The sequence below is a fragment of the Gavia stellata genome, chromosome 25, assembly GCF_030936135.1.
Source record: "Gavia stellata isolate bGavSte3 chromosome 25, bGavSte3.hap2, whole genome shotgun sequence".
In the NCBI taxonomy this organism is placed as follows: domain Eukaryota; kingdom Metazoa; phylum Chordata; class Aves; order Gaviiformes; family Gaviidae; genus Gavia; species Gavia stellata.
In genome coordinates this window covers 7,939,890-8,047,904 of record NC_082618.1, presented here as the reverse complement: position 1 = coordinate 8,047,904, position 108,015 = coordinate 7,939,890, and the positions used below count along the sequence as shown (strand labels likewise).

Sequence of the window (108,015 nt, the reverse complement as noted above, 5' to 3'; positions counted from 1 at the left end):
AGCATTAAGATTCCTGTCATATGCCAGAGAAGAAAAAACTCTCCCATCCTCAAATGTGACTCCTTCCTCCACTGAAAATCACGGCACAAGCTTTACAGCAGCCTGGTCTCGTATCTGGCTACCACCTCAACACGCTGGTTGGTAACCACAAAGAATCTCTCGTTTTGCTAAGCTTCACGATGCTATGTATAACCAATGTGTAGCCAAGCGCTGGCGTCCATGCTGCTTATGTTCCCAAAACCTTCTCCAAGGGACTACCAAGTGACACAGGATCATTTTTACCTGAAGGGAAGAAATGCTTTGCCAGGAGACAAAGCACTTTTTCAGTTTCACAACAAATAAGACAGAAAAATGTAGTTAGGAGAAGAAACACCATATTTGAGTAAAATATAACAAAAAGCATCTACAATGAATATAGCAGCAAACCCAAAGAGTCTTTAAAATTATTGAAAACAAAAAGGTTCCCATGTGCTCCATTACATTGTTGATCCATGACATTTTTAATTAACGTTTTACTTCTGTTCTTTCCTGAACTGGGTGCGAACTAAATAAAAAGGTGACTAATATGGTCTGAAAAATACACTTTATGCAGTTCAGTTATATAGCTGGAAGAAGTAGCAAATACTGATAGGGAAGAAGTACTGTTGAAACTACAGATAGAGCTTTTTTTTGGTAGCCACACCTAAGAGCCTTACTGGTCTAGCTACGTCCTTTGAAAGTGTGAAAAAATCCGGTACGTGCAACTCACAAGCAGAGAGCAGTCCTTTTTATCCCAAAACTTGCGGCTTGCTTTATCTATAATGGCAAAAGGATGTCTGTATTTGGAATGGTCTTTGCCAATCTACATCTTCTGTACAGATCCACCAAAACCACATCTGTATTGCAGATTTGCCCACAGAAAAGATAAAATAAATATATGGGAGGGAGGGACTGGAAAAGAGGCTGGTCAGAAAAAAATATGGTTTTATTGGGAAGCTGTGGAATATTCAAAACTTGGGGAATACTAATTTAAAAGGGGTCTGGAAGGCCGTTTCTTGACCTCTATGCCATAAATCAGAGTGAGCTGCTAGCACACTTTCCATAAATACTGTGTTTCAAAATAACAACATGATGGCTGTAAAAGGCAGGATGATTACTCTTTCTTCACCTATGGGTTTTGCTTATTCTCCCCATGCGCTCTGATGCCACTGGGGGTTCTTCGGAGTCTTTCATGTTCAGGATCCTGGCTTGCTGTGCAGCGCAGTGTAAGCTCAGCTTTAGGCCAGTTTAGGGAGCCAGTCCTTCATCTTCTCTTCCCACTAGGAGGCAAAATGCCTCATTAGTGAGCCTGACTTCTTCACTGCAGAGAAGCCCAGCTACCAGAGCCGCCCGCTAATTATTTTGACTGCAAGGCACTGGGGAATAACCTAAGGAGCTACCATGTGCCTTCTCTGGTGCTCAGATTTACAGGCGCAAGAGCCCCGTACCGTCCTGTCAGTCTGCGGAGCAGATGAAAGCAATATGAACCATGTGCTCAAAAGGAATCAGTGGGTTAATACACACTCTTGACAAAGAACAGTTTGTTCTGTTTAATATTTAGACTGGCTTCCGTTCATCACACGTAGTGTTGTCATTAGATGCCCAAGACTTTTCTCCATCCCAATTACCTCCTTGCCAACATTCCCACGAATTTGGTAGCACCAGGCTGAAACTGCAGAGCAAATGAAGCTTAATAGTGTTTGGCCCTTTGTCTCAGAACCCAAACTGTCAGGCAGTATTGCATTCTGGGGAAGTTTGAATGCTTTAAATGTCACGTATACTTATTAGACCAGTTTTTTGGTGTTTGGGCTTGAGCATTGACGTACAAATAGGCGTTATATGCTGTTTTCATTACAGAAGGAGTTTCTATTGCTCCCTAATGCAAGGAAAAGCTGCAGTGTGTGAGCGTTGAGGCCGACTTTCACCCAGTGCGGTGCCATACGTATTGTTACAGTTCCCAGCAGGACGGGATTCCCAAAAACCACCACTTTCGCACACCGGAGCGCCCTGCCAGGAGGCACGGCCTGGGTGGCCGCAGCCAAGCTGGCACACAGCGCTAAAGCCCATCTCTCGGGCTGAGAGGCCGGAGAGGGAACGGCGAGACCCCCTCCCACCCCAGGCCGCAGAGCCGGGGCGCTGCCAGCCGCGCTCGCAGGGGCCGGGCTGCGGCGCAGGGAGCCCGCCGGCGCAGCAGGGGTTAACCCGCCGCCGCGGCCCGGGGGCGGTGCCGCGCTGACAGGTGGCGCATGCGCCCTGGCGCCTTATTGTGCCCGGCCGGCCCAGCCCCAGCGCGCCTCAGTCGGCGAGAGGCCGTTGGCGCGCGTGGAGCTGCTGCCCCCTGCGGCCGGCGCCGCGCCACCTCCGCTCCCTTCCCCGCCCTCCCGCCGCCGGCACTCGCCATGGAGTAAGGCCGCCGCCGGCCGGACGGGGGGCCGCGCCGCGCCTCGATGGCTCTGGTCACGGTGCAGCGCTCGCCTACTCCCAGCGCCACCTCCAGCCCCTGCGCCTCGGTGAGTCCGCCCGCGAGCCGCCCGCCCGGCGCTGAGGGGAGCGCGGCGGTTGGTGGCCGTTAGGGTCCGGCGCGCGGCGCTGCGCATGCGCCCGCCAGACCGCTCGCGCTTCCCCCCCCCCTCCCGCCCTCAGCTCCTTCCCGCCGGTCGCCGGGCCCTGACAGCTCCCTGTGGGCAGCGGCGGGCGGTCGGGGGGCGCTGAGGCGGGCGGCCGCCGCCGCTGCCCTCGGTCCCTGGAAACGGGGTCAGACGCCCCTGCGGGGCCCTCGCGTCGCGCTTGCGTCGCTGTGGCCTGGTGACAAGCGAGGGGAGCGGCGGGGCGTCCCCGGTGCCCCTCGGCAGGCCCGGGCTGGGGTGCGGGAGCCGGTGGGGCTCCGCGCTCCCAGCCCTCAGGCTGCGGAAGGGCTCTCGGGCACCGCAGCCCGGGTGGTTCCCGCAGGGTGCTGGTCAGAGCCGGCCCCGAGCCTCGGCCCCCGTGTTAAGGTGCTGCTGCCCCATCTGCAGCGCGGAACTGTCTAAATAAAGCAGCTTGGTTTAATTTTGTTTTCATTGTATGTGGTGGGAGAGAGGCGGGAAGCGTGCGTGGAAGCAAACCGACATTGTTCGGGCTACGGCTGTTTCAAGATGATTTAATCTGACAGTACCCTCTGGGTATCTCCAGCACGCGGCCCTTCCTTTGCGAAGAGCTAAGACTTTCTTTTTTTTTCCTGTTTTTTTGAATGTTGTATATAATCTTCAAGAGACTGGCAAGCCCAAGACAAATACCGAAAGGCCAACAGATTTGAGATCTCTGGGCGAGATGTGCAGAAGGAGCAGATGTTCTCATTGCTGCCCTGAATCAGGAAGTGAGGCAGGCGGCTGTAAAGACCTCTTGCTTTCCATGCTCTTTAAACTTGGGACATGCTGTTGTTTTAGTACTTCTGTACTGTAAAATCTTGCATGTTAACCCCTTAAACTCTTGCCTACCGATGATGTGGCTTGTTTCTAATATCGCTGAGAATGAAAATAGTGAGCTTGCTTTCACTTTCTGTATGCTTAGTTCTCAGTTGGCTTTTTTGCTTAAAAAAGCCTCTTGCATTATCACACTGGTGTTATGTCAGGTTTGCAGATGTTTGGGGGGGAGAAGGGTTGAAGTCCCAGTTGCTTCCGTCATGGGGGAGGGGGGGTGAAAAAGGCAACTACTCTGAAAATATTTCTTGTTGTGTTAGGTAACCTCTTCTGAAACTAGATCAACTACTTGACAGGTCCTGCCTGCCCTGACAGCATTTTAGCTGTCAGAACACTTTCTTTTTTTTTTTTCCCCCTCTTTCATTCCCGTGTCTCTCCTAAGTTATGTTTATTTAGCAACACAGATTAATTTCACTTGTATTTCTCTGCTATAAATATTAATGTGCTGCATTACTTCAGAGGTTGCTTCCCCCTTTTGACTTCTTTACCCTTTCCACGATTCCTTTTCCCATACCCTTCTTGCATTTAAGACATCTCGCTGAGACAATAGGTAGATCTCTCTTGGCATCTTCTTTCTTTCTCCCAGCTGGATACATAACCCCTTCCTTTGTTAAATATTTGATATATATGAACAATTAGTTGTATTCTGTAAGGCTTTCCCATCTGCAACAGCCAGTCTGTTTCCCAACCAATTAAATTAAATTGAAACGGTACTGATTTTTTGAGCGCTACTTACATTTTAAACATATAAGCAACTCCCTGCAGAGCCTGATAAATCCAGAGAATGCAGCTTTTGGTATATTTACCTATATTCTCTTTCTTCAGTTTCATAGTACGGAGGTTTATTCTGTACCAGTGGTCTTTGTAAATCCTTGGTGCCCTATGCAAAAGTAAGTGTGTGACTGTTTTCCTGGCCTGGTTTTGGTTCTCATAATTAACTTCAACTTTCTCAGCCTTTTTTTGCAGTCTAGAGTGGAAATTATATTCATCGTATTCAGCCCTTAACTGCTGTTGTTGGAGTACTTCTGCATTTCCTGTTATGACTTCCTAACCACACTTTAGGGTTTTGACTGCCCTTTTAGCCTCTTGTTAGATAGCTGGGGTTGGTTGTTTCTCCATCCTTCTGTCAGAATTTTGTTGAGCTTGTGTGTGTTCTTCCTCTATCACAAAATCGTTGTTTCTTCATCAAAACTTTTGGTATCATTTCAGGTGATGATCCTTCCTAGGCTGCTAAGGGCTTGTGAACAGGGCCGTCACCTTTTTAGTGCTTAGGAAGGCTTTGGTCCTGCGAACCTGCCACACTAGCCATTCTTATGGATCCTTGTTGACTTCAGCAGGGGATCCTTTCAGTATTAAGTGAAATTGTTTCAACCAATCTGTTGTAAACTGATGGTAGCTTCCTTCTGTACAGGCTATCTAGCTCCAAGTTACCTCTTTAAAAGAAAGCTCATCTTGCTAAACAATTTCTGTGAGTAGTATAAGGGTCTAACTTGCTGCCCGAAACCCTGCTGTTTCTGAATAAAGACTATCTGGTAACTGCTGGAAGCTTGCTGTTCCAGCTTGTGGGCAAGGAAGAAGCACGTTGGTGTGCAAGGGTATGGCTATGTTTAACTCTGTTTCCAGGTCACTAAGAATTTTGAGGACAGAAGTGGATTCCCTTTTAAAATGCTTGATGTCTCTTTGCTTTAAACTTCTCAGACAAGGAGAAAGGGTGAAATTGATGTCCTCAAACTGAATTTCTGCATTAAGTATGCCCTATAAACGGTTATAATTGGCTCTCATGGATTCAGGGGAATAGCTGATCTGAATCACTCTGAAATTGGATGGCTTTTATTTATAGGTTTTTATCATGCTCTCGCTGCCATAGAGCATCTCGTGAGCATTAATTTCAGGGTAGTTCATGCAAAGTGTCGATTATACATTTACAGCTCTCTGGTTGCTTGATGACTTGTAAAATTCCCTTAATTGCCTGTCCAGACTTTTGCTATCTGTTTGTTTTGGCCTTTGGTTATGCAGGCACTTCTGAGAAATCAGACTGCAATCTTCACTTCTGTACAGCAGAACAGTTGTCTTCTGACGTGCCATGTGAGCAGAAAATGGTAAAAGGCAGGACTGTACTACAGTAAAATGTAAAGATACCATGAGCCGGAGAGGGGCTACTTGGTGCTGATCAAGGCCTTTGTTTACCTTGTAACAGAAAATAAGATCTTTTGGTTTTTCTTCTCCTGTGTGTGTTTGGGGGGAGTTGAGGGGGGCAGGTGTTCTCCCTCCCATTACTCAAAGAAGGTTGTTTTGGGAGGAGGACGACTTGAGTCAAAGTGAGGGAAGGCTCCTGGAAGCGTGCCTCTGCATTGTAGCAGGTGGGCACAGTAGTCCCATCATGAACAAAAGCAGTGAAATAAAAAGGCCATGTTCACAAGCGCTACTCAGACGTGCAGTCAGAGCTCTGCTAGGGCGATTTGAAAAATCTAGCCTGTTGCTTTTTCTCTCCGTACCCCAGATTCTTTGACCCTACTTCCCAGTATTTGTGCCGTATTTCCTGTCTTGCAGGACAGTATCTTGTCAAGTGGTAGGGCTTTCCCATCCTTCCCTTCTAGCATCTTCATTTCAGTGGAATAAAAATGACAGCGTATTTTCTTTGGGTCCTGTCTTCACAACTGTAAGACAGTGAACAGAAAGAAAACTGAATGAATTTAACTTGCTATATCCTTTGCTTTTGGGGTTTAAATTAAAAAAAAAAAAGTTGCTCACTGTTGGTAACCAAAATCTAACATTTTAAAAGGGAATAAGTTAGTTTGCTTGGGCTGTTAGTACGCATGCATTGTTCAAGGCAGTTGTGTAAACAAGGACAGTTTTAACATCAGTTTTAAGCTACTTTTACTGCTTGTATCTGTAAGCAGTGGACTGTCTCTCAATCTCCCGTTGGCATTAAGCTGCAGATGTCTTACGCTACCTGACAAACGTGGAATATCTTTATTGCTCGCTCAGTAGCAAAGTCTGGGCACAGCAGCCACATTGGCAGGTCTAGGGGCAAGCTGCAAGAAAGAATTCTAGCTAAGGCAGAGAAGAGCTAGTAAAAGGGGCCTGCCTCAAAATCCTTTGTGAACCTTGTTATCTAAGGCACTGGAAGTTGTTGGGTAACTTCAGTCACCAGGCTAGCATCGAATCTGTGTCACCATGATGATGGGAGCAGTGGAAAACTGCTCTAATACTCTTTGTAGCTTTCCAAAAGACTTTTGATCATTATCTGTATTGGGAAATAATCTACTGAAACTTGCCCTTTTAAATTATTTTTATGCACAGTTCAAAAAAAAAAAAAAAATCTGTAATCTCTTTGAGGTGCTGTTTTCCCTTTGTCTATTACCTCTTTTTCCTGAGAAGTGAAGAATCTGGGCGGGCAATCTGGCTCTGACTGCTCTCGCAGTTCACTTGTCTTCCCTACCCTCAGGGAGACAATATGCTTTTATTGGGAGGGAGTGACTGACCCAGAAAGAGAGGACATGCTGCATATATTGTTCTAAAATGCACAGTTTAAAAAAAAAAAAAGTTTAAAGCAAATGAAAACCTAAGCCGTTTGACTTCCCCTCCTAATCCCAGGAGAACAGCTTGAGTAGGAAGCAGAGTCCTGCATATGTGTTTGGGAGTCTCTGTCATGGTTTGCTCGAGAGCTCCTTGCTGGTGGAACATACAGGAAATATTTTCCCACTTATTTATGGGGAAGCTAAATATAACATTTCTCTACCCCTGGTCCTGCAATTGCTATTAAACAATGTGGTAATTGTGATTTTACTTAATCGTTGATAAGTCCAATCTATCTCACGCAGAACTTTTTTTTGTTTGTTTTAATTAGTTAAGATCTTGATAGCTGCTGCTTCTATAGTGTTGTGGAGGGTTGATTTTTCTAGGGGACTCTGATGTAGCTAGGAGAGCAGAAGCTTCTTACGAAATATTTGGTACACATAAAAATGCCTAATATTTAAAGATGCTATCATCTGTTATTTGTTGTTTTTCCTCAACTGATGTTTTTCAGGTATAGCCATAGCTCATTCTGAAAACTGAAGTTTTCAGAGCCAGTGGACGAGAAAAATGTGCTGATTCCTGCTTTAGGCGAACTTCTTGTAGTGCCTTACAGATGCCTCGATTTCCTGTTTTGCCAACTGTCACCATTTGGGAGATAAAACTGTATTAGTGAGGTGATTTGTAACTTCCTCCCTCTCTTTTGAACTTCTACCTCTGTTGAAAGCTCTGCAAGGGAAACAGGAGGCCTCTACTTCTTGTCAGGTGTGATGCTGTATTGTTAAAAGGTGAAGGTTTCTATCCAGCTGTACAAGACAAGGCTCTTGCATTGCAGAGAATTTTTGTATGTGTAAATGCATTCATATGTGGTGAGACTCTCCTCTTCCTAAAGCAGCTTGATGGTTAAGCTGAAGCTGCTTGGTGACAAAAGACCAATCCTTCTCTTGAAGATTTATTGTCTATTGTATACACATGTACCAGGCTCTTCTTGAGATCTGCATGAAATGCAAGGTCCCTTTTTAGGTTGAGAACAGTATTCGGAGCTGAGGAGGATGATGATGATAGTTGAATTGAAACCTCACCGAGGATCATACAGGAACATTCTTGAAACTTGCAGAGTACAAGAAAGTGCCTTTATCTTTTTTCTCTCTTTTTTTTTTTTTAAGGGATCTAATTGTCCTTTTGTAGGATATCTCAATGATAGCTTGATTTTTATTTTTTTTTATTTCTTCCTGGAACAGCCAACCTTTTATTTGCATTTCCCAGATATGTTTCTAGTTTTTCTGAGCATTCATACCTTACAGCCACACTGATGATTAGAATCACAGAATCACTACGGTTGGAAAAGACCTGTAAGATCATCAAGTCCAACCATCAACCAACCCCACCATGCCCACTAAACCATGTCCCGCAGTGCCACGTCAATGCGTTCCTTGAACCCCTCCAGTGATGGTGACTCCACCACCTCCCTGGGCAGCCTCTTCCACTGCTTCACCACTCTCTCCGTAAAGAAATTTTTCCTGATATCCAGTCTGAACCTCCCCTGGCGCAGCTTGAGGCCATTTCCTCTTGTCCTATTATTAGTCACTTGGGAGAAGAGAGCAGGACCACCTCCCCACAACCCCCTTTCAGGCAGTTGTAGAGAGCGATGAGGTCTCCCCTCAGCCCCCTCTTCTCCAGACTGAACAACCCCAGCTCCCTCAGCCGCTCCTCATCAGACTTGTGCTCCAGACCCCTCACCAGCTTCGTCGCCCTTCTCTGGACATGCTCCAGCACCTCAATGTCCTTCTTGTAGTGAGGGGCCCAAAACTGAACACAGGATTCGAGTATTAGGTTTGGTAGTGGAGCGGTTTAGCTTTTGCTGGCTTTTTTTTTATCTGATTTGTGAGAAGAGGAGTGTAAATTTAGACCTGGCTATGACTGTCTTTGACTGTCAGGTCTAATATGCTGCGCTATTTGTTGTTGAGCTAAAGGATGTACTGAATATAAAAGACCTCTTTAATATTGTGCTTTACATTAACACACTTGTGAAGTTGGCAGCTACTTCTCCCATATCCTTCCCCTTCTTTTGTTTATTGGGGCATTGCTTTACAAGTTGTCAGTTTTGGAGTATTTGTGTCTTGACCAGTCAAGTCCAGCCAAAAGAAGCTATGGTAGCTGGCCTAGAAGCTGAAGCCTGCTTTTGTTGGGGGAAGTTAGGCTGCTTGTAGTACTTTGTCAGCGTTGACCTAAAATGGCCGTTTTTAGGTTAAGAGGGAAATTTTGTCTTTGTACTTATTTCACCTTTACTTTTTTATTATTTCACTAAATATGATGCCATTTGTGGCATTTTTAGATAAAACAACCATACAACTCAGTTGCGTCTTTCAAAATACGAAGACACAGAAACAAACAGAGTGAAATATACACTGAAGTTGTCACCTCTTGAGTTCCAGGGGTACATAAATTCTTGTGTTTTGAAAAGGAGCTTGTAATTTGAAAATGTAAATAGCCTGTGATGCTGTAGTGAGTTGTTATCTGACCAATATTGATTCTTGCTGTTTAAGCAATGAAAGAAGATTGAGAAGGACAGGGTTCTGTAATATCTACAGTTATTCTGAGAGTCAGTGATACATTTACTTAAGTGGAGAATGTTATTTTGAGTGGAGACTGCCATTCAAAAAGCAGTCTGCTGGAAGTATTTTAGTGGAAGAGGGCTGCCTTCATTCAGCGATAATGCCCGAGGATTTCCAGTTACTGGAAAAAAAATTCTGAAAGATCTATAGCTGCAACTATTCTGTCTTGGGAAATGAAAAAAAAAAAAAAGAAAGAAAATAGCCTTTGGGCAGCTTAGCTCGGTGTAGCTGCTCCCTGATCACAGCCTGCAGCTCAAGGTTTCATTCTTCAGTCACAACAAACCACATCCTCCCAGTACCACGGTACAACTTTGCGCCGCCGAAGCGAGAAGGCTGTTTTGCAGACTGACTCTCAGGAGCAGCTGTACGCTGGAAGCTCTTGCTGTCCTTGCAAGAATGTACTGGACGGGAAGACTTCAAAAATGGTCTTGTACTTCTAGAATTCAGCTGACGTGAAGTTTTTACTGTCTTCATATCTGACTCTTGCTGATGCCATTAGCAAGAAGTATGTACTAAGCTGCTGGTCTTCTGTGACTGATACTTCTTTTATATAACAGGCCTTGCAACATGAGAGCACTAGGCTTGTCAACTGCCTGCTCCAAGTCTTTGAGTTGTTTAGTTCAGCCTGTGAATTTAAGGGTCTCCTCTCCGTGCCATTGATTTGCCTGAGCTTCCTTTTAATTTGTTCATTGGGTAGTGCCAGGGAAGCTCATATCTTTTGTATAAAGGTTGGGGGGGATCTTGGAAGCAAGAGAAAGAAACAGGTGATACCTATTGGAAGTAGTCAGTGATTTTAAAAAGGCAGACAGGGTTTCTTACCTTTTGGCTGGAAGCTGTTCCTCCAGAGCGCTTTGTTTAAAGGGACAAAAAAATTATGAAGGCTAAAAACTATTCTTGCATTTCTGAGTTGGGCTGTATAAATTGATTAGATCACTGTCAGCCATCTGCAAAATGTCTTACTGCAATAGTATAATATTGCAGTGTGTGTGTGTTCCATGTGTTTTTGTTAGCATTTGGGCAGGCTTCTGTATCTGCCGTTTTGAATGTGTCAATAGCTTTTTGCCCAAATAGAATTGCTCTGAATATGCATCTTATCAGTGTTGCTCATTGCAGGCTGATCTCCTCTCAGAAGGCATAAAACGTTGCTGTAAGATGACTCACGCAGTTAAACAGCTTGTTGCTTCCATGGAGAGACGCACCCTTACTGCGTATGCCAGCAATCATGAAACTCCTGGCAAATACCCTGTGACGTGAACTTGTTATGGCCTTGGTAAATGAAATGCCCGTGGCACTCGCTGAAATGCATTTTGCTTGTGGCTGCTTGCTGCTTTTGGGTATACTAGTCCTCCTTCTCCCAAGGAACTCCTCAACTGAGGCTTCATGGAAATAATGAAGTTACTGCATCAGTGTAGGCTGTTTCAAGGTGAAATTAGTGGAAAACTTAAGGCCACAGTGTAAACTTCTGGTATTGAAGTAATCAAAGACATTAGAATATTTAATCTGACCTATTTTGAAATAACTGTTTTATCACAGATCATACTGTCCCTGTGCTAAGCTCATACCAGAGCTCGGGAGGTGGCTTGGATGCTTGAGCTTTCTGCTGCTCTGCAAGTAGAGCAGGGCAGGAGATCTCTGGGAAGTGAATTCCAGAGACGTCGTCTCAGGAGTTGCGCACGTCTGGGACTTGTGATGCCAGGCTCCCTGTTGCACAGCTTACCCCCTGCCCACACCTCAGTGAGGTGAGCCATAAACAGGTCTGAAGCGAGATAAAGCAGGATCTGAAAGGCAGAAGACCCTAACCTGACTCCTGTGTACTGTGGGTCCACCGAGTCACGTATTTTCTCTATTTAGTAGGCTTTAACACACTTGCTGTGGCAGTGGGTATATGATACTCTCTCCTTAGAAGGCAATCTGCAGGCTGCTTCGGTTAGTTTGCCTGTAACTGGCTTTGCTGTTGTATGAATGGGGATGCCCCAAAGGGAATTTGGAGCGGGTTCCAAATCCAAGAGTTTGTTCTCCCTCTTGGAACAGCTGAGAAGCGATAGGAAGTAGCTGGGGAGGAATGGAACTGTAAGGGTTTTGCTGAGGGATACCGCATTCATTTGTTAGGTCTCAAGGTCTCCTTAGCAAAAAGGCAAAAGCTGCTGAGTTAGGCACATTTGTCTTCAACTTTTTAAACCGGATTAAATAGCTGAGAAGTGGATTTTAATGTGGAAAGCTAGTCCTGTCACAGGGCACAGTGGTTGTCCTGTTACTCTCACCGGCTGCTACCATGTCCCTTCTGTTTTGATGTACAGAATTATCACATTTAAAATTGCAGCAAGAACTTTCAAGACTTGTTCAACTGGCTTGGTTTAGCTTCAACGGCTAACATCTGAGAAATGTGTATATTAGGATTGTTAAGAAAAAACCAAAACACTTCAAGCTTTTCATCTCTATACCTTGTAGCGTCATGATGAGAGGGATGGATAGGGCATATGCCTTGCATGTGTAAAATGCTTTGCTTTCCAGAGGAGAGCTTTGTTGGTAGTTAGAGGTAGTCTCAGTCTTCTGTGTGATGCAGGACCAACCCTTTGGCTTAATCCGTCTGAAGCTGGAGTTTCCCACGAATCTCTGAAGCTGCTGAATGTGTTCCGAGTGCCACGTTCCAGGCATTTAAAAACAAAAGCTGCTAAGCTTCGCTTGCATGTGGAAAACCTGTGGGCTGCTGTCCCTCTGTCTGAAAATTTGCAAGGTCTTGCTCAGCCAGGAAGGGGCCAGTCCTTAGCAAACTGTAATTAAGAAAACAAACTTCTGTATGCGAATGTCAGTGCGTAGGAGCAGAGGGTCATTAGTTGTCTGTGAGATGGCCCGCTTCTTGTACAGTAGCAGGTATCCTTTTGAGTCTGCTGTTTCTTTGCAGTAGTCCTGAGTTCTGGAACATCTTCTGTAGGAAACAGGGTGTCATACTGAAAATTTAGCTCATAAGTAGCTGTGGGGCAAGCGGGGAAGTGACTCAACTCTCTGACCTACAGACAGGAGCTAAACCTAGTTGTAAGAGGAAATACGAGGTGACGAGATAAAGGTGTTTCTGGAATAAGGATTGATTCTTTTTTTGTTGTTGTTCTTTGTTTTTGTTGTTGCCCTTTTGGTTTTGTTTGCCCTTCCACAGTCCTCCTCAATAGTTTAAAATAGTTTAAGGACAAACAGCTCTGGGCATGTTCTTCAGATGGTGCTGTAACCACTGTATTTAAATACAGTGCTTCAAAATGTGGTCTTAAACAGTTAACTAGCTGCCATATTATATTGTCTTCCTGGGTGAAGTGTAAACCTTGAAATGACAGCCTTTTCTTTTTTAAAATTGCAGAATGGTCGATGAAGACTTAATTCACTTTCTGAATGAGTGTTTTTCTTATGTAACATCTAGTGAGTTTCGTTACTGGGAGTTTCCTCTGTTTTTGTTTTCAGCTGAGTTGTGCTTATGTGGGGTAGCAAGCTTGTGACTTCAAAAAGTGAAGTGAAACAGGACAACTTAGTCTTTCTTGTTCTTTTTGGCATTTCTTCCTTCTTGGTGGTATTTTAGTTGCACAGCAGTTAATAGAATGTGTAATCCTGAATTTCAGCATTTAAATGAATCTCCAGACAGCTGCTACCCCTGTAGTGTGGGTCAAGTCTAATATTGCGTAAACTTGTCAGTATGGTTGCAGAGGGAAATCAAATATTAATACGTTATCTCTTGCTTTTTGTGTCAGCCTGCCCCTGCGTCCCTCAGCACTTTGCTGGAGGTGACTGCCTCAGTGATACGCTGGGAGTGAATTGTCCTGTGCAGCTTCTGCTCTGCTCCTGAATCAGGGCAAAACAATATGAACATAGCATATTTTCAGATGCTTTCCCAAAAGTTGGGCATGGTTACATAAACTCTAAGGCAAGGGAGACATTACCAGTTAACGTTTATAGTATGACTGGAACAGAGTTTGCATAGTCTCAGTGGGTGAAATGAATATTTTTCACATGTACTTTACAGATCCCTGATCTCAACTTGTGCTTCATTCTCTAAAGATAACAACTGTGCCACAGGCTTCTGCAACCCACACTTCTGGTCTTTGAAGTGGAATTTTTCTCTTCTACACATATACCAGAAACTGCTCTTGTCTGGAGGAAGCTCTATTTAACTTAGATCTGTTCACGTTGACTGTAGATGGCTGAGACGGTTATTTTGGTGCAGTTTCTATCTGGTTTTCTTATGAGTGAGGAAGTTCAAACTTGACTTTCCCTTGAGGAGAAGGGAAAAGTTTTACATCTTTTTAGTATTTGGGGAGAAGATGGCGTGAGCCAAAATAAATTTTTAAGCTTGAGTAATTGCGTACTTCTTGATCCTAAACTTGATGTGCCTCACTTTAAAAAAATAATTAAAAAAACCCAAAACAACAAGAATAACAAACTCCAAACAAACTAACACCCTTAAAACCAACCCCAAAACAAAACCCAAACCAAAACTACGTAGCTTGTTTAAAGTTTAAACTTGCAAGTTTAGTTTTAGGACAGATGAGTGCCGAATGCCGTGGGCCAAAGGGGGTTAGCGCAAAGATAGCTTGAGGGGAGAAGCAATCTGTATTTGTCAGAATTTAATTTGCTTGTTATGAAGCAGGACATCCTGGCCATACTTCACTCTTTTTAACCTTTGCTTTGATGGTGAACATTTCTTTGCACATGCTGTGGGAAATGCTGAAGAACCCTGAAGCAGTTGAGAGCTATCAACAGGGTATTAGTGAAGAATCCTTTCTGGGGGCAGAGGATGGGAAGTGATTTGCCAGCTGACTTCTGATAGCAGTCGGTTTTGCTAACGCGTAGCGTCACTCTTCTTGGCTTGGCTTCAGTTCCTCTGTGCGGTGTGGAAGCACGCTGTGTAAAACGTGAGAACTTCCTGCTGTGATAAGGAACCAACAGCTCTTCCAACAGGCACAGCCTTTAGCTGCGGTCCTGAAGACGTTACAGAAATGTTTGCTGCCATGGGCCTTCAGTGTTGTCAATCTCAAACTAAGTAGCTTACTCATGGAGGAGTAGTGGAACAGGCCTGAGCCTGGCCTGAACCAGTTCAGGAGGCAAAGCTTTGCTTTCTGCGTTGCGCTGCTGTGATAAGAGAATTAGGAGGGGAAGCTGTGTTCAAGAATCTCTAATCCATGATGGTGGCTCTGACTGAAATGGAATAATCTTATTTTAAAGGGTGCTCTAAACCACTAAAGCTTTATAAATATTAATTTTTTCTTTTGTTTCCTGATAAAAGGCTTTTATTAATGAAATCACTGTTTATTTATTAACCTGACAAACTAATAGCAAGCTCTCTTCTTCCAGTGTATGCATGTGCCATATCACAATTCTGCTTGTCACCGTACATAAGAACTTCATTCATCTGCTTTAAAATGTCGTTGATAACAACCTGGCAGTGGCCCAGCTTGGAGCAAGTTAACTAAAAAGGCTGCATTGTAAACCTTTCTGAGAGTACATGCTACATTAAGTCTAAAATTAAAAAAAAAAAAAAGAAAAATGTGCAGGCTGGTCCGGGCTGCATACAACTGCCAAATAGCTTCGAACCTCTGAAAAAATGGAGCTCTGTATAGAGGAGTTCTGGCTGAAAATGGGATAGTTTGGAGTTAAGGGTGCATTCTGCTCACTTTAAAACCTTTGAGGTACACTGAATTTATAAGCCTCATTTTAAAACGAGAGGGGATGTCTTGCTGAACCACAAGCAGCTAAATAAGAACTTACACGTGTAAGGATCTAGTTATTTCCTTTAGTCTCTTCTTCCTTCGACTGAATGCCCAGGATAAAAACTAGAGTCTGAAAATAAGTCATCAGCCTCTGGAACAATACCGTGAGGTAGTTTGTCTCCATTATAATAACCTTCCCTGGCCCCAGCTGCAGTCTGTACACCAAACGTATTTATCCACCTGTAGGTTCACGCAGTGCAAGCAGGGTGCCTGTCACGCACGCTGAAGTCCAAGTGCCCGGTCTCACTGCCAGCTCCTCTGGAGGTACCCGAGCTGCTCATTGCTCTGGCAGTCCTGTGTACGGGGCTTCACCTTCTTGGCAGTTTAGTGCTTCTTGCCTTTGACTCTCCTGTTCTGAGAACTATTACAAATGAAACTTGTAGCCTGGATGAGGGTGAACTGAATTGCCCTTGATAGAGATTCAGAGCTTGGGAACTTCTTTGAGAGAAGCTCACAAGGTTCTTTAAAAGGGGCCCTGCCCTGTGCCACGCATGAGGGCTGTGTGTTTCCTGACTAAACTAGCTATTCTCACTGAACAATTTAACAGAACAAGCAGAACATGAAGCTTTAAGGCATCTTCATCCAAGGTCTTCTGGGAGCAATGTAAGCATGCAGTAAATTACCATTGTTCTCATCCTACGCTCTAGAGATGCAAAAAGGTTCAGGCAGTGTGGTGAAGGGCTTGCTCAGAACCGATGGGTGTATAGTCTGATTTCTTAATTGGAATGGGGACTGAGTCTTCAAATGAAAAAAAAGAGTCTTCAAAAGAAAAAAAGTCCTACAATTTCATGCTGCTTCACTTCTGTGGTTTTTTTGTTTTGTCTCTTTCTTAAGTATAGTGTATGGACAGCGCCACGGGTTAGGGAATACTTCAACATCTTCAGAGACTTTTCGTATGTAGCCTTCTACTGAAGTCAATGGGCGTGGAGGTAAGCAGCGCTGAGTGCTTTCTGACAACATCACTACAACCCACTCTGTAGCCTGATGCACACAACACTCCTTGTATTTGAGCATTGTTTTTCTCTGAAAAAGTCGCATGCAGTTGCACAATGAAGACACTGCTTATTTGTGTAATGCAAAAACCTATTCCTACTTGTTGGTACAAAGTGCGAGCAGGGAGCATCGAAGTGCGGGAGGCTTCACAGATACTGCATGAACGCTTGCACTGAACTTCAGTGACATCTCTGTATTATGTCAACATAAAACGTGACTTCACAGTTGGTCTGTGAGTGAATGGGATTTGAACTGTAGGGTTGAATGTTACTGGCTGAAGCTTTTGTGCTACTGATGCTCAACACCTTTTGCCCTGCTATTGTTTGTTTGTTTATTTTTACAACTGCTGAGTTTAGTCTCTCGATGGTTAATCATTTTATCACGGGCCAGTCAGAATCAGTGAGAGTTTCCTGTTTCCTTGTCTTTCTGTTGATTTCCTTTTCTGTTGAAACACAACTTTCTCTGTTGAAACAACTTAGTTGCTGCACTCTTCAGTTTCCATCTAGTGACTTAAAGCAAAGGGAAGGGGAATTGTCTGAAATGGCCTGATATTCTCACAGAGATATTGACAGCTGGGTGTGGCGACTAAATTGTTATGATAACACACAAATTCATTAGTTGATGCTGTTGAAATCCGCTGACTTTTCTGTACTCCTAATAGAAGGCTTTAAAATATCCAGCTGCAGACTGATCCTCTCCAAGCATGTGACACTGACATCAGTCCTAGAAGTGAGGCATTGAACTGTCTCCAAAAATGAGCTCACTGGGTGATATTCAATGCACCAATTTAGCAAAAATATTAGCTAATTCGATTACATGGTCACCTGTACATATTGTTTGAAAGGTGGGAATTCATTCCAATTTTAGCTGCTGTCATTCCAGATATCAATGTTATAATCCTAAGATCCTTTTGATAGGATGCTGTGCTCCCACTGTATGTTGGGAGCTGAGCTTGGCAGAGCCCATCTCTAATTGCCACTAATTTGCTCCAAGACTTGCCGGTTTCTTTGCTTTTCTTCTTCCTGTACCCCTCCCAGTAAGCTATAGGGAATAAGAGTTTGGGATTCTGTTATTAAGCTGTCCCTCTAAAGCCACTCATAAAACTTGCTTCATTTTCTTACGGCTCTCTTGACTTGTTTAAATGGCTACATAAAAACACAGCTCTGTCCTTTCCCAGGAGTCTGGGTAGTGGTTCATCTTCAGTCTGACCTGCCGTCCAAAGCAGAATGACTAGTCGTGACTGAAATAAAATTAAACCCTGGCAGAACCATCCTGGAGGCTAGCTGCTGTGTGCATCTAGCTTCCTCCCCTCTTGTAGCTTGAGGTCAACAGTGACTGCATACTTCCTCTTACGACCCGCACAAAGAGCCTGCGTTCAGACAGCACATCAGAGTGATGGTGACCTCGAATAAACATACTTGCCTGTTATTTCGTAGACTTGAAAGTCTGTTTTTACCTGTAATTTCAGTAGGAGTATGTTCTAGATGCTAGTGGCCCAGCATCTCAACATATGCCTGAATATTTATTTATTTGAAACATGGGCATAAGAGAAACAGTATGTTAGAGGAAGGGTTCATGTGAATTTGTGCAGAAACACTGTCGTCTCCCTCCCCCCGCCCAGTATTTTCTGTCTGTTATTGCACATTACAGGACTGTTTGTTTTGGATGCTGTTTCTTGCTGAATAGAAGTCTTTATTGAGCTGGCCATAACATTGCTCTTTTCTTTCAAGAAATACTGCTGCTAACTTAAGACAGAGGAAGGTGCTGGATCTTACAGGGCTGGAGCAGTGTTGCCTGAATTGTGATCTGTAATGCAACTAAAGAATTACACTGTGAAAAACAGAATGGAAAAGCTGTTGCTGCTGTATATAGAAAGTTGAGGTGACGAGAAGCCCTTAAAAGCCCTATGTATAGAGCAAGAAAAGAAGCTAGGTTTGAAGAGCAAGCAGTAGAAAATGAGATAAGAACAGCTCTGTTCCTGTAAGAGTAAATGATCCCTTAGAGTGGCCAGGGAGGGTGGTTGATGTGAACTCTGTGCAAAGTTCAGATGAGAGTGTGCTCTGATGTCCCGGGTGATACTGCCTCTTCCGACTTCTTGTTTACAAGAAGCTGGCATGTTTTCAGAATAAGCTTCTGAAACATCCTTGGTGGGGAGGAGGATTGGGATGACAAAATACTTAACTTGCATCTAGAAAGTTAGCTACAGCAGTAACTATTCAAGTTGGCTTAATGGCTGCTGCCTGGTTTTGCTTAACGTCAGGAATTGCGCTGCCGAGACGCGAGGTCTTGGGGTAGGACTGTGCAGTCCCTCTTATGCCTCAGCACACGCGTTCTGCAGCAGCAGTTCAGTAGCGTGCTTCAGATGCTGCCTCTGCAAAACGATGAGATAAACTTCCCCTTTTCCCGGTAAAAGGCCTGTGGTACACACGTCACTTACTTGTTTTAGTTCATCTTTATTTAACAGCAGCAAGAGTTGTGCAGAACACATGTAGGACATGGAGACGGAGAACCGAGCCCCATCTATCCTCTGCTGTTGGAGGGCAGGAGGAGGTGGGGAGAGAGGGAAAGGAGGAAAGCAGCTTCGCCCATGCCTGTTTTGATGCTGAAGAGCTCTTTCCAGTGATTTGAGAAGGGGGTGGGGAGAGAACCAGATGCTCTTAGGAAGTTCATACCATTGTTAATAATGTAATTCACAGATGGTGGTAAAGGCCTTGAAGAGGCTTTCATGCAGTACTTACGCTCTGTAATAGACAGATCATCACATAAGGGCTCACAAATAGAGATGACTTAATCCCAAGGATGAGTCTACAGTGATCTATTTGATAGTGGCCCTGCAGATCATCGTAACCTTTTTAAACAGTTAAGAGCCTTCAGCATCCCTGAATGTTGAGCACTACTCCAGGATTGGACCAGTCCCTAATTAAATTGTCAGGATAAAATGTTAGTACAGCTTTGAGACTTTTCCAATGAACATGGCTCTTATGAAATAAAAAACAAGTTCCTTTGTCCTGGTACCGAGATCAATACAAACAGTAGAAGTGTGAAGATCAGTTTGTACAGTGCTGTCTTGTTAAGAGGCAGTTCTGCTTTTATTTCCCTTTATCTGGTTGGAGTTGGAAGCAGACCTTGTATGTGTTCTGAATAGCTGTCAGTACTTCTTGACAGCTAAGGAGAAGGATTGTGGGTTGCATGTCCTCTTACTTCTTTTTAAAAACGAAGTCGCTCTTACCTATAAGCTTTATAGCAAATGAACAGTCTGCTAGTTTTCAAACATGCAGAATCAGAAAAGTTTTAGCTCAAACCTATGCAATTAAATTCAAATATTTGTATGTTTGTGAGAGGCTTTTTGATAAGGTCTTCACTGACTGCTGGTCAACTTTTTTATGGGCTCTAAGCTATGTAACTAGAAGTATATATTAGGGACTTCTCAGCAATACTAGCTTATATGTACAGCACTAGAAATCCGAAGTTTCAGGTTGCTTTGTTGTTTCCTGCTGTCTTTCCAAGTGTAGCTCCTCCCTTGCTAAGAGCTGTTTCCATAATGTTTTTTATTATTTTTCTTAACTTCTTCAAGTTTAAATTGTGTTTAGTAAATTGGTTTCTTGTGATGTTTGTCATGTGATGGTTCATGAGCCCCGAAGAATGTGCTCCTATGACTTCAGCCGTGTATTTGTCCGCACCAGTGGAGGCTGTATCATGTGTTCTTGTTGGTCTTGCATTTTGAGCTAAGTAGTGAAGGGGGTGGGGGGTGGAAAAAAGGGGGACTATTTCAGGGCTAAGCTACCAGAAATTCTCAGACTACTTAATTTGTGACCCTGTTCACTAGTTAAATACAATCCAGGATTTTCTACGTCTTCCATGTTTTCACAGAAATATTTTCTGCATTAGAAGCTGGGGTTTTCTTCTTACTATCCTCTTTAAAGAAACAGGGGGGGGGGAAACCCCATGGCTTGGTAAAAGAAATATCATGAAATCTTGGGTGAAGAGATTTTCTAATTATTTTTTTTTAAACCTTGGTGAGGGGTGTGTGCTTTAATTTCCAACTTTCTTGGTTATCATCTACTCTGTTCCATATTTTTGCATATATCAACTGTGGCATCTGTAAAGCAATATCTTTATTACTGCAGTAAAATGAACAAAGTTGAAATGACCGTATCTGTGCCAAGAGTTTACAGTTTCTCCACAATGGCCAAAGTCTTTGAGCACTGAACGTGCGTACAGCTCCTGGTCCCACTGCCAGCGTGAGGTCTGCCTCCATTCCGCCTCTGCACAGTAGAAGCTGGGCCCTCCCAGGGCTGAAGACTGACGAGGTCAGACTTCGTGTTAGGTTTGTTTTGAGCAGTGCTTTCAAGCATTTGGGCATCCTTCTGTGTAGCTTTACTTTACTTCCTTGACACCACGGAATACTGTTTTTCATATATATACATATATATTTGAGATCAAGGCTGTACAGGAGACATGACTGCCAGGTAAAGTTGTTCAGTGCCCTGAAATCTCTGCATGTGGATACCCTGATGGTAAAGCTGTCCATCTTTAGTAGCTTTCGTTCTACAGCAGATGGGCTGTGCTCTAGAGTTCACATACTATTAGACTTTTTTGTACTTTTCATGTCTGCATGGGCTAATAAATTTCCTTAGATTTGAATCCAACATCAAAGTAACATTGGTTTAATACAATGTTTTTTGTATCACCCTTTTTCCTCCAAGTTGGATTTTGTTTTCAGCTCTGATTTTAGTATTCTTTGCTTCATAATACAGGGCTTTTTGCTTGCTCTTCACATGGTTTTAAAAAAAAAGAAAAACAAAACAACCCACACACACAACTCTGTTTTGCTTAGCTCATACAGTATTTCCACGTGGCTCAGAAGATGCGGATTTGTGAGCTGAGGGAATCCTCATTTGGCTGGTCACCTGAGCTTTCTTCAAGAGCATTAGAAAGCTCTACAGCTTAAGTTCATCAGAGGGCTTACCTGCTCTAGTTTTAATGAGATTTATTATACATGTACCTTTTGGATTCTTCAGCTTTGATCTTTAAAACAATCTGTATAAACCCATTAGTAAAGCAAAACTGTTGACAGAAAACCAATTCTTTATACTGAATCTGCCCTGTGTTAAGATTATTCATTTTTGCAGTTAAAATAATATCGCTTGTGCCATTAGCGTGCAACTTATCTGTGGTGTTTGGCAAAGTGTTTGTGCTTTCTTTCTTAGCTCCTCCAATCCTCCCTCTCAGAAAACCACATTGATCAAACCCTGATATCACAGCTCAGGCTTGGAGAGGGTGGAAGAAACAAATCTGGATGTTACAGTTGATGGGTGATTGTGTGTGAATTTTATGGATACAGCTGCAATCCTACTACATGCAGGAGTGATTGTGGGCTGGGGGGGAGCAGTCTTGGCCAAATGCAAGTATATATTTTTTCCTAAAATTGCCCTTGGCTTTCATAAAAGCTTGACAGCATTTAATAATTTGAGTTTTGTTAGCTTAAACCTGAGAGTTCTCAACTTGCTCCAAAACAAGTTCCTGTGAATTTTCAGCTTGTCAAGTAACTGTGGGACCTCAAGGCTCAAAGGGGATCCAGCGGTACTGGAGGGGTATAGATGTGCACGTTGTCATTGAGTGAAGAGCTGGAGAGCTTGGGCAACACGAGCAGGGAAACTGGTGTCTGGAATGAGAGTATCTGGGTCAGTCTCCTCCAGAGCTGCAGGACTCGTGAGATGCTGCAGTAGTCTGGCTTAACTTCTTTCAGTTTGGTGACTTCTGTGGCTGTGGTAAATCTCCATGGAAGATGCGGGCTGACAGGCCTATAGCGGAGGTGGCCAGTGATCACAGTGATTTGACTTGTTCCATCAAGATTTGGCAAGCCTAATGACTAGGTGATCTCTGGAGCTGGGAAGAAGAATGTGACTTGTCAATCACAGAACTCATTAGCTTTCCTCTGCTTGCGCTGGGTGTTTGTACATGCAGCACTCAAGTCTGCCGAGGCAAATGCATCGCTGGGTGTAACGCTTTTCCTTTTTTTTTTTTATAAGTGTACCTATTAATGGCAGCAGAGTGCATAATGTAGTCTTAAAATAGCTACTCCATGAATGCAGAAACATTTCACTTCTGACTAATCGGCCATTCAGAATGAGCGTTTAAATACGCACCAGAGACTGAGCGGCAGCTTTCCATATCTGCGTGAATGGAGTTAGGAACGTATTGCAGCTCGGAGCTGTGCAGGCATCTTGCTCCTTGTTTTGTCCTCTTACCCCACACCTGCTTATCTCAGTGTAACTGCTTCTAACCTGGGAAGCAGGATACATATTCTGCTTGCAATCTCTTTGGCTAGGGAGGCAAGCTGATGGGGTTGTTCATTCTCACTACCCCTGAGACGAAAGACTAGCCTGATAAACAGGCCTCAAACCCACATTTCTGCTTCTCTTGGTTGTGAACGACCAGGAACACAAAGAGCTTATGGTCCGAGTCCTGGCGCTAGTGCATAGCTTGAAGAGCTTGGCAAGCACCAGGGAGCCCGTGTGCAGTGTTTTTTCTCTGACAGACTGCTCCACAGCAATGTGTGCTGCTCCAGAGCCTCCGTCCCAGCTTCACAATGAGAATAAGACATGCAGATACACTGTGGGACCAGCATCCATGTGGTCTGTCAGGTCACTGACCTAAAGCCTGTCCTAGCTTACGCATTTCTCTTGGAACTGCTTGCTGCCTGCGCAGGGAGATGGTGCGAGGTTACACGGGGCTCCCTCCCAGGGCATAAGTGCCATTGGAAGTGGGTACGATCTTACCTGTCAGAGAGGGACATGCTTTCATACAGCCACTTGTCCTTGCTTTCTCTGTGCTATAGGAGGGAATGGGCAAGACACTTCTCAGGATTCCTCTGCATCTTCCCTGGGTGTGTCTTGGTTTTTCTGTGGGGCAAATGTACATCTTCACTGGCTTAGACTATTGATGCCTCATGCGTAATAAGACAGTCCCCGTGGTCTGCATGTGCCAGATTATATATTGCCCTGGCCTCTCCTGGCAGGCTGAGCGCTGAGGACTGGCTGCCTGCTTCTAGTGCTGCCTTCCCTCTCCTGCCCGTGGGGGTTCGGGGCTAAGGGAGCTGGCTGAGCCAGATCAGCCAGGCAAAGTCTAAAGAAGCAATTTTCTTTTGCTGACCAGCGTTGCTTTTCCAAATACCGCACGGCCTCTGTGACTATAATTGTATAGCCATCTCACTTAGAGCTGACCTCAAAGGCAAGCTCTCCTCTCCTCCCAAAAAGGGGGATTTTCACATAAGGGCTTACACTGGTTTAAGGCTGCTTTATCTTAGTATAGCATAAACCTGTTTCTCGTTATCTTAACGCAGAAGGCAACTGGGGGATTTGGATGGGACTGGATGATTGATTCCTGCTGACTTAAACAATCCATAAGGAGTGCCTTTTGCCCTTACCTAGCTAATCTTAATTTCCTTTTCTGGCATAGGCAGTAAGTACTTACTCTGTGCTGTCCCTTGCAGCAGGACAGAGTTCTGGGAAGTGCCATATTCTGACCATTGGCTTCTGCAGCTCAGCTCTTCAGGTGGTTATTTATGCAAGGCACCAGCCAAAGGGAAGGGAGAGCTTTAACTGGATTAACCTCAAGAAGAGAGTGTGGGGATTTGGGGATTAAGGAGCCAAAGGCAGCCAGCAATCACTGACTTAAAACCAGCTGTAAGAGACCCAGTCTCTGTAGACTGGAAATACAGTCCTTCCTTACCTGAGATTGGCAGCGTTTTTACCTTTGAGGTATTAGAGAAGATAGTCTTAGGGATGCAGGGTGTGTATAGGGTGTTTTAAGACTTGTGTATTGATTGGAAACTGTTCATAACTGGCACCTCTTTAAGAAAAACTGTTGAAGCACCAAGTGCTTAGATGAGATCTTAAACCTGGCACTCAGAAGGTGTGTTGGTGGCTTGCTGTGATATTATGAGAACATCTGGTTTGGATAGACTTGTAGCTCTTCTAACTTCATGGACTCTCCTTTTACACCTTCTACCCTTGCCCTAAAGTGTTTCTATCATCCCTTTTTTTTCATTCCCACTGATGTTGTTATGCATCCCCTGCAGGGAAAATCCTAGTAGATTACAGGATTGATAGAAAGACTGGGAGGCGCGGGAGAGATCAACAAAAACCTGTTACTAAGGAGACATGAGTTTTAGCATTGTGTCTCTAATGGCCGGTCTGCCGAAGGGGAAACAGATGGTACAAAGGAGGCTGGGATTATATAGACAAGTACTGCAGGGCCACAAATCTGATACATCTATTGAACTTCCAGGGGTCAGGCAAATCCAGTCTTGTGCCAAGACTAATGTGGTTCCTTTGCCTTTGGCACAATGTTTCTGTCCTTCTGTCATTAAAGGCTGTTCCGGACAGTGGGCTTATGCATGAGCTTTTCCCGCTCCTGGGAATAGCCAGGTTTGGCATGGAGAGAGTGAGGGCAAGTGGCTGTATGGAAATGTGTCCCTTTCTGACAGGTGAGACTGTACCCACTTCCAGGGGCATCCTGAGAAGGCAAAACAACCAAACATAACACTGCGTTCTGGTTTAGTACAGCTTTTTCTTCTGTTACTGATGTACACGTGTAGGAATGTGATTTCTTTTCTATCCCGGGAGAATGGGGGGACGGGTGGTAGCCACAGACACTCCTGGTTTTTGATGCAGCCTGGCCTTTATTGCGATATAATGTTTCGCAGAGGCTTAAATTTCAGGAGTGATGCTCCCAGCTGTGTGCTGCTCGCCGGGCGCCTGCTTCCCCTCTGCTGCCTGCTCTCTCTGGAGAGAGACATGAAATGACACCGCTGTTCTGGACTGAGCAGTGAGTGAATAAGTGAAGGCAGAATTCATCCTGGCCAACGAGAAACAGTGCTGGAGTCGCTTTTGCGAGAGTCTGTTTTTCTTGTATTTAACTTTCAGGCTCTAGAGAGTGTTGCAGTAAACAGGACACTGATTCGGTAATAGATGGAGAGTGCTAGATGACTACAGTAGTAGAATTTAATAGCTTGACAGCACTTCCTTTTTTCCTTTTCTCTCCTCCCACAGCAATTTGGACTGATACCCAAATAAACAATAACAAATAGATTTTTGGAGGAGCTGGCTGGGAGAAATAACAAAAGTCAAGGGGCACTCATTATGCAACTTTGTTCTGCTCATATTTGACGTATCCAGAAAACCCTGTTCTACTCCTCAGCTTCATTTTCCTTTCTCTTTTTTTCTTTTTTCTTCAACCCCTGTTGGAGGAGGTGTCATTATATTTGCTGCCTTGCTTTTGGTCCCTCGGAAACTGTTTAGACCCTTGTATCTCCAGTTAGCTGTAGGCATGCAGTGCTGGAAGAGTGTAGGCAGAACTCTACTGTGGAGAAACGGTGTACAAGAGCCTATGAACCAGCTTGTATTGGGCAATAAAATGGCTCAGTGTGTTGGCTTAAGTTCCAACAGCATGAGACTAATACCTGCATGTATTTTTTAAAGAAGTGAGTGATTCTGAGTAGTTTATAACCGTTATGTTCCAGTTCTACTAGCGGTGGTCCCCTGCCACAAGTGGGGCAGCTGGGAGGCTGTTCTGTGCCCTGGGGACGGAGGATGTGAACAGGGAGTACGCTTTGTACCTTGCCATTCTCTCTGCAGTGTCTTGCCACGGAATATCTTCAGGCGTTCCTTTCCCTCTGCTCTCCAAAGACTCTGCTTTGTGTCCTGCGTGTACAGAAAGCTGTCCCAGCAAGTCCTTTTGAAGTTTTGCCTGAAACACTTGGGGTTTTTTCCCTACCCAAACAGAGGCTAGAGGTGAAGAGACTTTGCTGCCAATTCCTCTTCTGATACAGAGTCTAAACTCCTGCTGTTAAACCTCTACCAGCCGCTTCTGCTCTAGATCTGTCACTGCAACAGAGCAGAGACTCCCCGGCTGTGCTCTTGCTTGAATCCAGGGTTACGCAATAGCAGTTTGCAAGTGCCAACGCAGATGCTGCTGCATCCAGACACACTGTACAATGTAGTTGCTTGGATACCTCTTTTTTTTTTTTTTTTTCCCCCCCTCAAAAGTGCTAGGTAACAATTTGCAACTTATAATTGTACCATTGAGCACAGATTCAGGTTAAGCAATGTTAAGAATTTGAAATATTAATTACTTCCCCTCCGTATTGCTTTTTTTTAGAGCTTGAGTATCACGGAATTTGAAAAGATTGAGTGTTGCTCTGCTCCCTTTTCAGAGCCTTTATTTCACCTTCTTAAGTGTTAAATAACTTCCCACTTTGAGAAATTTTTTCATCCAGAAAACGATCCTTTAATTATGGATGCAGTAGGCCAAGGGCCCTAAGTGGCCCGGCTGCTGGTGCTTATAGTTCAGGTAGGTCATGAAGATATCTGCACCGCTCCTAATTCATCCCCTATGTCGTACATCCGTTACGTCAAGGGGAGATTTGCAGGGATTGGATCGCGGAGGAGCTGAGTGGGTGAGAGTCTCTTCTAATGTTCTGGGCAGGGAGAAAGATGCTTGCGTGTTACAGCCAGCCACTCGGCTTTAAGAGCGTACTGCCGAGCTGGTATGGGGTGAAGATGCAGCTTAAATGTCTCATACGTGGCTGCATGTGCTTTCCTCTGTGTAGTTTAAGGCAGGCTGTCGAAATGAAAAGCCCACGCCTGGCTACGCTGCTGCTGACCAGGAATTAGACTTTTAACTAAGAGAGCTGTGCTGGCATAGCTTCATTCTGTGGACGCAGCTATGACATAAATAGGAATGGTGTCCAGATAGCTTTATTCTTGCCCCACTGTGGGAATAATATTTTTCATATATGTTGCAGGTGAATCAGCATTGCTTTAGTGACCCTACTATACATTCGGGGAAAAGTCAAAGCTCTGGAGTTGTAACTTGAACTACGCCTGCACAGAGCCCTAGAATAACTCCCTGGTTTTTAATGGAGGTAACTGTGGCAGGGATACAAATGAGGCTGCTGTGAGTGTGCACCAAGGTAAACTAGATGCTAACAGGAAGATGACTGATTGCAAGACAAAGACCCTTCCCTTTGCCGTGTACCTCCCTTCCTTCCACCCTCCTCCTCCTAAAATAGCCCTTCAGCATGAGGAGCGAATACCAAATATTTTCCTCTTCTAAAAGCACATGTAATGTTTGTTCATTTCAATGGGAAACTGGCTTATTGACCTAACGCTGGTGTTGCATGTCTGCTGTGGCTGCTCTATGTCCTTGTTCCTTGTCATGTGTAATAGTATTGCTCATGAATGATAAAAGATTATCAGCTGCAGTTCCAGGTCTCCAACTTCTCTGTGTATGGCTCTTTATTAGCCAGTTTGCTTTTCAGGCTCCTTCAACCCTGTTTAGTTCTAGCTGTGGTTCTGGTGTTCTTTTTTTTAATGCTACAGTTCAGGAGAGTCTCTCTCCCAGCTGGAAGCAGGCCCAGCATGTAAGGTGAAGATGTCAGCCCTCTGGGTGAGGAGGTGTGCATGGCCATGCTGCTTCTGAAGGCTCTTGGGTGCACTGGAAGGTTGAGCAAGGTCTGTGTCACAGGTGGTGACTGGAAAGGGTCGGAGGTGTGAATGTCCATCCTTCATAATTGCACAGGGACAATTTCATGCATGGAAATGTGTCACCCTGCATGAATGGATAATGAACGGCTGCTCATTGCGGTAACTTGTGGAGCTGGGATTTCATTTTAATCACAGGCTGTTTGTTGTGTAGGAGCCCTGCCCTGAGATTCATCACTGTACACATACATATCTTTGACTTGGTCTTAGTCAAACTATACCCTTGACATCAGCCACAGTTCCCAGTATGAAAACTGGAGTTACAGTGCCTGTGTTTATACAGCAAGTGAGTTTTCTCACACTCGTCCCATCACCGTAAGCATTTGTTATTGTTGTAGGGAAACAAATGCTTCTAGATTTTAAGATTTCCAGTGGACAACTTCATTAGCTTTGCCTAGAAGGAGATTAAGCAGGTATCTTCAAGGTTCTGGGAGGTGTTAAATCTAGCAAAGCATCACAATTATGTTAGATATCTGTCTTTTCTGTCATAGTTGCGCCGTGTTAAAAGGCCTTTTAAAAATTAGAGGAAAGGTCTATTCAGTGAGACAATTTTTTTTTTTCTTAGTGTCTGTGAGTGTCTAGAGATGATACGCTATTACACAGTTTAGAGAGAAGTTATGTATAATACTCCTTTGGTGTAGCGAAATTTAATGTGAATATGTCTACAATGTTTGTATTCTTTTTTTTCCCCTTGGGTGCGTCCCTGTGATTAAGGCAAAAGCTGTTGCGCTCCCCATCAGGCAAGCTTATTTCACTGCAGAAATTCAATTGACAGTAATCTCCTTTTTAATCTGTTCTTGTGGTGTAGTGTAGCAGGCTGTGTCACACTGTATTTCTCATCCTGACTCTTGCTGTACCAGTTGGAGGCTTCTAATTTTTGTCTTCAAGTGTTTGCGTTTTATTTCTGCAGTTTTTAGTGAGGCCTAATCTAAACAAGGTTTGCATAAATCTCTTGGCTCCAGTGGGAAGATGAAAGCTTTGATAAGTAACTTGTTTTTTTCTCTCTCCGGAGCGGGAGCACAATGTCTTTGACCTAAATATACCAATTACTGACACAGCAAAGTGATACAGAAAACAATCCGGAAGGAATGCCAACCTCTGAATGAACACTTGGCTGCAGAAAGCTATTGCTTATGTGGAACCTCAAACACAGGAGAAATGTGAGGAAGAAAAGAGTATTCATTCAAAACATTTCATGCAAATAGTGATGGGTGAGAGCGAAAAGGCTGGAGAAAGCTGCTTGTTTACCCCTTATCCCTATAGCTTTGGAGAGGTAAAAGCACTATGCAAAACACAGCGCGGTTCTCTCCCTTCCCGTTCGTGGCCTACTTTGCTCAGCTTAGCTTTTTGAAGAACTTTTATGTCAAACTTAAAGGCTTCCTGGTAGCAGCTTCTATTTTTAATAAGAGTTTGATGGCAACTGTAAGTATTTCAAAAGGTGGGTAGGAGCTCTAGAGTGGCTCTCTAGAGCATACTAGGTGCCTTTATTAATTAGTTTCATAATTTTTAATAATGGTTAAGGTTAACCATCTCCAGAGACCAAGGGTTTCTGAAGGGATTCTGGCTTTCAATTCAGCTTTGAGACCTATCCTTTATACACGAGTACTTGCTTATTGCTGCCAAGGAGATGGTTTCCATAATACACTGAAGAAATCGGTTCATACAAACTGCTGCAGATTTCTGGTTGTCTTTGTTCTCCATGTTGCAGCTGTGGAACTTGCAAACTCTGGCTGCCCATTTTTTTTGGTGGTCAAATCACCCTTTTTAGTACCAAACTGCTACTGGACGCAGTCAGGCTGGAAATAGTACCTGTTACAGTTCAGCATCCCCCCTCCGGCCCCGGAAGCTCTAGCTGGTGAATTTGTGTGTAGTCTTGGGCTTCTTGCAAGAAAAAAGGGAACCTTTTATCAACCCAGGTTTTCGAGTCAGCCCTTGTTTCTTTTTACCAGCCAGAGTGTTGTTGCTGGCACTTCAGCCTTACTGCAAATGCAGTACGTGTGGGCTTTTTCCTAACACAGTTTATTTAAGAGATTGATACAACTCAGACTACTGTATGAAAGGCTCTCTGCTGCAGAAATGTGTAATAGATATTTGGCAATCTGACTCCAACATTTGTCTTACTTTGTTCCAGCAGATGATTTGAGGTTATTGGTAGGACCAGCCGTGTGCGGGGCCTGCTGTTGAATAGGCATCTGTCAAATATTTCATCTTGGAAGGTGTTGAACTTCAGTCCTATGTGATGTCCATGCACAGATCCTGGTCCCTTGGACTTGAAGGGCCTCTATTCAGTTGCTTCTTTGGGCATCTAATGCCGGTCCCGTGCAGATGCCGGGTACCCCAGGGCATCTCTAATGTCACCGTGTGTCTGTGTCAAGAGTTGAGTTGAGCCCTAAGGAAACCGAACGTGCAGTGGATGCTCGTATCTCTAGGTGACTTGTATTGCATTAGAGGAAAGGCTGTGGCTGCAATAGTGGCACCCTCTCCGCAGTACTCGACCAGGCTGGGTTATCCATGCGTTGGGTAATGGTTGGGGGAGGGTGGTTTTTGTACTGACTTGCTTAATACTTGCTGACACACAAGGAGAGCTCCTGTATGGAGGAGCTTGCAATGCACTGTACAGCTGTAGCCCAAAGATACAGTGGGAAATTGGTGGATGCTATGAAGAAGAGTATTTGCATGGTTTAACAGCTGGATCGGTGCCCGGATGCACAGCCTCTGAGTTGACTAAAGCAGCTGCCTTCTTCCCAGCAAAGGTCGTGTTCAGCTCAGAGGCACTTAGTGTGTGTTTGAACAACTGGATGGGATCTAGCCAAGGAAGGGGTAGGCAGAGAACTAGAAGATTGCTCATTTAATTACAAGCCTTTTCTTTGTAGTACCTCCTTTGAGACTGGGTCCAGAGTTGTTCACATGATGGTGGCTTGACAATGTTAAGTGAAAAGCCTCTCTGATGGCATGGCTACATCTGAATCTTGCTGCGGGTTTTGGGGGATCTATATGAACTGAGTTTCTGTTGTATAAATAAGAAGCTGCCAGTTGCACTTCAGTAGGAGAGGTGAAAAGGCTTCAAGTTGTCTCGTGTAGCTTCTCACAAAATAGCTTCTGCGTACCTGCTCCAGCACAATGCCTCTCTGCCCTTGTTAATAAGGATCTTTTTTAAAAAGAAGAATACTGCCTTTGAAAATAAACGGCTTCAAGAAATGAGAATAGTTTCACATCCACCTCTCGGTTCTGAGGAATTCGGGATCCCTCACTGCTGGTGTTTGCTGCTGTGCAGAGGATCGCTATAAAAGGGGAAGGTGTACCAAACAATGAAAATAATGAAGTTGCCCATCCAGAAAGCAACACCTAGCCAAGGCTTAGAAAATGGAGAAGGGGAGAGAAGTTCTGTCATGTCTGAAGTGTGCACGTCACAACTACGAGCAAAATGTTGACTCGTGGGGTGAAAACTGGAGTCCTGTCTAAATTGTCAGTGCTCTCTTGATACCGATGGCTGTGACCACTCACGCTCCTGATAAAAACACTTCCCAGGCATTGTCTATACAGTCAGGTATGTTGGCATAAAATCTATGTAGCAAGCAGTTATTAAATTGGAATCTCTTTTAAGGTTTGAAAGATGTATTTTTAGGGTGTAGCCTGTGTGAAGTGTAGTCTGTGTGAAGTGTTCCTTGGTTAATAGAAATGTAGTGAATGTTAGACGCATGACTTATGCGAATAATCATATCTCTTACAGTAAAAGAAATTGCTGTGATGTTCCTAGTGTTAAATACAGGCAGACAGCTCCAGTCCCTGTACATAAGAATGCAGATTGAATCTTGTTTATCATTACATCAGTCTGCAAAAAGGAGATTTAGAAGAGCAGAATTGTTTGCGTGACATGGAGTGACTCCCATTGTATAGAACAGAATAGCACTCAAAAATGTCTCTCCTCTCCCTTGCCCTTTTGATGACAGATAGTTGGCAGTGGATCAAAGCACAAACAGGATTAATGTTTTGCATATTCTGTCCTACATGGCCTGGAAGGAGCAGAGATGGAATTTTTCATCTTTCGCTTTAAACTGCATTTAATATGATGGCCTAGTTTAGAGCTATGCGACTCATTCCTTCCATTTCCCCCGAGGCCTCTGTTTCTGGTCAAGGAAGGCAGGGCATGACTCCCTCTGGAGCTCATCAGTGCTGCTCAGCTTCCTCCTCGTTGCAGGCTGGTGGAGGAGGCTGGTTTGAGGCTGGAGCAATCCAGCATCGGGAATCTGCAAGTAGCGTTTGTGGAAGCTGCTGTCTCTTGCACCTATTGCTGTGGTTATAGCACGGGGAACCTGGAGCTGGGGCAAGATCCAAGGTTCTCGCTACCGGCTGTGCGAAGGCAGCTTTGAAAGCTGAAGTGGGTCACTGTCACAGGTCACACCTCGAATGGCTGGTTTCGGTGTCGGAGGATGCTGTCCAAGCATGTTCCTGCTCGAAGTGTAAACTGCCTTCTCAAAGACCTCCCCAGAAAGGGATGTCGACAGATTTTGATCCACTTTTTGGCTGATGAATTGTTGCACTGACAGCAGTACTTCCTCCTCTTCGGAAATAAACTGAAAATGGCAAGAAATCTTGAAGCTGCTTGTTACAGAGGTCGGGTCAATATTGGAGTCATTTCCTTCGCTGAAGCTTGCACTTGACCATGCCCTGGGCACGTCTTCTCTGTCCTGCCCTCCCCTCTAGTGGGGTGACTTGTCATTGCAGCTCACTTCTGGCTGACGGTCACCGAGGAGGCTTTTGTGATGTTTTGCAACTGCAAAACTACATAGTGACCAGAAGACAGTGCAGAGAACTGTAGGATGGGTATGGTATACACTGGATGGTAGCACGGACTTGTGGAAGAGGAGCAACAGTAGTGGTTGGATATATGAAATACGGGAGCATTGGCTCTATCTTCTTCCATACTGAATGCCCTCTGTCCATGAGAAGGTATGGATGCATTTGCAAAGGAGGTATCTGAATCCTCTTCACGCCATCAACTATCTGACTCTGACCGCTCTGTAAATACCAGGACAAAACATGAGATACGGGGAAGGAGTAGGCTGTGGGCTGGTCAGAGTTGCTGATGAGAAGAGGAGGAGGTTAGTGAAGGTTAGTTTTGTTCCAGATAGCATCCCAGGTCCTGGTGATGGATCTCTTCCTCAAATCACACTTGTCTACAGTTCTGTTTCTGTAGACAGTCAGCTATATTCTGAATAGATGTGCTTCTCACACAAATCTGCTACATTTACATCTAGTATTAAAAAGATCTTCTAAGAGCTTCAGCAGGGACAGATGGTAATGGATTGGGCCATGTCTAGCCTCCTCCACACTGAGCTCTTGAGGGCTGAATTGTGAGTGGAGCTAAGATAATGATCTGCCTATTTCAAGATCTTCTCCTGTCATTTGTGGGACTTATGGCTGTGGCATACCAGGCTTGCCAGTTGCTGTGACGAGGATTTTTTGGCACATGGAAATGGCCATTCATTATAATACTAAAAATGTTTGCATAGCTTGGGTTCCTGAACAGCGCAGTAGAGATTTCAAGTGCTCTTTCAGTTGTTTTACCTTACTGTGGGTTTGAAGAACTTCTTCTCTAGCCAAATACATGCTTTTGAGCTGTTTTGGCTTATTCAAAAACCTCATCGTGTCTTTAGCTATCCTGCATGTAATGAAACCTCTTCCCCTCCCCTCTGACCTCTTCCTCTTGCGCACCCCCCCCCCCCAGTCAACTTTTTTGTCAACCCAGAGGGAACTCGGAGCTTACGCTCTGGCAGGATCTGGGAAGTTCCAGCAATAACAAACACACCCACAACAGATTAATGGTATTTTGAGAAGGACTTCAGATAAATAATAAATTTGTTCAAAGGAATCTAACTGCACATCTGATGCTGCCTTCCAGTTTCTTGTCTTGCTGGCCTTGTTTAGGACATTCAGCACACCAAGTCCTTAAGGTTGTGTAGTATCCTGAATGAAAGATGTTGTGGTTCTAGTATCTTCCTTAACACTTGAGTTTGTCATCCCCATCTAACACCCCCATCCTAATGCTGTGAGGCCGTTACAGCAGGTCACAACCCAAAGCAGCGGCGTGGGGTTGGGGATTGGGCAAAGCCAGTGGTGGTAACTGTAGTGCTAGTGTCTTTCTCAGTTTAATTGGGCTGATGATACTTGACTGACTGACCCTTCAAAGGTCTGAATCCTCATCCTGCAGATCTTATATGTGTGTGCTTTATTTGTGGGTTTTTTTTTTTTTTAACTTCTGCTACAAGAACTAAATATGTGGGTCCGTTAAGGAGAACCCATTGAGATGTGTTGTGAGTTGTCCACTGCTCTTAGCAATGAGTAATGTAAAGGACATGCCACATCCCTCTGTTTCTGCAGGCAGATCTTTAGAAGCTGGTGCAGAGTCTTCTCGGGATGACCCAGAGGGACCTGTGCTCTCAAACGCAAGGGCAATAGACAGTTGTCCACACTGGTACAGCCCAAAGTGAGTTTAACTCTGCGTGCTATACCTGTTTGCCATAACCGGTGTGTGGCACTGAGGAGGTGACCTGTGTGGCTTCTGCGGTGACATCAGCTAAGAGGAGCACTGTGTGATCTCAGGGATTGGAGCTATCCTTTTCACTACAGTATTTTCTACTCCAACCCACTGGGAATTGCCTGCACTTTCCAGTACTGGGGTGAGAAATGAATACACACTCTCCTGGGAATTGCTAGTAATTACGATGACAAATTTAGGGGAAGAGGAGCAAGGCGTGAAGGTATGAGAAGTATTTAGGACTGAAGTAGACTTTCTTTGCTTGCTCTAGGTATGCAGGTACTTACTGCTTTCATGCATGCGAGATAGTTAAGCACTAGCTGGCTGCTTGGAAGTACTTGATGCCTTACTTTTGCAAACATAAAATGCTGCTGTTACCACCTGTCAAGCCAAAATGCAGAGCGAGCAGCATGGTCCATTGAATAGCGACTGCCCCGAGGCATTAAGCAACACAGCTGAAATGTGCGGAGACTTTGGCTGCGCAGGGAGCGCGGATCGCCAGGATAGCGGTCCAGTGTCTGGAGCTGTGGACAGCAAACAGTCTGGCTCAGATAGGTCCTGAGCCAGTGTGGTTATTGCAAAAGCTTGAATAATGGGAAGTGACTCTACGCCATTGAATTCTTCTTTAGCAAGGCCAGTCTTAGGTCTGTACCCCAGAGAGTATCCCGGAGTGTCCTGCCAGCCAGGGAACGCAGCTGACGCTTCATCTTGGGAACAAGGGCTTGGCTCCCCGGTCTGAAAGAGCTCTGTGGCTGCTCATATGATGGAAGCTCTTCAGCTGTGTGTTTGCACCCTTCTGAATGATGCTACAGCTTGTTTTCTGTTGACTGCGGAGTTCATTGGTGGTTTAATTTTGCAGGGGTCAGGAATGCTAGCTTCCTTATCGAGTTGCTGAGCTAATTGTAAGGTACGATGAGTAGAAGGTATTCCTGCCAGCTCCTGCTTGTTGTAGATGGTCTGCAGGTTTTAGCTTGAATTTGTGGTTGCAGGTGGGTCCAAGTGAACTGCTTCATGGTGGTGTTCGAGTTCTGTTCTTAGAAATAGAAGACCAGTAGCAAGCATGCATTTTCTAGTTATTCTTGTATCTCACTGTTTCATATCATTTAAATAAGAGAGAGAGAAACAGAATATCCAGCACTAGTATCTGCATCTAACTCTGTCTTAAAAAGTGAACTGAATATGAGCTTTCCATGCAATAAGCACAAAGAATGTCATTCAAAAGATTCTCAGGAAAAAAACATCCATTTATATAGTTATCTTACGGAAACTTAACTTTTCCACTCCTCCCCTTTTCTGAGCCTGATGCTTATAGGTGTTAGTTTCTGTAGGTTTTGTAAAGGTGTCTATTCCAGAATCTCTCCCCCTCCTGTTGCTCCCCTTCCTCTCCTGCCCTGGGTGACAGGTAGGTACATGTCCTCTTTGGTGGGGCTGAACCAGAGGCCCGGGGACGTACAGTTCCTCATTTCCTTTTTTCCACTGACTCCCTTTGGAATCGACATTTATCTCGTTCCCCAGCCTTCCCCCAGCCCATGGAATCTTTTACACACCTTTCCTTAGTGTCTATCTGTGTGCAGTGGTATGTAAAATGGAAAGCAGTGTATGCATGACAGAGCATCTTCCAAATTGCTCTCCTGAAGCAAGCTGAAGAGGAAGAAAAGGATAGCTTCCCTTCCCAGAAGAGTTGTACAGTCTCCCCTGGGCTTGTTCATGGGAGAACGTTATGGGAGCCTATTGCAGAGGTGTTTGGGCAGGGGGCAATGCTGGTGAGGAGAGCATGGTGACTGCGTTGGTATAAATCGAACTCCAGCCTCGTGTGAAACACCGTCACTCTCTGCTGACATTTTTGCTTCAGGGTTTCAGCTCTTCTGCAGGTGTTTGCAGAGAAGCAACTCCAGACTTTCTTTATCCCTGCTTTCCTCTTTCAGAAGCACAGCAGAAACGCATCATTTTGTGTTTGCTTTCAGGAGTATTATAAAGTGATCCTTGAGTTCAGGAGTAATGCAGTGAACATGACGGTTTACTATTGCCATGATACAACATGTGCCAGCGTCTTTACTCATGAGAGGATGTGTTCATCTTAAATTATGATGGGATGAGTGATAGAAAAAGCAAATAAATGGAGTAACTGCGCTGGAGCTTGGTACAAGTTAGATAGTAAAGAGCTCTGTAACCAGTTAGGAAAAAAAAAATTAACACTTCAGAGAATTAAGTGCATGAGTTTGCTCGTAAAACATTAGCACCCGTTGTTGTAGTGGCAGAGGTCTCTTGCAACCACCTACTTGCTGGTTTTTGTCTTGAAAAATGACCAAAATACGTGGTGCCATACCGAGGTCTTGCTCTTTACCGTGGGTCAATTCTGTGCAACGCCTGTTGGACCGTATGCTGCCAGCAAATGGTGGGCGCTCACGGGAGGGGAGATCTTCCGCAGGGGGAAAGTCCAAAGCAAGCTAGGCACAAAATTATCTCTTTGCTTCCCTTGTTGTCTTCTGCTGAACTCTGGTTTTCTTGGGATGCCCCTGCACAGACTGAACGCTTGGTATGTTTTAAAATGTGTTGTCCCTGCAGACCTACATGGACATAGTAAGTTTTCACTGATAAAACAGATCTTATACCCCATCTCCAGCCAGTGCCTGGCAATGCTTATGTAAATGAACTGTGAAGCGGAATTAATTGCCGAGATCCCTCTACTGAGGTATTGCTTTGGGCTTTAGTAGGTAGGCCTAGTAAAATTCCACAGCATGTTAGAGACTGTGCATATGAATTTTGCATCTAAAGCACCATAGTATGTCAGATTTCCACTTCCTAGTCTATCTGCGCTCACCCAGTCCTCTTTGGCAGCTTTATTACTTGCTGGTTTTGTGGAGTCTTACACTTGATTGCTGACACTGGACTATGAATTAATATGATCTACATAAAGGTTAAAAAAAACACCTTAGTTTTTTGCCCGGAAGTAAACTATGTGTTTGGCCTACCTTGTTTGGCAGGGGTCACTGGAAGTCCATGCAAAAGCATGCTAAATCCTGCCGTGGCAAAAATTCTTGTAATATTGAGTTTTAAAAGGGTTTTGAGAGAACATGAAGTGATAGCTGAACAGAAAGTGAGTTCCGCTGTAGTGTCAGCTACATGCAGAAGCAGTGAGAATTTCCTTTGCCTTCTACAATCAAACCAGTGAAATGCGAGTCTTTTGGATTCTGCACATAATAAAGCATATTAACTTTTTTCTCCTCTCCTATGTATGCAGGAGGCAGACAGTGGGGAAGAAGAATGCCGGTCCCAGCCCAGAAGGTAAGATTGTCACTTGAGGCTTGCAAGAGTCCTCGAGGATACCTTTCAGTGCAAAATGTTCCCCAGGGGTTTTTTGTTGTTCTGGATCTTTGGTTGTGGTTTTTTTTGTTTTCTTTTCTTTTTTTTTACCCACCAAACATGCATTGTTTTCTGCCTGTTGTTAATGTTGCACAACTGTCTTGTGTACGTTACGAAAAACCAAATATATTTAACTATGACCTAAATGATGCTCCCAGCAAAGGGGCTGCTGCAGCAAAGGGGCTGCTGCAGCAAGAAGTGGGAAAAGACTGATTACACACTAAAGAATATATATGTATGGGGACCAGTTCACAAAGACGTCAGTGAGTACATTCTCCAAACTGCTGTCTGCATCCAGGAAGTGGTGTCTTGCCTGCAAACGTGCTCTGAATAAGATGGTGATACTCCACTTCTCTGTGCATGTGGAGACTTTGCTTAATCTTAGGAGCAAATCCTGGTTGTGTTGTTCCTTAGCTCCCTCCAAAGTCGTATGTTGTTTCTCAGGATTTGGTCTGTGATCAGAATATTCCAAGAGGAATAACCATATTAAATAAACTCTTGTTCTCTGGTTAAAAAGTCTCTGTTGCCATCAAGAGCTGAATTGGATTACTCTAGTTAGCAGGAGTATCACAGGAGAGACTTCAGCAGTGATAGTCATCCTCTGTGTTTCTTCACCTCCAGGTTATGCCCTTGTGTACATCTTTGGGATTTGTGAAAAGTTGTATTTCTAGAACCTGAAGTACAGGGGAGCCTCTGCCGTAAGGGCACCTGCCACTTAAAAGAGCGTGTTCGCTGGATGCAGGCAGTCAACATCTACTCCAAAGTTATGAGAACACTGAGAATTTAGAGGAATTTTTTTTTCATTGGGATTGTTTTGCATGGAGATATTCACTTCTTGTAAATGCTGGTTTCATTTGCTTCAGAAAGAACCTTTTTTGATAAATGCTTATTTCTAAAACCCAAGCAAACATTGAAACTCAGCTGATTGAACAGTGGCAAATACTAATGGCATTTTTATAACGTAGTCATAGTCTTAAGGGTAGACTTCTTGAAGTCTTGCAAGCTTTGTCTCCTGTCCTCTAAGCCATCAAAAGAATTATTTCAGCTAAAGTTAATGTAAGCAAAAACTGTATATACCAGGTAGCTTCTCCAGCAGCAGGAGCGCTTTCTTGGCTTAAGATGTTGCAGTCAAATTTTACGAAAGGTGTAAGATTCCCTCCAGAGCGAGTAAAGGGGAAGTGAAGGTGAAGTAGTTCTCACTTTGAGTTCTTCGGCTGTTACAGTTCTTTGCTTAATGTTGTTCGTGTGAGTAGGTAACAACGGAAGCTGTAATTTCTAGTATTTAAAAGGCTTGAACAAGATTTGGGCTTTGGGTTTGGGGCCAACTTGTATGAATCTACAAAAGAAAAAGCTGTCCTGGTTGCACATTCCCATGATTTCAGTGTAGTCCTGTGGTTGTGTGGCCTGGGGAAGGTGACTGGTCTGTTTCCTTCAGCCTTCTACCCTTAAATGATGATTTAAGAATTGCTGTTTCTTCGTTTTACAGCTTTCATGACTGAGAGGAAAGCTGGAAAGCACAACTCCCAAAGGCTCAAATTGAACTCAGCTAAAGTCTGATTTTTAATTTCACTCTTAGCCTTCCAGCAGTCACAAGATCAACTCATGACTTGATCTCAGTATACATAATATATTGGAGGGTATGGGAGGTATTTAATTGTTGTGGGCACTTAGCAACAAGTGTAGGTTAGGGTTTGAAACAAGCATTTTTTAATATATTTTAAATAACTTCCTGGGGTGGGAAATGACAACCTGCTGTTGATGTCGTGATCTGAACTCCGTGACTCCTGTTGCTGGGGTCAGAAAGCTCACTGAAACCAAGACCTTTCCTAGGGAAAACAAGGGGGTGGCTGTTAAATGTGTTTGATTACAGTAGGATAAAAATAATACAGTCAAACATGGTAAGTAGTCAACCTGGAGTCCCGCTGTGGAGGAGCGGCAGATACCTGTAAACAGCTTTTGAGTGTATCTAATCCCCGGTTTTTCAAGGGAACATAGCAAGTAGTAGTTATTAAAAATCCAGACAGTAAAAAGGCAATGGACTGAGTTTGGCTTTAAAAGCAAAGGTACATTATCAGCTGCAATGTCACCGAAATAGTGCATTCCTAGCTGCCTGCCTGGGCAAGGCCAGGCTGGGGAAGTTCTCCTGAGGCGTAGTTCAGGTGACCTGGCTGTAGCTGCAGTCAGTGTTCGGGATGGGATTTCTGCTATTTGTAAAATTTCTTGACGAAGAGTCCTTTTGTCTCCTGCACTCATGTAAAATTTGTTTAAACGCTATCTCGGGGTAGCATGGTTGGCATCGAGCGCGCCCAAACTCATTCCGTCAACTGGACATTGAATCCAAGAGTACTATTGTGGCTAAAAGCATGTTTGCGTTAATAAAATAACTTTTCAGTATTTATAAAATAGGATGCTTGCAAAGAATTCGCTTAAGACCTAAGTATAAGCACATAGATGCGTTTGGTGTCACGATTTTTGCAGTGATCAGTCTTGAAGATCACTGAGTACAGCCTTCATTGCCATCCTCCCGAGTCCCCGTGTCTCTGCACAGTCTAGGGATTGCTGTCTCAAATGAGACAAATGTTCCACTTGGATCCAGCTCAACAGCATTTCTAGTCCTGTGGCTAGCAATTTCTAGATAACTTCTTGGGTTAGGTTTCTGCTGTTTATCTTTTATCACTGATGAGATATGGGTTACATATTGAGGTGAAGGGGAACGTGCAGAAAAGACTGGCAGTAGGACAGCAGGAGTGACTGGTGCTTGTTGAGCAGAGGCTACGAAGAGCAACCAGTCTAAATACCTACCCTCCAAAGAGGCAGAGAAATCAGCTTCGAACAGGAGCTTAAACTTGTACGTAGGTACATCAAGATCATCATACCTAAACCAAATAATCTATCTAGGTGCTGACCTGTTTGTGCCCTTTAAGATCTAACACCACAGAGGACTGTGATTGCATGGACTCAAGTGTCACAGGCAAGGGAGAGGAAGTGTGTGAAATTGTTGTTTAAACTTAAACCTGCTCTACGGAGCAGTCAAACGACACAAGTCTGCACTCGCCACAAGACTGCTTCTGCCAGCACCATCACAGAATGAGGAGTTTTCTGCTTTGTGAATTAGCAGAATCCGCTTAAAGCTTTTCTCCAAAAGATGGAAAGAGCTATTAGATGTGCACAAAGAGACTTTATGTGTGCTCGGCAATTATCCTTGGAAGATGCTTGAAACGGTATTTTCTGGCATACTCTTTTATACTGATGCAAAGAGGAATGGTTTGTTTTCCTACGTGAGGAAAGTACTTGGGTATACTGAACATGGACCTAATTTTTATAAAGACTTCTATCATTACTAAAAACCACAGCAAATTAATACTGCAAATACCTGAAGCTGAGCAAATGGGTGAAAATCAGCTAAGCTTCTGGAATTTTTTCTCTCATACCCCAGCCCTGCTATGGGGGAAGCCCAGGAGGGCCTCCGTCCCCTGCCGTAGCTGTGACTGTTCTTCCAGTTTATGGGCGAGTTCCCCGAACCCCTGATGTGGGTCCAGGTCATCGCTCTGGAGTCCCTGCTCGAGCCAGTCCTTGTGACCTGACCAACTCTTGGCCAATGGGACTAAGACAGAGTATGGCATAAGCAGATGTCCTGAACAATCTATTTATTACATTTATTACCTTCATAGCTACCTTCTAGATGGTTTTGTTGGGCTGTCTGGAGGCTGGGCAGCTAGCTGGGCTGTGCATTCTCCTTCTGTCCCCAGACGTGCTGCTGCCACACTGAATACACTCTTCATGGAGCATCTGTGTTAACAAAATCTTTGCATCATCCTGATGTTGTTACAACTTCCCTAAAATGCACGTGTATTGAGTTTTGAGTTGCGCTTACACCAACTGACGTATTGACGTTCGGTTTTTGTGTGCGCTGTGCCCAGGTTGCAAGGATTCAGCATCTCTGTTTTGCTGACAGATGACATCTCCAGGGCCCGGGGCAGCAGTGGTGCTGCAGTCTGCGCTGGATTTGCTGTCAAGACCTGCCGGTTGCTTTTCCGGTTTATGTTTTAAATGGTGCGTCTATTTCCACGCTATCTGTGAATGTACCACTCCTGTGTGCCTTGAAACAGCTCTGGTTGCTGAAATACAGCATTTGAGGCTGCACAGTAACTGCTGCATATAAAATTGGGTAAGCTGTATTGCCTAGCGAGGCTGCTGGGGACTTCAGAGGAATACTTTGAACTTTTATGGCCTGGCGCTTGGGCAGACTAAAGTCCGTTTGCTTAGGTAAAGCTGAGGAACCTGTCATTCCCTTCAAGTGCCATAGAAAGTGATTAGGTCCTGCTCGAAATCTGGGGTTTGTTACCTGAAAACATTCTCAAAAAGTGCTTGTTCTCCCCTCTTCCGTTGGGGGCGGGAGGATGGTGTTAAAAAAAACAAACAAAAAAACCCCCCAAAAAAACCCACAACACCTTTTGCAGCCTAAGTATGCTTACCTTCTGGTTTGTTTTTTTTAGTCAAAATAGTTCCTTCCAGGAGTGAACTGGGAAGGAAAGCAGATCAGATTATTGCCATGATAACAGTTGGATGTGCCAAGATGCCTCAAGGTTTCAAGCTGTGAGTAAATACCTTTGTTTTAGGAGCGGAAGACCACAGTCTGATGCAGGAGCTTGTGGTTTGTAACAGTATAAAAGTTGTTTTTCAAACAGTAAGTGGAATTGGTGCATGTGTTTCCTTGTATAGGGCCACAGCTCAATAAATTGTAAGCCAACTTGTTTGATTTTTAAACTGAGACCCGTTGTAAGCTTCTCTCTACCTGAGGGTTATGGCAAATGTGTGCTAGTTCCTGGGAGAGAGAGGGGATTGATTCTGTGATACCGAATTGACCGTGCTTCAGAAGGCTTATTTACAGTCCACATTGCGATGTGTGGATCTGCAGCATCCTGTGTCTGTTGTGACTTTTGGAGATGTTTATCATCGCCATTTGGTGCTCCTGTGGCAGGCTCCTGACACTTCTGGAGCCTTAAAGGCTATCTGGTGTTAGAAGAGAGGCTTCCAAAAACCATTCGCTGTGAGTTCTAGCAACTAAACCTTCCTCTGCTTGCTGCTGCAGCTGCCAAACGTTTACTTTGGTGGTACTTGAACAGTAGCTGGATCTTCTAATGGGTGTGCAAGACAGTTCGTTAACTCCAGATCTTGAGTAAGAGGGGACTGTGTGTGTGGTGTACAGGAAAGCTTGTGTTTATCCATGCCGGAGATTACTAAGCTCTTGTAGTATGAACCTTATCTTTAGAATGTGTTTCCTGAACCCATCTTTCTGTCTTTCCTTTCAGTGACAGCTTAGCCTCTCTGCGGCATTTACTACAGCTGCTTGTGGAGAATGTAATGCTGAGATAAAGAACTGTTCTGTTAATCTGCCAGCTCTGCTGACCACCAGAAAAAGTTCTGTGGGCCATACATCACGATTCATGAAAGTGGGTCTATGGTCTTCATTTGTGAATATCAGGTGTTTTATCACCAAACTGTGAGCAAAGGTGTAGCACTTGTAGTAAAATTTGGGTTTATTAGATCAGTTACAGGTATCTGCAGGGCTACTTCACTGCAAGATCTATGTCTGTGGTTACAAAGTGCCCAGTCCAGTCCCATTACATACCTGTGGATCACAAGAATGTGTAAGATGACATCAGATGTGATCTTCAGGCTGAAGGATCAAGCAGACTAATGTTGCATTATCAAATTACCGGGTAAACATGTGATGCTATAGCAGGGAGAATCAAAATATAAATGTTTTCGAAGAGTTCGTTAATGTGTCATTCCAAGCGTGTGAACAGAGGAGGATGAGGAACAAGGCAAAGACAAACTGGGAAGTAAGAGGAATGAAGGTGGGTCAGATCCTTCAGCTACCGAAAGGGTCTGCTCGACGCAGAGCAAGCCCAGAACAGCTGCCCCCATGCACTTGTGCTCCTTCTTCAGAGGTTAGTGAAGGAGGGGCTGACCAGGAGGTGCGTAAGGATTCCATACATGCTTGTGTCTCCTGCTGAGCATGAACCAGGTGCTGTGAGCTAGTAGAGGAATCTAAGTTAAGGAAAGATTCCTGTTGTAAATAGAAAGGGAAACTCCAAAATAGCTGTTCGGGTCCCTTTCCTGGTAGGGCACCTTGGCAAGGCTTCAAAGTTAAACATGAATCCTCAGAGTTTTCAGCTCTGCATGGATTTCAAGCACTTAAATGTATTCTGAGAATCTGGACTGGGGTTTCTGGACTTGTTGCCATTCAGCTCTTTGGTATCTTTGCATCAAAAACATTCCTTTATAAAATTAGGGGTGTGGTTTTGACAGTTCAGAGGATTTAGATATTTCTTTTCCGTAGGTCACTGAAATAACACATTATGATCTCAGCCATGTCATTCAGGCATGTTTCTTCCTTGCTGGACTTAGAGCAATGCTGTAACAGTTTGCAAGGGTCTGGATTAACTTTTTAGTAGCAATGTAGATGTTTGCATGGAGAGCGTTTTGCCGTGCAAATAAGATGCATTGTAGTTTTTGCATCCGATGAACTAGTTTCTTCAAAGCTCCTCTTCAATTGCTTGAATGCATGTGGAAGGCAGCTCTCCAGAAAGCAGGAGAAGGTGGCTGTGGGAGATGTTTCTGCAAAAGTTGTGTCTCAGCGTATTACCCATGTCTGTTAGTGTTGCTTGTTGAAAGACCAGGGTGATAGATGCTGCTGCTTGTGTCCCTTTTCCGACCTGTGCTGCCTGGTGGCACTGCTCAGGTCCCTTCAGTCTTCTTTGCTTCTGCCTCTGTAAAATGGGTGTAATTAAGCATTGACCTCTTTGTGTCAGCCCCTCTAAGATTTAATGATAAGTAAACTATACCATGATTGGGTGTGGGGTTTGTGAAGGAAGGCTTTAATGAAGTGATACTATTGCAAAATAGGTGTTGAATTCTCAACTAAGAAGCCTAATCATTGATCACGATGGGCAACTGACCAAAGGGGCTTTAAAAGCAGGGTTTTGTTCTTTCTGTGATGCTTATCACCCTACCCCTGCGCCTGTCTGATTTCTTTGCTCAAGAACTGGAAACAGAAATGCTCTTTGACAGCTTAAATAACCAAATTTAGAACATGGCTTCCTGTTCTGACTGGTTCTTCAGGATTCAAGTATAGTTTTGCGTGCTTTCCCTGTTCCTCCCTCCGCCCTCTTTTTTTTTTTTTTTAACCAGATATGGGCTGCTTTATAATTACTTTGTTAAATTTCCCTTACTGTGTGTAATAAAGCTGGTGTATGTAAGTGTTGCCGTGGTGGGTGGTATGTCTCTTCCTCACTGGGAAAGCTTTGTTTCTTTACTGTATCTCATTCTGCCCTGCATGCATTGGCTTGTTTATGATCACTGCTACTGAAATGGCTTCATGTTTTCCTGATAAATTGGACTACATAATACAGTTGGCTTGTCTCCCATGCTAAAAATGGCCAGAAGACTTTTTGACAGATCAACTTCTCCCTCTGAGATGGGGAGGCAGCAGTAGGAGACGAGCACAGGAGGTGCTGCTCTCAACGGATCAGTCTCTACCTGTTTACAGGTTTGCTGCACTAATTTAAGGCTCTTCCCAGATAAGTCATCTGTTTGGACTCTTAAGCCACTCAGACACATCTGTAGACTCTGCTCATTGCTGAAAGTCGCATGTCCTCACTGCAATAGGATGATTTAACTGACCTCCCACCAGAAAAACAAAGGCATCAATCCTTGGACCCTCAGACAGCTGGAGTGTGGCACCATATTCTTCAAAGCCACCTCTTAGGACCTTTTTTCCCCGTCAGACCTGATGCTGAGACATCTGTTTTTGTGGGGAAAGATTGAGTATAGCTGCCGGTGAGAAAAACAAAGCACTCAGCCCCACCTCTGCACACGGAAATGAACTTGGTACCTCTGCTCTCTCCGGCAGCGCCTGTGCAAGACGCCGGTGCTCAGCTGTGGGCAGCGACATGTTGTTTTCAAAATTTGGTAACTTTTCATAAACGACACCGGAAACAGCTGCCCGGCAGTAAAGAACAAACTTTCCATATGCGCAGTAAAGGTGGCTGAGCAGGCACTGCCGTAGCTCATCGCTCTGTGGAGAGAGGATGTGATGGTGGTGAGGGGGAGGTTTGTTTGCCTAACACAGCAATTTCACAAATTTTTTTTTTAATAATCCTCTGAAAACATGGGTCCTGGTTCTGCGTTGCCTTATCTATTACACTGATGCTAATAGATTTAGGCCAAAATTCCTATGCCTGACAGCATCACACTGTTCCCTTTACCTTGAACGTGACTAACACTACAGCTGTAGTACCTTCCATGGGTTTACCCTGCTGTGTTAGAGGAAGAGAAGAACATTCCTTGCTTTTGCAGAGAGTACCTGGACTTCAGTCCAAACGGACTTAAAATAATACCCAGCCCTTCATACCCACTGGAATAAGCTTTTAGAGAGACTATGACAATGTATTGTCTTCATTAGGGCATCAAAAGGAGAGAACTGAGAAGACCAGAGGAAGTCTTGCTGGCAGACATATTCCGAAATGAAAAGGTCACCAGACCCCAGTGTAGGCTAAGAATTGAACATGTCTAATAAGACAATCCGTGCTCCAGATTTAATCATCTTAGCATGTGAGCAGACACTCAGTAAACCCCTGTGGGAGAGGAGTGGGTGGAATATGGTGACACCCACACCTTTGTGTGGTCTGACAAGAAGCAGCAATTCAGCCTTCAGCTGTTGATCTTGGATGGAAACATTAGCTTGATTAATGCCCTCCTTGCATGTGGGCTATGTGCACTGACAGGACTCTCTGTCCAGCTGTAAGCATGCTTTCTGCAAGCGTCAAATCTGTGCATGCTAATGCAAGACCTGACTAGAGTGCTTCATGCATTTTTACTGGTCACCAAGGCCTCAGCTGTCCAAGAAGAATCCCATTTGCAAGCTGTTAGCCCCGTGCAGGGGACAGAATTACTCTATTACATCACTGCAAGATCAAAAGGTGTTAAAATGCACGAGGAAAGTAAGGCAGCTGAAGTTACTGGTGCAAGCTACTGCGACTGTATAGCTTTGAGATACAGACACTGGGGGAGATGATGACTGTATGAATAAATCGTATATCTTCAGCCGCCTTGTCTGCCAGACAGAACACTACAAGTCAATACAAGAGATTTGTGCATGCACGTTCTCCCTCCACCTCCTTAAACTTCGATCCAGAGGCAGCTCTGGTGGGCACTCCCTCTGCTCCCTCCTCCTGAAGTGCCTGGCCAGACCTCCTTAACACTCCTCATCGTAGTTTTTTTTTCCATGATGCTTCCATAACTGGTTCTAGCTGCCGAAGTAGCTGCCTTAGTTAGCTTTGCAAAGGTTTTGGGATAGGTTTTTTTACAGTGTGGGTCTTGCATGATGTGTGTAACCATAGTTTGTTAGTCTGTGTGGTGTTCAAAGGTTAAATGAAATCCTGCTGCCCGACGAGGGTCGTGTTGTACCGAGTGCAGATGCGGTGCTGTTTACCGCCTGCCTCTGCGGCAGGCGGCCATGGCCCTGCTAATCCTGTGACCTCCTGGGGAGCACGAAATGCCGACCGAAAATTCGGACAGGCAGTGCCCTTTTCCCCCGCTGCAAAGTGTCATTTCGTGCACTGGGCTGGGAAGCACTGGAGACCCTGGCCAGACTTATTTACACCGTGTCATGCGGTGATTAATGGCTGTGCTCACATGCTCTATTGCAGCACGGTAGTGATTTAGACGGCTACCTGTCATCACTGCAATTCTGTGCACTTTAAATTCTGTATGTATTTGTCCCCGCAGAGCGCACCCGCTTCCAGCAAGGAGCGGTTTCTTGGCTGTCTTGTGACCTGCTGCCTTCAGCTCCATCTTGTCCATCCCCTCGAAGCCCCTTCTTTCTGCCTGCTCCTTGCTGAGAGATCAGGTTATTGGGTCAATACCTCTGCTCCTGTCTGAATGTAGGATGCAACTTTGACAAAGAAACAGGGTTGTTCCTTACGTCTGATTTTAAAAAGCAGAATATGAAAGTAACACACGCTATACAAATGGACAGGGGGAACTGACATGCTAATCTCACGAAGACGTAGCCTGAAAGCAGTGTCAGTCTCGGGCTGGTGTTTCAACCTTTACGGCAACAAAACCAGGTTCAAATACCTTTTATTAGTGCAGATTCCAATATATGAACTTCTTTGAGGATTTCCTACTCCTGTTTTCTAAAGGTTCAAAAAGAAAAAAGCTGGGGTATTTCTATCATCGTTTGGTCTCCTAGCATATGGAGATGCAGTGCATGATTGCATTAATCCAGGACTAATTAATTTACAAATCTATTATCCATGTGTTATGAGTAGCTGCTTTAATAGTGTTGCTTGTAGTTAATCACTGCACTTGTTTTTAGCAGGTTTTAAGCGCTTGCGTTTGTAATGTTAGTTGCATGTAAGAAATCTGACATCTGTCTGGACAGTATCTAAGTGCATTTAGTCTTCTACAGTGCTTCAATAAAGCCCTTCAGTTATTAATTAGAATAGAACACAAGTTCTGGGTTTGTTTTTCAGTCTATGAATGTGTGGTATGTGTTACTACTGAATATGAGGTTCTTGCCAGTCTCTTGACCTCTAGAAGGATTGAGTTACCCTCCATTTCTCTAACGTCCTCATTTTTCCATTGCTTCTTGCAACTGACTTCATTTCTGCCTAACAAAATGATTTTTTTTGGCACTGCAGCAAGCTGGCACTGCATTTTCTTTACAGCTGTGAGGAGCCATTACCAGAGATGTGCTCTTGGCTATGTAAGATGACATTGCTTAAATTAATGCATCCAAACCCTATTCTAGCAAAACTTGCAGAATCACAAATTCTGCTGCTTCATCCTTTTCTCTCGGAGTCCCTGAGGTGGGGATGGTTGAGACCTTTCAGACAACTGTCTGTCTTGCTCCTGTGAAGTCTCAGACCTGGAGCCGTTGCCATCGCAGTGTGTTATTTTTTTTTTTTTTAAACCCCTCTCTGCTTCTCTGAAAGTTTTGGCTAATAGTTGGGGAAAAAAAAACCTAGACAAAGCTTTCTTTTGATTTCTAGCTCTGCTGCCTGATCCTAGGGGCAGTTCTGCAGTGATGCCCCGGCACTGTTCTTTTTGCTATTGAGTAGGTGTCATTAATAAGTACATGCATTTAAACTTGCATCTTCCACCGCCAGCTCGCCTGTGCCTTGTTCCTGCGTCTGAGCACGTGCCATCCCCACCAGTCGACTTAAGAATAGTATCTTATTTATGTCCCTCTGTGCTGGGAAGTCCTGCATTCCTAGGGGAAACGGAAAACTGAGCTAGCGTCCAAGGTTTCTCGCTTGTTTTCCCACACTCCTACTGAAACTGCCTGCTCCGTGTGAGGGCTGGAGAGCGCAGATCTGGAATAAACAGTTTCTGGACGGAGCAAACTGCCCCCCGACTCTCCCCAGCGGAAAAGTGTATCCTGAGTTTCCCTTGCGCTGTAACATCTGCATTCCCAGCAGCCCCAGGACAAGATTTTTGTTCCAAAGAACTTCCTCTCTTCCTTTCCTCCTGAGGGACGATGGAGCCAAAGATTAAATAGCGTTGAAAGGCAGCTGCTGCTCTTCTCCTTAGGCAGAAAACGAGTCGTCAGGTCTCTGCCTGTGAAAGTCAGTGCCAAGAACTATTTCCCCCGTCTCCTGCAGGAGAGAAATTAAGGTCGCTGCCTGCCTTTTGCAAAAAATCTTTTCATGTGCTGCTCCACACCTAGTTCTGAAGTCTGCAGCATCCCCCGGCCTTTCTGCCGGGATCTAGGGGGGAAAAGGCCAAAACAAGGAGAAAAGGAGAAAAAAAAAAAGCCGCCCCCGGCAGCGTCCCCCCGCCCTCCTGGGGGAACCAGCGGTCAAACCCTGGCCCCTGCGCCAAGGGGAGCGTCCGCCTGCTCCCGGCCCCGCTCCCGGCCCCGCTCCCGGCCCCGCTCCCGGAGCCCCGCGCCGCCACGTGCGGGCCGGGGGCGGAGCCGGGGGCCGGTCCCGCCCCGCTGCCGGGGCCGCGCCTGCGCACTGGGCGGTGGCGGGGGGCGGCCGGAGCGCGGCGGGCCGCGGGGCAGAGCGGCGGCGGGGCTCGGCTCCCCATGCCGCGGGGCAGGGCGGCCGCCTCCGCGGGGAGCCGCGATGATCCCCTACTTCTCCGACAACGCCGTGATCTCCCAGAGCGCCATCGCCCAGCTGTGAGTACCGGGAGGGACCGGCACCGACCGGCAAAACCTCCCCTCCCGCCTGCGCCCCGGGTGCCGCTCCGCCCGCACTGGCTCCGAACGGGTCCCCCTTCCCCGGCGTGCCGGGCGGCCGCCCGGGCTGCGCTTTCCCCGCTCTCGGTAGCTGGCTCCGCCGCAGATTTCCTTCGGGCAAACTTTCCCCCGGGCGCGGAGCCGGCACCGCACCGGGAGGCGGGCGCGGGGCACGGCACCGCAGGGCTGCCCGCTTCTCCGTTACCGCTGCTTCGCCCTTCTCTTCCCTACAAGAACTCCGGCTCTCGGCCGGGCGCTAAGATAAGTGTTCTACGGTAACTGCCCGAGGGAAGCCGGGGTCTGCCCGTGCTCCCGTCGGAGCCGCCGCTTCCCCCGTGCCGTGCCCGGGGCGGTGCGGGACCGGGGCGGTGCGGGGCCGGGCTGCGGCACTGCCCCAGCCTGCGCTGGTAGTGAGGCGCGGGCTTCCCGCGGGCGCGTACCTTGGCCCTCTCTTGGGCTTCAGGTAGAGATCAGCCCCGGGGTTTGCCCCCTGGTTCGGGCCTCCCGAGAGGTGGCAGGGGGGCTTGGGGCTGTGGGACTGGGGCTTGGGGCTGTGGGACTGGGGCTTGGGGCTGTGGGACTGGGGCTTGGGGCTGTGGGACTGGGGCTTGGGGCTGTGGGACTGGGGCTTGGGGCTGTGGGACTGGGGCTTGGGGCTGTGGGACTGGGGCTTGGGGCTGTGGGACTGGGGCTTGGGGCTTGGGACTGGGGCTTGGGGCTTGGGACTGGGGCTTGGGGCTGTGGGACTGGGGCTTGGGGCTGTGGGACTGGGGCTTGGGGCTGTGGGACTGGGGCTTGGGGCTGTGGGACTGGGGCTTGGGGCTGTGGGACTGGGGCTTGGGGCTGTGGGACTGGGGCTTGGGGCTGTGGGACTGGGGCTTGGGGCTTGAGACTGGAGTTTGGGACTGGGGCTTGGGGTTTGGGACTGGGGCTTGGGGCTGTGGGACTGGGGTTTGGCTGGGGCTGGGGTTTTCAGGTCAGTGCAGCAGGAGCAGGACTGAGACCTTACGCTCAGGACCTGCAGGTCATCAGGGAGAACTGTGAGCTGATGCTGGTTTTTTAGTACCGTCAGTCTCAGGCAGCGATACAGTGCGGACCGAGTTGTCCCTGTGCCCCTTACTAAGCTGCTTGAAAAATCAGTCTCTCCAGCTGCGCACCCCCCTTTGAAATGCAGATACAAATAATCATTTAATTTGTAGACAATTAACAGTGGCTGCCTGAGTTGTGGGGTTTGGCTGGAAGGATTAAGGGGGAAATGGCTGCTAGGGGGTGGTAGATAAGGCTTTCGGAGAGATAGTTGCTGTGGCCTGGGCATGCTTGATACTTCTTTAAAGAAGCCAACGGCTGTTTTATCTCTTGGAAACATCATGAAAGGCTTAAAGATAGCAGGATAAAACGCTGGGTCCCACCTGGAACTGTGTTCTTCTCGCAAGAAGCTCCTGCTAGAAGTTGAGCTGCCTTGCACTTACGAGGTCTTTAGCAGACATCCCTGCTCATGCTGGGTATGGGAGTAAGTCCCCGGAGTCTGTGCCCTCTTTTTTGAGCATTAGCAATCACTGCTGTAGTTGGTAATCAGTTTCGTTAATTCTCTCTGAGCCTTTCATACTCAATACAAAATGCATGTAATTAGTAATTTTTTTCCGCTCGCAGTGTTGCCTGTAAACATGTCGGCTTTCCCTGTGGTTGCTGATAACGTGGGTTTAACAGTGATATACCTGAACTGTTCTGTGGAAGCAGGGATGCAAATTGGATATGCCCTGGGCTCTGGGAAGTAGCAGTAATTCTGGAATTGTGGAAAAAAACTCCAACCTACTATAGGCTGAAACATTTCCTTACAGCTCAAGATGATTTACCAAGCTCTATCAGGTAGCTAGGTAACAATTTAAGTGCTTTTAAGATGTTTGTTTTACACACTGCTCAAACACTTAACCCACAGTTTGAGGCTGTACGGAAAGGGATCAAAAGAAAGGGGAAACACTGCTCGTCTCTGCTCCCTCAGTCGCGTGTAGCCCTGCGGTCTCGTATCTAGTACTAGTTTAAATTACCCCTTGGTTGGAAGGACCACCCTTTCCTTTTCTGGGGAGAGAGATAACTGAGTTATCAGAGGAGCTTACGCTGTCCTTTGCCTCCTGGAAGGAAAGATTAATAAGCACGAGAATAACAGAGCTTTTGGCCCACACATCAGTGTTCGCGCGAGGCTGAGCACCGGGTTAATATTTTGGTAGCATTCTCCATCAGGACGGTGCTGTGGCTTTCGGGCTGGCATGATAAAGACCTGTTATAAAGTTTGTAGTCCTAATTACAAGTTCACAAAGGCTGATTAATATTGGATGTCCTTATTTCATCGTGGGCAAGACCTAAAAATCTAGATTTTGTTGTTTTGCTGTGCTAAAAACGCGTTCTCTGTGGAATGGGAACGGCAGTAGTGACCCAAATGTTATCAGAAACTTCTGTTTCAGTGTATTCTTTAGTAGATGTATTTGGCTAATCAGCTCTGACTTTCAGAGATCAGCAGAAATTACTCTTGTGTTGACGCTTTTAGTCAGTACTGTAGTCAGCTGGTCTGGGTCTAATTCATTTCAGGTTCACAAGGATTCAAATAATGTGCGAGAGACTTGTGTTTGTCAAAATGCTCAAAATTTATAGTTGTAACTCATTCCAGAAAGTCTTACTCTCACTGAACCTAGTGTGGGAATTAAGCTGATTTACTGTTTTATTTGTGTGTAGGATTCAAAATATACTTTGGTCTACTAAAACTCCTAAAACTCTAAGGCAGCTGATGGAAGGATAGGAAAAAAGCAAGACTTCAGACAGTCTGCAACTACCAAAGAATTTTTAACAGAAGAAACCTGGAGGATTTGCTGTAGATGAGTTCTTCCTGCCTGCAGTCTCTTCCTCTGCCTTTGGCCAAGTTTTAGGTATCTCATTCATTGTCGGTGCCCCTGAAGTGTTTTTTCCGTGTCCCTGTGATAATGCCAGATTCCTCTGTCGCTCCGTTTTCCTCTTTATCTCGGTAGCAAAGCAGGATTATCCAGCGATCAGGGTGCTCACTTGGGATTTGGGAAGACCCAGCTCTTGCTCCCTCCTGCGCCACATCCTTCCCGTGCCGCCGCGGCCAAGTCCCAAGGATGCTTAGCCTTTCTTTTGAACCTGAGAGATAACCGCCTAGCTTTGGTGCCCGCATCCCCCTGGCATTTCTGTGCATTTTTGGGGGTGTTTAAATACTTCTCTCTCTGCCTTGGCTTCCTTTCTGCAAAGCAGCAGGGAGAGCCCTCCCTGGGCTCACGTTGAGCCACGTGTTAACGCACTCCGATACCGGTTACTACTTCATCCTCCAACACTTTGGGAGCCAGATGGATCTAAAAACATGAATATGCTTGCTACTTTCCATGGCTCTTGTACTGGCTTCATAGCAGTCTGTTTTCTATTATAAGATGTTAACTGATAGTTTTTATAGGTATTTTAAACTTTGGAAGAAAAAAGAAGGAGCTAGAATAGATAGTTTCTTCACAGTGTTGTGGATGTATCTTGGAGCTCTTAACAAGTAGTAAAACCCACAAGTTAAACAGAATTCTTTTCAGAGAACGGTTAAAGGTAGCCACAAAATGTTCTTGCAGACTTGGCTTAGCAGTCTATTGCTCTCTCACATAATCACTGTTCTTGTAAGTGACAACCCTTCTTCTGCGTAGTGTGAAGAAACAACACTTCACAATGTAAGAGGAAGTTACGGGCTGTGCAGGTAATTACAAACTGTACGCTAAATTACAACACTGGCTAATTCAGGCTCATTGTATCGCCGCCTCCTTGCTGCAACCTGTCTTTGTGCCCAGCCTGCCTTGGCCCTCGTCCTCCCCCACCCCTTTCATTTACCTTTGTCATGGGGCCATGGCCTTTACGCTCGGAAATTTCACGACCATCTCATTTCAAGTTATGCCAAGTCAGGAGGAACTTAGGTAGGTGTGCAGCTGCTGTTGCCATTGTTCGGAGAGCTGCTTATTTATTTATTTATCATATGGGAAACCTTGCAGCGTTTTTATCGGCTCACAATGTTATTGCTGCCAAAGACCTTGACTGTTCAGTGATTAGACCGCGATCCTCCAAGCAGCGTGTTACTGGAAATCTTTAATTGCCTCTGTGCCATTGTAAGTGCTGTACCTTTGTGAGCGTGTTACCGTTGTGCTGAGAGTCGATGATATTTAAGCGTTGACGAGGAGATGCTTGGAAACAGCTGCTCAAAAGACTGGAAGATCAGCAGAGTGATTCCAGTTACCGCTGTCAGCTCTAGCTGAAGTTGCCTTCTGAGCTGAGGGTCGCTCTGGTTGGAGGTGCTTGAAACACAGAAACGAGTTGAGTAGCTCTTCATCTCTTGTAGAGGCTGGTAGGATCGGCATGCACTATAGCAGCGCTGCTTGCCAGTTAAGTCTGCCTTACGTGCTCAGGGTTTGTATGACTGCAGAAGACAGCCTCCTACTCCATCCAGGACGCGATGGGAATGTGCAGGCGGGGGAACCTGACCCCTTACCCTTCCTGCCCACCCCTCCGCGCAGCTGAGCTCCCCCGGCACGGTGGATGGGCTTCCTGTTGACTGAGCGGAGTCGTCGGGGATTTCTCATCTTTTTTATTTCTTTGCTGATTGCGATAACACAAATGCAATGCGTAAAAGGCCTCTTACAACCCACTGATTACTAAAAACTCTATGCAAATAAGTTGTGGTAATTGGGTAAAAGTAGTATGCTGTGTGCCCCAAAGTTGATCATTAACTAAGCCAGGGCTGTATTGTTCATAACTACTTTTCCTGTTTGGCTTTTCCTTTTATTCCCCTGGAAGCTGTGGGTATTTGTCTCACCGATCCTTCCTGGTAGGGGGTTGGAAGAGAGACAGAGATGGTTATCAGACGTAAAATCAAAACTCCAGCAGCAAACTAGTGTTTCAAGGACAAAACCACCACCAGTTTTTGAGCAATATGTTGTAGTTAGGAAGCCCACGCTGCTGGGTGGCCAAGTTCATGTTTTAAAAGGCTGTGAATGGTAGAGGTTGCCTCTGAGATTCTGTGTTTTCTTGAAACTTCTGCAGATGTTTCTGTCTCTGGAAATGCTTGGGATTTTTTTAAAGACTACAAAGCAGAAGGACCAGAGTGAGATTACCAGCAGAAAAGGACATTTTGGGGCCAGTGAGTAGGCTGGCTGGGATTTTTTTGCAGGACTGTACTTCCTTGTACCTTTATCAAGGAGCCCCTGGCTAAAACATTACTTCATTGTTTTTTAAACAACTTCAGGCTAACTTTCTTGAAATGTTGCTTCTAAGTAGTGTTTGTGGGGTCAGAGAAAGTTTAAAAGTCTGCATCCTGCTCTGCGATAGGCTCTGAAGAGTTGCTGTCTCCTCTGCATCAGCCTGGCAAACAGCATTTAAATTATCAGCCCGTATGGGCTTAAAACTAGTTCAGCAAATATTTTTTCTCCCCTGTAATGGATGTAATGTGTGCAGAGCAAATCTGCAACTTGAGTTGCCAGCCGTGGTGTTTCGTAGCAGCTGGCTGAAGACACTATTTCCGCAAACACATGGAGTAAAATTCACTCCTGTTGTTATTTCTGAATGCTTGTGCTTTTGCCGAAGTATTCGGAAGACTCTGTGCGTGCACCTGGGCCGGAGCAGGCACCTATTGCTGTGGTGTGTAGGATTAACCGAGTGTTTTGTGACGGAGATGAGCCTTCTGGCTCAAGGACACCAGCCTGCAGCTGAGGGAGGCTGGGGAGAGAGAAACCTGCGGAGGTGAATGATAAAATTACGCCGTACCCCAGCGTTCGCGAAAGCCGGGAGCGATACAGGAATCCAGCCCGTCAGCTCTCCCTGTAGGGTCGGCACTTCTTGGCATTGGCAGCTTTTCAAATTTGGGCATTTTTAGGTATATTAAGGCCACAGGCTCCTTGGTCAGTGCATTTTCTTGTTTATCCCGTACTTATCTGGCCCTCACCAACATTGTATTCAGTCCGTTGGGGTCTCGGTTTATTTGTAATAAGCCATTTAAGAAGTATGCTTTTTCTCAAAACACCTTTGTTACAAGTAGGCTAAGTCCACAGGCTGCTGAACCATAAATGATTTAGTCCTTTCTTTTAAACAAATGACCTTTGTCACTTAGTAGTGAAGCCCTTCGTTTGTTCGCACACTTCTCACAATGGCTTAATGGGGTCCATATTGTCCCACCAGCCTGGGCTTTCTCCTGCCTGCCATCTCCTCCGCGGCTCTGGGTTTGGTTCAGGCTCTGTGAAACGTCCAGCTTTTCACTGGAAAAGCGCAGATTTGTTACATCTGGATTTTGCAGTACGGCTCTCGTGGAGGCACAGAGATGAATTGGAGTAAGAGAATGCGTTTGCTCGTCTGAGCCTCTTGTTGCCCGGCAGCCTCCGATCTTACGGCGTCCTAACGGGATGCTTTGGCGTGGGCTGTTACCTGGGTCGTGGCTCAACCACCTCTAGCTCATCGAGACGGTGGCCAACGGATGGGCACGGGCAGCCGTATTCTGGGTGTATTGCCGATGTTGCGGGAGAGACTCCAAACGGCAGGTGGGAGTGGAGAAGGGTCATTTTGATTAGCAAATGATAAATTTACTTTTGCCAGGTCATAATTTAAGGGGCAACCTCACTTGCACAGAGGTACAGATGGGAAAAGCTATCATTAGTCTCACCTTTGCCTGTAAAACTTAGTCTTCTGCTTGCTTTCTGCAACTCGATGCTGGATTAAAATGAACCCAGAATTGTTTTTTCTTTCCTTTTTTTTTTTTTTTTTTTTAAAGCTCGTTGTGTAGTGGTGTGTGAAGAGTTTATCACTGGCTTTTTTGTTGTTGTTGTTGTTAGGGTTGTTTGTTTTTTTTCCCTTTATTTGCTTTGAAAAAGAGATGGAGAAATCAAAAAACAAACCGCGAAGTGGAACAGCTGCATTCCTCTGTGTTGCAAAGACTGAAAGCCAGTTAGTCTAAATAAAAACAAATAATTTGTCAGCACCATTTCTAGCCCTCCTCTTGGTTTGCCAGGATGAGAAAGTTGTAAGAAAGCAAACAGAGGAATATTCGTGTGCCTTGTTAACAAGCAGGGGTGATGAGCGCAGAATAAACACCCATCCGAGAGTTGCGTGGTAATGCGTTGGGTGCGTGCATGGGAGCAGGGCGGGTGCGCGTGGCTAAGCTGTCCCTCTCAATGCCAGGGTGGGTAAGCAAACGGGAGCCCGTCTTTCGGAGAGCAGCGTCTGCTCGGCAGGACGTCACCGAGTTTCCCGGCACAGTCACCAGAGCAAGACCCTGACACCGTCGTAATGTTACTGACTTTTTTGTCCTTAGTTCCTTCAAGTACATCACGAAATGTTTTATGAGAGGCTCTCTAGCTTGAAATTAAGCAAGTATCTATTTTAGAGCCGTTTAAGAGCCTTTTCCCTAAAGTACACGCTGTTCTTATTAGAGACTTCTCTGGGTCTGTGGTGCTCAGCAGTGTTCAGTATTCCGTTGGTCTTTCTACTTTAATGTGTGGCTTTTAAAGGGGTTTGCACGCTTTTAGGAAATACGAAGACCTGAGTTAACCACTGAAAATTGGCTGCCAAACTGCCTAAAGTGCTAATTCTGTTGAAATTTAGCACCTGACTTCTGTAGGGATAAACACATCTGGAATCTACTCTTCGGAGCTCAAGCTCTTGTAAAATAAAACTTTATTTAATGTGTTTCCACTCTGAGTCTTAGTCAGCAAAACTTTGCAGGGTTTTTTTGTTGAGTTAGAAACTCCTTAAACTGCATTTGGAAGTTAAGCACCGACATCTCCTTTAGCTGAAAGTCACGCTGAGGTGCTAAAAGAGTGGGTTAATTTGCAGCTGTACTGAGGAATCACAAACACAGAACTGCAGTGTGATGCTTCAAAATGATGCACGGCGCTGTGTTTTACTTTTTTTGTGAGCAGATACCATGAAGAATAGATGATTCAAATGGTACTGCTTCCCTGCTTTTATTTAAAGTATCTGTATGAAAACATTGCAATGCTTAGGAACAGTTTGAAGAAGTTCACTTGCCTGCTACTTGGCAATCTCCCAGTTCCTTTCGCCTCTTGGGCTGCCCTTCGTTTCAGCCTTTATTTAAGTTGGGAGATGCTGCGGTGGTGTTAGACATCGCACAGTCTCTCAGCTTCTGTTTAAAGTGGTGTATGGTGAGTGATTAATGGAAATTATTTCAGGAATAAAGGACTCCTGGTAAGCTGATCCCTATTCAGAGAGCCAAGAGAAAAAGCAGAGTCACAAGGGATGTTGTCTCCAGGAAGAACGTGCTACATCCGCGGGGGGGGGGGGGGGGGGGGGAAGAGTTGGGTTGGAAAGCGATGCTGAGCCTGCGTTTTGAAATGCATCATAATTATATCTCATGGTCTGATTTGGAGAGCTTTTCCTGATGGCTCTGGAGACCGATTGTGACTTACACCAGCAAAACGTTGGAGAGCTTTCCTCGGCTTCTGCCGGGGTAGGTGTGCGGTAGAGGGGAGGGCTGGTGCGCTGAGCACCGCTGGGCAAGGCGGCGTGTCGCCTGTCTAAAGGCTGAGTGACCCCATTCCCCGCAGCCTTGGGTCTGTTAACCCAGAGCGATGCTGTATTTCTTCTTTGGTTTGCAGCTTTAAATTGGATCTGAAGTTTGTATTAACCTTCCTTATGCTAAGGACTGTCCTTCTAAGTGTTGCCTAGGATTGAGGAAAAGACACAGAATCCATGAAACTATTCCAACTATAAAATGTTTCTGATTCTTTTGATGTTTTCTCAGTACTAACTGATTAAAATTTCAAGTTCTTACTTACAGCCACATTAAAGTTTGTATTCCCGTAACTGTGGCTTTGCTATTCCATAAAATGAAGTCACCGGCGTATTTGCAAGGGTGAGCTGATCGATAGCCTGGTTACGGGCCGTATTGGCACAGCAGGTAAAGCTCCCTGTGCCTTCCAGTTCCAAATCAAAACCTATTGAAAGAAATCTGGTGTGTGGCTGTTCTCTCTGAAATGGTTCACAAACCATCTTGCGTTGCTGGTTACCGCTGACTGTCCTTTTTGCTAATCGAAAGGGACAGTTGGTCCTAACCTGATTTTACTGTTCCTGCTGGAAGCTGTCATTTAGGGATCAAATAGTCCTCATGCATGGGGAGGATGCAATAAGAATGAGAGAAAATTGAAAGTGCTGAGTGCTGCAGAAGTTAAAATACTGAACAAATAACTTCTTTCTATTTTTTTTACAAGTCAAGTCCAACAGCCTCTTGATGATTTTTGATGCTTTTGGTAAACAAGCATCTGCTTCTTTTTAGCACAGAGGAAAAGGCTTATTATTCAGCATTGATTTCTTTGTGTGGAGACAGAGTGGTCCTTGTTTTGGTGCTCTATTTACAGGGGTCCATTAATGGATTTACCGGGGGCAGGCAAGGAGGCTGCGATGAGAGCCAGGCCACTTCCCCAGCCTAATTCCTCCATCCCATGGCCCGCTCTGGGCGTCGGGGCGGTTGCAGAGCCGACTCCTGGCACGGGGCTGCTTCACAAGGCGGCAGGACCTCTGCTCCCCGGCTGACCGCAGCCGTGCTCGGTGCTGCCCACCTCCACCGTACCCAGCAGAAGCAGCGATGGAACAACGTCCTCCTCGACCTGCCCGCACCCGGGCTGTGGCTGCTCTGCTCTTCCCCAGTCTGCGAAGCGGGGCTTGTGCCTGGGGGGAGCCGTGGCTGCCGGGGAGGCTGTGGTGGGTGCACGGGGTGCCCCGCTTTGAGCGGGTGCCAGGGTGCTTGCCAGCTCCTGGTCAGACTGTCCCCATCCTGGGGAGACAGCCAACGCTGGCCGTGATTCAGGCAAGTCAGTGGTCTCCTTCCATCTCTAAAGTGCTGGGCATATTTTGTCTAAATATAGGTGCCCCTGGACTTGGCTGGGGAGGGGAGGGACAGTATGTTGACCTTAGCATGTCTCATCTGACTTGTGTTACAGTCGTATTTAAAGCAGAGGGGTCCTTCTTGCGGGGCGCTGCCAGTCAGGCCAAACATGGTCTGGTCTGGGACAGCAATGAATCATGCACCTGCATGTGCAGGGAGATCAGGGTAAAAATCAGTTAGAAAATATCCTCTCTGAAACGTATTTCAGTAGTGGGGAGAACTTTCAGGCTTGCTGGTTATTACCAAACTGCTCGAGCATGTGTCAGCTATTGTTTAAGGTTTAAAAAGAAGTGCAGTGTATGAAAGCAACACTTTCAAACTCCGATGGCAGAGGAGATTATGGTGTGGTTTCAAGGCGGTCAACGTGGACGTGTTAATTCTGAGAGGGGAAAAAAGATAAGTGCGTGTCAATCAGAGGAGTGCTCTTTCTGAAGATAGCTAATCAAAAACCTTTTTTTTTCCTTTGATCCTTGATGCAATAGACTCTCCTTATGAAGTTTTCTCATGTTGATTAAAGTGCTTTCAGAAACATATTCTTAAAAACATTTTGTTCATACCACAGCAGCTGGCTGATGTTGGACAGACTGAGCTGGTGGTAGTGCGGCACGTGGTGGTTGGACACTGTGGAGCACTCCTTTGGGTATAACTGTCCTGCTCCGTGAACCGGCTGGTATGCGTTAAACTCCGTGGATGTTTAAACAGTATATAGCGCAAGAATAATGTCATGTAGGGCTTTAATCTGGGAATGTCTTGACTTGGAGACCTGGAAGCCTTTGGGGACTATCATGTAAAACAAATTCTTTTCACGGTCTTGTTTCCGGTCTGGGTCTCTCGCTTAAAAAAGTGCATAGAATCAAATTTCTTCTGTAAACACCAAGTGCCCCGATTTCTTAATAAGCATCCTAACTGTGTTAGCCACCCCCTTTCTAGTACATGAACTGCCGTGCTCAGACTCTAGAAAAAATCATTTTGTGCCTCTCTTCAGTCCCGAATTCCAGAGCACATCAGAGCTTTGTTTGCACAACTTGTTTTGCTGTTGCTTTTTGGAATATTTTTCTTGCTCTCGGGGTGGATTCTCTGAAGCCGGAGTGGAGGCTGGCTGTGGGCCACCCAGCATGTGGCTTGTTGGAGCTCCTTTAGTGTTTTATAGCAAGGTAGACAGTAAAGTTCTTCACTATGTGTGCTGCGTGGGAAATGAGTGTGTTTCAGCGTGTGATAGCTTGCATCCATCCTCGCATATCTCCGTTCTTCATTGCCGTGGTGAATCATACAGTCTGTGCCCAAGTTCGTATTCCTTGAAATAAATAATTCCCTGATGATCTGTGCTGCAGCAGGACGTCCCAGCCTGTGCTGCGTTTCGGTAGCGACAGCAGCATTGTGATTCAGCGCATCTCACTCGCCCGTGCGCTGCCCAACCTTGGCACGAGGACGTTTGCTCGCTTTCTCAGCCGCTGCTCTGAGGCTGCCGAGCGCTGGCAGGAAGCGATGCAGACGGGCTCGGCAGCGAGGTGACGCAGGGAGGGTTGTGTGCGTGCTGCTGAACGTGTCCTTGTACAGTACCAGCCCTCTGAAACGGAGTACGGAGCTGTCAGCAGCAGGCACGGGCCCGCGGATGGGTGGGAAGGCGGCGCTGAGCTCGTGGCGTTCGCTCTGCCGGGAGGGCTGGCGAGGAGGCAGCCGATGCCTGGGCGAGGGGTCCGCCTGCATTGCCTTTGATTTAGGAGTTTGTATGTTGTTGAGCTGGTTCATTCGTAGGCCAGGGGTATGTGAAGGGAACGGGAAACCCACGCAGACTTTGACTTCTATCAGAAATGATAAAATGTTGTCTTCCGGAGTCCAGCTTAAGACAAAACCCAGCCTGCTTTCTTGCGCCTGTGGCAAATAAATCCCTGCCCTGCTTGCGAGGGAATACATTTGATAGGTTCCAAAGGTCAGCTCGCCACTGCAGAGCAAGGCTTGGGGCACCGGGAGGCAGAGGAATGCTGCAGGTGGTTGTGGTTGTTTTCTTCCGCACGGTGCAGAGCCGTTACAGCTGCGTGGGCTGAAAACTTTGGCTGCAAACAGCAGCTGTCCTTGCTCCCCTTGCTGGCAGCAAGGCATCTCTGGCAGGGATGAGTTTCTCAGCCCAGAGCCGTTGTCTTCTGTCCTGTCTCCAAAGGATGCCACTGCTCTCACCAGCGTACCCAGGCTGCTCAAGCTGCTTTGATTCTGAATTTTGCAAAATGGTTTCTGAAGTTCAATTCAAACAACTCTGGTGGCAAAGGAGCGCTGATGGCACGTGTACGTGATGGGTTTTTTCCAGTAGTGGGCTTGACTTGTAGACCGTTAACTCAATAGGGTATCCAGTGGGCATCAATGCTCCCTACAGCCTTGTTGGATGATCTGAGGCTGGTTAGATCCCATCTCTGAAACTGCATCGAGTGTGGTCGTTCTGTGCATCTGAAGTGGTTGCTCTTCACTTGCAAACACAACCATGCTGATCAGTGCTCCCTTTTGCAAGTTGTACCCTCTCCGCATTTACCATAAACCCCTTCCTCACTTGGAGTAAATAAAGGGAATGCCTTTAGAGTTGCAATGCCTTCAGAGCTCAGATTCACACCCATCATCCTCACCTTTGGGTATCTTCTAGCAAACTCTAAGTCCTTGTTCTCTTAGCTCAGCTTCAGTGGATGTCCATATTGGAGATCAAAGCAAGGGACAAGGCGACTTGGCGATGGGGAGAAGGGATCAGTTAGTACAAACGAGTTACCGTTGGCATTGCAAATCTTTCTGTGATTAAGCCTGTCTGTGTCATTGCGGCTCAATTCTCTCCAGGGAGCCCCACCTTGCAGCAGAGGAAGTGCCAGTAGACGGTTCCTCAAAAAAAAGGCACAAATGTAGATGTTGCTAAAAATGCATTTCGCATCAAACATTCGCGATGGACGAGGTTCCCACGCTTTGTTTGTTTTTCTCCTTGAGCTGTTTCTTAAGTTGCAGAAGTGCTGAGTGGTGAGAGATGGCCTTTGTTGGAGAACCACTTCCCCTTTCTCTCCCTGCCCTCCGTGTTGTCACCTCTGTTGACAGTGTTACAGAGCCCTTTTCGGTAAGTCATGGCCCTTGTTTTGCCCTGCACTGGGTTTGTTTCTATTTTTGCTATCAGAGAAGCCTAGACTTGTCTGTGTGCGTGTGCTGCCAGCTGACCCTGTTAATAGAAATGTCAGTGTAGAGCAATCCTGAGTTATCTTTGCCTTTTCCATTTCCCTGTTGTTGTGGTGGGTTTTTGTTTACTGGGTTTTGGGGTTTTTTTTATTAGTGACTGGTTATACTTTGTTTTACACAGCCCTGAGATCTGGCCTCTGCGTGAAGAGAACGGGTGCCTTCATCACTTGCCTAGGAGCAAAGGCTTGAACTGGAAGCCAAACGTTGCTCTGTTCTATATCATTCATTAACACTGTTGGCAGTTATTAAACCAGGTGCTTTAAAAAGTAAGCAAGGGAAATAGGGATGTTGTTTATTGAAAAACAAACTACGGTGTAAGCTGAAGGAGTTAGGCGCTTCTCCAGGGCGGGATGCGGAGGAGTGTGATGTTCCCGCCCGGTGCTTTGATGGAGAGACGCCCTTGGCTGCCAGGCTGCACGTTCTTCCAGCTGCGTGCCCAGCCACCGATGCACCCTTGGCTGGGGGACTGATGTTTTATTAACCGGGACTTTTCTTGTGGCCGGGTAAAGCGAGTGGGAGGCTGGCGGTGAGAGCCGGTCCCGCAGCTGTGATGCCGTGCCCCGGGCCTGCCTGCGGAGGAAGGGAAACAGCCACTTTGGGAAGGGGGAGCAGGAGGGGGGGGAGATGGCTTGAGGTGCTGAGAAAAACAGCAGCCTGCTTGGCCTGCCCTCCTGTAACTTCTTCCACAGCAGGCTGCAGTTGGAACTGCTGCTCTTGCAGGGTGAGTCCTGGCGTGCTACGAGAGCTTGCTCCCGTGTCCCCGGCTGCCCTCCCTCCACGCCTGGCTCCACGGCCTCGGCAACGAGCTAAGTATTGACGCCTGCTACGCCACTCCTGCCAGCGTCTGAATTTTGGTCTTTTTCTTGGTTTTGTGTTTTGCAGCCTGTGGATTAAAGGAGCATGATAGAGCTGAGCTGGCAGGAGATGAGATGTTCAGTGCAGAGATGAGCACTCCCCCCCGCAGCACACTTCGGCTGCTCATATTAGAGCAAAATGTCCGGAGGCTCTTGAGGGAGCAACCTGGCTTAAAACCGAGGGAAAGTAACTGGGCACGCAAGATTTTTTTCACTTCCTAGTAGACACTTTTTCAATGCCTGTGTTCCCTGTCCTACGCCTGTTTAGCTGCTGGCTCTTCAGACGGGGGCTGCCTTTTGCCGCACATGCGAGTGGTGTTCGGTAGAGCAGGCTCGCAGCTGAAATCCCCAGCGCTTTAGTACAGGTGTCTGCATTGACACTTCCCATTTTCAGGGCTTGGGCTGCTGGATGCTCCCAGTTAGTCGACACCAGGGTTAACTTGTGTCATTCCTTACTGCCAGACTTGCCCGCCTGCTTTCAGTCAGTGTTTCTGCTTTGCCTTTGGTCTAATCGGCCGCTGGAGGGGAAGGGTATGTCCTGCGGATGGATCAGAAGCTCTTGCCGTAGCCCTTCCTGGTGGTGCACAGTCTTGCTGTGTTTGCGGAGCTTGTGCTGGGTGGTGGTTGTGTCCCAAGAGGTGCCCCTTAGGAAAGTCTCTTTTTGCTCTGCACAACACTCTTGTCACGGGGAGCTACAGCTGGAGCCGGGCTTGGTGTGGAAATCCCAGCGCAGCCTCCCGGCGCTGAGCCGTAGCTCGCGAACTCTGTTAGGGATGCTGCTTCAGAGCACTTTCCTGCAGGGTTCTGGTTAATAAATACCTGAGGCTGACAGAGAAATTATGTTTGTATTTCTGTAAGTAACAAAGGTAGTGGACTTCTATTCAAATGTCAAGTATCTTAAAATCTTCATTTCCCCTATCCCATCGCTTGTTCATCTCCCCCTTTCTTCTAAGGATGAGGGGGAATGGGACAGGGGGATGTAACCACCCTGCAGCGCCCGTGTTGCTGCCCGTGCGTGCCGCGGGCACGGCTGGTGAGGAGGTGACAGCGCGAGGAGGTTTGCTCCGTGCCACGCTGACCCGTTCCTCTGCGTTGTGGAGGGGGACGTGGTGGGAGGACTTCTCCTCCTGAACCTTTCAAGGATGGTGCCAGCTCTGTCGGTTGTGCTGCTTGGCAAGCGCCCGGTTAAGGGCTGGGCTGGACAGGACAGAGCCTGTTGTAAAGGAGCTGCTCCGATGAGTAAGTAGAGCCGACTGGAAAGTCATCCTCAGGCTCGCAATAACTTAATTAAGTGTTTATTAGGATAAAACATTGCCAGAAGCTGTTCAGGTGCCTCTCTTGCTTTCCTTGCTGTATTTCTAAAAAGGTTTTCGCTCCTTTCTTTATGAAATAGTTTCTAAAGAAGACTACAAGGTTCCTTTCTGAGTATTTTACATTGAGGACTGAGAATTGTTCCTTGAAACGGGTGGGTGGTGCAGATTCATCTACCTCCTGGCTGGTGGTGCAGCACTCCGGCCGAGCAGCCCCTTGGGTGGAAGGCATCGTACGGGGGGGTCATGGCAAAGTGTCAGATGATTCATGTTATCGCATTGCTTTGGCATAGTCCATAAACCAGTAACATTTTCTCTTTTCTGTCTTCAAAACAGTTTATTTGGTGTTTGTGTTTGCAATTTATGAACGGAGTCGTGCAGGGTAACAGCTGGGAAGGCATTCACTATTTGTTTGCCATCTGTAAGTCTTATGTGGTTCCCCGATTTTGTAGCATAATGAGAGTTCGGTGTGAACTGTGCAGCGTTTTCCTCGTGCATGAGGAACTCAGCCGCTGGGCAGCAAGTCAGGGAGCACGGGAATCGCCACTGCTTCGTGCTGTTCCTGCTGTTCAGAAACTGGGTCTTCTGAGTGGAACGTCTGTGCTTTTTGTGCAAAAGGTTTTAAATAGTTTTGATGATGTGCCTTGTACAATTTCTACAAAATCTTTTCTGCCTGGGAGAAAAATTGGTACAAGTAGTAATTTCTGTAGAGTTGCTTAAGTCTTCCGCTTATGTTGGTTCTCTTCCCTGTTACAGATAGCGCATCGCTAGCGGTCTTCAGTTTGCTACTTCACTTCAGAGGTGAATGGGCTAAACATGGGACAGAAGCTGTTTTTCCCCATAGCTGTAGTGCTGAGGGTTGCTTATAGCGTTAATAAAACTCTTTCATAGATACGTCCCAAGTAAGTCTTCTCCGGAAGAAAGCCACTGTGTAGCGCAGAGGACTGATGACAAGCCTGGTGTGCTGATAAAATACAGCTCGGCTTTGTTACCTCTGCCAAGTTGGCTCCCTGTCTTCTGCTCTCCTGGACTCAACTTCTCCCCTAACCACATTTAATATCTTTTAATACCCAGTCTGTTTCCAGGAGGTTGTTTCAAAGAGCATTGAAGCTCCAGTAGACCCTGGCAAACCGGATTTTGTGAAGTATTTCGAAGCCCAGGTTATGCTTGTGAGCCATCAGGCTGTCAGCAGGGTAGAATGGGTGGTGGGTGGTAGCGTGGCTCTGCTGTTAAGGTGGGCACAGTCCCACATCATGAGAGTTGTTTTGAGCCTCTGATTGCCCTTTTCACACACATCTTTCCTACCTTTTGTGTTTCTGAAGCATCTCAGAGTAGGGCCCGCTGTTAGCATCCTACAGGAGGAATCCTCTCTCATTGTGTATCCGGGGCAGTATCCAGAGGTGATCTTGCCCTGAAATACGATGCTTTTGGGAAGGATCATGGCTGGAGCCATCCAGGCGGGATGGACCCAAATGGAGCCGCCAGCCGTGGCTGGTACAGGGGATGTCAGGCCAGCAATTGCTTTTTTTGTCCCTATAGTGCCTCACAGGTACCAAAATCAGCACCTCCCAAAGGAATGGTGTTAAGCTTCGCTGGTAGTTGTCGTTACAGCTGTTTGGACTTTCTTCTTATAAACTTGCCTTTCCTCCCGAGATTTTCCTTTGCTGCTTGAATCTCAGAGCAAGGGCTTGGTTGTGTGTTTGTGTATCGCGGGGTTTTTTTGCTAGGGTGCCGTGCTGGAGACTGATGTCTTGTGTGTCTGCTGTTAGGAGTTCGTGGCAGGCGATGCCGAGAGTGCTGATAGCATGCCATGCCCTCGTCCGCACAGCGAGTGTCCCCAGAGCTGTAACTGGCAGAAGGACGAGGCTCTTGTCCCCACCGATCTGCTCCTTTCCCAGGGGTGCTGATGGCCATCTCCTCCACTCGCTGCTGCCCTGCCTGCTCTACAGGAATGATCTGCTTTGCCACCTTCTTCCCCTGTTCCGACCCTTCGTATGGGAAATTACCTTCCCTTTCACTAGCCGTACCAAGTTAAACTTGTTGCTTGTGGTGAACGGCCCAAAACAAGGTTCTCCGTGGCCTGAGGAGGGAAGGTGGCCTCCTGGAAGGATGGACCTGATGGGAATCTCTTTAGTTCTGCCCATGTTTCCTTCCCAGGCAGGTGGCTGACCGCAGAGCGCTGGTGATAAGGGAAAGTGATGGAAGAAGATTTTTAACCTCCCAGCCTTCTAGCTACAGGCTGCTTTATCCACTAAAAATAGTTGCTAATTCAACCTTCTGGGGAAACCTCAGGCACAGGCTGAAGGATTACTTATATTAGTTGTTGGCTTCGCTGATAAAATTAACTATGTGAAAACTGGCTGTGACTGCTGAATTCTTTCTTCTCCTGTGCAGCTTGAAATCCCTTCGCCTCTGTGGTGAGACCGTAAAGGCAGGAGGAGGAGGAGAGACTGTCTTCTCACTCTGCATCGTTGTCTTGTCTCCTGAAGAGGCTCAGCGAGGCACGGCACGCTCTCCTGCCCCGCTCCCGCTTGTGGGTGCTAGTCTGAAAGCAGAAGCGTACTGCTTCAGGACATCAGGGCACTGCTGAATCAAAGCATGGTCAAGCTAAGCGAGGAAGAATGATTTTTCTTTTTTCTTTTTTTGAGTTAGTGGCTGCAGGATAACTCAGTGTTTCTCTAGTTCAGGCTTTAAGAAACTCTGTAGCTTGAGGACTTTCAGAGGATCTATTGGTCACCAAAAGCTAGAAAGGCTCAGTCAAAATTTTTTATATGAGAAGGGTCTGAGGAAACATCTGTGCTCAGTGTGCCCCATGAATTTAATATTTTGTTTTGTTTTTAGCTTTAGCATAGGTAAAGATCGCTGATCCATTTTAATTTGGGACGAGTGATCTTTTCCTTTTTAAAATTCTGGTTTTATTGAAACATCCAGTGCATGTTTGACATCTGGTTTAATTTTAGAAAATAGTCCTGGGAGAAACTTTGTCAGTAAGGAGGAGTGCTGAGGTTATGACAGGCAGTGCAGTCTAAACATTGGGATGTGCTACAAGCTTAAAAAAGAAGGTCTTTCTGATGTGTGCATCCGGTTGCTCAGAAAATTTGATTTTTTTTTTATATCCCCACCAGGAAAATGGAGAGGTGCCCAGAAGCGTGCTTGAGGTTATGGGGAAATCCAACTTTATCACAAGCTTTTATAATTCTTGTAGCTATAAAACCGTAGTCAGCAAAGCCTATTGTTAAAGCGGTCAACCTCAAATCACGGAACTAGAAGATGACAGGCTCATGCCGTGCTGTCTCCTGGTTCTTGGTCACGTTTGATTCCTCTGTGATGCAGTTGTCTTCAGTCGTGCTTAGGTGGGCGCCTGCCTTTGAGCAGCCAGGGAAGCCTGTCCCTGGAGTAGGGGCTGCCGGCAGCCTTTGCGTGTTCTGCAGAGCAGAAGTAGCTGTGAAGGCTGGGGACTTGGCGTGTTCTGGTGTTCACCTGCATTTTGTAACATGGAATTTCTTCAAATATACGGCGGGGTTTTTTATTCTATTATTATTTCCCAGTCCTCGTCTCTTAAAGGAAGGGAATAAATAATTAGGTTTGGTATTTGTTTAAGCAGAGAAAGGAACTAAGAAGTTCCTAGAGTCCTGTTCAGTTGAAGAGAACAAGCCAATGTCTTTTTCAAGGCACAGAGCTGCTGGGGTGCACGATGCCAGGGACTCTCCCATCCTGCCTTATCATATTCATCAACCATCCTGTTGACTGTAGAATTGTTTCTGGCTTTCTTCAAAGCTTGTATGACTGTCTTATCAATTCTGAGAAAAGCAGGAACCCTTAACTATGCAACAGGATGGCTTAATTGCAAAATCTGTAGTGTGTCTTGCTTTTTCCGGGAGCCACAGCATCTCTAAGAAAACTACTGGAAGATGTGCTTAAAGTATTAGCTGTTCCACAGAACTTGAGAATTCTTTATTGCCCCTTTCCACAAGCCTCTCTCCTCATGTGTCTTCAGAAGGGGCAAAATCAGGGCAGTAAGTGATGCCTGAATTCAACAGTATTACAGATTTGCTTTTAGTTTATAAGTATTTGAGAGTTAATTATCACATGGCTCATAGACAGTAGTTTCATGATTTCTTAGTCTGTTATGTACACTAACTTTCCTTTGGATAACTGCTGAAGGGAGACATTTGTTTCTGCAGGGCATCAGCTGTGTCTGAGCCACAAAGCACAGGGTTAACAGAATCCGTAATTAGAGAGATGCGTGGGCTTGCTGTATTAATCACCATTTAGAAATGTGGATCTCTCATCTTGACTTTCAAATCAAAAATACAGCCATAGGTTAATCCCCTCTGCCTGCTCAGGTTCTACCTCTGCAGGCAGAACGGCACCAGGCATATGTTCTGCTTTTCAGTGTTTCTCTGCTCATGTTGTTCTCGGTTATACTTTGAACGTTTGCAGTACTTGGGGGGGGGGGCGGGGGGAGTTCTTTACCAACAAAGTAATTCGGTCTAAATCGCTTCCTTGCAAAAGAACAGAGCGTGTGTTCAATGCCTTGGACCTCTCTTGTTCCATTGCTTTTCTCCTTTTAAAGACAATACAGAGTTTTCCGTGCTCATTGTTTGTCTCTTCCCTTGCAGCATCAGCGAAAGCTTCCTCACTGTGAAAGGTGCCGCTCTCTTCCTGCCGCGAGGAAATGGGTCGTCTGCTCCCAGGATCAGTCACAGGCGCAACAAGCATGCAGGTAATGTGTTGCATCGGGAGGCTTGTCTGCTCACTCTTGTTTCCGAGTCCACTTTTCTTGAGTCCGTTCTCACCAGATGACACACATTCCTGTTTACACCAGGTGTGTATTAAAGCTAGACCTGCCAGTCTCAAGACTGCAGTATTTAATGCTGATAGAAAAAAAGGCTTCAGTACTTCCTTGTTTATCCTGCAAAATCAAACAAATGAGTGACGTCAGGGCAGCAATCATGACATCACGGAGAGCTGAGAACAAGTGCCCTCCAAAATACCATCCTATAGTTGTTGTATGAGAGAGGGGCTGGAGGACTGCCATCAAAACCTTCATGCATTGCGCTGGGAAACTTGAGGTTGTGATACGGTATGAGTAATTGTCCTTCCTGATCAGAAAGTAACCGGTTGTGATGGAAGAAAGGGAGGAGACTTACTTCTACGTGGTGGTGAAGAAACCTCTGACCAAAGTCAGCATGACTTCTCAGACGTGTGAGCAGAGTGAATAATACAGAGTCAGTCATGATTCCACCCCTTTTATCTGCTGAAAGTTTGATTTATTTTTTTGCTTTGCCTCTTTGTTTGGAAAGTCAGTCTGAATAATGAAACTCAAACATTTCAGGGTAGGTTGTTTTTCAGGTGTGTATGGTGCTTATTCACTGATGGTGTTTTACAGGGATCAGATAGTGTGGGGTTTTTCCCTTCTGTTAAACAACCAGCAGGAAAAAACAACATTGAGACCTTCAGGCTTTTGCCTATGGGACAGAGACAGAACAGAGAGGCTGGAGTCAACTTTCTTTGCCAAAAAGTGACCTCCAAAAGATGGATTGGTTTGGTTCCAGGTGTAGATTTCTTTGTGCTTTGATACCATCAGACTGTCATCCAGCTCTGCATCTGGCAGAGCTACCTACCTGGTGACTGGTCCACCTCAAAATCTGTTTACAAACATCTTTCTATAAAGAGTTTTAAGTCAAAAGGCAATTAATTACATACTTCCACTCAGGCATAGTACAAGCAGTACTCAGATTGCTTTGAATGAGATGCATTAATTACCAGTTACCAAAAGAAAATAAATTGTTCTGAAATTTAATTTAGAGCTGGCCTTTCTGATTGAGAGTGAAGTGGTCTTCAGCATGAAGTAGAGTCAGCAGTCTTTTAAAAGCTTATCTTGACCTGTCTTGGTTTTTAATCTCTCCAAAGTCCTTTGCATAATTGAAGCCCAGGTCAGTTGCTGTCTTGGCTTTACCTTGCCGAGGAGACCCGCTGGATGGTTTTCCTTGTGAACCTGTGCAAGGCAGCGCAAACAGCTTTGAGTCTCTCTTGCTGCCTCATCTACTTGTCTGCAGCTGACTTATACGAGGTCTTCCACCTTGGTGGAAAATAGAGTCGCTTGTCCAGTCAGCCCAGAGCTTTTAGAAGCCGGGTTGCTAAGAAAGCAAATCCGGTGTGTTGTAATTGCTTACAGCAAGATGTTTTGTATTGGAGAGGCTGGCTTGCCTAAGGGATGGGATTTTTGTTCTTAGAAGACTCTCTTTATTCCCATCTCTTCAATGTCCCGGGTGAGATTTAATGAGGCGTCAGTACTTGTCCTTTCCTCAGTTTCCCTGCTTGTCAAGTGATGTGAATTTTTTTATGGTGCTTGGAGATTTCTCTGAAAAGAGACCTTTGTATGAGTGTGCACCATCTTACTTCTCTGTGAACTTTCCTAACGTACAATATATGCCAGCAGCCCGAGACACTAAGGGATGAGTGGTGTCACCTTCCTGAGGAAAACATCTGTGCCACCAAAATTAAAACAGTGATGTAGAGAGTGTGGCTCTGAGAGGTGAACCGTCCATCGGCCATGAGCCGGCAGGCATGTGGCAAAGAAAACTGTCTCCTTTCTTGGACTCTGATAATCTGTTCTCAACTTTCATTCCCATGTGTGTGTCGTGACTTATCTCTGGCACACAAAATTAGAAGGGGGGTGGAGAGCAGACATACCTTTCCAGTATGAAATTGCTGCCTATGGATGCAATAGTGTTTCAAGTGGCTATGAGAGCATTTTCTAGGAAGGTTGACTAACTTTCCTGACCTCCCTTTCTAATTGACCAGAGGTGCTAGAATCCAGCATAAAGAGTAAATGCGTAACAGGAAATAATCAATGCTCACACCCGTTTCTTTAATCGTATCATCTTCAGCAATGGAAGTCAGTAGTTGGCAGCTGGACTAGGTAAGGCACCGGCTGTCCACACTCCTCTCGCTGGGCGGTCCTGCGCCCCGTGCCACCCGGCAAACGGGCTGTGTTCTGCAGGGTGGTGGGCTTGCTTTTGCACTCCAGCAATGCTGGAGGAGGCCAGAAAAGGATGCAGCTTCCCTGGGGCTTTTGCCATCTCTGGGATACTGTGAATCACTTTTAAGATCCCACTCCAGCTGATGTTTTACACCTAGCCTGCCAGCTCGAAGGAAACAAAAGCATCTGCTCGTTGCTGGACAATGTGATAGGAAGCAGCAGTCGTGCCATGAATGCCAGCGAAGCCGACGGCTCTTCATAGGACAGGATGTGGTATCTTTGTGCTGGGTCTGGCATGCTAAAACCTTTCCTTTGCTTTTTCTTAATCCAGGAAGTTTACAAAATGCCTTGTCTGTTTGGGGCTGAAAGTGCTGCAAGTCGATTAAAGCTGGCCAAGGAAGCAACACTTTACTTCCTAGCTCTGGAGCTCCCCAGGCTGGCAGGGCAGGGGGGCCAGGGAGGAGTGCAGACACTTTCTGAGGATGAGGGATAGTGGAGCTCCTTGACTGAGCCTTGCAGAAAGGGTCGTCTTAGAAACTTCCTCTCTTTTTTAAGTATTGAGATAATCCAGTAGTCCTGGTAGTTTTGGTTTTTTTAAACTTTGGAAACTTCGCTTCTTCAACCGGTTTCTGATGTTGAATTGCTGGCAGCAATAGGTGGGAACTGTTACACTTGGGGAGGGAAAAGCTGAGGTGAAGCATCTTTCGTTGCAAGCTGTCTGAGACATGTGGATGCCTCGTGGTCAAATACTTGCCGGGCTCTTCCAGGCTGCAGGCAGGAGGTGCCAGCTGAAGCAGAGGGACCTTTGCCTGTTGAGTCCCGTTCTCGCCGATTCCCGCGGCGCTAGCAGCTGAAACGTGCTGGAACTGAGCAGCGTTGCCAAGACTGCACACTGGTGTTGACGTGGAGAAATCCTGTCTCCCACTGCACCCCCGGGAGGACGAGCATCCGATGGATGAGCTGGCCCTTCCTATGTTACCTGCCTCCCTAAATAATTGCTGTTTAGGGAGGCACGTGCCAGCCACTCCAGCGCTGGGAACAACGTCCTTGTGCAGGAAGCAGCGTCAGGCGCCTGTCACCGCTGGTACTTTGTATGTGACTTCCCTAGCACTGCGGAGTGCCTTAATTTTTCCCACCCCCAGTTAAAAATGCGGTCCCAGGGCATCGACTCATCCTCTGTATACTGAAATGTGTTTCATGGAGGAAGGAAGAGGAGAGCAGGGAATGCCATGTCCTGCGTAGCCCACTCCACGCAAGCTTGCCTCTGTCCCTTCAGGAGAGAGGCTGCGGCAGCCCTTCAGCCCTGCTGTTCCACCAGCTATAAAAACCATTTTGAAACTAGATACCGTGCTCTCGCTGAGCAGTGTTTCCTTTCTTCCCCTTCCCTTTCGTGGCAATTCTGGATGCTGCTCCATGCCCGAGGTTTCCTTATTTCTGCAAGTCCATGAAATAGCACGGATTCTAGCACCACCGATGAATGAGAAAGGGAGGTCAGGAAGGTTAGTCAACCTTCCTAGAAAATGCTCTCGCAGCCACTCACGCTGAATACTTGCTCCAGCATTCGTGCTCTTCCCTGCAGTGTTGCCTAAACTGAGTTTCCCATCTGTGGGGGAGTGGGAGAGGGTGGAAGAGTAAAGGCTCATCTTCTTGCCGATCTGTGCCACCCACCTGGCAGCCTTGCACTCTCCTTTCTGGCAACGCAGATTAATTTTCCAGTTAATGATTGAAAAAACAGCCCGTTGCTGGAGGTGTTAGTGCTTACTGGCGCTCAGAAGGTAATGTGCTTAGCAGAGAAACTCTTGGCTCTCTGCGGGCTAGGGAGGAGTGCTGAGGTCAGTGCCGCAGCACCAACAGAAAGCCATCTCACTTGTCTTTCGAATGCTTGCTGCTTTAGGAACCTGGGACGCTCAGCTCTTTTTAAGACTTTAAAGTTACTGCATGACTGTGATTTATTTTTTTCTTTCAGTTAAGAGTGTAGTGAGTGTTTTCTAGGAAAAATTGTAGGCGCTTGATTTTTCAGGTGGCCGTTCTTAGCCGCTTTTGGGTGGAGTTGGTACCTAAGCATATGTGGGCACATGCTGCTCTAAGGTGGGGCTAAATCTCACTTCAAAGGGGGTACTTTTGTCTAGGTGGTAGTTCTGCTCTAAGTAATAAGCTGGTATAAAAGAAATGGCAGAGTCCTGATTTGAAGCACATGGTGGAATGAGATGTTGAACCATGGGGTGGGGTCCATTTCTACCTAGTTTGCCTTGTCTTTTAAAGGAACAAAGAGTACTGAAATGCTTTTTATTTCTGTTAAAAAGATAACAGGATTTAGCGGGAGAGAGCATGGTAAGATGGGAACAGGTGAGCACTCAGAGCAAAGAGCAGCTGACTAAGAGATGGAGTTTGTCATCTCTGAGTGGGTGGAAGTGGCAACGCTCACGGTGACGTGTCAGGTTTCTTGGTGGACGTTTGCTCTGGCTGGACAGCCAGGAACTTGCATGTGATTTAAAACTATTTTTGTGCGTTCACCTTTCCCTTTTGCCTGCAGGGGATCTCCAGCAACACCTGCAGGCCATGTTCATACTGCTCCGCCCAGAAGACAACATCAGACTGGTAGGCTGGCTTTTTGCTTATCTGCCGTTAACGAATATGAAGGTTAAGTTTCACTTGACAAATACACCTGTGTAACTCATGAAAGCAGTGGTGCATGTATGTTTGAGTGGTTTCATCAGCGGGTTTGGGGAGTCGTCTTTGCAACCACAAAGGTAAAAAAGCAGCTAATTATGAAAGGCCTGCTTATTTGGTTGTTCAGTGAGCCAAATTGTATGGCTTGAAGACTGCCTTTGGCTGAACCAAGTACTGAGTACTGATGCTCTCAAAAAGTACTGTAATAATTGCCAGAGAAGCTGGGTAAAATAGCTTGGTGTCCTGTTTAAATCAAGAGTAGGTAACTTATGTCTGACCAGCGTGAACACCTGCCCTTCCACCTTAGTTTAGTTGTGTTTTTCCTTCTGCTCTCCTAACTTGTTGCATCCCAAAAGGCCATGGCTTATCAGGAAGGAGCATGTAGGATCCCCATGTAGGTATGTGCTTATATTGAACCTTGTCTTTCTGCTTTTCTGGTTGTTGCTTCCTGTAATGCTGTAATAAAAATTAGGCATTGCTGTTTATAGCGTTGATATGCAGTCCTAAAGACCTCCAGAAGCCAAAGAAGAGCAGTGAGGAATTTGTCTAGGACATGTTGAAGTGCTCTACAAGGTCAGGCATGACTGAATTGTACCTGCATCTCTCATCGCTCACTAGCCTGAAGTTTCTTGCCTGTGTTGTCCTGGTGCTTCTTAGCAACGTATGCCCAAAGTAGGACTGCCAGCATCAGAAGTGTTATTCTGGCACCTCTGGTTTGCTGAATCCTCCTGAGCTGTGCTGGAGCTGGACTGATCTTATGGGTATAGCTAGGAAACAGCCAAGGTTACTATGGAATGCTTTAACTTTAAAAATGGCCACTGAAAATAATTTGCCGTAAGCAATCTTTGTAAGTAAACTAAAGGACCTATTCCCAAACTTCATCAGGCACACCTTGCTGTCACTAAAATTTCAGTGAAAGTGATGGGAATGGGGGTTCTCAGTGCTTTTCAAAATCTAAGCCAGGGTTAGAACATTGGAAGCTATTGAACAAGTCATTGTTCAGCAATATCACTGGCTACATTGTGTGATTTGGGACAAATTAGCCTTAACAGCTGAATAAGGACTTTGTGGGCTGAGACATAAACCCTTTTGTTTGGAGCTGCATTTGGAATGCTGAAATCTTGCGTGAGGTTAAGTTCGATAGTCTACTTGAATTTAATTGATTCTTGACGAACGAAGGGTGTGCTGAGCTGCAATAGACTCTCTCATAAAATAGTAGATACAAATGAGATTTGAAATATAAACAGTACTGAGAGAAATGCATTCTCTTCTTGTGTCGGCTGCTGTCATTCGGAGGGCACTCTTCACAGCTCAGAGGGCAGCAGAGGAATCTAATCCTCTATAAACCTACACTTAAAATTTGGAACAACTCTTGTTTCTGTTGGAGCTATTGGCAGAGTTTTTTAGCCTTCCTTGAGAGCAGGATTAGAGCAATGGTACCAGTTGTAAGATCGGTAGGAAGGAGAAGAAAATGAGTTTAAAGTGTACAAGCTGATTGAACGTATTCCTGTAGCTTAACAGAGCAGGGACTTGTTCACTTACATGTGTTCAATAATGAAAGACTTCAGAAAGTTGGGCACTTTTTTGTCTTCAAATCAAATATCCCAGTGAGAAATGTGTTCTTTTATGAAACACCTACTATCGTGTAGCATGAAAAAGATGAAAGGTCAGCATGAACTTACCTCTTGGAATGTGCTGTTCATAAGGGCTGGTAAAATACCGCGTCACACTTCTGATGAAACAAGAATGCAGCAGAAGATAAAGTTGGCTTGTGTTTAGGTGAGCCCAGAGCTAAGAAAAGTGTTGCTGGCCCTGAAAGGGCTACAGAGGACTTCTTGTCCATGAACAGACTATAAATAACCTCCCTAAATTGAGGAGAAAGCTAGCTCTATGTAGATGAGCTGTTGAGAAAGAACCTTCCATCTCATCACAGTCCCTGAAGCTAGGCCATCTCCCTAGATTGAGTGAGATTTCAAATATCTTCATTTGAAAGGCGTCAGACCACTTACTTGGTATGCTCCTACTGTTGGGTGAGCATATGAACTAGAGCTTAATGAAAAGGTTAGAGAGTAATTTGTGATTTGATGGGCGTGTTGGAGCACTAATAGTAACTTTTCAGGTTGGCTGGTTTAGAACGTCAAGTTTGCTGTTTTAGTATCCTAGTCAATTTAGCAAAACACCTTATCTGCTCCAATCATGGTTCTTTGCTTTGTGGCAAGGGTGTAAGTGTTGGATCTAGAGAGCCACCATAAGGCATGCCCTATTTCTCTTAATTGGTCCTCCGAAAATCCCACCCCAATGACTTGAAGCTACGTGACCTTTGGCCACTGTTTGTCTAGCTATGTTCTAAAGGGTCTTGCATTAAGACCACACTTCCCATTACTGTTAGCCAAATTGGTTTAGCAAGTAAGTTAGATTATGTTAATCCTCTTGCTGCTGGACAGTCCTCAAGAGAAGCAGAACAGAGCTCATGTGTGGATGCCCCGGACACAGGGCGGCTGTTGTGCGCCTGCTCCCGTTTTAGGCAAGTCTTTGTTTCTGTTTGAGGTTTGGTTCCTAATGTAGATGATGACTTTAACCACCAAGACCTTGGTGATTGCTTGCTCTTCTAGGTTGAAGAGCACCCTTTCTGTTTTGCTACAAGAGGTTAGTTGTAGAAACAGCCGTCTTTGGCAGCATTCACACCTTGAAGGCCTGACCACTTTGATCCGCCGTGTTTCCAAAGGAATCCCAGTGACTCAAGGAGCAAGAAGGAAAATAAGGCTGGTTTTAACATGACTTATCCTAAAGAGATGGGGTGGGGCACAGTTTCTCGCTGTACAGAGCACGTCTGTCTGCTGGCATCAGCATTTGGGTAGTTTCTGTTAGTCTTCGGTCCCATTGGACAAGTCTAGAAGACGTGGTCAACACCGTCTCCTGCCTGCACTTGCTATTCCACCCCCATCACTAGAGCTGCTGCTCCCTGCAACGCCACTGGGAAGCTTTCCCTGCTGCTCTCAGCGTACTCTCCTGCGATAGAGCACTCCTGTGAAATGGCGAGCTCTGTTCTGACTGCCATGCACCGTTTTAATCTTTGTTGTAGACTCTGCCACATCTTCTGGCTGAGACTTACTGGCTAGTGGACAGGCGAGGTGTGAGGAGGTCAGAGGCGCTTCCTGTAAGCCAGGAGGTGCCATTCTGGCCTCGAGACCAAGTTAGAAAGAACTACAGGAGTGTATTGGGAAAAGCAGCCTACTCCTGAGACCCTCCTAATTCCTAGTTATTTTGTGAGGGTTTTTTTAAGGATAAAATCGCTGTTTAAACTGGCCTCTGAGCCATGAACTCCTGTGTGCCACCAAGAAGCGTCTACACGAGCAGTGGCTTGGGAGAGCTGCTGGTGTTTGAGGAATTTGGGTTCGGTTTGCAAAGGATGTCAAACACTGCTTTGAGCTTCAACCGTTGGGTTGCGAGGAATTCAGCCCGTCACAGCAGGCAGGCATCTGTCCGCAGCACAGGGCAAGGCCAGGCTGTGACAGCTCCTTCTTCTGTGTTTGCTCTCTGTAGGCCCTGCTCAAAGTTCAAGAAGCAGTTTAACAATAAGGTAAACATTGAAGCCAGACAGCATCTTGGGGTTGGATTAGGCCATCCAAAGTTAAGATTTAGTATACATAATTAAGACGCTTTCTTTCTAGGGATGTCGTAGCTTCTCTACTTGGAATCCTGTGACTAAAATAACTGCAAAAGGCTTGGAATAGAGTCCAAAAAGTGTTGCAAGTAAAGGCTGCCTACTGCAGACGTTTATAGGCAAAGCTCAAAATGCTGGGCTCCCTTCCCTGGGCTCCTCGCTAACCAGCAGTCTGTCTGTAAGAAGACTTGCTGGAGTCACTTTAGTTCCCACTCCTCGTGGCTTCTGGAGGAGCATTACCCTTCAGTGTAGCCTTTCAGGAGCTGCAGTGTTGGTCTGATGCTCACAACTTAGCTACACCGCTGCTTTCTGAATGCTGTCAGTAGTATTTGATTTGGGGGAGTTTGGGGTGAAATTCAGGCATCCTCCAGTCCTGCTAGATCTCTCTTTTTGTACTGGGGTGCACATGGTTGTGGTAGGAGCAATGAAGCACAATGACTTTCACCTCTTCTGAGCAATCTGAATCCAACCGTGAGTACACCTTAGTAATAGGGAAATCTTTTCCTGCCAGTAGTAAGGCAGTAGGATTGCTTCTGCACTGGGGAAGTTGCTAGAAAAATTCAAAGGACCAGCAGGAAACCACGTATCAATTAGATCCTAGTTGTCCAGCTGTCTGGGAAATTGGTGGAAAGAGTCTCGTTGGAGCTGTTGTAGCACACGGTAGTTTAAAGGAAAGCTCTAGCTCTTTGGACAAAGCCCTCTGGGAGGTGAAGAGCACGTTCAACGCCCGTCTGCCTCGCTGAACGCGTAATGCTCCATGAAGCTCGCTAGGCTGGGACCAGTCGGAGGACTGTGGCAGTCAGCCTTGTAGGCTTCTGCTTAAACGCAGCCTCGGTGGGACAGAGCAGGCCTGCAGCAAGGTGTGCAGGAGGCACCGGGAACGTACCGGCTGTTGAGGAAAGCATTGTGCCAGAGAGGGAGTCGCTTCTCCTCTTCTGCTGGTTACCCAGCTGAGAAGTACGGGCCAGCCGTGCTAGTGCAGACTGCGTCACTGCTTCCGCGCCTGTCACTCAGCATGAAAAGGTGGCTTGTAAAGGTAATAGTGTGTGTTTTGCTGGCTGCACTGCTGATCTCTCCCCTTCCTTTCCTTAGGCTGTAAGACTGGAAAGTACCTACCAGAACCGTACTAGATACATGGTGGTAGTGTCCACCAACGGCAGACAAGACACCGAAGAGAGCATTGTCCTAGGAATGGATTTCTCTTCCAATGACAGGTACTCACAGTGTCCAGGTGGGGGAAGTCCTTGTGTTCACCCGCATGTCAAGTGTAGAAACCACTGTTCGGTGCCTGTGCTTTCTGGGGATAGACTGCTTCAGATTTTCCAGCCTAACGCCTTTCTTCAGATCCAGAATTCCCCTTTTATTTCTTGAAAGGAGGTGGCAAATGGGAAGGCAGCAGTGCAGGTCAGCATCTCCTCCATTCCTCGGAGCCTCAGGCTTGTGTGAGGATGTTAAGTGCCCTTAAATGTCTCCGAATGGCGAGATCCCTAAGCCCTACATCTGCACACCAGAGACAGGAGCAACTCGCATGCAAAGAAAGAAAAAGCTGCAATTAGAGAAGCTGGACATCAGGGTTCGTGAGAGCAGCTAATAAGAAAGTGACTGTCGGGCAGTCCCTTGCCAAGGTCACGGCACAAAGGGCCTGATGGCAATGTCAGGGTTGCTGATGGCAGATCTTACACAACGTGTGCTCTCCCCAGCCGTCAGTATGTCACCAGGGTTTAGTGCTTTTGCTTCATTCATTTAAATCGCTGCTGACCTTTCCAAAAGGCTGCAGAATGTGGCTTGGAAGCAGCTTTTGCTGCTGGAGTGACTGTAAGCCAGGAGGCAGCACCCCCAGCAGCTTCATGGGCAGAAGCTTCAAGTTTAGAAAGGGACACTAGGCACTCCTGAGAGGGCGTGGAGGCACATGGCTCTTTTAAAGGGTTGTAGGTAAGTCTTGACCTATGCAGGGAAAGAAAAAACTGGATATTCAAACCATTTTGGAAGGTTTCATACACATGCTTAGTTCTAGCACAACTGCTACAGGAATGAGCCTCGCTACTCACCCTAGTCGGTAGAAATTACTTTCAGGTAGTTAGCAGGGTCAGCTAGAAAATCTTTTTGAACTGTTCGGCTAAGAAATGGCCTTCCAAACAACCTGCTGATCACAACAGCCACCATGCTTAATTTCAAGTGGCTTGATTTGGATGCTTAGCTCAAGTGATGCCTGCTAAAAAGGGGGGCCAGCCTTACGCTGCCACTGGCTCCTGGCTCCCTCCCCGTGCATGTGTGCACAGCTGTAGCTCAGAGATGCTCTTGCGGTAGGGTAAGAATAACTTGTCCTTGCGCAGGTTGCTGTGAGCTTGGAGCTCACTATTGGCTGTGATACACCAGCACAGCCACCTTTGATAACTGAGAGCTCACTGGTATTCAGTCTCTAATAACATAGCAGGGTCATTTTAGCTTTCTGCTAGAGTTACTCAGGTTCTGGATGGTCGGTCTGATACACCCTCCCCTAGCCCACTTGGTATTTATAACTCAATGTAGACTTGTTGCTATGGTCTCTGATAAGCGCTCGCTGAACAGTATCACTAAAAATACCCTGGCCACCTTGGGAAGCCTTTGAAAAACGTGTCTTTCCATGAGCTCATCTCATGTTGTCAACAGAAATAGCTGTGTGCCGCAGTGTCTCCTTGTGCTGGGCACCAGTCGCTCCGAGGCGTGTGCATTTACGGGGCTTCATGTCTGTTGACCCTCTGAAGCCTCGAGTCTCACCCTCTTCCCCCTCTTCTCGTGAGCTGCAGAGACTGATGGGGATGTTAGGGCTTGTGGAAATCTGAGAGCAGCTAGTGCAAAGCGTAAGAGCAGGAGGCAGTTGAATCCGAGTCTTCTTCAAGATGCTGCTTTGATTATGGACCCATTTTACAGCTTTATGAGATTCAGCTTTTTTGTTTGACAACCTGGTGCAGGTTGTGTTGGGGTTCCCCCACCGCTGCTTTTTTTCCATCGCTTGACTTCTGCTTTTAACTTGGCTTTTTGCTCAGCCTTACAGAAAGCAGGTGACTGTGAGGGCAAAGAGGTCAAAGCAGCTGAGAGAGGGGTGGGATTGCCAAGAGGTGTCTGTCTCGGCTGGCTGTTGTGCTCATCCTCAAGGTGTGGGAGGGGGAAGAAAGGGCAGGAGTCAACAACGGGGGATAGGCTGTGATTGCTAACCTACCTCGCTGCCAGTCACCCTGCTATTACGCTAGACTGATCCCAGTTCCCAGCAGCTGTGGCCGAGGGGCAGACAAAAAAGCAAAGCTATGGATTGCAAAATCAAGGCTAGAACCAAACCACTTGAGCCTGAGAGGGACTAATCTGTAAAGAAAGCCTTGAGCTTACTGAAGGCTGTGAGCCCCCTCTGACTTCCCGCACAAAGCTTGCTGCTTCTGAATCCTGTTTGCTTTTCTCCTGGGCGTGTGTTAACCCTTTAAGCTTGCTTGAAAGAGTGCTGCTGTACCCTGTATCTGGTTAATGATCCTTGCCAGACACCTGTAGAACAACAGTGGCTCTCTTTGTCCCTGAAGCAACATTGGGATCTTTCATTTTTTTCTAATGAGTGCAAACATCTGCCACCATTGCAGTGAACTTGGAATAATAGCGTGGTGCTGTAGTAGATGAGCTGACCTCCTCTTTCTTACTACAGTAGCACTTGTACAATGGGCTTGGTGCTGCCGCTGTGGAGTGACACCTTGATCCACCTGGATGGGGATGGGTGAGTGTCTTTTGTATGTTCTAGGTCAATAGCAGAGGGTCTCCGTGTCTTAGCTTACAGCACGGTATAGGATTCAAATGATTGCAGAGCCCTAATAGGTCCAGCAGACATCCTGCTGTTGACCTGCATCGGGTTAGTAGGCTCAAAGACCCTAAATCACAGTGGTTGTGGCAGGGAATGCCAATAATTGACTTATCCGTGCATAAACACGCACTGAGACAGTGGCTCATGTGTGTGTTTAAGCTGGAGTAAAGGAGCTTTTACTGGTGAGTGGGTGTGTAGTGAAAGCTCCTTAAAGGGATCCTATTATGTGTTCCTCCATCACGCTTGCAGCAGGCAGCGTTCGGCTGAACATAAAATAAGAATGATGTTTCTCTGCCAAATAGACACCTGACTTGCAGACTCCTGTTTGTGCCAGTTACAAAGGCTGTCCAGTGCCGTGCGTGGAATGACTTTTCTTTCCTTGGTAGCTGCCCCGGGATCACTTTAGCTGGACTCTGTTGCTCCCAGCTGTGGCACTGAATTTGTGTTGCCAAGGTAAACAGCACAGCCCAGCACTGTCCCACTGTCTTAGTTTCATTCCCGAACAGCAGCCGCTTTAAAAAGTTATCTTAGAGCTTGTAGCGTGCTATTTTGATCTGTTCGCTAGCTGAACTCAGCAGTGTATGCATAGGGCTGCTCCTCTGCTGTTCTAACGTGCTGCAAACTATCAGTTATTAACTGAAAAGTTGCTTTTGGGACACATTTTTACTGTGCCTTTTTTCCTCTCTCCAGAGGGTTCAGCGTATCGACAGATAACAGGGTTCATATATTCAAGCCAGTGTCTGTACAGGCAATGTGGTAAGTACTTACTATAATCTGTCCCAGCGATTCTTTTTCCAAGGTGTTTTGGCTGCTTGAGCTTTTAAAAAGCAGGTGCTGCTTTGCATTATTGGTACCTTGAGACCTACTCCAGCAGCCAGAAGTCTCCTTCAGAGACAGAGAAGGAAGTTTGATACCAAAGAAAAAAAACATGCCACTGCTGGTATACAGCAGTGAGTTTATATACTGCTGCAGCCGCACCTTTGTCTCAGCTGGGGGCAGGAAGGAATAGGGTAATTTTCCTTGCGCAAAGCGTTGCTGCTTTGAATCTCTCCAAAGCAGAATTACTTTGAGCATGTGTTTGAAATACATTTATTTTTTTTATTTGACATAAATAAGGAAATACATGCTGTGCATATTTTAGGAGTCTCTGTCTCCAGTGAGACATGTTCATTGTGATAGCGAGAAGGAAAGAGAAGCTGCCTGCATTTTTCTTTCCTTTTAGGGTGGCTCATGTAAGAATGTAGTGGCCATGAAAGTATTTCTGGCTCAAGCTTCTTTGCATTGCAGAAATACATTGCCTGTCAGGGTGTCATGCTACTGTGTCACCCCAGTGATTTTGACCTGGATCCTTCTGATCCCAGTCAAAGATTTAAAACAAGCTAAAAATAGGAGAGGGGGATTTGTTTCCCAGCAGCAGCTGAAGAAACTTCTGACATCCCTCGTGCGGCGAGGGGAGGGCAGACACCTAAACACCTCAGCGGAGTCGAGTCCTAAGCCCCTGGTTGTGCAGCTCCCCATGCCTCATTCCTGGGTGCCCCTGCCCTGCACACAGGGGAGCTGATGGCACAGTAGGAGCTGTCAGAGCACCCTGTCTTGGACACAAATCCTCTGCATCTTGTTTATGACTTAGGAAGTTGTAGCAGTTTTTTGGAGCCAGAGACACAGGTGCCTCTGCCCTCTGAATTGTAGGCCCCTCCGCTGCTATCCAGGCTTGTCTTGGCATACTTCAGTTAAGACATGTGGGCTCTTGCAGTGCGTGGTTATCCACACCCTTGCAGGACAGCCTCCTGCTCGGTGCCGGGGGCTGTTGCGTATAGCACTGGGATTTGTACCAACCGATGGGGCGTGAGCAGCATCCTGGATTTGGCCGCTGCTTTGTGCTCGATACCAGCCTGAGGAAGAAATTATAATCCCGCAAGTATTTTTTTCCCTTTCTAGGTCTGCTCTGCAGAGTTTACATAAGGCTTGTGAGGTGGCACGGAGCAACAATTACTACCCAGGGAGCCTCTTCCTCACGTGGGTCAGTTACTATGAGAGCCATATCAACTCCGACCAGTCATCAGTCAACGAGTGGAACGCCATGCAAGATGTCCAGTCCCACCGGCCCGACTCGCCTGCCCTCTTCACAGACGTGTAAGTTGGTCTGGCTCTGCAGAGCCAAAGTGTTTGGCTGTCAAGCTCTGCAGTCTCCAAATGAGGAGACAGTTTCCACAAGATATTACTCTTAATTAGGTATTAATGAGGAGAGGTTTCCTGTTCCAGGTAATAAGCAGACCTCTGCTTAGGTAAACACCAGCAGTGGAAGTTTCGCCCTCCTGGGGCTCCCTTGCATCTTCTCCAGCCTCTGTTTTCGGTCTAGTTTTTTACCTTGGGCTTTAGGCTCACAGATCGTTGCTTCTGCAAGGTTAAGTCCCATGTTACTAGTGAGAGAGAGGTGTGGTGTATTCTGGTACCTAGCCCTTCCATTTTGCTGGCTTTGTCCTCTGGTTTCCAGGCCTGGTGTCTCCTGGAAGGAACAGGTTTCTCTGGACTTTGCTCTTACGCTGGCACGTATCTGAGCACATTTTTAGAGTAACATGGTCTTTTTTTTCCTTACTCAGTTAATTCTACTGTAAAGTGAAGTGTTTATGTATGGACTTCTGAGACTGTGAGCTCAGAAGCATCCTCATAGGTATCCATCTGATACGCCTAAGAATGGGGACAAAGAGCAATGCAGTTTTTCATCGTTCTGAGGAGCAGAAGTGAGCAAGTGTGGAACAGGACAGTGTATAGGGCCCAAGCTGTCTCCAGCTAAATGCTTGGATGTCTGGTGACATGTGGTCCAAAACAGTGGCTGAGGTAGACAGTTTGGAAAGCCAAAATTTATAGGCTGTATCAATATTCAAGGTTTACAACCCCTGTAATTAGTAATTGCTGATGGTACTGATAACCATATAACCTCAACGGTAGTCTGTGTCCAGATGTGATGCCAAGCATGAGGGCTTAGTTGCCTGGTTTGTAGTAGAAGAAATGACTTCAGTAGTCCCAGCTGCTTTCCCGGTATAATAGTGCCATTGGTTGATTTATGCTCTCAGATATTTCCTGTTGTTGGAGTTCAGTGAGTGAATAATAATGTTAAGCAGTTGTTCAGCTGTGAACAAGTCTTCACACTTGATTGTTTTTTAATGTACAAGGAGAGTGGCTGAAAAGTTTTGGCAGGCTGTCAGATTAATAGCCTCTTGTAGCTTTTCATATATAAATTTTCTGTAACCCACCCTTTCCCTGGTGACAGCAATTGAATGATTTCCTGGGGACACCTAGACAGCATTCTTGTAATTGAGTCCTGAAATAATGCGTGAGGTTAAAAGGACTGGGAACTTTCATGGTTTTTATTCGTTGGACACTTGTGAAGCAGAGAAGCATCTGTGCAGTCGCCATCCTGGCAGCCTTCCAGAGAAACGGAAAGGTGGTGCGAGGTGTTACTGCGGGGCCCCTTCTAAAGGTGATGGGTGAGACAGCTCTGTGCTGCCGCTCTGCTACGGCTTCCCCTGGTGTTAGTCAGGCTATTTTTGCAGCTGGTGATAAGGCCACTGGCAGCAGAGGCTGGAGGAATGCACAGAGGCTTAGCTGCCCTCTTCTCTCCATGTAAGGAGCTTTGGAGCTGTTACCTTTCCAAGAAAGGTAGGGGGAGGCTTAGATATTGCTCCAGAGAGTATAATGCAGCCTTCCCAATTTAAATTTTACCAAATACCAGAGGTTCTCTGGATGACTGCAATGGATTAGGAGCATTCAGTTGGTCTCTTTCATATACAACTGGGAATCTAAACTGGGCTTTACGGTCACCTGAATTCCCTCCAGCTGAGGACGTGCTTGGGGGAAGTAGTGTGAGTATCTGAGACTCTGGAGAGTATCCAGCCTATACAATACCTGTTTAAAAAGTGCTGTGAGTCCAGTTTGTTTCCCCTCCCAGTGACTCTTGCTTTCTTCTGATAGCCCCACTGAGCGGGAACGCACGGAACGGCTGATTAAGACCAAGTTAAGGGAGATCATGATGCAGAAAGATTTGGAGAACATCACGTCAAAAGAGGTGAGTGGTGAGGGAGCAGCACTGGAAGTGCTGTTGTGCAAACTAGAGAGCTCTGTACTTTACGCCGTGAAGAAAGGCCAGAACAAAAACCTGACCTGGCTTCCTTGTGTTCCTCCTCCGCACCCAGATACGCACCGAGCTGGAGATGCAGATGGTGTGTAACCTACGGGAGTTCAAAGAGTTCATTGACAATGAAATGATAGTGATCCTTGGGCAGATGGACAGCCCCACGCAGATATTTGATCATGTCTTTTTGGTAAGTCTAACAGTGGAGTCAAGAGTAAACAAGCCTAACACTTCTCTCTGTGTCTTAGTTGTCACAGGTGCCTCTGGAGGAACTTAAAGGAACTCTGAAGGAGAGACTGGCTGATCCTGGGGTCTTGTACTATTAAGCAAGACACAAGACACTAGTGCTATTGAAGAAGAGCAGGCTGGCTTCTTGGCTGGACTGAACTTTGCCATACAACACCAGCCAAGCTATAGACCCTGTCATTAGCGGATAGAAGGGAAAAAGTCTTAACTCTAACTGCTTTTCAGGGCTGGTTCCATTGATGTAAGGCCAGTTCTGTAGCTTTAACTGCCTGGGGTACCCACACGCCAAGTTCTTGGAGCGTACATGTGTTCGGGAAGGACATAACTATAGCAAAGAGGGAGGGGAGCTGTTGGGGAGAGCTGTGTTAACATTCAGATGGAATGACACTCTTGTAACATGGAAAGCTCTGAGTTCATGTGATCCAGGAGGAACAGAGGAGCTTAATAAAGAATCCTGGAGATAAGTCACTTAAGGAAACATAAACATTTTGCCTTTTAATGTTTTGCTTGCTTAGTTGCCTTTCATTGCTGCTGGGGCCTGCCTAATTACTGCACCTCCTTCTGGTGAGTCAGTGCTCCGCTGGATTTCCCAGCCCTGAAGCAACGGACACAGGTTCGGTTGGGCTGTCTAGCCTATGAGGTTGGCTCAACTTTAAACAAAGCCATTCCTCTTGGACCAGCTGGTCTTTCCAAATGGAGAGGGCCTCTCCCAGTCTCCTGAAGCTTAGTGCCGTGGCTCAGAAGGGATGGTGTATGTTAATGTGAGCGCTCCCAAGAAATCGTGGTGGGGTAGAGCCAGGAAACTTAAAGTATCACAGTTAATGGGTTGGGTTTTTTTTTCCTGCAGACTATGTGCTCTCCAGAGAGAGAGACCTGCTACAGGCTTACAGTGCTAGTCAGAAGCAGTATAGGCAGTTCGGGCCGCTGCAGGGCTTGGAGTCTTGGCTCTGAGTGCATTTAATGGGAACAAGACCTTTAAAACAAGGCTTGCAGGCAGCACTAAGGAGAGGAGCTGTGGCTAATGTGTGGAATAGAAGTATTCGCAAAGCAGCTCTGCGGTGAGGAGCAGTGCTGCTGGGGCTGGGCACCAGCTTAATTCAGAAGCGTGTGTACTGCAAGGCAAAGTTGTACAGTGAGGTCTCTGGAAGGTATGGAGCTGTTTCCTTCAGGTGGAGGCAAGAGCCCAGTGGGATCCCACTTAGGGAGTGCTAAAATAACTAGGCAGGAAATAAGAGACCTGATGATGTTGGTGATTGTGGATCAAAGGACAGGAGAAAAGGCTTTCACCACTGCAGCATTGTTCTCCATACCTGTGAAAACTGGTGTTTCCCAGGCCTGAATTAAATTATTCTTCCTTGGCCAGAAAGAGGCAACATGAAACTAAGTAAGTCTGGGTGGCTAGAATAAATACGGCAGGGATCAAAATATGTTTGTTGGCAGATACTGAATAGCAGGAGCCCCCATAGTCCTTCAGATTGTGCACAGCACTGGATTTTGCTGGGATTGACCTGATCTGTGACTGAAGGCCATGGGTTCTGTTGAAATCTGGGCTACCACGGCATGTAACATTTGCCCCTTGATTCTGCTCGAAATTCAGAGTCCCATCTGTGCTGAACCTTTGAATGGTGTCCTCATTATGACAGTTTCTCTTAGGAAGTGGTTCAGTTTGGGAAGAACCAGCTGCTTTTTGTTTGTTGTATTCCTGAAGTGTCAAGACAAGACAACAGACTTGTCCCCAGTAGGTACCAGAATAGTAGCGCAGCCCTTTCCTGAGCCTGTACATCTAGGGGCAGGTTGTGAGTGCTCAGGACTTTTCTGCAAGCGCTGTCATGGGCGCAAGTGCGTGCCTGTGAGTCGGAGCTCTTGGAGCTCCCCCATCTCAGACACGGGGTGCCTGTGCAGGCTTTCTGGGGCAAGCAGCGACCCATCCTCTGGGTGGACACCGCTGCTTCTGCGAGCCTGGGAGGTTCTTGCTGTCAGGCTGACAGGGTTTGCAGGCAGGCGGGCAGGGGGTATGCTCCAAGAGCTGGCTTGCCCTGACTATGCCTCTCCTGGCCCTGGGGCGATGTGGAAGCCTGTGTTGTGGGAGCAGCCGTGAGCAGTGCTGTTCTGCTGGTGATGGTCATGCTGCCTGGGTCTCTCTTGCTTACTCCTTCATCTGAACCGTCTTTCTATTTAGGAGCTATTGTAGGGCAGGGAAGCAGATAGCTTGTGCACCTTAAATTTTGAAGGAAGCCTTTGTCTGAGTGGTTTTGTCCTCAGTCAGGGTTTATGTGTTCGAGCAGGAAGCGAGCAACTTGGAGGCCCTGTGTGTTGCAGAGAAGAGGGTTAGCTAGCCAGGGTTAAATGTCTTTATTTCTCTGCTCACACAGGCTTTGAACGTGGGGAGAAGAGGTGTAACCCAAGTGAGCTTATGGTGTTGCTTCCTTTGATGTGTGAGATGGCTGTTTCATGTATAAAGAGCACCTGGATGGTTTTTAAATGCAGGCAGTCTCTCTTCTGTGGGGTAGAGCTGGCAGCAGCCTCCAGGGAAAGGGTGGAGTGGTCTCGCCTTTGCTGAGGTTGATTAGTCAGCGGTTTGGAGGAAGTGCCAGCATATGGTGCTGGGCTCCTGCTTTGCAGAGCTGCTTGTTGCTTCAGAATAGATCTAGTTAACAGGGTGAGATAAGGTGCTGAACATCAGCCCTGTTACCGGTCTTCTGTGTACCCCTTTACTCAAAAGATCCCCTGCTCTCCAACGCTTGGCTGGCCAGCTTCCTCCTCCAGTTCACTGGTCACAGTCCCTCCCTCCATCAGTTGTCTGGCCATGCCTTCCGTCTGGCTGATGTGTCCCTTTGCATGTTTTCCCTGCAGGGCTCGGAATGGAATGCCTCCAATTTGGAAGACTTGCAGAACAGAGGGTAAGTAGCTTCAGGACATCACCTTGAAAGCAAGAGCCTGGCCTCAACACTTGTCTATGCAACAAACTCTATTCCATACCTGCTGTGTAACCTCAGTCTTACCAAAGGGTTTGCAGATCTGAACAAGCTCGTGCTTCCTCCAAACTCCGCGTCCCACAAACAGGCACCCTAAAGTCAAAGAATCTTGTTCCCTGACCTTGACTGACATCCCCTTGGCGAACAAAGGAAGCCAGCAATCTCATAGCTATAAGTAGCAAAAAGCTGCAATTACTTAACTGGATGCTGTGTAGTTGGCTCTGTGCCCTCTGCTCCAGCCCGTTGTTCTGGACTGAGGTCTCACAATTACAGAGGCACTTCGGAGTCTGGACCTCCGGACTGCGGCAGGAAGGAAAATATGTAAAAGAGCATTTGTTGCTTTGAGTGGGGCCCAGTAGGAAGTAAAGTCCTGTAGCTCTCGGGCTTAGCACTGATGGGTTCCTCTGTCTCCTGCCCTTTCTACCTTTCAGGCTTAAGCTTAGAGTGTCCTTTCTCTAGGCCAGGTGGATCTAAGCACCAAGATTTTGCAATTAAATCGTTATTTACGGGTTTGGCTTATTTGTGCCAATCCAGTGGAAAAAACTAATCACTCTGCTGAATTGAATCGATGGCATACTTCTGTGCCTCGGAGAATCAGCCAGGCAAAATGGACTCTCTTCATTCAGCTCAGGGTCTGCTGCAGTTTCCTTGGGTCAGACAGGTCCTACTTGACTGCCAGGGATCTCATACCTGCTAGGGAAAAAGGGATGTCACTCCCTCGTTCAGTCTGATGTCCCAGCATGAGTGCAGTTCAGAAGCATCTTACGAGTAACCCTCAGGGGTAAAAATACTGGAATTAGTGTACATAAATACCATATGCTTTCTCTAGCAGATTCCTTTCCAGAAAATTTAGGGATAAGAAATAAATCCTCCCCAGTGGCTCATTGTCTGTTACATCTCTCTGTAGTTATTTTATGCATTTGTTTAACTATGGTGATGCTCACGAGCTTATGCCTTCAATCTCCCTGTGTTGCTGGTGCAGCAGGAGGAGAGGTTCGCAAAGGGGCTTTGAGAAAGTGCCTGAGCACTAATTGCGCAGACTGTGCAGGAGCTCCTGTGACACAAGTGTTGCTAACACTTAGAATAGAGAGATAGTGGGCAAGCAGTGTAACCTGACGTGCTGTAGAGGAAGTTTCCATCCGGTATGGATGGAAGCCCTTTTATCAGAGGCTTGGCTCTAAATTGCTCAGCAAAACCTTTTGTCTGTGTTAGCCACTGCTTCCTTGCGTTAAGTCCTGGTTTCCAAGGAGGTATGTTCAAGACTGCAACTTCAAATGCTTTGAGTTTCGCCACTCGCAAAGCAAGGCAGGGCTGTTGTGTAGCAGCTGTGATACCTCTCTGAACTTGCTGTGTTCTGCACACTCTGCATTTTTATCCCCTGTCTGTTTCCATGCAGGGTGCGGTATATTTTGAATGTGACTCGAGAGATAGATAACTTCTTCCCTGGGCTCTTCGAATACCATAATATTCGGGTATATGACGAAGAAGCAACAGATCTTCTGGCTTATTGGAATGACACCTACAAATTCATCTCCAAGGCAAAGTAAGTCTTTTCAGAACAGAACACACTTATTTAGAAGACTTAAACTACGCATTTTATATTTTCCTACTGATTTTAACTACTTTTCCTCCCTGCCTGTCTAGGATCAAAGCATTTCCATTTTGTAGTTTCTGTCTAAGTGTTAGAGTTGCCTTCCACAAATTTTCATTCTTGCGGGTGCTTGTACAAGGAGCAGGTGGGACTAGTGAGGGCTTTCTGCCCAGTTGCAGTCCAGGCAAACAGTGGAGGAGATCGTTCCTGTACTGTAGAGAGCTAAGAGTTTGCCTGCTGCTTAGGAAATGCAATGGATCTGCAGAGGTGCGGGTGGGAGAAAAGGGCAGTAATAAATCAAACAGGGTTTAACAAAAGTAAGAAGCAAAACCTTATAAGCCAAACACAAACGTAAGCTGTTCCCTGCATTGTGAGGTTGTATGATGAAGCCCACAGTCTGGGAGTGATTTTTTGTGGTGTAATGCTCCAGAGCAAACTCTTGCCTTCAACAGGAGTAAATGCCTGTGGAGGTCTCTGAGCTGTCAGTTACAGTGAGGAATCTGATAGCAGATGCTGAAAGTAGGGCCTTTTTACTGCAAAGAACTGCATCCCGGTTATATGAGCTGTCTCCAGTTAATTCAGCAGCCTTCTTAGGGGAAAACTGGTCAAAAAGCAGATAGGCATATGTTGCCTTTAAAGTATTATTTCCATTATAGAAGTCTGTCATCTCTTAACCATAGCTGGTGCTTGCAATTTCTCATAGCCTTTAAAAGCTGGCTTGTTTGAGTATGGCTCATGACTTATTTTATTTAAGATGGTTTCTTTAAAAGACATCATTGTATTCCCTTAAGTATTGTTTTTTGAATAGTTGTCATCCTCAGAAGCATTCTCCTGCCCAGAGTATTTTCCATTGGGGTTTAAATGATTGGACCTCGGTACTGTGTATGAGGTGATATAAGTTAATAATCTTCCAAATTGGGGCGATTACTGTACCCCCTTTTTTGCCCTGTCTGCTTGTTGTGTTTGGGGTTTTTTTTAATCACCAAAAGCACTGCAATGTTTTAACTAACGTGCTTTGCAAAGTTGAGAATGTCTTAGAACCGTCTAAAGGCTGCTATAGCCAGTGTACCCGAAACAGCGCAGACATCTCTCGCCGAGTGTCTGGGGAGCGTGGATGCAGGTACAGGCTCAGACAGCTGCGAGCAGCTGAGGTCTGAGCCTGTCGAGGCACATGACTGTGCGTGCTCTGTGGCCTCCCGGTTTGTCCTGTGGCAACTTCACGTGGCTGGCAATGCAGAAAACCTAGCACTTAAAGGAGAAAATGAAAGGTGCCAAACCAAAGTTCTCTGAGCCTCCTCCCTGCCAATGCCGCCCGGCGCACGGAGCTCACAGAGAAGGGCTGTAGCCTTCCTCCTCGTATTTCGTGGCAGACAAATGTTTTTTAATTCCTTGGAGCAGAGTGCTGGCTGCCCTTTCAGGCTCTGTACCAGCCTCACCAAGCAGAGTAACTTCTCATTCCACTCAAAGGCACTGTTTGCTTTGCCTTCAATAAGAAAAAAGGGATTAAAACGGAAGGATCTTCCATCTGATTGCAGCAGGGCTCTGCACTGCAGCCGTCATTTGAGGTCTCTGCCTCCACCCATGGGGAGGTCATCTTTTCCACTCACTTGCGTTTGGACGCGTACCGAGGTGAAGGACCGCTATAAACAGAGCGGGAGGGTGAGCTTTCTACCTACAGACACGCCTAAGAAATGGTGGTATCAATAAGAATCTGCCAGGTTGGTCCATGGGGCTTTTGGCTGGATTTACACCTACCAGTGTCTTGAGAGACGTGGATGGAGGCTAGGTAGGGTTTCAAACACTTGACTAAAGCAACGTTGGTCTTGTCCAGCCAATTCCCAAACCCAATAATATGCCATCAAAAGTTAGCAGTAGAAGAACATGACTCTGCTAGGGGCTGCCCTGCACTGCTCAGTACCTTCCAGGGATGTGTTTCTAACCTGTGACGCCACATTTGTGTAATAGATGTCCTTTTTATTTGGAATATTGCTTAATACCAGTGGGCCTTTTGGGCTGAGTTCAAGCATGCCATATTAGTCTTTAGCAATCTTAATAAATTTCTGCGAACAACCGATGTTTGTCCACTTTGCGATAAAAGCTTCAGAAGAGCTGTTGTAACAAAAGCTGTTAAGAATATTAAGACTTTGTTCTTCACTTCCTTTGTGTGTCTTGCTCCAGTTTGTAAATTGGATTATCAGATCACATCACAGACTTCAGCTGTGGCCACAGTGTTGAAAATGTGTTTGATTATTCTCTGGTAAAGAAGTTGCTGTTTTCTTAAGCTTCTCAGAGGCCGCATTTTCTATTTCATGATCCTCTTTTGTCTTTCTCCCATCTCAGGAAAAACGGTTCTAAGTGCCTGGTGCACTGCAAGATGGGAGTGAGCCGCTCGGCGTCCACGGTGATTGCCTATGCCATGAAGGAGTACGGCTGGAACCTGGACAGGGCTTACGACTACGTGAAGGAACGGCGCACCGTCACCAAGCCCAACCCCAGCTTTATGCGGCAGCTGGAGGAATACCAAGGGATCCTGCTGGCCAGGTGAGTGGAAGGAATGACCCGGATTACCCATGTTAAGGCATAACGCTTAGATGATTGACTCCATTATTTTAATTAGAACTTCCATCACTGCGTTATGTAAGTTCATGATGGTCTTGGGGAAGATAGCGCTCTCTTTTCATGGGTTATCTCAGCTGAGCCTGGGAAAATGGGTGTAATAAAGAGCTTTTAGGAGGCTGTTTTTTAGAGAGTAGCATCCCGTGAATTGCCATCCGAACGCAGCATTGAGCTGTGCAGACTCCAGCAGAGATAAATGATGTTCCTATTGCTTGTAACATCACTTGGCAGGGAACTCGCTTTGTCTCCATCTCAGCCTTACAGTTCCCTGTTGAACATGCCCCTCCTCAACAGCTGGTCTGGTTTTATTTAGATCCCTTCGGTAAGTGTTGGTGTTAGGGGAGGGGACAGGATGTTCTGTGCATTGCAACAGCGGTGTTTATTCCTGTATGGAGTCCTGAGGCTGGTCTGGAGCTGGGCCTGGGTATGGGCGAGTGTGTTGTAATCCCCAGCCTATCACCTGATTAGCAAAAAGACGTAAATATTGCATGTTTCTGAGAAATCCACTTGTAAGCTGTATTAAGCAATGTCTTCACGTGATCAGCTGGAAGGAGGTAGTGATACTTCGTGTTTTGCCAGATTACGGTATTTTGTTTAGGATCCTGGTGTGCTTTGCCAGGGAGCAGGTCTGAAGCAAGCAGAATTACCCAAACTGAGCCTCCTGCCCCAGGAGGTGGTGGCTCTTAGTGTGTTTTGACCAAAGTAATTATTTCATAGCTTCTTAGTGCCGTTGAAAGGTGCCTGCCTTACGCTGTTCTTTACAGCAACTCAGGTACTCACGTGCCCTCTTTAGGGCGCGCTTCTCATCTCTGTCTTCTGCTTGGTTTTGTCCCTTTGGGTCTGTCCTATCCACTTGCGAAGACCTCCCTTCCCTTTTTCCGTGCTAATGATCTCCTTTGCTCTCTGCCTGCCCCCAGCAGTCTGGCTGTCTCTGCTGCTGGGCCAGGTCTGGATTCCTGACTTTTACACCAAATCCCTGATGCAAGCTCCTTTTTGTCGCTGAAGCGTGCTTCCTCTTTCCCTCTCTGCATAGATTAGCAACCTGAGGGCTCCTCCCAGCTTATTCCCTCATCAGGTGCACCCATGGGATCTTTGTCCTCCACCTCTTCCCATGCCTGCTTTGCTCTCCCCCTGCTCCCCAAACAGTGACTGCCATAATGACCCTATTTCTCTCTGAAAAAGCAGCCAAGTAGTATTGAGTCTCAGGATAGATCATGGTGGAATAGGTATTTTAAGAAATTGTGCTCTTCCAGATGGAAATCCTTTCAGACAGACGCCACACCTGCCTTTTGGTGCCTCGTGTGACACGAAACGTGCTGCTGGCACCCGTTAATAAAGGTCAGTGCTTAACTCTGAGCTAGAGGTGACCTGACCAGTATGGTGTGCTCTGTAGCACTGGGCAGACTGGGAAATTAGATCTAACTGGTAAACTGGATAGAGGAAAAGCAGCTTTTCAGACGGGAAAAGCATGCTAGCATCCTTTGCAACAGGTTGGGAAAACCTCTGAGGAGCCCTGGGCGGGTAGCAGCTGGTATATCACATCTTCAAGCCCTCAGCCCTGCAGTTGGTTTAGGTTATCTGTCAGTCCGGTAGTTGGTGGCACACCTGCAAAGCCACCCTGTACAAACATTTTGGTTAAGGATATTTTTTTTTCCTGTCTTCCAGCAATACATTTTTCGGGAGGTAAACCTTTCTTGTTGCCATCATTTATACGGTGTGTAGCTCCCCTCCCACTTAAGCACACCACTGCTCCTGACCTACTCTGCAAGTCCCCATACAATGGCACAAACAGGATTACTCGTGAGGCTTTAAAAAATGCAAGAGCAGTGCATTACATCTGTGTGTGTAAGACTAAAAAGCCCGCAGTAAGCGAAGCTTCACTGAAGCAAGGAATGGCCTCTCTGTGCTGCAGAAACAGTCCCTCTTTATGCGGTTCCTTTCTCAGCTCCAAACTGCTTTTTCTCCTCTTTCTTCTCTGTGTTATTTAGCTTTGCCCTCTGGCTGCCTTGTTTATTGCTGCTGTATTCCAGGACAGGTAAAAAAAAAACAAAAACAAAAACCCAACAGATTCACACTCATGTGACTGCTCCGATTTCAGAGGGAAGGTATGTGAGGGCAGCCATGTGCTCGCACTATCTAGTTACGGTTTTGTGTTGGGGTTATAGCAACTGGGATATGTTTTCCAGCTGTAAAATGAAAACCCCCTGCCTGCTTTTAGTCACAACAACAAGCGTGTTTTGCTCTTTGGGACTGTCATACTTCTGGGGTTAGTTAAACTGTCCCCCTCTGGTGATAGTCACAGAAAGGCTGAGCCAGCCCTGTTTCTTTTATTAGTTACGGGTAAGTTACAGGAAAACAGTGTTTGGGATCCCCTATGCCTTGTGCAGCTTGTGAATCAAGAGCAGTAGTTTTATACCGGAGCCTGGAGAGCGGGCTGCAGCCTGGTGGGAGGTGGGGGGGGTCCTGGTCCACGGCCGGGGTAGGCACAAGCTGGCCAGCCCTGGTGCTGCCCCCAGACCTTGTGCCGTGCCTGGCACACCGAGCGCCTGGGCTGCCGCGGGCTCTTCTCCCCAGCGCCAGGAACGCTGCCCAGGAAGGTCGAGAGGTGGCTGTGGGCTCTAGGAAGGGACATGGGCTCCTGGTCTCTGACCCTGCTTTTAGCACCTCTTTCAGGTTGGAAGACTGGAGGAAGTGTGAGATTAAAAGTTACAGTTAAAATACAATACTCCTCTCCCAGTGGCTGTTAACATCTCTTTGGATTCTTAGATCAAGGCTGTGCTAGGCAAGTTTGGTTCCTTCATGCGCAAGGGTAGTTTTGACTTTCAAATGAGATGTGCAGCAGAGTGCCGGATTTGAGCACTGAAGCGCCAGGGTGGGAAGTGCCCGCAGAAAACATCAACAACTTCTCCCCAGGTTACATGAGCAGAGACGCAGGAAATCTTTGGCATCCCATACAGAGCCTCAGCAACAACCTGCCTCACGGACAAGCCTGGTTCTGCTGCCAGTGTCAAACTTAGCTCCAAAACCCATTAGAGACAGCACGTGCACCCCAGAGCAGTGCCTCTTGGCCTCTAGGCTTGACCCTCCTCTCCTCCGAAAGGATCTGATTCTGCCGTCTCAAACATGAAGGTTGTAGTCGATTATGGGGTTGGAAGGCTAAATCTGCGATGGATTGTTTTCCTTAGCTGTTGGGCATCCACAACTAAACTGGTACATTGCGATCAGTTCAACAGCATCTGTTAATTAACTTATGCAGCCAACGGATGTGTCAGGGAGCGCCTGCTCCCACTGCAAAGGCACTGGGGAGGTTTTGCAAGGTCTCCTGCAGATCCAAGGACCTTTCTGCGGTATCTGCTCTCCTCCTAGGGGCAAACGGTGGAAGCACAGCCCTGTGGTCATGGTCACTCAGCAAAGCCCTTGCAGACATGGCTAGCTGGTGTGGTTTCACGGCGAGAAGTTGTCTCCTTAGCTCTCTGTAAGCCCAGGGCCATGGGCTGGGTTTTTTGGCAGGTGGGGATAAGGAGGGTGGTGCAAAGTCCCTGGAGGTTGCTTGGCCTTGTGGCTGCTCAGGCCTTCCTAAAGGGGCTTTCCAAGAGCTGGAGAACTCTCGAGCTTCCTTCCTGTGAAAGGCAGGTGGTGTTTTGGGCTGCTTGTTGACTGCCGAGGATGTCTTTTACACACACCCACATCCACTCACCCACCCTACCCTCTTGGTTGCCAGAGCCCAGTTATTGATCACTGAAGCTATTCCAAGAAGGAGCCACAGGGGAGATTGGACTTTGTTCGATGTCCACCATCCACTCATGTCCAGGACCGGGGACCCTGTCTCTTCTGGTCATTTCTCGCCTGCTAGCAAATGGAAGAGCGCTGGCAGGCTCAGAAAGGACCAAATTCTGTAGTCAATTAAATACTGCATTTGTTGAGTAGATTGATAAAATACTGCTGGGTATTTTATCAGTATATCCATGTGTGTGGAGCAGAAGAGTGCAGTGGGATTTAGCTACTGGAAAGTGGCTTGTTATTGGATCAACTTCTCCAGCAGCAGGTTTGGCCCTGAACTGTTCAGGTGAAGCTGCAGTTGTGGTCAGTGACTCCAGTATTGGGCACGGTTTTTCACGTAGGTTGCGTCCTCTTACAGCAAGGTGGGTCTGGCTCTGGTATGTGAAAACACTACTCGATGTTTTCATTTGCTTTTCTTCCCCGCAGCAAACAGCGGCATAACAAACTGTGGCGCTCGCACTCAGACAGTGACCTCTCGGACCATCACGAGCCCATCTGCAAGTCTGGGCTGGAGCTGAACAAAAAGGAGATCACCACCTCGGCCGACCAGATCTCAGAGGCCAAGACCAACGACAACCAGCAGCCGATGTCTCCCATCTACTCAGCTGAGCTAGACAGGGAGCAGCAGCTCCCAGAGGATGCAAACATGATAGAGGAGATGTGTGTGAAGGAGAGAAGGATCCACCTAGAGTTTACGTGTCGAGACTTCCACACTGAGCAGATGGAGGACAAGCTGAACCTGAACAATATCAATGGCTGTACGGCAGGATGTTGTGTAGACTCTGTCCCCCCTGATAACTGCCATGCTTCTGAGGCCTTAATGCAACTCCAGCACCCCTTGGAAATAACAGAGTTTCCTGATTTGACAGTGGACGATCTAGAAAAAGATGCCCTTAAGCCTGATATGAACGTGCACTTGGTTCCCATGGAAGAATTCACTTCATGCTTAAAAGACTTTCCCCAATCCCCAAACCAAAATTCCCCGAGTCTCCAACAGAATCCCCAGCCCGAAGTGACAGACCTCAGTACAGACAGGATTGATTTCTTCAGCGCTTTGGAGAAATTTGTGGAGCTTTCCCAGGAGAGCCGGCCACGCACCTGCTCCCATTCCAGGACGGAGGAGCAAGGGAGTGGAAGGAACGGGGTCTCCAGGGTGCCCGTGCTGGAAGTGCCGCCTGCTGCGGACAGGGGTGCAGATGCTCGAAGGAACAGCTCTGGAAACTCTCCTCAGGCATCGGATGACTCTTCCACAGATGAAGAACAACAAAAGGTTAAAATAATTTCCTTATTTTTTTAGGAACTGCTGCTTGAACCTATCTGTGGGTAGTTCTCTTGCTGTGAGGTTGCTGTGGACGGGATTTTCTAGTCCTGGCTTTCACTGAACAGGGTAGCTGTTTGGGGAGGGATTGCTAGATGCTTCCCCTTTTCTTCACTTTTAGATGCTTGCCCTTTTCTGCACTTTTTCCTTAAACATCTGCTTGCTGGCAGTGGCAGGGCACTGGCTGAGTCGACCTTGACCTGACCTCCTGTGCAGTTCTCATGAGAAACTTATTTTTGAGTTTTGCATCAGGAGAGCAGGTAGGTGGGACTTGACCTACTAATGCAGCTGAACCCTGAACAGCCGAGGCCGGCCAGCATCCCGAACCTGTGCGGATATTTATCTGACTTGAGAAATCCACCAAAGAATGGGACAAAGCTGGCGCCTTTCCCTGGTTGGGAAGCACCAGCACTGGGATAGTAAATCAAGGCAGATGTAGAGCTTCCACTGATGAAGGATGAGAATGAGCCTCTCCAGGCCTGGGGTGATGGGATCGGGCACGTCATGGCTCGCTTCTCTCCTGGGTAGAGAAATGTTCCCGACAAAATTTAGTAACCTCTGAATTGAGGTACCTTTCTCATATAATCGCTTTCCACCCTGCAGGGCTCTCGCAGGGATTGATGATGTCCGGGGCCATCATTTTCTAGGAGCCTCTCTTATTTAAATTCCACGCTGCATTGCTTGAATCTTTTCCATCTCCATGTGAGGCAATAAGGCTCTTCCAAATATAATAGGCCAACGCTCTCTCCAGCGATTTGGCAGAAGGAGCGTCTGTGCGGATGGGGGAGCCTTGCTGGCCATTTTCCTCCGGGAAACCAAAGCATTTCAGCGCTCAGTCATTCTTTACGCTGTACTTCTGTTCACTCCCGTACGTGAGCAGAATCTTTCATGTTTTCAGGTCAAAGCTGCACGTTTAGCAGCATTTGGATTTTTTTTGTTAACTCGACTTTATTAAAAAAAAAAGGATAAATTTCCCTTGGAGTTTGTGGCAAGTAAATAAAAGTTCTTAAATCTCAGTCTAGGTGAAAATCCAGCCTGGAATATGTTAAATGCAGTCCCACAGACAATAATGCTTCTACATTAGTGATCACGGCACCTGTAATCTATGCCCACACACTGGCACTTGCGCTTTTTGTTCCTTTGGGGACGTGCACCCCCATTTCCTTTAAGCCGCTGTCGTTTGCTCTGTGTCAGTGCAGCTGATCCACTTTGTTATTCTCCTCTTTCTGTGTTGCAGGAGGTCCCCGAGCTGCCTAGCGCAGGCCATCTCACGAGGTCCCACTCCGAAAACGCCATTTCTGTGAAGGAAATTATCACAGAGATCGAGTCAATCAACCAGGGAGCAGGACCTGCCCAGCAGAAGGAGGGTTCAGCCAACCTCACCCAGACGCCAAAGAGGAACACGGTGCATGACCTGCCAGTGGAGGCAATTTGGGCATCGGAAAGGGTGGAACAGAGCGAAGGAGCCTGTGCTGGACACCAGGAAAAGGAGAAGGACCCTCTGCAAGCTGAGCAAGAAGCTGCCCCCTCCCTGCAGCCATCTTCTGGTAAATCAGACCTGGAGGAAAGCAGCCCTGGGGGGGAGCAGCAAGAGCCTCGTGCCTCCATCAACCCTGAGCCCAAGTGGTGCCCCGGCTCCGTCCGGCGAGCCACCCTGGAGTTCGAGGAGCGCTTGAGACAGGAGCAGGAGCACCAGCACGCACCCCCGGTCTGCATCTTGCCGACCCGCAAGAACTCCAGGAACGACTCTCCTGCTGCCGAGCTCCTGCTGCGGGGGAAGAGCGAGGAGCCGCCCCTGGAGCTGGCTCTGGAAGGTGACAAGGCGCAGGGTCCAGGTGCCGAGGAGCTGCTGCTGCCTCCCGGGGTCGAGCTGCCTGCAGGCAGACACCTGCCTGCACTCCTTGCCTCCTCTGCACAGGAGTCCCTGCCTGCAGAGCCCAGCCCGCGGCAGGAGGGAACGGCACAAGAGTGCAGGACAGTGGTCCCATTTGATGGGACGGAGGAGCCATCCCTGCCCTCCCTCCTCCCAAAGAGAATTGAAATCATCGAATACACTCCCACAGTCAAGTCTGCAGAGCGCCCCGACGCAAGCTGTGAGCAGGGCGGGCTGGCTGCAGCCGTCCCATCTTTAGATGAAAACTTGAACCCTTCGTTGTGCTCAGAGAAGGCACCGACCTGTCTCAGAGCTCTGACGCTGGTAAATCTCTCGCTGCCGGAGCACGCGGTACACAAGCAGGCCACCTTCACTGTGAGCAGCCCCAGCGAGGAAGGTGGTGGGTTATCTGTTCACCTCAGTGCTGCTTCCCCCTCTGCCCAGGTGACCTCTACACCTTCGGCAAGCCTAGATTGCTCTTCTTACCCCTACGTAATTCACCTGGAAGGCGTCACTGAGCAGAGCACGGGTACAGACGACGAGCCGGACACGCCACGTGGCATTGAGGGAGACGTGACTCTCCCATTCAGGGACAGACCCCAGCCTCTCTGCAGGGGGGGTGCCGGCACCTCGAGGCAGCTGAGCGGCGAGGACTTCACCAGCCAATGTGCTGAGAACATGGACCTTCTGGACATCTCTTTCCTGTGCTACAGCCTCCCCCACAGCTCCAGCAGCCACAGCGTGGAGGAGCGCAGCAACAGCCCTGGGCTGGTTAGGCAGCGAGCGAAGGAAATAGAGGCTCGGATCCGGCACGCGGGGCTCACCACACCCTCCCACATGAAACGCTCGGCATCGTTGGCTAAACTGGACTGCCTGGACCTCTCCAAGGATGACTTATCCGAGAGGGAGTCAGCTTCTTCCGATGCCAACCCGGTACTTCTCACCTGCGTTGCCCTCGGTCGAGGCTTTCGGGGGGGGAGGTTGGAGAGGGGCTCAGAAAGCGCGTGCGGAAAGCATCGCCTTTCTTCCCCAGAGCCCACTAAGCATTTTGTGGAACAGCTCAGAACAGCCGAGTGCATTGCCCAGAGCAAGCCGGTGGAGCGGCCGCTAGCTCAGTACGCCAAAGAGTGCGGCTCCAGCCAGCAGAGTTTGTTTTCCAGCGCAGATCCGACGTGGACTAGCTCCGAGGAGGGTCCTCCGCTGCTCCAGGTGCAGGTCCTGGACTCCTTGTCACCGGCTCGAGGTCTGGCTGTCGCACCGCGGCAGCAGCACGGGAGAACTCACCCTCTGAGGAGGCTCAAAAAGACCAATGATAAAAAGCAGACAACCAATCCCCTCTACAATACTATGTGATCCTGAGCCCTCGGCTGTGATTTCTTACTGAGAACCCGTGGTGTTGCGTTCACGCAAGGGGCAGGTGTAATATAAGGAACATGCACTTTATTGGTTAATTTTATATATATTGTCATTTTACTGTTCCTGGCGCATGTAGGTGTGGGTTGGTTCTTCTGTGTGTGACTCCGACTGCAGGACTGTTTGGGTTTTTTTTAAGTTTTCTAACTCAGATAACCTCAAATGTTCTTTTTTTTTTTGTTAGTTTGTTTTAAAAGAACACCTTTATCATGTGAAAATTTATGTTGGCTTGCTTCGGCAAGGTGGAGTTTTGCATAGAACCAGGTCCTAGTTCCTAACTTGAATTTTCCCCATGCCTCAAAATGGTGCTGGGCGGTTGTTGGGGTGAGAGAGAGCCCCTGTAAATGTGAAGGCTGTGCCAAGGTCCCTTTGTTTGGCCTTTCTTTTATTTCTGCAAACTGGAACTCCACGATGCTGGCAGATGGCTCACAAAGCTGCTTCAGGACAAACCCCCCGCCCTGGGTTCGGTTCAGCTGGCGCATCCCCAAAAGGAGCGCACAGGGGTAGATCCTCCCGACGGACGGGCTCTGAAAACCCCGGGCACGGAGATCAGCGCTCACCTCCTGGTGTGGGTCACGCAGAGCCCCCCATTTTGCGGTGAGGTGGAGCAGAGCTCCTCCACGAGCTGCCAAGCTCACCTCCCCTCGCCTGCCCCCGACCAGCGGCTGAGAGGAGGCGAGCCCCCAAAGCCAGAGTGTTCTTTTAAAACAAACGCCTCATTAGGGTTTTAACCCTCCCATTACTTGAATACTGCTGTGGGCCTTCCAAGTTCATGGCCATATCATCTGTCCTCTCCCCTCCACCCAAAAGCTCTCCGTGTCTTGTGCTGCCTGAGCTTTCCTCCCGCTCTGCCAAGCTCACAGCACGTCTGGTCGCTCCCAAACCTAGAGGCTGTTAAAATCGTTACACGATGTATTGCCCCTGCTGAATGCAAAGCTTTGTCCTCTCTGCTGTCACTCCTAACACTCGACCTGGAGGGAGGATCTTTTCTGGAAGCTTTTTCCTTTTTTTCCTTTTTTTTTTGCCTAAATTGTATATATGGTATTTATATAGATTTTTTTTTTTGTCATTTCTACTTTTTTTTTTTTTAAAAAGGGCAAGATGGCATTCTGTAAACTGGAAAACAAAACCACCTTACTCAAACTCAGTTCTGTTTGTTGTAATCTGCACAGAAATGGGAGTGGATTTGACATTGTAAGCTGTCTTCCCTTTCCAAAAGCAAGCCTCGATGCCAGCCTTTGCCAAACGTTTCCCTTCTCCTCCAGTCCTGCATGAACCCCCCTTACCCCACTGTGGGAGGGGGACTGCCTGTCTGCCCATCTCCCTCCCCGTTGAAGCTGGGTTTCAGAAGTGCCAGTTGGACATGGAAAGCCGTTGGCCTCTCCGAGCCATTCTGCAGGTTCTTCCTTCCCCAGAGAACCTGCGTTCGAAGGGTCTGCTCCAAATTTCAGCAAATAAATTTTACGGTTCCCGAGCAGTTTGGCTTAAATCAAAGCTCCTCATTTCCAGCCGTGCCTATCGGCAAATTGTGTGTGTGCTGTAGGAGCAGAGAGAAAGGCACTTGGTGGTTGCAGGAGAGCTCTGGGTCCTGTCTGCAGTCCCATGGCAGGTCTGTGGCAGAAGAGCGTGTCTGAGCTGGCGTTTGGCTCTGGCCCAGACCTGCCCTCCGGGGAGGAGCGAAGCGGAGAGAAGATGCAGAATGGCTCCAGCTGCTGAAAGCCCAGCACGGAGAGGACGCGGTGTGGGAGGAACAGCAGACAAGGCCATGCCTAGAAAGCAGTGCTGATGCTGCAGAGCCTTGCGGGCTCCCATGGGACAAGCTCATCTTGAGCCAGAGAGGAGCACGCGGCACCGGAGCGCTGCAGAGTATTGGGAAGCAGCATGCATTCTGCCCTGGGGAAGGGGCATCCATAACCCCCCGGCTTCCTCCCAGCCGGCAGCAGATAGCCTAGCAGTTCGCAAGGTAATCCCACCTTGCTGCCCTCCTGTAGCTCCCAGGGATCCTTCCGCGCTGCCTTGCAGAGCCTGCGTGCCCGGGCACGGGGCCCTGAGCGTGTCTGTCCTCCAGCAGCAGCGTGCACTTCGTCCCTCCCCTTCCCAGGAGCTTGAGCTCTGCTGGGGGGTGTCACCCGTGCTAGCTGCAGGCTGGAGCACAGCCCGAAGTAGCCCAGCAAGGGCCCTGTCTTGGGTCAAGCAGCACGTCATCCCAGGCCCTTGCAGTCACTAGAAGTCACCCAAGTCCCTGGCCCGGGAGGCCGGATACTTCTTTGGGATGCTGAAAGACATTTGGCTTCTCCCAGCCAGCTCCAGCTGGCTTCGGAGCTGGGCAGGCAGCGTGGAAAGGCCAAGTGCCTCATGTCATCTTGCGAAGGACGATTTCAGTCCTTGCCTCCCCGCTGCAGTTCCTCGCCCCAAGGACGCGTCTGCCTGCCCCTCCGCGGGCAGAAAGGATGGGATGCCACCACGCCTGCCCTGCGTTTGCGGGAGCATGCTTGGCTGGCCATGTCCTGGTGACAAGGATCTGCTCCGGAGGGGAAAGCCCTGTGTGCAGTTTGTTCCCAGGAGGAGGAAGGGGATCAGGTTTCTTTGCCCAGCCTGATCTCGGGAGCAATGCCCTGTAGGAAGGCTCTTCCATGCAGACCAGAAATGCTGCTTCCTTCCAATACTCTGCTGCTGTCCGGGTGCTTCGGCTGGGGAGAGCAGCGAAGGGGCAAAGGCCCTCGCAGGGAAGTGTTTTGCTGTCCCCTTGTCCTCGGCTCTGGCCCAGCACAACTGTGGTTCTCTGGGAAGCCTGTGGACAGGCGGAGGGAGTCGGGGAAAGTGGTTCTCTTGCAGAGTTATGAAGGCCTTGGAGGTCTGGAGGCTCTGACCCGGGTGGCAGAAAGGGGAGCGGGCTGGAGGGGCATGCGGTGTGCGGCTCTCCAGGCACCCTGGGTCCTCCCTAGCCAGTGTCTGGGCAATGAAGCCACCAAGCCTCTGGCATCAGAGGGCTCTGCCTGGGGACCCTTGTCCCTTCTCCATGCTGGTGGCTCATGGGTGGTGGCTTGCTTCCTGGTCCCTGCGGCCACCCCACGAGAGCTTCTTGTCACCCGCCGAGCACTGCGGGGAGCAGCACCTCCGGAGCGCTCGGCAGCTGACAAGCCTTGCTCATAGAGGGGTTTTAGGAGAAACGCGTTGTTTTAAGGGCATTTTTGTACAAAGCAACTGTTCCTTTCGTCTCTTGCAAAGCCCTCTCGGAGGACGCTTTATTGTTTACATTGACTCCTGTACAATATCTCAGCCATCGCCTCCCCCCTTGCCCGCCCGATCTCCGGCTGTACTGTAACGTGTGAGCCTTGCACAAACGGATAGCGTGTGCGTGAAACTGGGTTTTACACTGCGTTCTGTTGCACTCGATGGTGTGTGTGCGTGTGTGCGTGTGTCCGGTCTGCTTGAGAAGTTGTGACATGTACAAATCTCTCCCCTTTTGGCCCTTTTCCGGGGGCACGGTCCCAGCGGATGGTAAGGGGGGTCAGGAGGTGACGCCGCTTCTGGCTCGCTTGGATGTTAAACGGGGCAGGGATTAGCTCCGTGTCCCTCTGCCAGCAAAAGCCCGGTGGAAGGTATCCCACCCTAGCTCCAGCTGCTCCGGGGACCTCCTGAGAGGAGCGAGCCCCTGGGAATCGGTATGGGCACCGGGACGCTGCACCTGCCCGGGGGCTCTGAGACCCCCCACAGCTCTCCCGGCCCGGCGGCAGGAGACCGTACCCGCCACGGGTCCCCTGCTCCCATCGCAGTGTGTCCTGCCTTAATCTGGTTCTAGCTCCATGCAAACCCCCACGCTTCTCCCTAAGGGAGGGACCCCCCGAGCCCTTGCTGGCATGGGGCAGAGGCAGGCGCTGGCCTGGGGCAGGAGGGATCCGGCCTGGGCAGAGGGCTCTGGGTCGCCCTCTGGCAGTGCCGCCGGAGGTGCCAACAGCCCGCCTGCACTGCAGACATCTGTGTTGGCACAAAAGCAGGTGCCAGTGCCTTTTATTTCCCTGTACGGAGATGTGACGTCCATGCGCTGGTTTGTAGGGATCGCCCTGCGGCTGGGCAGCCCGGCCGCACCGCGGGCTGGAGCGGGAGCCCTCGGGGACGGCTGGCGGTGGAGTTGCAAACCGGGGAGGGGAGCGCTTCTGTCTGCCCCTCCTGGATCTTCCTTGGTGGCTGGGATCGTCCCCTTTCCCCCTAAAGACTTTATGACCGATGTGCTCAGCTGTTTTTAAATGTGAACTTGTGCACTGATGTGCAGATTCAATGTTCTTGTTACCGAATGAATAAAGTTTTATTTTGAAGATGACACGGCCGGGCCTCCTGTTTGGGATCGGGGCTGGGGGCGATGAGTGATCCGCGCTGCTGTCGGAGCACAGGGCGGCAACGGGGGGTCTGGGGAACCGGAGTGGGGTTGTTCACTCGTGTCCCCTGCCAGAAGCATAGACGGACCCATCCTGTCCCAAGTGACCTCCTGTGCAGGGGCCGCGGAGCCGTGCTCCCAAGCAAGACGCTCTTCCAGATCCTGCTGCAGTTGCAGGGAAGATGCTGGGGGTTGTGTGCATAAAACCGTCGGGACACTGCGGGTGCTCTCACTGCACTGCTGCAGGCGGAGGAGCTGTGGGGAGGGTCCTGGGGTTTAAGCTCTAAGGGGGATGCGAGGTTTTAGCTGGACCCTGGACCAGACCCACCATGGCGCACTCGGGAGCTGAGCCGAATCCAAGCACCGAATAACGGCAGCGCAAGGAGATCTCTGTGTTGGGAAACGGCCCATCTCAGCTGAGTTGGGTTTGCTCCATCATGTCCCGTCGTGGCAAGCCAGCGTGGTGCGAAGGTGTCGGTGGGCTCCCTCTGGTCTGCCTGGCCGTGGGGAGCAGTGGGGCTGTGAGCAGGGGGGTACGGAGAGAGCCCAATTCCCCGGAGGTCAGCCTCGCTGTCCCTGCACGAAGCTTCCCACTGAGCGAGCACCAGGGTGTGGGGCCAGGGCTGTGGGGCCAGGGGTGCAGGGTCATTGCTGCGGGGCATGGCAGGGCTGGCAGTGTCCCTGGGGCACCCCATCCCTCCCCGTTCCCCCCAGCACCAGCTGGGAAAGGCTTCCCGGGGCCTTTTTTCCGCTTGCTAGGGATGTGGCTTGGAGCTGGGGACGTAGGACATGGGGCTCACTCAACCCCAAGCTCCACGGGCAGAGTGAGCCGGGGCCACGGTGGGACGGGGCGGGCAGGGGGTGCCTCTGCAGCCTCCTCCCTCCCTGCTGCCCCTTTGGCCGGGCAAGCAAGGATGTCACCTTTTCCCTGCCTTTTTGCCAGCTGCCCGGCTCAGCCAATGCTCGTCCGGCTCCGCACGGTGCCCTTGTAGGGTCCAGGGCTTTGCTGCCTTTCCAGGAACCACGGCTCCCCTCCCATGGGTCCCCTACCATCCCTTAATCCCCTCGGGCCAGCGCATCCCTGCGGAGCTGGGCTCTGCTAAATCCCACATCTAGCTTCTGAATGTGTCCGTAACCATCCCGCTACGCAGGGCCGGGGCTGATGCGGGTTGACACCCGTGGGGTCGCAGCCCCCTTGCTCCGGGGGGGGGGTGGGT

The 108,015-nt window shown here is 47.3% G+C and overlaps 1 protein-coding gene across 2 annotated transcripts; it reads left to right on the top strand.

Moving 5' to 3' along the window:
• Positions 1-2,450: 2,450 nt before the first annotated feature.
• SSH2 (slingshot protein phosphatase 2) lies at positions 2,451-104,627 on the top strand. Of its 2 annotated transcripts, XM_059829364.1 has the most exons (15): positions 2,451-2,528; positions 37,676-37,719; positions 69,960-70,063; positions 74,859-74,923; positions 79,752-79,873; positions 82,327-82,395; positions 83,170-83,235; positions 84,418-84,612; positions 86,452-86,545; positions 86,673-86,801; positions 89,711-89,757; positions 91,229-91,375; positions 93,764-93,964; positions 98,246-99,089; positions 100,375-104,627. In XM_059829364.1, exons 1-15 carry the CDS (start codon positions 2,466-2,468, stop codon positions 102,361-102,363), a joined length of 4,179 nt encoding a protein of 1,392 aa, XP_059685347.1. In that variant the 5' UTR covers positions 2,451-2,465; the 3' UTR covers positions 102,364-104,627. The 2 variants fall into 2 exon arrangements, with proteins under 2 accessions (XP_059685347.1, XP_059685348.1); XM_059829365.1 differs by lacking the exons at positions 2,451-2,528; positions 37,676-37,719 and adding an exon at positions 49,898-49,996.
• The last annotated feature ends 3,388 nt before the right edge of the window (positions 104,628-108,015 follow it).

Coding starts and splice junctions, on each gene's coding strand:
- SSH2 (XM_059829364.1), top strand. CDS start 2,466: ATGGCTCTGGTCACGGTGCAGCGCTCGCCTACTCCCAGCGCCACCTCC. Junction 83,236..84,417: donor GTGTCTGTACAGGCAATGTG/GTAAGTACTTAC, acceptor TTCCCTTTCTAG/GTCTGCTCTGCAGAGTTTAC. Junction 99,090..100,374: donor CAGATGAAGAACAACAAAAG/GTTAAAATAATT, acceptor TCTGTGTTGCAG/GAGGTCCCCGAGCTGCCTAG.